The sequence below is a fragment of the Castanea sativa genome, chromosome 5, assembly GCF_040712315.1.
Source record: "Castanea sativa cultivar Marrone di Chiusa Pesio chromosome 5, ASM4071231v1".
NCBI lineage: Eukaryota > Viridiplantae > Streptophyta > Magnoliopsida > Fagales > Fagaceae > Castanea > Castanea sativa.
In genome coordinates this window covers 80,214,136-80,358,314 of record NC_134017.1, presented here as the reverse complement: position 1 = coordinate 80,358,314, position 144,179 = coordinate 80,214,136, and the positions used below count along the sequence as shown (strand labels likewise).

At 32.5% G+C, this 144,179-nt stretch overlaps 7 protein-coding genes and 2 pseudogenes across 11 annotated transcripts; 3 read left to right on the top strand and 6 right to left on the bottom strand.

The window, feature by feature from the left end:
- The first annotated feature begins 12,302 nt into the window (after positions 1-12,302).
- Positions 12,303-24,716, top strand: LOC142633729 (beta-amyrin synthase-like). 5 transcript variants are annotated; one of them, XM_075807979.1, is made up of 19 exons: positions 12,303-12,547; positions 12,748-13,053; positions 17,682-17,867; positions 18,050-18,139; positions 18,293-18,490; positions 18,668-18,752; positions 18,937-19,103; positions 19,488-19,679; positions 19,771-19,884; positions 19,977-20,096; positions 20,202-20,324; positions 20,414-20,512; positions 21,078-21,134; positions 21,253-21,443; positions 22,227-22,404; positions 22,623-22,703; positions 22,790-22,873; positions 23,032-23,168; positions 24,357-24,716. In XM_075807979.1, the coding sequence occupies exons 2-18, from the start codon at positions 12,853-12,855 to the stop codon at positions 23,152-23,154; spliced, it is 2,289 nt and encodes a 762-aa protein (XP_075664094.1). In that variant the 5' UTR covers positions 12,303-12,547; positions 12,748-12,852; the 3' UTR covers positions 23,155-23,168; positions 24,357-24,716. The 5 variants fall into 5 exon arrangements, with proteins under 5 accessions (XP_075664094.1, XP_075664093.1, XP_075664095.1 ...); XM_075807978.1 differs by lacking the exon at positions 24,357-24,716 and having other exon boundaries at positions 23,032-23,381; XM_075807980.1 differs by lacking the exon at positions 24,357-24,716 and having other exon boundaries at positions 20,414-20,488; positions 23,032-23,316.
- An 11,270-nt stretch (positions 24,717-35,986) lies between these two features.
- On the bottom strand, positions 35,987-46,853 carry LOC142635910 (beta-amyrin synthase-like; annotated as a pseudogene).
- Positions 42,573-44,091, bottom strand: LOC142634232 (small ribosomal subunit protein eS19x-like). Its single transcript, XM_075808522.1, has 3 exons — positions 43,935-44,091; positions 42,887-42,977; positions 42,573-42,775 (listed from the first exon to the last, which is right to left on the bottom strand). The coding sequence occupies exons 1-3, from the start codon at positions 44,016-44,018 to the stop codon at positions 42,588-42,590; spliced, it is 363 nt and encodes a 120-aa protein (XP_075664637.1). The 5' UTR covers positions 44,019-44,091; the 3' UTR covers positions 42,573-42,587.
- Positions 46,854-54,383: 7,530 nt separating the features above from the next.
- Positions 54,384-75,398, bottom strand: LOC142636745 (beta-amyrin synthase-like; annotated as a pseudogene).
- A 12,416-nt stretch (positions 75,399-87,814) lies between these two features.
- LOC142636335 (beta-amyrin synthase-like) lies at positions 87,815-98,709 on the bottom strand. Its single transcript, XM_075810522.1, has 17 exons — positions 98,509-98,709; positions 92,733-92,918; positions 92,422-92,511; positions 92,122-92,319; positions 91,843-91,927; positions 91,455-91,621; positions 90,874-91,065; positions 90,669-90,782; positions 90,432-90,551; positions 90,205-90,327; positions 90,017-90,115; positions 89,396-89,452; positions 89,084-89,274; positions 88,749-88,926; positions 88,448-88,528; positions 88,222-88,305; positions 87,815-87,937 (listed from the first exon to the last, which is right to left on the bottom strand). Exons 1-17 carry the CDS (start codon positions 98,707-98,709, stop codon positions 87,815-87,817), a joined length of 2,289 nt encoding a protein of 762 aa, XP_075666637.1.
- An 11,146-nt stretch (positions 98,710-109,855) lies between these two features.
- LOC142635909 (uncharacterized) lies at positions 109,856-110,867 on the top strand. Its single transcript, XM_075809961.1, has 2 exons — positions 109,856-110,057; positions 110,170-110,867. Exons 1-2 carry the CDS (start codon positions 109,856-109,858, stop codon positions 110,865-110,867), a joined length of 900 nt encoding a protein of 299 aa, XP_075666076.1.
- Positions 110,868-110,926: 59 nt separating this feature from the next.
- On the top strand, positions 110,927-111,758 carry LOC142635908 (uncharacterized). Its single transcript, XM_075809960.1, has 2 exons — positions 110,927-111,471; positions 111,563-111,758. Exons 1-2 carry the CDS (start codon positions 110,927-110,929, stop codon positions 111,756-111,758), a joined length of 741 nt encoding a protein of 246 aa, XP_075666075.1.
- Positions 111,759-116,417: 4,659 nt separating this feature from the next.
- Positions 116,418-128,627, bottom strand: LOC142636334 (beta-amyrin synthase-like). The gene is made up of 18 exons (XM_075810521.1): positions 128,423-128,627; positions 127,908-128,155; positions 121,858-122,043; positions 121,551-121,640; positions 121,253-121,450; positions 120,974-121,058; positions 120,606-120,772; positions 120,040-120,231; positions 119,835-119,948; positions 119,623-119,742; positions 119,395-119,517; positions 119,207-119,305; positions 118,564-118,620; positions 118,251-118,441; positions 117,459-117,636; positions 117,158-117,238; positions 116,988-117,071; positions 116,418-116,711 (listed from the first exon to the last, which is right to left on the bottom strand). Exons 2-18 carry the CDS (start codon positions 128,106-128,108, stop codon positions 116,589-116,591), a joined length of 2,289 nt encoding a protein of 762 aa, XP_075666636.1. The 5' UTR covers positions 128,109-128,155; positions 128,423-128,627; the 3' UTR covers positions 116,418-116,588.
- An 11,383-nt stretch (positions 128,628-140,010) lies between these two features.
- LOC142637476 (beta-amyrin 28-monooxygenase-like) lies at positions 140,011-143,284 on the bottom strand. The gene is made up of 3 exons (XM_075811754.1): positions 142,274-143,284; positions 140,902-141,089; positions 140,011-140,579 (listed from the first exon to the last, which is right to left on the bottom strand). The coding sequence occupies exons 1-3, from the start codon at positions 143,223-143,225 to the stop codon at positions 140,280-140,282; spliced, it is 1,440 nt and encodes a 479-aa protein (XP_075667869.1). The 5' UTR covers positions 143,226-143,284; the 3' UTR covers positions 140,011-140,279.
- Positions 143,285-144,179: the final 895 nt, after the last annotated feature.

Here is a 144,179-nt window from a genome sequence, read left to right as displayed (position 1 = left end):
TTTGGTTGATAATTTTATTTTGCTTTACCATTTTGTTTTTTTATTAAAATAAAAAACAACTTAATTCTGATTGTTGGATTTGTTATTGCCAGATTAAACATTTAGTGGCTGCTGCAATAGTATTGAAGGGTCTTGGAGTTCTTTTCATCTTTGGCATCTCCCTTGGAGCAAAGCAAGGTAGCAACTAGTAAGTTAACCTCTCATTCTCTGACTACGTATGATTAAATTATTAAATAGCTCATGTCTACTTGTGGAACAAATGCAAACTAGCAAAAATATTGGAGCTTATCTTTTGGTTTGTATATCTTTGCACACCTCTCCCTATTTTAGTTTATAGTTTATTCTCTCGGTGTGCTTAGTTTAGCAGTGTCTTCTCCTTTACATGATTTTGGACGTGAAGTCACCTAATTTACGTCTTTTAAGTTATCTTAGTAGTCTATAATTTAGACTTAGATTTTGCAGGATTAGCAGCTTGCTCTAAGTTTGACTTCCTCTTTCCCTGAGCAAACCAGTGAATTGCTAAAAGGTGAGTAAAATTTGTTTCATGATACCCTACTAGTCTATAATTATATGTTAAAAATTCTGTTGTGGTGGATTGTTGGTTTGGAGCAAGCAGGTGGCTTGCATGGTGATATAAGGTGGTCTACTTTTCATTATTGGGAGTGTTGATTGTCTTGTGAATGTTGTGATATTATTGTTCAACTATATGTGAATTTATTTTATCAACTATTAGTAAATTCAAATATTCTGCTGTGGTGGGATGTTGATTTGGAGCAAGCGGGTGGCTTGCATGGAGATATAAGGCGGTATATTTTATATTGGGAGTGTTGATTGTGTTTTTCCTATTGTGCTATAACTATTGGTGATGAACTTGGTCATTCTAACTGGAATTTCTTTAATAATTCCATCTTTTATGTGATCATCTAAGTTTACTTTTTATCTATTGCTGGTTGAGTAATACTCATACATTGGTGTATTCAGTGATTAGCCATAGGCAGACCAAGTATGGATCTAACTTGACTTAAACTTACATTTTTTAGTTTCGTGAACACTAGGTTCCTAGGTGATTGGAGTGGTCTAGTTGTAAACTTAGCCCCCAAACAAAAAGGCCTCCATATTTCTTACTGTCTTTGCCTAACCAACTTAATCCCTTCTACTCTCTTTCAATAGGAAAATTAACTTTTAACACATAGTTTTTAAGTACTTTATTTCCTAATTGCACATGCAAATGGCAGTTACAAGTAGGCTTAAAATAAATAGAAGAGGGGAAAATTTGCAAACCAAATCTTGGAAGAGACTGTCAAATGATTTTAATGTCATTATTTTTTAAGACACGTTTATTATTTGCAAGTGATTATAAAATGGGATACAGATGAATTTCCCATAGTTGATAGTTGATAGTTCCATTCTCAAATGTACTTAGAGAAAGACTTCAACTACTTACCTAACCTGAGTTGTTCACATCTTTCTTTCCTTTTTCTTATTTGTCATTTGATTTTCTTGTTATTTTCTTTTTTGGGCTGTTCTGAATTCTAATTGAAAGTAGGATTTTTCTGCATGAAGATCCCTATAGATTCTCTTAGTAACATTCATAGTAGTGAGTAATGGTCAGTTCGCTTTTGCAGGAGTGACAGCTTGTTTAAAGTTTACCTTCTTCTTGCTGTGGTCAAACACCGGGATTGTTAAAGGATGAGTAAGATCTGCTTCTTAATTCCCTTAAATTGTAAACTAATGTGTCTACATTACTGCCGTGGTGGGTTGTTGTTTTGGACCAAGCGAGTGGCTTGCATGGAGAGAAAAGGTGGAGTATTTTCTATTAGGAGTGTTGTTTGTTTTGTGACTTACATTTTTGAAACTCAATGTGCAATGGTGAAATCGTAGTGTAGGTGCGCCTCATAACATTCTAGACACTTGGGATGTATTATTTTATGTATAACATTCTAGACATTTGGGATGTAATTATTGATATGGTGTAATTAAATATATTTAGTTTCTTGGTTTAATGTGCTATGGTATTCTCTATTGGAAAATATAAATTGTGGCTCATTATAGTTGCTATAAAATAGGTATTGAAAAATATGTATTTTAGGTACATTACAGGTGCTAAAATTTTTTTTTAAAAAAAAAGGACCTATACCAGCGCTTTTGAAAGTGCTGACATAGGTCCTTTTAAATTTTCGTCATTCAAGACCTATCCCAGCGCTTTTGGGAACGCTAGAATAGGTACAGCCTATGCCAGTGCTTTCAAAAGCGCTGGTATAGGTCTTTTAAATTATATTCATTCATGACCTATACCAGCGCTTTTGAAAGCGCTGGCATAGGTAGTACCTATTCCAGCGCTTTTGAAAGCGATGGCATAGGTAGTACCTATTCCAGCGCTCCCAAAAGCGCTGGTATAAGTCTTGAATGCATATAATTTAAAAGGCCTATACCAGCGCTTTCAAAAGCGTTGGGATAGGGCGTATGCCTTTCCCGGCGCTTTTGAAAAACGCTGGTATAGATCCAACGACCTTATACCGACTATCACTGCGCGGCGGTTTGAAGCGCCGGGAAAAAAAACGTTGGGATAGGAATTTTGACCCTATCCCAGCGCTTTTTGGCTATAAACATGTTTCCCATACTTTAATTTGATTAATTTGGTAGTTTGAGAAAAATTTGAAATTCTAGGGCTTAAAACTACATGAAATTGGGAATTTTGTTCAATTGAGCTGTAATTTGTTCAATTTGGGTAACTTTTTGAAATTTTGTTCTTCATAATTTGGGGTATGTGTACTAAAACTCTATGTTCAAGTCAATTGTTGGTTTCTAAAGAATAATTGAACTATTTTCAATGCATTAGATCATGTATCATTTGTTCATTCAGTTCATTTATCATTTGTTCATTTGTTGTTTTCTCTCTAACCCTGTCTGATGCGGTTTGCCCTTGGTTTTCTTTCTTTGATTTATGTTTTGGTCTTTCCTTTCCTTCCCTTAGCATCATGGTTAGGAAGACTAGGGCCAATAAGAAAACCACCTCCTCCTCTACCCCTGATTTCCAAAGTGATAGATTCCTTAGCCCGAATAATCAGGAAACCTTTGAGAAGCTGAATGTATATAGTAAGGTGTGGGCTGAGAGGAAGGTGATTTTAGATGAGATTGATCCTGAGATTCGTAGGAGTTTTGATCATAGGGGTTGGTTGCCTCTTTTAGATGTAGATCATCCTCCTCCAACTGACTTGATTAGAGAGTTCTATTTGAACCTCTCTATTCACTCCACTTCATCCAACATTCAGTTTGTGAAGAGTTGGATAAGGGGAGAAGAGTATGTCATTACTCCTCAAGTAGTGGCCTTTGATCTTGGTGTACCTTTGGTACAACACTCTGTTTATCCTTATGATGAGTCTGCTCTCCTGGATGACATCATGTCCCTCATCACTAGTACTACCATTTAATGGGTTTTTGATCCTCGTATCACCACATATGAGTTTACTGAAATTCATTACTTTTTTTTTTTCCAGATTTCTTGTCATTCTATCTAGCCTACCTCTCACTTGCACACCATTCCTCTTGAGCGTTGTGCATTTTTTAATGCCCTTGTGACTGATGCTCCTATGTGTTTTTCGTCTCTTTTCATTCGTTCCTTGGTTGAGGTTCATAGGAGTAGTTCTAGGTCTCATGCTCTTTTCTTTCTAGTTTTCATTCATCGAATTTTGTTAGATTTGGGTTTAGAGGATTTTCTTGCATCCGAGCTTGTTCATATCATCGCCCTCATAGGTGCCATCTTTCTTAAGCAAAGAGCGGCTTAGATGAAAGCTAGCTCTAAATGCCCTCGTGTAGAGTCTTCTGCAGGTGATGCATCTCGGCCTCCTTCATTTGGTGATCCATCTGCTGAGGAGTTTGTTGATCCCACCACTTTAGTTGATCCTTCACCTACTGCTCCGGATGATTCATCCATTCGAAGTGTGTTGGATACTGTCGTGATCGTTTAGGCGGCGCATGGACAGATTTTGGTGGATTTGCTCACGGAGCTTCAAGCTTTACGTGCAGATTTGGCGAGTCTTTGGCGATCTCCTCCACCACCTCCTTTTGATGATGATGAGCTTTGATTGTCCTTTGGCAATTCATCACAAAAAGGGAGAGTACATATTGATGGAGATTGGGGGAGATTTTGATGTTTTGATGGTTTTGAGCTTTGAAGCTTTAGATTGTATTTAAGAGATTCATGATGTATTTTTGTTATTGGCTCATGTTGTTTATGCCTTTTGGGTTGTATATGTCAGGGGGAGACATTATGTTTAAAAAAAAAAAATTCTTTTGGTGTTTCTTGCTTCACATGTGCTACATTGATTATTGATTTATATTGTGAGGTTATTCATGATATATGTCTTTTATTTTCTGTTTTGTGAAATCAAGAATTTATTTAGTATTTTATTTGTATTTTCCACACATGCGTTTATGTGTTTGTTGAGTGTTACAAGAATATATAGGTTGATTCAGTCGTGCTACTGTCTACACTGGCAACTGATAGATAGTAGTTAGGTTGAATTGTTTTTGGGCTTTTTGTTGTAATGGGCTGTTTTGTAACTTTGAGCATTTTTGTTTTGGTATGTGTTTTGTCACGGATTGCCAAAGGGGGAGTTTGTTAGGTTCTAAGAAATTAGGAACTAATGTATTAGAACTTCAATATGTATATGTTGGCAAATCATGATCAAAATATTTAGTCTAGATTTAGACTACTCAAAGTGTGTGTTTATGTATAGTTGGAATTGAGTAATTGCAGGAAATTACTATTCAATTTCTGCAAGGCTCGATCGATCGAAAATTGGACTCGATCGATTAAAGCTCGTGCAGATTGTTTTTCTGCAGAATTTTTCAACTCAGCCCAATCTCATTTGACGTGTAGGGTTTTATGTTTTATGTCTCATATAAATAGAAAAACCCTAGCCACGTTTTAGTATTAGTTGATATACTATGTGTGTGAATCTCTTGTGAGATCTAGAGGTGTTTACCTTCACATACATACTTAGGGTTATCAAGATCAAGATTAATGTCGAGAGTTTGGTGATCGTTTTAGTTGCTATTTCAAGAGCTTAAAGAGAAACACAAGTTGGTGTACTTGTGGATGCTATGGATCTGAGAAAGAAGTAGTCCGTGGACTCGGAGCTGTCACGTGGTCGTGGTAGTAAATTTTCTACTCGAGGAAGCAATATGATGTTAGTGGTCTAAGTCGCTATTGTAAAATTTCAATTCTTTCATAGTGGATTTTGTTTTACCTTAAGGATAGTTAGGTTAAATTGTCTCCAGGTTTTTACCGGTTTAGTTTTCTTAGGTTATCATATCGTGTGTTCTGTATATTTTCACACTGCTTTACATGATATAATTTTTTTGTGTTAACCTAGACTTGAATAATTTACTTAAGTAATTACTTGGCTAAATAATTAGGTTAAACAACTGGTTTTTAAAGGGTCTAAAAACATACACATTTTGTCATACAAATCATGGGAGTTTTCAACAAAAATTGCATGATCAGCTATGCTGCATACCGAAACATTTTTCCTATTTGGGCCCTTGGAGAATGCTGTTGTCGAGTATTGCAAGCACCCATAAATGTTGTTTGTTTCTTTTACCTTCTTCTTCTTTGTTTCTTTTGTTTTTGTTTTTGTTGTTTGTATTCCATAAATGTCACTTTTGCAGGCACCCTAAAATATTGTTGTCGAGTATTTTTACTATTGCTTTCAACAGTTTAGTTTTCCTAAAATTTTCACTCTACGTATATGAACATTAATGAATAAAAATAATCCAAATTTTTTTATAATTTTGTGGGCCTCTTACATTATTGCCAATTGGACTTAAGTGAGCCCTAGTAAAAGTCCCAATGCTAGCTTAAGGCCCCGATTGCATGAGGTAGATGTTGAATGGTAATGGTAGGTATGATGTGCGTTCATACTATGAGGCACTGAAATGCTGAACTGATGCAAATTTCCTTAGAAAAGTATTTGGTGTTCAAACGATTTGAAAAGTACTGCATTCACTGTGTGGATTTCAGTTTGGGGACGTATTCTTTTGTGATAATCCTATTATCTTTTTGTTTTCTGGGCGTTTGCGCTTCGTCGGGTAATGTTAATGAGTGTTGTTAACTTACTTGCTAGATGGAATTATTAGTTTGGCCTACTGGCACTACACTATCATTATTATTTTGTTTGGAATCTAGTCCTCTTGTGCTTCATGTGGAAACTATGGAGTTATTAGTTTGGCATACACTAGCATTGCATTTTTTTTTGTTTGGAATCTAGTTCGCTTATGCTTGATGTGGAAACTATGGAGTTATTAGTTTGGCATACACACACTAGCATTGTATTTTTCTTGTTTGGAATCTAGTCCTCTTATGATTGATGTGGAAACTATGGAGTTTTAGTTTGGCATACACTATCATTGTATTTTATTTATTTATTTGTTTGGAATTAGTCCTCTCACCAGTTCAACTAAAGTTTTTTACTAGATTATTTTTTGAGTATTTGGATCTTAGTAATACTCATTCTCACTGTTGAACTTAATCTTATGTATACATAATGAATGTAGGAGATTTGCATCAACATTTTTTTTTTTAAAAATATTATAAATCCAAAAGATTGAATAATTGACACAATGTATGCCTTCTACTGTAATGTCCAGCACCTCTATGTCTCTCATGAGACACTTTTCTCTCACAAAATGTGGAGTTCACACGTGCGTCCCTATACATGTTGTTGTGAAAGAGATGACTTTTGAAACTGTAACGAAAATAATTTTCTAGCTGTAGGTGTCATTGCAGTTTAAGTCAATTAACCATCACGTACCGACGGTATCAACCGACTTCTATTTCAAAAGCGTGGGAATTCCAACATTTGGGCATGACTTGACATGAGCAATTTTCAGAACCCACTACTTGTACAAAACTACAAATGTGTTAATTGTCCACAATAAAAAAAAATTGACTAATGTTGACTTTTGAGAAAAGTAGCTTTATGTGAACTATTTTTTTTTTTTTTTTTTTTTTTTTGGTAAAAAAAATGGGGGCGCTTATGGTTGTATTAAACCCCCGGACAGGGCGCCGCGGTTTTTTAAGTGCATGTAACTATTTTTTTTCAAACTACGTACTAAAAAGTGTCTTAGTTTTCAAATTAAAGAGAAGATTTTTGCATTTTTTATGTTGACCTGAACAAGCACATGCCCATTTTAGAAAAGTCTTGGTAGAAGTAGAAAGTGTGTATTGAAGACATGAAAAAGGACTATCTTTTCGTAAAACGATTAATTTTATGAATCAGATTAAATTTTGCAAATTTAATGGTGTACATATTTAAAATTTTAAATAACCGGACCATTTGTATGCTGTTAGATAAACAAAAATAAATAAATAAATAATTTCACCATGCAATAGGCGAAATGGAGAGAATATATAAAGCATAATTTTATATAAAATTTTTGAAATAGCAAAAATACCATAAAAGCTTCAAATCTTATTTTAATTAAAATCCCTTATTTTAATTGTCTCAATACTCCTTTTACACTCGCCAACCACACACATATATGATGCCCTTCTCTTATAACATTTACAGGTCCTACAACTAATATAAGAAAACTTATCTGACGAGATTGTGAATGATTCTACAAATCTTTTTTTTTCGTAACTATTTTATGTAGTAAATTATGAGTAATTTTCTGTTAATTTTATATGATTCCTTCAAAAAATTTTTTTTTTCCTCCACCACTGAATCTGTAACATTACACTTCGGGGCAGAATTATTGCACAAAAATTCTGTGGTTGATTTACTCTACCAACCGACAACTCTTCACCTACTACATATTTCGTTACCTAAACAAGAAAGAAAATGTCTTATGCGACTGCAAATGTCCTCATTAGATTTGGTGAGAACCGCATTTAAGATATCTTCCCACCCCCCAACTATCGCCAACAATACTAACACTAATTGCTTTACATTTTAATATATTAATTATATCACCTACTTTTGTTATTGTACTATACAAACGCATTGAAATCATGGGTAACTTTCACCCCCAACCTTTAGGGAATACTGACAAATGATATTTTCATTTCAACAGATAGATGTTTCTTTTCAACTGACAACTTCATTTCGATGTCCTGCGGATTCTAGGGGCCATTGCCGACCTGTAAGGCAGCATTGATAATTAATTAGTTGAAAATTTATCATCTTAGCATATTTGACAATTTTTACCTAGTGTCGTGAACGTGGAATCGATGAGCTTATGGGTCCGTTTGGATAAAGTTTATTGTTGAAAATTGAAAACTGAAAACTGAAAACACTGTACCAAAATAATTTTTAAATATGTGAATAGTACCGTGGGACCAATTTTTAATAAAAAAAATTCTGTAAAGTGAAGTTTGTGAGTCCCGTGAACAGTACACAAAACCCACAGATGTGCTGAAAAGTCAGCAAAATGCGGCTACTGTTCATGCACAGTAGCATGAACAGTAGCCTTTGTCCCTTCTGACCCGTGCAGCAGCAGAAGAAGAAAAAAAAAAAAAAAACACACAGACGCGAACGCTATATATATAAGCTGTATCCAAACTTAGCTTATATCGAAGATTTCCTTTTTTATTTGACAACAAAAAAAAGTTTCACAATTGTTATTTTCTAAAATTGCCTAAAAAATTCTTATACCACAATAATAATAATAATAATAATGATAATAATAATAATAATATAATTTGTTTACAATATTAAAATAATATTATTCTGATCATAACAAGCATGTTAATAGGTATGCAAAAAAAATTGTAGACATTATTGTTTTTTGTTTTTTTTTTTGGTATTACTCTTTTAGAAATTGTCCTTCTAGATGTCTAAACCAAATAGTCATTTAGGATATTGGGCATACACATGTGAATGAAGTCCCAAATAGAATAATAATGAGAAAAAAGAGTGTTTAATATATAGCATAATTGAGCACATATGCATTAGGCTTAGGCCTATTGGGTTAAAGTGTGTCTATATATGTTATATTAATTATTCAAGGAAACTCTACAAGATGTTTATCTCTCCAACATAGGAAATCTCATCAGCAAAGTCATCCTCAAATTTTGGTATCATATGGCCAAGTGGATCAAATTGGCGTGAGGTGGTATGGATGGCTATATTTCTAGGAGCGTACTTCAGGCGAATCTGAAGCGCATGGATACAAGTTATGCCTTGGAATGAAAAACAATTCCAAATCTGTTTTGTTATGAATAAGAAAGCCTTAAGTAATGCAACTATATATGAATCTCATAGAGATGGACGCTAGCGGCATGCTTAACACATGCAAGTCAGAGGGATGTGTAATGCGTAAGAACCTGCCATTGGAAGAGGAACAATAGTTGAAAACGACTACTAATACCCCGTAAGCTGGGGAGTAAAAGGAGGAATCCACCTAAGGAGGGGATCACGTTTGATCAGCCAGTTGGTGAGGAATTTTGGTATCAAATGGCAAAGTGGATCTTTGATCCTTAAATTTTGGTATCAAATGGCCATGTGAATCTTGATTAGAAGATCGAAATTAAAATCAAAGAAATAAAACAAAGATGTATATTTGACTAGTAGTATTTTATCAACAATATATAGAAGCCATTAATGCTGACCTACAGGAAGCCTTATAAGGATCAAAGTCATCCTCAAATTTTGGTATCAAAACCGAAAATTATATGGGCATAGGCTTAATTATGAAAGAAACAATAATTAGGATAAACCTTTCATCAAGTTATAACCAGCAGTTTTGATGTCCAGAGTTTGAAAGATACACACTTGGATATCATATCGAGACAAAAAGATTTAGAAAACAATACAGGGAATCATGAAGAATAAAATATCTGCAAGTCTCTTAGCACAGTAATTTAAACAGATGTGTTAAAACATTCTCTTGTTGATTGTTTAATAGCAACTTGTATTTATACTATAAGAGAATATCAATATTTTTGGTTTATGTTCATTTGTTAATAAGACATTTTGTCTAACTAGTAAAAAAAAAAAAAAAAAGAAAGTCATATTCAGTGTACAAAAATCTCAATTTTATACAGTTAAGAAGAAACTTTTAGTCATGTAATCCATACCCCATACCTCCAACTTGAGGTTGATTGTCGGACCCGAATATGTGACGTGTTTTTGAGTGGAAGACATCTACCATTGCTTCAAGACACAACTTGTAATTATCTAGAGTAATCAAGACAAAAGAAAAAAAAAATTTGAAAGTGCCAGTTTGGTAGATTTGATTTATTGGTAGTTGGGTAAATGCCAATGGTGAAAATTTCTTTCCAAGGTTTTCAATCAATTATTAATCATTTCATACTATATTGGATCCCAACCATTACTGAGGTAAATTATTAATGAAAGAAAATGAATGATTGATCAACAGATATATTATTGAAGCATGTTATATATATTTATAATATTTTGGGACATCCCATAATTGTAACATCAATGTTATGTTAAAAGAAAAAAAAAATCATATAAATCTAGCTAGAGCTAACAAAAAGGTTACATCATCTTGTAGAAAATAACTCTCTTTCCCATTCTCTTTTTTAGTCATCTTATCAAAACGTATTTTTTCTATTATAATTGTTTAGAAAGGAAATTGAAAGCTTTATTAAGAAATAGGCAAATCTGCCTAGTCTTATCTTATCAAAACTTAGTACAGTTCACATGGTTGAATTGACCAATGAATTGCAAATAATATTTTCCTTTCTAATGACAGTATTTTATGGCTACAAGAAGATATATTAACAAAACCTAAACGATTATCCAAGTCTTGAGGTTAACTAAGATTTGTTTGGATATCGTTTATTTTGCTGAAAATTGAAAATACTGTAACAAAATCAATATATATATATAAAAGTAGAGACCTCATGTGGCAGTGCATGAGGTTCTGTTAAGTGGCGCTCTACTTTTACATTTAGCATTTTCTTTACCTCTTTCATTAATTTTTTTTTACTGTCACCTAAAAGTTCATATTAACTTATTTTATTATTATCTCATTAATATCTTATTAATTGCCTAAGCTTACACCACACACTATTTTAGTATACCCACTATTTTAGTTTTTTTTTTTTTTTTTTTAAGAAAAACAAAAAAGTAAGGACTAATAGTAATAAGGTTCTATCAAGTGGCGCATTCTATGCAAAGAAAATTAAAATATTCTCTAGATAAGAATAAATTAATTATTGACTTTTTGGTTCAATGTTTTAAGACTTTTCTAATTAAAAAATAAATATTATTTGTATCATTTAGTTCAATGTTTCAAGACTTTTTATCCCTCACACATACACACAAACTTCTTTGCATTTTAATTCACAATTTTCACTTCTTGCACTTCTACCCCTTTATATATACCTAGCCATAGCCCTTTAAGCCATCCCATATCAAATATATACAGACAAAAAACGATGTCATTTACCTTCAATCTTTCGATGGCACCCACCTATCTCTAACATTGTTATTTCATTTAATCATAATCCGTATGAGTTGCCTACAACCAAGGAAAGGGGGGCTTTCATTTTATATTGGGTGACAACATACGGCAATTACTATTTTGATGTTAAGGTTGGACGTTGTGAATTTGTGATTTTTGTTAATGATGTAATTGATCATGGGTGTTCAGTATGTGTATTTGTTTTTAGAATTAAGAAGAAAGAGAAAGACACATTCTATATCAACTTTTACTTTATAATATTCCTCCAAAATTTTATTTATTTCTCATCATTGCAATTGACTATTTATAATGGATATATGTGTAAAATTTACAACATTTTTTTTTTAATAATAGACTCATTACAAATAAAGTTCTATAATAATTATGTTATAGTATTTATACAACATTCTTCAAAACCATTTTATATAAAATATGATAACATTATCCGTGCGATGCACGGGTAACTTACTAGTAACTTTTAATTGTGTGAATAGTGCCGTGTGACTCATTTTTAATGAAAGTTTTGTTAAAAAAAAAAAAAAGATTTGTAAGTTCCATAAATAGTGCACAAGACCCACTGAAACTCAAAAAAAAAAAAAAAAAAAAACAAAACAAAAAAACAAACAAAAACGTGAAAGGCTGGACTAGCTTGAACACAGACTCAGTATCCAAACGCAGGCTAGGACCCAACATTTTCCTCCTGACAACATATGTATAATTTAACTCGTAGAGTCGTTGTAGGTGTACCTTTTGTATTACACTGTTGAGCCTATTGAAGATCACAAAACGACCCATACCCTCTCATTTATGTTCACTTCATTAGTTGGTGGACATCCTAGTAGTGAACAAATATATATCCGGCTGACCCAACCAAAAGAAATTAGAGTAATAAACCTTTGTCACTAGGGCACTCTCTAATTCTTAATTAGTGTAGTTTTTTCTATATTAGGCGAGTTTCCGCCTGTTGAAGATCAAAAATTATTCTCAAGTTTAAGGCCTTGCCAACCCACAAATCTCCATTTGTTCCTCTCCATAGCCAAATCTATATTGGTGGGAAGTTCTTAACAGAACAGTACTACATGTTTTGAGTGCCATATATTTCATAAAGGTAGCTCTCTCTCTCGTATTCTAACATGTTTACAGTGAAATATATGGGATCACATAAGTGTATTCTGGTATTCATCATCTAAATGGTCAATTTCTAGATCTCTTTTCGTATGTTGTTTGTCTATCACAGACTCTAATCTTCTTTGCTGAAATGATGTTCATTGTATCTGCATATATATACATGATTATTTACTATCACAGACTCTAATAGTTACAAGCAAAAGAGAAGAGAAGAGAAGAGAGTGGTGTCATTATCATCACTATAATAGAGCTTTGCACATGCAGATTCAAATTAACTAAGAAAGAATGTGGAAGCTGAAGATAGGAGAGGGCAAAAATGATCCTTACCTTTTTAGTACAAATAACTTTGCGGGAAGACAAACATGGGAGTTTGACCCGGAGGCTGGTACACCAGAAGAGCGAGCTGAGGTTGAAGAGGCTCGTCAAAATTTCCACAAAAATCGACGTCAATTCCCGGCTTGCGGTGATCTTCTCTGGCGAATGCAGGTACCTTAAACTAATGATTTTTCTGTCATGCGCGGTCAAAAAATTAACTTCACGTGCTTATAAGAATTTCTTTTGTACTTTTAAATGAGAGAATTTTGTAACTTTGGTATTGGTATAAGTGTTGGTGATTTTGTTATTGGGCTTATTTATTTTTTTATTTTTTGGAGTTTGCTATTTGTAAGGGTGGCTTAAGTGTAAATTTATTGAATTAAATTGCTAAACTAGTTCCTGTGTGTGTGTGTGTGTGTGTGTGTGTACCAATATTTTTTTTTTCTTCAAATTTTAGTGGGTCCATTGCTCCCAAAGCCAAAGAATGGCTCCATCCTTATCCTAAGAGTACCCTTTAACATGACCCTTTAAATAATGCTATGACATAATTTTGTTTCATTCAACAACAATCTTACATGACATAACAATTTTAACATATTCGTTAAGTATCTTGCTTCAACCAATGATGTGGTAATTGAAGATGTTATCTATTATAGTTTTAGTCACATAACGTTTTTATTGAATCAAATAACTTGTTTAAATAATATACATAAATATGAATAGTCTTATAAATTACTACGTAATTGATTGGAAAAAGAGTTCTAATCATGTTTGATTTGGTATTATCCGTTACTTACCTGATGAAGTATTTTGACATTAATGGGTTTTTGAAGTGTAAAATAATATTTGTAATTTTTTTTTTAGAAAAGTACTATATAATTATAAAAAAAAAATGTTAGTTTACTATTCCATCAACCACATATGCAATACCACTAATACAATAATTAACGAAAGAACTTATACAATTTATTTTAAAAAATTAAAGAAACAATAGCACCTACTTTTTTTTATTTTTTATATACAACATAGAATTTCTACTCTAACATGTAAACTTTAGGGATTTATAGTGCAATTTTGTCTTAATTCTTTTTTACTTCTATCACAATGTTTAAGGTGACAAATCATAATGAATGCAACATTATTTTCACATTAAACTAGTGCTTGGTTAAAAAAAAAAAAAAAAGAAGAAGTGAAATTGGTTGCATATGTAATTATTATTATTATTTTGTTTATTTGGAACAATCGAAACTGAATTTTTGTTTAAAAAACAAATAAAGAAAGTCTTAATAAGTAACAGAGAAAGTCTTACCTGACCTTCAATATTTTATTGGTGTTGATTGTTGACTCATTCTACTAGGATGCCATTAATGCATTAAATAAATAAATAATGCCATCCAATAGTTGTTTTTTGTATTGAATAGAATCCAATAGTTTAACACTTGAACTTTTATAGAATTAGAGTATCTGAAATGGTGTAATAATGATTCTTAAAAAAAAAATGGTGTAATAATGATTTCTTTATTTACCTTTACTTATTATCTGTACCCAATTTTGATCCAACCAAACCCGCATGTTCATAAAGTCTTATTATAAATTTTTAAATTTATATGTTTTATTAATATATTTTCAATATATGTTTGTGTACTAAAGTTATATTAAATTTTCTATATCATAGATCACTGAAAGTATTAGTAAAACTTAATGTCCAATTGTCAAAAATGAATATTTTCAGCGTTGTACTAGATCTACTACCAAATTGAGTAGTTTATAGTAAGTTAATAATATATTTTTCCTTTATAATTGACTTTTCTTTACTTAACATGTGATATTGCTTGTGAGGTGTGGGGGGCAAGGGCCGGGGTTCAAGTCTCCAGGAGAGAGTTTCACACACATATATACTTAGATTAGGTTAGAGTAGAATTCTATCTTGTATCAACAAAAAAAAAAAGCTCTATATATTTAAGCATGAGTTTGAATTTGCTTTTTTTTTTTTAAATTTTTTTTTTAAACTTATATGTTTATGTTAAACTTTTTATTACCTCAATTTTTTGAAATACAAGTGAACTTTTACCATCTTTCAACAAATATGCAAATAAAATTTTAGCAAAAAGGCAATCCAAATGCAAAGCTAGTTATTTTATAGGTGATTTGACTTCATTTTTTTTTTTATGTATACCATGCATAAGTATTTTAATTATTTGTTATTTTTGTGAAATTATTTGACTAGTAGATTATTAGAATTACCAAACTACAAACTTAAGGATTTAAGTATTATTAAAGTCATTGGGAATTTTCCTTTTTATTTTATTTAAATTGAAAGAAATTCAAACAAAGAGAGGTTAGAAAGTTTGTTAGAGCCTCTTTTTTCTAATGAAAATGAATATGAGTTATATTGAGTTAAGTTGACCAATAAAAAAATCAGGTTAGGGTTATAGATATAATAACTCGCTTTAGTATGATAAGTTTCTTACTCATATCTGATTGGGTCAAAATCAAACCCATCCAATCTATCGTCATATATAAGTTATTAGTAACAAGGGTAATTACAATTCTCTCACTTGAGGTTTAAAGAAATTAACACCCCCCTTTTTGTTTATAATAGTAATGAAATATTCTAAATTTTTATAAGAATCTCTTTACAAAAATTTAGCCATTGCTTGTAAAAAATAAATCTGAAAAATTTAGAATAAAAACAAAAATTTATTAAACACCAAAATACTTGCAATGCAAAATCTCTACATAACCCATTGAAAAAAGAAAAAAAATTAATAAGAAAAATTCACACTTAGTATTTTAAAATACACTTTAATTAAAAATTTAAAATAATGAAATAAAATAATTTTAGAAATTTACCCTTAAGGAAATGGTAAGTTAGTACACAATATTTATAATATTAATTTTACAAAGTTTGTTCAATCAGATGTCATTTTTCCCTCCAAGTTTGGAGTGGAGTGTCATTTCCCCAAACATCAAAGTAGGGGAGTGTAATTACCCCTTCGTAAAACTATATAATAAAATTTATTGTATAGCTAGAATCACTCTTTTACCAATAATTATATAACCAACATTATCTTTGCATTGCATTGACATATAAATGTACAACTGGTACATGTGCATTTTGTTGATCCGTTTGTTTTAGTTGAAGTATAATTATAATTAAAAATTTTTAAGAGAACCTAAAATGATAAAAGAAAAATTTGTTAACAACCAAACACTAGACATAGAAGATCAAATTCAAATGGTTAATTGGATTTGAGATTTGTTTTTGATAGTGTAGAATCCCAACGGGCTATAGGCCCAATGAACTTTACTTAAACTACGTACATATTACTTGTAAAATACTCTTACAGCTAAATTTTTATTATAAATTTTAACACGGTATTTCGGATAAATTTTCTCACTTGTCAAGATCAGCTTGCAGGCATCTATTCTAAATCCCATCCCATAGAATGCTTTCGTGATCTAGTTTCCAAACTTAGGCTATATTTGGTTGAATGTAAAATATTTTTCGAGTGTAAAATAATTTCAGGTGAAAATATTTTCGTGAAAGAAAAATAATTTCTAGTGTTTGGTTGTATTTTAAAAATTATATTAGAAAATAATTTCAAGTGTTTGATAACATTTTGAAAATGCAAATTTTCTACTAGTTTCTCACATTTTCTCAGCTTCCAAACAAATTTTACATTAGAAAATCCACCACCACCAACACCCTAGCACCCACAGAAAATCCACCACTATCCACACAAAACCCACCACCACACAACACAAAAACGACCAAAACACCACCACCCACACCACCACAAAAAAAAAAAAAATCAGACATCACATAGAGAAAGCAGATCGGCGAGTGGCAAACGACAAAATCGAGAGGAGATGATCTGACCAAGAAAGCAGATTAGCAATCTCTATGGTGCGATCGAGAAAGTAGATCGGCGAGCTCTATGGCGTAATCGAGAAAGTAGATCGGCGATCTCGTTGGTCCGAGCTTGATGGCGAGTTTGGGCTTGGGGCGGTGGTCTGAGCTCGACGACGCTCCTCGATCTCACTCTCTCTTCGTGCTCTCTCTCTCTCTCTCTCTCTCTCTCTCTCTCTTCGTGCTCTCTCTCTTTCTCTGTTTTCAGTCCGTAAAATGTGATTTGAAGGTAAGATAGAAACTGAAATCATTTTCGGGGTGAGGAGGCTTATTTTATTGTCAACGCGGAAAATAATTTCCGTTGACCCAATTTTCTGAGCGTACCAAACACGGCGAGGAAAGGAAAATGATTTCCTAAAATGCCTTTCAGCCAAAACAAACGCAGCCTTAAGGTTTATTATCTTTCCTTTGAGTTTGCGTGGCTGTTAGTGTACAACCCCAATGGACTCTAGGTCCAATGTACTTTACTTGTACAACGTATTACTTGTACAATACACTTATGCTTGCATATATATAGAAAACTGATTCTCAATTCTAACAAGTAACAATTATCATTTGATTGTATTTACACCAAAAAAATAAAAAAAAAATAAAAAAAATAAGAAGAAAAAGCCAATAACAACCACAACTCTCAGTATCTTCTATTAGCCACTTGGATTAGCTAATAGGTATTATTGATCAATGTTCATTAGACTAAAATTCTAGTATAATATAGTGCCCAAATTTATAAATGTTGTTTTGGTTGTTTATTTTATGAAATGAAACTCTATGGTATTCTTAGGCGATGCTAACGTTCATACTTATGTATTTTTAAGTTCTAAACTTCTAATGCTAGGATTTTTTTTTTTTTTTGCTAGTGACGTAGGAATTATTGAAATGATTGCAGTTTTTGAGGGAGAAAAACTTCAAACAAACAATTCCCCCAGTAAAGATTGGGGATGGAGAAGAAATCACACATGAAAAGGCCACAAGTGCATTGAGGAGGGCTGTCTATTTCTATGTGGCCTTGCAGTCTTGTGATGGTCATTGGCCTGCTGAAAATGCTGGCCCCTTGTTTTTCCTTCCTCCTTTTGTGAGCTGCATCATTATCGTTATTAATTTTTCAATATTTTTATTATCATTATAATTTGTCAAAGTAAATATAAACCTCTAGAACAATGAAATTGTTCCAAATAACATCCTTGCTAGTGAACTACTTTGGCTTTCAGCTCGATATAACTACTATTTTTCTTGTATTTGATCCAAAAAATGCAGGTTTTATGTTTTTACATTACAGGACATATTAATACAATCTTCCCAGCTGAGTATAAAAAAGAAATTCTTCGTTACATATACAATCATCAGGTATATATTCTTGAAAGTGTAAAATATTAACTAAATCAATGAGAATAGAGATTTTGCAAAATTTGTCATTTGTCATTATTTATTTATTTTTGTTTTAGTTTAAACTTCAAACATCATGTCTAGTAATTATGCTAAAACTTTATCACATTTTAGAATGAAGATGGTGGATGGGGATTTTATATAGGAGGCCACAGCATCATGTTTTGCACAATTCTCAGCTACATTTGTATGCGAATACTTGGGGAAGGACCTGATGGTGGTCAAGACAATGCTTGTACAAGAGCAAGAAAATGGATCCTTGATCGTGGTGGTGCAACACACATATCTTCTTGGGGAAAGTCCTGGCTTTCGGTATGGCTATTTATTTGTGGAGATTAACATCAAATTAGAGTTAAATACTCAAAATAATTTTTATTTTAAATTAAAATATAATCATTTTTCTTTCACAATTTGGTTTCAAGTATTCACCATGCATGATGACTTTTTGTTGATAATTAACACTAGTATACAATGTCCTGTAAACTGTAGATACTTGGTGTGTTTGAATGGGTTGGAACCAACCCAATGCCTCCAGAATTTTGGCTTCTTCCTCCATTTCTTCCCATGTATCCAGGTTTATACACTAGTGCTTTTAAAATCATTATTGCATGTGGAACCTTTCTAAGATCAGTCAAGTCACTGTTGAAACAAAGTTAGTACATTTGTTTGATACCTTTGTCACTATAGAGGTTTAACATTCTTTTTAATGCACCAAATTCTAATTATAACATATCGATTTTGTGGTGCCCAAAATGCAGCCAAGATGTGGATCTATTGTCGGGCGGTGTACTTGCCTTTTTCATACTTATATGGGAGAAGGTTTGTTGGGCCAATCACACCTCTTATTCATCAATTAAGGGAGGAACTTTACACTCAACCTTACAATGAAGTTAATTGGGCCAAAGCACGTCATCAATGTGCAAATGTGAGTTTACCTTTGATGAGGAGATAACAACATGAGAAGACTCCAATTGAAGGGTTAATATAACATAGAAGGACATAACATGACCAAAAAGTTTAAGCTTGTAGGTTTGGACCCAATTATGCGATATTAACCACTCATTCTTGTCATTAGTATCCAATCTAGAAATTTAATATTTCGCTAACCATGTCACTCACGTCAATATTCCAACAACCTTCATGGTTGATAATTGTGGAATGACCTATACCATAAAGTCTTTCAAATATATCTTTCAATGCATTGATTGGGGAATTATTTTTTTTTTTTTTTTTTTTTTTGCGAATGCATTGATTGTGGACTTTTTTTTTTTTGTGCTAATGCATTGATTATGGAAATCGATTACTATAGGAGGATATGTACTATCCACATCCTTTGATACAAGATCTACTTTGGGATAGCCTATACATATTAACTGAGCCTCTTCTCACTCGTTGGCCTTTAAAGAAATTGGTTAGAGAAAAAGCTCTTCAAGCAGCAATGAAGCTCATTCACTATGAAGATGAAGTCACTAGATACATTACCACAGGGGTTGTGGAAAAGGTAATGTGATTCTACAATGCTCTAGAAAAGCCATAGACATGGTAAATTTAGGCTATATAATATTCCTCCTAATGCCATTTGCATTGAACAGTCAATGAGTATGCTTGCTTGTTGGGTTGAAGATCCAAATGGGGATTCTTTTAAGAAGCATCTTGCTAGGGTGAAAGAATACATATGGGTCGCTGAAGATGGAATCAAGGCACATGTTAGTACACATTTTATGCAAAACAATTTTAGAACTTTTTACCTATCCATTTGCATGAATTGCTAACTTTGATATATGCAATTTGTGTGTAGAGTTTTGGTAGTCAATCGTGGGATGTGGGTTTCAGTATTCAAGCTCTTTTAGCTAGTGATCTCACTAATGATATCGGACCGGTATTGAAGAAAGGGCATGAATTCATAAAAAGATCCCAGGTTTGATTTTCAATTCTTAAATCATAAAAGTCTACATTTTTGCTTAGGAAAGTCATTATCAATATGTCATTTGGAGTTATTGTGTTCCCCTTAAACAATGTAAAGGTTAGAGACAATCCTTCTGGAGACTTTAGAAAAATGCATCGTCACATTTCTAAAGGATCTTGGACTTTCTCTGATCAAGATCATGGATTACAAGTTTCTGATTGCACTGCAGAATGTTCGAAGGTCAATAACTCTGTTTAATGCTTCTTCAGATTCTACTATTGCTACTTGTCCATAATCACCATTTGACCAAATTCTCCTTTACTTCACAGTGTTGCTTGCTTTTTTCAATGATGCCACCTGAAGTTGTTGGTGAGAAAATGGAACCTGAGCGCTTGTTTGATGCTGTAAATATCCTACTTTATTTACAAGTGAGGATTAACTTTTCATAGAATGATAAATTACCACTTGTTGCAAAAACATATGCCCTTAGGATGAGACGAATTTAATTGATTTTACCATTGCTAATTAATGGAAGTTAATTGTTACCATTGTCTAATTGCTATAATATCATTAAAAATTAATACTCTTCCTAAAATCTTAAAACAATTATGAATTAGTGAACTAATCATCAACCATTAGTCTAACATGGTGCTGTATATTTATGTTTGATTATTTTGCATGCGTAGGCATGAATAGTAATAGGTAATACAAGCTACCATTGTTATAGGTGGATCTAAAAGTGCCAAAAATTACTTGTTCAAATCTAAAGAGATTTGTTATCTAAGAATATTCTTCTTAAAAAACCAAAATGGTTTACAATTTTCAATATTATATATATATATATATATATATATATATATATATATATATAAACGCTCATCATCTTTTGAACTAACTCCGAAGCAACTTTGTTAATTTTTCTTTGTTTTGCTTTTTTTTTTGGTGGCTTGTTTCTTTACATATTTAATCATTACTCCCATGCTAATGATGCAGAGTAAGAATGGAGGTTTATCAGCTTGGGAGCCCGCAGGAGCTCAAGAGTGGTTAGAAGTTAGTACCTTAACATATTGAAGTGTCATTGAAATGTTCATTTGAAAATTTATGCAGATATATTCAATCTTAATTATCATATATCAGTGGAAAATTTATTACCTTTTTTTCCCTTTAGTGGCTTAATCCCACAGAATTCTTCGAGGGTATTGTTGTTGAGCATGAGTATGTTGAGTGCACTGCATCATCAATCCAAGCTTTACTTTTGTTTAAGAAGTTGCACCCTGAGCACAGGAAAAAGGAGATTGAGAATTCTATTCAAAAAGCAGTCAAATACATTTTAGACATACAAATGCCTGATGGTTCTTGGTATGTTCATGTACTAGTTTACTCAATATTATTAGACGTAAATGCACTTTTAGATTTCTCATTTTGGTCCCTATGGAATACCATTCGAATATAAAATCTGAAGTTCCACGGTGGAAATTTGTTCGGTTTCACTAGCGATACTAAGACATGCTTGTGTGGTAGATCTTTAAAAGAAATTTGACTGTCAGCAATATATATATATATTTATATATATATATATATATATATATATATATATATATATATATATATTGTAGTGGGGGGTATGAATATAATGGCAGTACTTTGTATCTATTCTTTGGTAGTCTTTGGAAGTCTTGTCATTCTCAATCTTTAAAGTAGAAAAAGTTTTTTTAATTCTTATTTTTTTAATTTTTTCAGTTTAAATTAAAATTGAGAATTAATATTTTTTTTGTAATTTTTTATTTATTTAAATGTTGATGTGGCTTTTTTAAAAATCAAATAATTTTTTTTTACTAGCCACAACAGCATTTAACATGCCAATAGTGTGCTTTGTTTGCTACATATGAATTTTTTGTTAGTGGATTGACAGCAGAGATCAAAATGGACATGGTTTTTCATAATCAGGAACTAAAAGGTAGGGATGAAAAAAAAAATCAGCCCAAAATATAGTATCAAAATTGCATTGACATCATATTATCATTGTTATTATGGTAAGATAAATTATATGACGAATTTGAAACATTTGCTTACTATTATTGTTATCATAGTTTTATATATAGATGTAATACAAATAAATTACAAGATGAGACTTTGTCGTAGGTATGGAAATTGGGGAATTTGTTTTATGTATGGTACATGGTTTGCCCTTGGAGCATTAGCTGCAGTGGGCATGACTTACGACAATTGTCCTGCTATACGAAAAGCTGTTGAGTTTTTACTCAGAACACAAAAAGATGATGGTGGCTGGTTGGAGAGTCATCTTTCATGCCCTAAAAAGGTAGTGTTTAACCATGGATTTTGCTTAAGCCTCTAAATTCTTTATCTTTCCATATTTAATATCTTGCGTTACATCAATTTGGTTCAATGTGTTTTTGTAGATCAATGATTCAATTTAAAGAAATTTATATCTATTCTTGTTTTAAATGAGATTTTGTAGATGTTGTATAGATTCTTCCATGAAAATTAAAATAACAAATTCTCTTTGCTTGGTCATAGATATATATACCTCTTGAAGGAAATCGATCAAATTTGGTACAAACTGCATGGGCAATGATGGGTCTTATTCATGCCAAACAAGTTAGTTTATGGTTTAAAAACATATATATCATGTTATCATATGTTTTTCTTGAATAATTCTAAGAATAAAATTTTACTTGTAATAGGCTGAAAGAGACCCAACACCTCTTCATCATGCAGCGAAGTTGATAATCAATTCCCAATTGGAAAATGGCGATTTTCCTCAACAGGTGTCTTTGTTTAACATAACTTCAAATAACAAATAGAAATATGAAAATTGACAAGACATAGATATCATTCTTCCATTATGGAACGTTGTTTTTTCCCTTGACTAATAATTTTACTTCAAATATTTTGTATTTAATCATTAATTACTTTGTTGTGGCAGGAAATCACAGGAGTCTACTTGAAAAACTGCATGTTGCACTATTCAGCATATAGAAATGTTTTCCCATTGTGGGCTCTTGGAGAATACCGCAAGCATGTTCCATTGCCATCCAAAACTATATAGCTAAGAGTGGCATAGTGAGTTCTTAAGTCTTTACCATTATGTACCATTTGCTTTTTTGTCTTACCCACCAGTTTTTCATCTTTCTTTAGTAGCTATTAGTGTCTGCATATAAGTTTATAATGGCCACCTAAATAAAATGGGAATAAGGCCTACAATAATTATAATGATGTAACTTGCGCTTACACACCGAAACATTAATAATTATAATGATGAAATATTCATCTCAATTTCCACACTAAGCATTATGAATGGAAGTCACTCGGCACAAAAAATTTTAAAATTAATTGGACAAATAGAATTAAATTAGACTGCAATTATGAATTTTGATTTGATTTGAATTCTAAAATTGTACTTCAATTTTATGATATATGTGATTATATGTATATATTTTTTCCACTTTTAACAAATTAACAAAATCTTAATCCAAACACACTAAACACTATTGAAAAATAAGATTCAAAGAAATTTTGGTCTATTTTCTTATTTTGTAGAGTATATATATATATATATATATATATATATATATATATATATATATATATATATATTCTTTTCTTTTTTGTAATTTGAGATGTTGCTATAAGTTACAGCTTAGAGAATGCATTATTTGCTACTAAATTCAATATTAGCTGTAAAACTTACCCATAAGATTAATTTGTGCCTTGAATTTTTTGTTTTTTGTATTTACCACTTACTCATCATAAGCACCACATCAACAACACCAATTGAAAAAGCTTACTAAATGATAGTATGTTAAAATTAAAAAGTAACCAAAAAAAAAAAAAAACTTGAACTCCCGAAAAATATGAGTGAATAAATATTTACCATAATTGACACCTTAAATATATGATTTATGAAGTCTATGGGTCTTTATAAAATCTAATTAACCAATATTCATAAAAAATTTATGAGGAGTTGAAGGTTTTATCATGTTAATTGACTAAAGAGCAAAACTTTTTTTTTTTTTTTTGAGAGTCACTAAAGGGCAGAACTTAGATTCTCGTGTTCTTTAAGTTTTCATTTTAAATTTCAACACCTATCCAAATTAAATAAAAAAAAATAAAAAAAAAAGCTAACGCATTAACTAATCTCTTTCTTTCTTTTTATTTTTCGTTGGATGCGTTAAAGTAATAATAATAATTAAAAAAAAAAAAACCATTTAGAAGTGACCCTATTATTCCTCTCTTTTCCCACCATCACAGGCTGGGCTCGACGATGATCTCTACAAGTGGTTAGGTTCACAACACGCCCTCTCAATTAAGCGCAAAGCCTCGGTAGTTTACGCGTCGTTTTTAAGGTTTTCCATCACGTGCCCTTTGAAGTCTTTGTCTTTGTGGCGTAATAAATAAGAACAAATAAGAACAAAAATGTTGTCAACGATGAAATAGCGGTAGAAGAAGAGAAGGATTTTGCAAATTTTGAAGAACGTGAGAACTGGGTTTTACACCTCATAAGGATGCCAAACCCATTTTGTGTACTTACAGTTTGTGTACTTGAGATTTGTTCCTAATATTTGTGTACCGTAGGTAAGGTTTGGGTACCTAAGATTTGTGTCTTCTTCTAAGCTAAACAAGAAGGTTGGCCATTTATTTTTTTGAGAAACAAACACATGGTAGCTTTGTTAATGCATCCAAGGAAAAAAAAAAAAAAAATAACAGTGGTTAGCTTTATTAGTAAAGTAGACAGGTGACTAAAATTTAAAAAGAGAACCTAAAAAACAGGATTTAAGGTATTGTATCTAAATTTTGTCAAAGTTTTAACCAAAAAAAAGGAACAAAAGCAACAATTTCTTTAACAACATTGCAAAAGGTGAATGATAGTGTAGAGATTAAAAATATAGAAAAGAAAAGAGAGAGGATTAACTTGGACAACATTATCGAATTTTTCATACATAAACATTCAAAAAAAAGTTACAAAACCTATCAAAAGAACAAAAAATTATAAAAAGGAAAAAAGTGAGGACTAACCTTGACGGCGTTCTTGAATTTTCTGTACACCTAAAGAAACAAATTAGTAGGTTAAAAGGAACAACATGAGACGTACCTATAATATACCAAAAATATAAAATAGACAAAATAATTAGACAAAGTTGAAGAGTTTATTTCATAAACACCACTAGCTCACGTATGCTTATTTCATGAAGTATAGAATTCTATTGGGGCCACAACGCTAATAGATGATCACAAATTCCTTATATATATATATGCTAAATAATGATTAAGCAATGTTGAACCAGAGTACTTAAATTTATGTCTTTTTTTTCATAAAAAAAACTTTATGTTTCTTTAATTATTGCAATAACATGTCATTAAAGTATAAACGCCAAGAGCCTTGTAGCTCGCTAACATTTCTTGTTGTTTTCAATAGGGAAAATGTTAAAGTCATGAACTATTTTAAAAATTGTTGAGGTGGTAGGTAGTTATTGATATGTAAGAGGTGATGATAGTGATGGGCCTAGATGATGTGAGTTTTTATAGTTCTTCACCAAATTGAACACTCTACCCATTACATTTAATCCCATAAACATGCAAGTAAATGATTGGAGAATTGCCATCAAATTTCACACGGCATTGTTTCTCAAAAACAAAAACAAAAAAAAATTCACATGGCATTAAAGCCAATAAAATAGAATTGAAAATGACAATTTTACAAATAATTTTATTAACTTACCCTTGACTTTATTGAAAAATTCAATACCCTTTATCACAATAATTTAAATAAATGAGTTGTCAATAAGGGGAGGAAATTACGAAAACTGCACTTTCCTCGAGCTTATCCTGAGTCTTTGTATTGGACTCAAAAATACACTTTCTTATTCAATAAAACTTACAATTGTCATAGTTTGCAAACACTAAACCTATTGAACTTAAACAAGAATTTATGAGAAACAGTCAAAAGGAGGTGAACATTGATGATTTGACGTGAGGTGTCAAACACCATCCCAATGCATAACCAAACCCTTAAAATAATTTCAATTTTCTTGTTTGAGACCAAATTTACTCAAGCTTAGGCTAGGCAATACTAACTTCCGTTTGAACTAGGTTTGAATATAAGATTTGTTGACGAAAATTGTTAATTTAGTTGTTAACTTATGTTTAACAGAGATCGTTAAGTAATGTTTAACGAAATTTGTCAGTTTTATGTTTAACAAACATTGTCAAATTATGTTCAACAAAATTTGTTAAATTATGTTCAACAAAATTTGTTAAATTATGTTTAACAAAAATTGTTATTCTTCAAACATAATTTCACCCATAGACCTTTTGGTGTATAGGTTTCATTGATGTGAGTAGTAACCATTCAAAATAATATATGTGTGTGTGTGTGTGTGTATATATATATATATATATATATATCTTAATTACAATCCCTTGTTTTAAGGGAAGACCCTTTGATTCCAACTACATTGCCTTTGTACATAAATTTATTTATTTTCATGTTTCAAGGAATATGTGTTTTTATTTATTTGTAGCTACACCTAATAATTTATTTAAGTTGCCTACGTACCCTTGGCATGGATCAAGCAAATTTGTAGTTCTTATTTTGAGGTTTTAGATTTAAAATCCTCAAATATGATTTTGCCCAATTTAAATAATGGACATTTAAGTCAAATACTTGATGTTTAACTAAGCATCAACTTAATTTCATTTTTGTGTGAGATAGTTGATTTTAATCTCAAGGATAAATCAAGGTCCATGTTTTTATGGAAGTTGAACCAAGGATTTTCTCTTTGAGAAGTTGAATGTTCAAGCAATTTTCCATTTCTTTCATTTGCTTCTTTGTAGGAATTTTAATGCTATTTTGATTGAGGTTCCTAAATTTAATTATGGGAAAAAAACTTCTTTGAAGCAATTTCATTTTTATGAACATGTATTAGGAGTAGGGAATTGGAAAATTTTCTCAAATCAATTTTATAGTCATTTCATTTTTGGAATTAGAAACTCAATTTTCTATTAAGAAATTAGGAATCCCAAAGAATTAGTCATGTTGGAATTTGAAGAAATTAGAATCCCCACTTTATTTAAAATAAATTTGGTTGTTAAAGACTCCATTGAAGCATTTTTATTTTAAATTGGTGGAGTTAAGAATTCCAACTTGTTTAAGATTTGATAGAGTCAAAAACTCCATTAATTTGGTAGAGTCAAGTACTCCATTAAGATTTGGTAGAGTTAAGGACTCCATTAATTTTGTGGTAGAGTCAAGGACTCCATTAAGATTTGGTGACTCGAGGACTCTATTAATTTGGTAGAGTCAAGAACTCTATTGATTTTGGTAGAGTTGAGGTGTAGTGACCCAAAATGAGGGGCTTGCATTCCATGGAATCCCACATCGTCTAGGGAAGCACATGAAGATATGCTTATAAGGAATGACCTCCCTTTAATGTGTAGAGACCTTTTCCTCCCATTGCTGTGTGTTTTGGGAGAGAACAAAACCATGAGGGGTATGGGCCCCAAGGTAGACAATATCTACATAGTTGGGGGCGAGGTCATTACAAATGGTATCTAAGCCATGACCTAGCCGGAAGTGTAGGCCCTACATGCAAAGATGTGTGTGCCTGTAAAGGGGTGGATTGTAGTGACCCAAAAGGGGGGTCTTGCATTCCATGGAATCCCACATCGCCTAGGAAAGCACATAGAGATGTGCTTATAGGGAATGAACTCCCTTTAATGTGTGCTTTGGGGGAGAACAAAATCTTGAGGGGTATGGGCCCCAAAGCGGACAATATCTACATAATTAGGGGCGAGGTCATTACAAATGATATTAGAGCCATGTCCTAACCGGAAGTGTAGGCCCCACACACAAGGATGCGTGTGCTTATAAGAGGGGTGGATTGCAATGACCTAAAAGGGGGGGTCTTGCTTTCTATGGAATTCCACATCACCTAGGGAAGCACATGTAGATGTGCTTATAAGGAATGACCTTCCTTTAATGTGTATAGGTCTTTTCCCCCATTGTTGTGTGCTTTGGGGGAGAACAAAACCATAAGGGGTATAGGCCCCAAAGTAAACAATATCTACATAGTTGGGGGCGAGGTCATTACACAAGGACTCCATTAAAATGTGGTAGAATCAAGGACTCCATTAGTTTGGTAGAGCCCAAGTCTCCATTAATTTAGAGTCAAGGACTCTAGTTGAGACAACATTGAACCAAAACATTTAGAGAATTTTTATTTGGTAATTATCAAACGGGATCTATGAGTCAGGGATTTGTATCTAAAGCTTCATATATGGAGTTTCGAATTCCTCGTGAAACTCGACCCTATTTGGCTTACAAACAAAAATTCAGATTTGAGGAAGATGGAGGGATAGAGATTTAGAGAAGAAAGGGACTGATAAAATCTCAATCTAATACTGATGTTGTGTGCTCTTCCTCTGCTTGTTGCTCTCTATCTTTGTCCGTGTCTCTCTTCTTCTTCTTTTCTCTTTGTTTTTCTGCTGTGTGTTTTTCTTTTGTGTGTGCTTGCTTGCTTGTAATTTGCTGAAGCCTCTTTAATTTATAGAGAAATTGGGAAACTGTTTCCACATTTTTTTTTTCCAATTGATTAGTTCATGGGCCAATACTACAAGAAATGTACAATACTGCACTAGCATCTTTCATGGACTAGTGAGGATTTTGGCTAATTTCAGTTACTCTTGCTTATCAAAACACTTGAGTGGTGCGTGTGGCCAAGAGTTACTCAGCCACATGTCCTGTCTAATCTTCTTCTTCTTCTTTCAAGGGTAATTTAAATGAATGTGTGGCAGGAGGTTACTTTGCCAACCTCACGTTCTATCGTCTTGTTATTATTATTACTTTTTTAATTAATGGGTACGGAATTTCTTTTTTAAGTGAATTTGGCTGTCATACATGAGCCGGTATATCCTGCACCCGGCATATATGCCGGGTGTCTCACACAGGGGTGGGCCCCACACACTGTGGGGCCCGTCCCTGTGTCTCACACCCGGCATATATGCCGGGTGCAAGATATAATTTTCGGTCATACATTTAGCAAGATAATCCCATTTTATATTTTTGGGTGCACTATTTATATTTATTTTTGGTCCCAAAAATTTGTCCAAAACTTATATGCTTTCATAAATCTTGCTTGAACATTTTTTTTATGTAACCACATTTTGCTTTTAAATTTTATATTTCAACAAAATCTATTAGAAATAGGTGACTAATCACATCAAAATAAAATTGTGAATACTAAATATCTCCTTGGTAGGATTGGCATGAATGTTTTATGTTAGAAAAAAAAAAAAGTCTTAATGAGATTGGAGAGAAAAAAAAATACGTGGAAGCAGTGCCATCCATTGATTATGGTTTTGAAACCCGGACTGTTCAAAGAACTGTAAAAGGGAGAGGTTCAAGGTTTTTGAGGTTGGACTGAGGTCGAACCGAGGTCAGACCGTGTTGATGTAATAATGAATTTAATAATTAATTAATATGAAATAAATAAAATTTAATGCATAAAAATTAATAATATTGACTAAACATTTAGAGAAATTCAAGTATTTGGAGACTACTAAATATCAAATGATATTTTTCACAGTTTACTATAGATTTTAAATAGATATTTTCTTATCATTTATAATATTTTAATGGGGTAATTACACATAACCCACCTTTGGTTTGGGCGAAAATCACTTTGCCTATCCATGGTTTGAAAAGTATCACTTAACCTACCTATGGTATGTTTCCATCAATTTCCGTAACCGACCTTAGTCCCAGCCGTTACAAAAACACCTCTTAACCCCAAAACACAACATAACGCGAATCAAAACACCCAAAACTCAAAAACTTTGTGAGAGAGAGACCTATGGTGAGATCGTAGTGTTCTTCGTGGTTTGGAGTGTCTGGAGGGGGAGTTAACACAACTTGAGCAACATCGAAGCTAGGGAAGGTAGTTTCGGTAAAGAAAATCAAGGTATTTGTGTTTGTTCTAGATTTAGGGTCTCAAATTTTGTTCAAGTGCCAACTTACTGTGTGAAACTCTAAAGTTGGGCTTCCCAAGAATTGTGTTTTGTTGATATGTCTTCATCAAGTGGTAATTTCTCGGGTTCATGTGAGCATATGTGCAATGAGCAGACTTGTGTTTTGAGAACAAGTCTGAGTTTGTACAATTTTGGGAGGAGATTCTTGGGTTGTAGCCGTTATAAGGTTGGTTCTAAGTGTCCTTTCTTTGTTTGGCTTGATAACCTAAACTGCCCTCGTGGGAATGAAACTGCACCTTTGGCTCTAGAGAGGATGTCTAGGCTTCAGAGTGCTCTCCAACTTGCCAATGAAAGGGAAAGGACAGCTCTAGAAATGGCAGAAGAAGCTAGGAAAATGGCAGAAAAGGCTCTTGAAGAGGAAGCCAAAGCCAAGGAGAGAGAGAGAAAGGCTCGAGTTGTCTATGCAAAAGCTAAGGAAAAGGCCATGTTTGCTGAAGAGAAGCAGAGAATGTGGAAGTTTGCATGCATTTTGTCATGGATATTTTTTGTTATTATTATGTTTTTGTTGTTGTGTTTTGGCTCAATTGAGTTCTCTGGAGTGAAGAGACCAAGGTTGTTGCCCTGAAGTAGTTAATTGGTTAGTAGAGATAGTTATGGCATTGTAAAGAATGGTGTTAATGAATTTGCATTGTAATGTTGCTGCCTTGAAGTAGTTACGGCACTAGCCTACTGATGTAATGTTTTGATGTGTTAATGAACAAAGAATTGATCAATTATTGAGTATTGTTTTGTGCATACCATAAAAACCATTCAATGAAAGAAGTATTGGTCATGCCACTAGTCTCTGGGCATATAATAAAAGAAGTATTAGTCAATTATCAATGACCTGCGCATACCATAACAACCATTCCACAATAACAATTTACATACATTCTATATTGGAAAAATCTACTTGGACACAATCTGTAGTAGCAAATAAATAAACTTCTATATAATCTGGTTTGGACAAATAATGTTCCATACAGTTATCTACTCATCTCGATTTATCAAATCCTTTGCCTTTCTCTTTGACCTATACACTTGGTTTACACTTAGGTCAACAGATCAAATCCTTTGCCTTTCTCTTTTGATAACTTTTGCATCACATGGTTGTGTACACCACTCACCTCCCAATTTGGATTTTTGCTAAAATCTTCAATGAACCTCTTAGCAACATAAGCTGATGTTGCTTGGCTATTTTTAAAAGACTTGGGGCAAGTACAATCATCAGTTAAGGTCTTAATCTGACATGTTAGCTCTCCACTTATTTGAGATGCATAACATCTCCACCCACACTTATGCTTACAGTAAACTGATATCTTGGCCCTCTCATTAAGCTTGAATTTGATGTCAATAGGTTTTTTAATTGCATACTCCCTCAAAGCAGCTCTGAACACCTTTGCATTAGGAAACTTCATCTCCTTCTTCAGGACAACATTTCTCATGTCACTCTTAGCATTAAACTCTGGCTGCTCAGGTACCTGCTCATCATTAGACCCATCCAAGCTTACCACGTCATCCTTAAGAGCTAACTCAGCCCACTCAGGGTCTGTATGGGGTGCATTGCTTAATTTTGGGGCTGTATTGGGAGCATCACTTGATTTTGGAGTAGAACCTTGTGGAGCTGAGTTTGGAGCAACAAATATGTCATCACCAAAGTCATCCCCCTCTAGGCCTTCATATAGCCAATCATCATCTTCATCTCCTTCAACATTCTATTCTTCAACCCTTGCACCAACCTCAGCATCCTGTTCTTCAACTCTATCACCAACCTCAACATTCTCATCATCTTCTTCTTCCTCATAATCACTCTCCACATCTATTTTATCCACCCCTCCATCACCACCTACACCATCATCTGCCACTCCCCCTCCATCTAGATACTTAACTGCTAGTAGCTCCACATCTATATCAATGATTTTGTTAACTGGGCATGTCTTATGAAGGGTAGTCATATTCACCACATCTACATCTGATTCTATGGCCCTTAAATCATTCTCTATATCACCTTCAGGAAGTAAATACCCATATCTACTGTGTTTTTTAGGAGCACCAACTAGATGGCATAAATCTCGAATTTCAAATTATTAGGGTCAATCTCTATCAATGAATGTACATACCCACCCACATATGGAAGGATTAGGTTCTCCACAAAACATCCCCCAACATGAATTTTAATGTCAAATGTGAAGTCAACCATTTGCAATTAAAATAAGTAGTTTGTTTAAAATAAGTAGTTTGTTTACATACTGACATGCTGAAAATGACAACAAGCCAAAAGAGACAACAAGCAAAACATAGTGCTATTTTGTTTTCGCATAAAATTTGTTTTGTTATTGAGAGACAACACACGGCCAAAGGACCACATATGGCACATGCAAAACCAAATTCCCAACAAATTCATAGGGACCACACTACCCACAGTTCACAAACAAGTATAATCATTGACAAATAAACTTGATTCTTTCAAGTATACACATTATATAAACAACCATAGTAGTACATTAGCTACATACTAAGCGATTCTACATATAAATAGCAAAATGCACATTTAACATACACCAATTTTGAGAAAATTTTACAAACCCTAACTACGTGGGTGGGTTGCGGGAAAAAATGCCATCAAGAACCCAAATGCAGATCAACAGCAGTCACACATACCTTCCTCTAGCTTCGATGTTGCTCGAGTTGTGTTTTCTCCCCCTCCAGACACTCCAAACCACGAAGAACACTACGATCTCACCACAGGTTTCTCTCTCGAAAAGTTTTTGAGTTTTGGGTGTTTTGATCCGCATTATGTTGTGTTTTGGGATTAAGAGGTGTTTTTGTAACAGCTGGGACTGAGGTGGGTTACGAAGATTGACGAAAACGTACCACAGGTAGGTTAAGTGATACTTTTCAAATCATGGGTAGGCAAAGTGATTTTCGCCCAAACTATAGGTGGGTTATGTGTAATTACCCCTATTTTAATAAATTTGTACAATAGTCAACATAACAATATCTTTAAAAGCCATGATTTATACCATTAAAATATTTTAACTATTATTAACCATTGAATAGATTAGGAACAGTAAAATTTTAAAGGGGTTATAAATGATAATTCCAAATCTCAAGGTTTAAAGTTTCAAGGTTTCTAGCCATTAGGCATTTGAGCATTTGACTGTGGCTTTTGAAAAATGAAATATCAATACTACCTTTGAAAAACAAAAAAGCTCCTTTCTTGCCCAAACTCTGTTTTGCAAAACCCTCTCTCTCTCTTTCTCTCTCTCCCCTTTAAATCTCTTGTTCCCCTTTAAATCACTTGTTCCGCTTTCCTCTTAGACCAAAATCACAAAGTAAAGATCTCATCTAGTCCACTGTGGAGCTGCGCTATGAAGAACGAAGTCCTTAGTGAGTTGTGACTTTAGATCTAGTTCTTTTGGACCACCATTTTTAGGGGGGAAAAAAATGGCAGGTCCAACCAGTTTTACCCGCTCACGGGTCTAAAACCATTTGGTTGGACCACGGGTCAAAAGGTTCACGGAAAAAAAAGGGCATTTTACGAGTTTCTAAGTTAAAAAAATGGATTTTGATTGGTTTCCGGTTAACCCGGTTCCACCATCCGATCTGGTTTGGTTTTCAAAACAATGCCTTTGATAAGATTATTCCACTCATTGCCCATTTGATTTTCTGAAAATTTCATGGAATGGGAGTTTAGTGGATTAAACCTAAGGACCTATTATGGTGCTTTTTAAGTGTTGTAATAGGTCTAAGTCAAAACAACCCCTATTGCAGCACTTTCAAGCACCATAATAAATCCATTAACTTTTTTTTTTTAATATTTCAGGGAGTACCTATTGTGGCACTTTCTAAGTGTCGTAATAGGTCTAAGTCAGACCAAGACCTATTGTGGCCCTTTCCAAGCACCATAATAGATGGCCTAGATTTTTTTCCCTATAATTCCCTATAGCGACGCTTTCTAAGTGCCATAATAGGTCCACCAATTTTTATTTTTTTGGGTAGGACTTATTGCGGTGCTTCGAAATCATAGTAATAGGACATTTTTTTATTTAAATTTTTAGTTGGACCTATATACGTGCTTTTCGAATGCCGCAATAGGCCCTATCCACAAAAACATAGTTAAAAACCCTTTAAAAAGTGGCTACAGACCTCCCCCATAGCAGCGCTTATAGGTTAGGGTTTTAACCGGTGTTTGTACAAAACACAATCATAGGTTGGCTATAGCAGCATTTTTATAAAATGCCACCACAAAAATGCAACTATGGACCTGTTTTTGAGTAGTGTTGTTACCATGTTTGACAATGTGTTCTTCTAAGAGCACAACAAAATCTATCTAAATTTTCACAAATTGATGTGTCAGTTCATCATAGGTCAAATACTTAAATATAGTAGACGCAACAGGTACATAGTCCTTAATGATTATTTAACAATAGAATATAATATTATATGTCTCACTCCAAAATATTCAAGTGGCTGTAATAAACTTTCATACATCAATAGCTGCAAGGAAACAGTGTTGGTGGGCAAGAACTAAGAGAAAAGTGATGGAAAAATGCATGTATGCAGCAGAAAACAAACGGATCTACTTCATTCATAGAAGTTAACATGCACTATATAAGTTTCAGAATTTAAGAACAAGAGAGTGTACCTTGGAGCGGTGAATTTCAAAAACTTTCAAAGATCAGAAGTACTTGGGAACACTTTCAATCTTCACTCCAATTCCACTAACGCCCAATGTGTGCAGTCTCTCAATCAGTTCCAAAGGGAGAATGTCAAAGTGTCTAACACTTCTTACACACCTTTTCACAATAGTGTTTTTACAAAAATCTCTATAGAAAATTCTGTATATTTCTCCTTTTGTATCTAACCAATTATCTATTTGGGCTGACCTTTTGGGCCTTTCCAATTGGGCTTAACTGTGTGGCTTGGAGTGGGACCAAAAAGGACCAATAAGACACTAGCTCCAATGGACTTTGAGCTTTTCTGTCAACTCTTGACAAGTTCAAAGTTACCATTAACTATATTTAATATCACTATATAAATATAGTTGCACTCTAGGCCTTATTTATAAATTATATCCCAAGACTTTATTGTATATGCAACCCCTTCATAAAATATTTGTAGTAACACAAAGTCATGGATGTAGACTGTTACTTTGTAGATTACTACATCTTATCCTTGAGTACCTGGTTTAACCCTTTAAGTTATTCATCATATATTTATGAAATCCAATTTCATAAATATACATATACTCTAGTAACTATTTACTAAAGTAGTTAGGCCTAACATTCTGAATAACAAACTCATTAAACTTATCTCAAGGGAATATTTTGTATCTCCGTTAAGAGGTTATGAATTCCATCTTGAGAATATATGTTCCGTCAACATTAAATATGGTTGCTCAACGTACTGAGGTTTTAACCATAACTCTAAATCTCACTCCTAATATATTAAAGCAACCTACACCTCATGATCAAGTCCATTATTCTCTCAGGATTCAGAGTTCATGCAAATATAAGTCGTGAGTTTATTATTCATTTGACAGTTGTTAGGAGAATAATAAATCTCACACCGGTCCAGTTCAATATGTTTTAACTCTTAAAACATATCAACATATCAACTAGAAATCTCCATTTTCATGATCAAGACAAATCATCTTAGTTAATATGTTATAGTCTTCGCAAATGAAATGTCCAATTTCATCACTGACTACGAACTAAAATTCTGAGTTTACAAAGAACTTATGATTTATATCTTCTATGACTTTTCATATAAATCACATACTATGCATCTCATGGACTATATGATAATGTCTCAATATTCATGTTACCATTATTTTAGATAATAGCAAGACAACTTTATTAAACACAACATTAAGTCATACATAATAACATACATAGCATCATACAATAGGATTTAAGGGCACACATCCTAACAAAAAGTAGGTAGTACAGAATAGATAAAGAATTAACAACTCCCTCTGCTGCTCTTGTAGTGGTTGGTTACATGACTTTTGGTGGCAATGGGATACACTTGCGGTATTCTGCAAGAGCCCACAATGGGAAGATATTTCAACATGCTGCATAAAGTAACATGCAGTTCTTGAAGAAGACTCCAGTGCTTTCCTGCCATAACATGTGATAAGTGGTTAGAAAGTATTATAAGTAAAATTCAAGCTTAACATAGTACTTCATATTGTTTTAATATTACTCTGTCTCTTTTCTATCCGAATTCTAAAATAGAAAGTCAAGCTTCAATTACTTAGGTTTCTGAGAAAACTACTGGAAAGTTTACTAGACAAGGGTAAAATTGTTCTCCATAGTTCAAAAATGAACTGTATTCATGTCAATTTTCATTTTTCTTGTTAGTATATTTTTTACTTTTGTTATTTGAAGCTATGACAAAAAAGAAGATACCTGTTGAGGAAAATCTCCATCTTCCATTTGAGAATTGATTATCAACTTTGCCACGCGGTGAAGCGGTGTCGGGTCTATTTTAGCCTATTACAAGTAAGAAAATATTTATTAGAACTATTCAAGAAAAACATATGATAACACAATATCAATATGTAATGATCCATTTTTGAACATCAGACTAACCTGTCCAGCATGAATAAGACCCATCATTGCCCATGCAGTCTGTACCAAATTTGATCGGTTTCCTCCAAGTGGTACATATTCCTATATAATCAAGCATAAAGATTTCGATATTTTACTTTCTATCAAAGATATTCGTACTATAATAATAATAATAATAACAATAATAATAATAATAATAATAATAATAATAATAATAATAATAATAATAACTGTTAGGTTCTATAAAATTAGGAACTAATGTATTAGAACTTCAATATGTATATGTTGGCAAACCATGATCAAAACGTTTAGTCTAGATTTAAGTTGCTCAAAGTATGTGTTTATGTAAAGTTGGAATCGAGTAATTGCAAGAAATTACTATTCAATTTCTGCAAGGCTCATTCGATCGAAACTCGTGCAGCATGTTTTTCTACAAAATTTTCCAACTCAGCCCAAGCCCATATAACGTGTAGGGTTTTATGTTTTGCCTTAAATATAAAAGGAAAAACCCTAGCCACATTTTGAGATTGTTGTTTATGTTGTATGTGTTAATCTCTAGTGAGATCTAGAGGTGTTTACCTTCATACATACTTAAGGTTATCAAGATTGAGATTGTTGTCAAGAGCTTGGTGATCATTTCAGTTGCTGCATAAAGAGCTTAAAGAAAAATAAGTGGTATACTTCTGGATGCTGTGGATCTGAGAAAGAAGTAGTTTGTGGACTTGGAGCTGTCACGTGATCACAATAGTAAGTTTTCTCACCCGAGGTAGCAATAGAATGTTAGTGGTCTAAGTTGCTATTGTAAAACTTTTATTCTTTCATAGTGGATCTGTTTTACCTTGAGGATAACTAGGTTAAATCCTCCCCAAGTTTTTTACCGGTTTGGTTTTCCTGGGTTATTATATCGTGTGTTATTTACTTTTCCACACTCTTTACATGATATGATTTATTTGTATTAACCTAGACCTAAATAATTTATCTAAGTAATCTCTTGGCTAAATAATTAGGTTAATCAACTGGTGTTTTAAGGGGTCTAAAAAATTTACAATAATAATAATAATGGAAGTGTTTGCATTTAATTTTGTAAAATTTTTGTTGTGCCACCTCATCAGCGACATTTTACCATTTTTCTTTTATTTATTTATCAATATTTCTTCTTTTTTTGAAAAAAATATATTAAATATAAAAAATATTAAAATATTAACTTTACAAATCCAATCATTTCATTTTGAAAAATATTAGTTACCAATTTACAATTCGAAGCATAAGCAACTTAAACAATCCATTTATCTATGTAGAATTCACCATCACGCTTAAGTGCTTCATCACAACTCTGTCCTTTTATTTAAGATATTTTTAAAAATGTAAATTTATATATCTATTTTTTAAGCTATAAATTCATATATTTTACTTAATAATATATTGCACAAGACACATTTAGATTCCTATAACACGTCTTTAATATAAAAAAACAAAATAGATAAAAGGTAGGAAAAAAAAAGATGTGAAGAAGTAAATCCCACGTGTAGAGTAGATGACTCTTGGACAAAAGAAAATAGTAAAAATCCCATATGTGTGTCAAGTAAAGTTGGGGACACATAAAGTCTCACAAATTTTGCCACAGCTCGCCACGTGGTGAGTTGTGAATAGTAAAGATCAAATGGTAAGTTCACATCTCTATGACTCACAACTTACCACATAGCGAGTTATGACAAAAGTTGTGGTAGTTTATGTGTCCCTAGCATTACTCGCGTGTGTTTGACATTTTTGAACAAAAACTTAAAAGTAGATACAGGGAAGGTAGAAAACCTTTGGAGAAAACAAAGAGACAATGTGCTGGTCGAGAATTCGTAGCAGAAGACAGAAAAAAATAATTGAGGAGGATCACAACGAGGTGGTGGAGAAATCGAAGCCAAAGAAGAAGAAGAAAATAAAGGAGAATTTCTGCTATTCAAGCATCAAACATCAACCATTACAGTATGATAGTGCAGACAAGAAGAAGCACAAGGATTCAGATAAAAAATTTTGGGTTGATTTGATGAAGGGAGGCAAAGTTGCATTCGAATATCTAACTTGACGCATATAACCCCTACATGGTTCCGTCCTTTCTTCTAGCATTTATCCATGATCAATGGACAAACGTACATAGGATTTCCTAGTGTAAGTTATAATATATACCTTAGGTTTTATTGTAAAAAACAACTATGAATAGTAAAGTAGTAATCACAAAAAGGCTTTCAGCTGTGAATTTATGTTCCGACAAATGATATCAGAGTCAAGGTCATGTGTTCGAGTCACGAAAGTGTCATTATGAGGGAGGGATTGTTGGGGGGACTACAATTTGACTCCCTACAACTACTCTAAAAACAGGCCCATGTGGCATGATGTCGAATGCCATAAAAGATTTGATTGTATCTTTTTCATCACCAATTGGTTTTGAGGTGAAACGCCACAGCTCACGGTCTGCCACAGGCTAAAGTGTGAACCATGATAATTCCTTTCATGCTTTTGATATCTTTCATTCTACATGTATTTATTATTCATTTTTTTTTAGTTTCATATTTATAATTTGACATATATAATGAAAGATATTAATTATTAAAAGATGAAAAATAAAAAAGGCTTACAACATAATCCATTTTGAAACATTACCTTGTTTGGGCATGAAAGATAGCTCTCTCCCCAACCACCATTATCTTTTTGTGTTCTGAGTAGGAAGTCAACTGCTTTGCACACAGTAGGACAATTGTGGTAAGTCTCACCAACTGCAGCCAATCCACCTAGTGCAAACCATGTACCATAGATAAAACAAATTCCCCAACTTCCATACCTGTGGCAAAGATTCATCATGTAATTAATTTGTAATAATTCAAACATATCTAGTGAATTAGTAGACGAACATACCATGAACCGGTTCATCAGGCAGTTGTGTGTTTTCAATGTAGCTAATACCATTTCGAATGGAACTATCAATCTCTTCCATCCTATACCCTGGGTGCAACTTCTTAAACAAAACCAAAGCTTGGATTGTTGATGCAGTGCACTCAACATACTCAACAACAATATCCTCCAAGAATTCTATGGGATTAAGTAACTGAGAGAGGAAAAAAGAAAAGTAGAGAAAGTAAAACTTCCACAAATATATATTACAACAAAAACCTAGGCTTATTGCCAAAATTTCTAGGTTAGCTATGGATCCATAATAGGATAGGCAACATCGCCACATATATTCTCTTCTACCATTCTATTCTTCATACTTTCTACTATTTTTTTTTAATTGACATATTGAGTTTTACTACTTCTATTTGTTAGTTTAGCGTTGGAAAATTTATGACAATATGATGACTATTTCAGTAGTCTCTGAAATCTCGACTACATCTTGACTGATCGACATATGCCTGTTGATCGAATTCGATTGGATGAGTATTCAATTAGGAATTTTGATTCTCTTGAAGGCCCATTAAGTTGTACCATTTAATTCTAAATGGTAAAAACTTTCTTGGGGTAGGTGATACCCTTGGTGTGTGTGTGTGTGTGTTTTTTTTTTTTTTTTTTTTATTTGGATTTATCCATAGGTTTTTCATTAACGAGAAATCCATTAATTATCATAATTGGTTAATCTAATAAGTTGGGTTAAGTTTGTTACAAAAATGCTACCCTTTTTGTTCTTCCAACTTCAATCAATCTACTTTTTTTCATTGGTCCATTAATCACTTTTTTTTTTTTTTAATATTACCAGACCACGTTTAGTGACTCTCTTACATCCTTCACCAATAGGTCCGCTCTACTGATGAAAAGCTATTAAGTGTCAATTTATTGACATAGATAATTTAAAAGTATTTCCAAAAGAATATTTGAACATGATCCCAATACGTTAAGGTACGGACATCTAACCAATCCTCGGCTCTTGCAGGCTCCCAGGATGGCACCACCATTTTTACTCTGCATGAATGAACATAGTGAAATACTAAGGAAAGAAACAAGCCACCCAAAAAAAAAAACAAAACAAAAGACAAATGTTATACAAAGTTTCTTCAGAGTGAGTTTCACAATGCTATGAGTGTAAATTATTTTTTATAACAGAAGCAAATAGTGAAAGCTAAAGACAATTTTGGATAAGAAGCTTTAAGAAAAACAAATCCCTCAAGATTTGGATAAGTGATTTCTTGTTGTTGACACTTTTGCGTCAAGAATAACTAAACGCAACTTAAATTACCTATTCGTGACTGTACAAGCAAAACAAGTATTCATAATAATACAATGATAGGGAAAGTTAATCCTCACGGACCTCACCTGTAAGGAAAGTAGAATATTTACAGAATCAAACAACCTCTCAAGTTCCATTTCTTCACCAACAACCTCTGATGTCATTGTTGAGAAAAGCAAGCAGCACTGTGAAGCAAATAAAAATTCGATGACAAAAAAAGTGATTATGGACTAGGAGTAATAGTAGATTTCAATCAAGCACTATATGGAGCTAGTTACCTTCAAACTGTGTGCAGTGCAATCAGAAACTTGTAATCCATGATCTTGATCAGAAAAAGTCCAAGATCCTTTTGAAATGTGATGATACATTCTTTTAAAGTCTCCAGAAAGATTGTCCCTAACCTTTACAATGTTTAAGGGGAATATGATAACTCTGAATCAATACTGGATAATGACATTTTTAAGAATCTAAAATCAAACCTGAGATTTTTTTATGAAGTCATGCCCTCTCGCCAATACTGGCACTACAACAAATCAGACTTTTTTCAAGGGTCAAAACCCCTAAAAAAAGTATTAAAAAACCTTGAAAGAAGTTATTTTAAGAGTCCAACTGACCCTTGATAACCTTTGAAACATATACCGTCGAAAAGGAAATTTTGAGAGCTTTCGTGACCCTCAAAACAAGTGCTCTAATATTATTTTGAGGGTCAAGAGACCCTTAAATAACCTTTTACCAAGGTTTAAAAGATTTATATTTACAACCCTTGATAAATAAAGTTATTTAAGGGGTCTCTTGACCCTCAAAATAAGATTTTATTTTATTTAAAAAAAAAAAAACCACAATCATGCACTATATATATATATATTCATGTTGAAACTACCAGATTGAAGAAGCATGTTAGTGCAAATAGATATCAAAAGAAAAATGTCACCCAATTGCAACTATTAGGAACCAAAGCTTAAATATCAAATTGAAGTTACAAAATTTTGAAAAATACATTTTTTTTTCAATCCACTTCAATAATTTCAGCATTTCTCAACAATAAGATGTGGTTACTAACACATCTTGTCCTACAATAATTAACACCAACACCCAATCAGGTAACTGAAGAACTAATTTGGAACATAAACTAAGCTGACATATCACTTGTAGCAGATTCAGTAGCTGGGTCTTTTTGGCTTCAATTGCACGTCTTCGCAATGTGGACTCCATTTCAGGTTCAAATCCTCCATCCACATCAGGAACTGTTGATGACATCCATCTTTCAGCAGAGCAATTTGAAGAGAATGGCATATTTGAACAAGCACCATTCCTATATGTCTAGTAGCATACAAATTTATTATTTTCTTCCCCTTCCCTTCTTGGTTGGCTGTGCATCTATTTGTTCCTTCCCAGTAACTTCTACTACATCCACTGCACAATGAGAAAGCAGAACAGGTTTTAGTTAGTACAACTTGCGATCACAAACCATAATCAAAATCAATGATAAAATATACAAAATAAAATAAAGTACTTGGTGATCTTAAGCTCTAAGGATAATGGATCAATCCCTATACTAGGATTCTTATCCATCACCTTAAGACTAACAAACAGTGAGCTTTAAGCTTATTCTCAACTAACCAGCTCTATGAAAGAGTCATCCATTCATTTTTTTATTTGTTAATCATGAAACCAAAATGATGCCGGGGATACTCACCCCTTTGTGTCAATCTCAACAATATTCATTTTCTGCAATTGCTGAAGTATGTGACGAGCAATAGCACCACTGCTTTTACAGAAATGAGGTGGACGACTGCCATTCCTCTTGCTTCCTCCATAGATCCTTCTGAAGGCACCAACACCAAGACCCCCCCTCAAGTAGATCTTCCTTGCCATGGAAGCTGCAGTTAAAATTTGGTTAAGAAGATGCAACCACAATACACAGTTATACTATAAATGGGAGGGGGGGGGGGGGGGGGGACAGAGAGAAGAAGTGAAGGAGGAAGACACACCAGCTCTAATGTAGTACCAATCAGGGTCATATGGAGCAAGCTCCTTAAATGTTGCAGTCTTGACAAGATCAGTCCATTCAGGGAGTTCGACCTATAATTAACCAAGGAGATGGAGAATGGAAACATAAGAATACCAACGCCACCACCTACTAATATGCAAAAAAAATCCAGAGCCTAGCCATGATTGATAAGTCAAATAACAGGCTTCAGCATATAACCAAGGCATGAGGCAGCAAAAGGGCACTAGCCCAATTCCAGTGAGGTTCCAAAATCTAGATATAGTTATTATACATACAGAACTTAAATCATATGTATTTAATGTATTGAAATACTATAATCAAGTGTTTTTGACATGTGTTGCATGAAGAAATTAGGTTTATTAATTTCTATCAAAATAGGCTTAACACAGTTTAGACTCTATTAATTATTCTAGCAATAGGTTTTGCAACAAGTTTCTATAAATTAATTGATCTGACAACAAGTTTCACAACAAGCTTCTGTTAATCAACTAGTTTAACAATAGGAAATAAGCATAGCAGCTTGGCTCAAAATTGTTGCTTGTATCCTAGTCCAGGAACAGATCAGCAAATGACATGAAACAGCAAGTAGACCAATAACCTAAAAAAGTGTTAGTCCACTGTTTTTTACAATTTAAACTGCATTTCCATACCATGAAAAACCAAAAAACATCAACATTATTCATCATTTTATTGCCTCAAAAGTGAATCAAAGTTCCAAAATGCCATCTTTGAATCAAATCCAAAAATGGGTACTTGGGTTTCCTTGAAATAACACATTTTTAAATTTTTTCTTTTTCAATTTTAACAATCACATAAAAACTAATGTCATTGCCCAAAACATAACCATATTCTCAGAACACCAAAAAAGAAAAAACCCACCCATTCAACTCAAATCATTAACAACATTATTCCTTGAAAATTACACACATGAAAAAAAAAAAAAAAAAAAACCACATATAAGTGTTAAGTTTCAGGTTCATAGAAAAATAAGTGTTTATGAATATGGAGAGAGTGAGAGATGTATATACATGGCCAGAGCGTTTGAGGTGAGCGGCATAGGCCTTGACGAACTCGTGGGGGGACACGTCTTTCACGTTTCTCGCAGTCTCCATTTTCTGCTGCTTCTGGGTCTTGCTGCTGCTGCTGCTGCGGCGTGCCTCCTACAACTCTGCAAGATGTGAGCGTTTGAGAAAATGATCTCATAAAACGTGCTAAATCCATATCTTGACTTCCTAGTATTCTATACCAAAAAACCTGCTTAGCCCCAAAATGATCTCATAAAACGTTAGCTTGAATAAATAAAAAATGGAAGTTACAAAGATATTCCATTCATGTGATCACACAACAATCAATATTTACTTACATTTGACAAAATTCAGTAAAACAGCACTAGACCTTTAGCTAAAAATAAACGAAAACATAATGAAGATTCCACAACAAGTTTCATTAGATGAGGGTTTTTGTTTTCTTATTTTCTTGCTTTCCCACCCAAACATTCTCCATCATCTTCCCAAAAGGGGAAATTACATCGAATATAACACACACACAAAGACGAGTAAAAGGTGGAAGGCTGTGGCTAGTCCCAAGGAGAGGTGGGGGGGAGTACAAGTGTAAACCCTTTTTTTTTATTGGTAGGTGGGGGGAGTCCCAAGGAATGGTGTGACATTATCACGTCAATGTGAAATTTGTTCATGTGTAAAGAATACAACAAAAGTCGTACACCCACCATATGACTTGGTAAAAGGTTGTGGTCCAAGCAGGTCCAAGATAAGCAAAGCATTCAAGTGGCTATTGGGAAATGACAATTTGCTTGCCCCCATCAGCTTGTAACAAAATCTCATAAAAAGAAAACCAAGTTGCACATGTATCATGTATGATTTTACTGAATTACGAGTCATTTTGCTTTCCTGTATATCTAGCTTTGTCGTAATTACCAAAAATTCCACCAAATCAAACCTTATTACATTCAAAAGTCAAATTTTCCATAATAATTATACTGGCCATGCCTGCCCAAATCTGAATTGAAGCAGACAGAGAGCTCCACAAATCTAAAAAGCTTGATTTCAATGTGATATTTGGACTAGCAAGAAGAGCTTAATTTAGTTTGTTAATTAATTTGGAGGCAGCAATTACCCGGGATTTTAGTTTTTTAGTTTATTTCAAGGGTTTTGATGACCATTGCAATAAAATTAGTCAAAGTATACTTAGCGTGCCAGTTTGTTAGCGTTTGTTTCAACCATTTTTAGTGAACCCTTGGAAAAAGTGGGTTGAAACAAGTCATGTTTCTTGCAAGAAGAGCTTGAATAGTGAAGCTAGTAACCCACAATTGACTACCAAAACTCTGCATACAAATGGCGTAAATCGTAGTCAGCAATTCCTTTATTTCTTGCAATGTCCTTCAACACATAAGTCCAAATATATATGTGTATACTGGTTACATAGCTAGCTCTATAAAGAATTATTTTTATTTTTTATTATTATTTTTTTTAAAGTAATATCATCATTAATAGCTCAGTATAAACTCAAATATAGATCTACAAAAGATAGGTAATAGTTCCACAATTTTTTTGCAAAACATGCGTACTAACATGCATCTTGATTCCATCTTCAACAATCCATATGAATTCTTTCACCCTAGCGAGGTGTTTCTTGAAATAATCCCCATTCAGATCTTCAACCCAACAAGCAAGCATAAATATCGCCTGTTAAGTGCAAGTGGCATTAGGAGTAATTTTGTATTGACTAAATTAGCCATGTCTACTACTTTTCTTGAATATGATATCACATTACCTTTTCCACAACTCCAATGGTAATGTATCGACTGATCTCGTCTTCATAATGAATGTGTTTCATTGTTACTTGAAGAGCTTTCTCTCTGACTAACTTATTGAAGGGACAACGAGTAAGAAGAGGCTCAGTCAATATGTATAGACTATCCCATAGCATATCTTGTATCCAAGGATGGGGATAGTAGAGATCCTCCTGTAGTTATAGATTTGCAAAATCAATGCATATGGGGAAAATTTGAAAATCCTATATGCCAATCCACAAGCACTTAGCACCGTCGGGTCACTAAGGCCTACTTTTGAATTCAAACATGAGCTTTATTTGCTCAAATTGAATTTATGGATTTACCTCAGTTAGATTTATTAATCATGAGCAAAAAATTAAGGAAAACTTACCTTTGCACATAGATGATGCATTTTCCTCCAATTAATTTCATTATAAGGTTGAGTGTAGAGTTCCTCCCTTAATTGAAGAATAAGAGGTGTGATTGGCCCTACAAATCTTTTCCGATATAAGTATGAAAAAGGCATGTACACCAACCAACAGTAGATCCACATTTTGGCTGCATTTTAGGCACCAAACAATTGACAAGCTATAAGTACTATATATTTATTCAATGTAGTTAGTTTTATTGTATGAGAAAAGTAAAACCTCTATAGTGACAAAGGCATGCTAACCTTGTTTCAACCTTGCATTAATTTATTTCTTAAGCATTACATTATGCAATAAAGATAAAAAATACAGCAGAATTCTTAGGATGTTTAATGAATAAGTAATTAGATATTGTATATACCTTGATGCTAGGGAAGAAATGAAGGAAGGAGCCAAAATTCTGTGGGCACTGGGTTGCATCCAATCCATTCAAACACACCCAGTATATGCAATGTGATTAGATTCTAATTTACAATGCCAATTATTTTTAGTATATAACTCCAATGTGATGTATCTTGGTAAAGAAATTGTCATACCGAAAGCCAGGACTTTCCCCAAGAAGGTATGTGTGTTACACTACCATGATCAAGGATCCACTTTTGTGCTCTTGCACAAGCATTGTTCTTACCACCATCAGGTCCTTCCCCAAGTATACGCATACAAATGTAGTTGAGAGCTGTGCAAAACATGATGCTATGGCCTTCTATGTGAAATCCCCATCCACCATCTTCATTCTAAAATATAATAAATTTATAGCATAATTGATAGACATGAAGTTTGAACTAGAAATAAAGAAAGTAATAAATCTATATAATATCTAAAAGCTAAAGATTAACATTTATTATTGTTATGTTTCTTTGAATCACATCAATGTAGCATTTTGGTCCATTTCAACCCATTCATTCCACTTTGGTTAATTTGGTTCACTTCAATCTATTTGGCCCATTTTGGTTCACTTCAATCCATTCTATCCATTTGAATCCATTTGGTCCATTTCAGTCTAACTCAGTCCAATTCAATCCATTTCGGTCTCCTTTGATCCATTTTAGTGCACTTTGGTCTATTCAGTCCATTTGGACTAATTGAACCTTAAATTAATTCTTTTTGTAGTTGACATTTTCAGTTTTGGGCTCAAAATTATTTTTTTCTCTTAATTTTTGAGACAAAAAGTATGAAATTTTATTCTATTTTGGTCAATCTCTTTAGTTTTGGGCTAAAAAGTACAAACAAAATAGGCACTAGAAATTAGATATATGGACCCTAAAAAAGCAATAACAATGATAACTATTTAAAAGATTTCCTTAAAATTCTAGTTTCAATAATATATGCATTATACTTATATTTGAAAAAAAAAAAAAAAAGACTACAATTCTAAACCTATATAATAATTTAAAATTAATGTAACATGTTACATGTGTTCCATGGAATTGATGTGAACATTTAAAAAAAAAATTCTTGATATGGTTAAATTAGTCAACCGATTATGATATATTTTTATAAAAGTCGTTTTAATAACATCTTCTTCTTTTATATAAAAAATATTCTAATTTTTTAATTTAGATCTTTTTATTAAATCAAAATTTTCATATATATATATATATATATATATTTATTTATTGTTGTTGAATACAAAATACATTATATATTCCATTACATAAAACTTATAAAAATATTTAATACTAATACATGCATTATTTTAACCTACTAATTTTACATTATATTTTAACCTACTAATACATGTATCCTCACATGAGGGTGAGGATACATGCATCCGAAACACCTTATACCACCTCCTAATAGAGCTAGAAGTTGGACTTAACGAAGTTAAGGAAAAACCGACATGTTGGCCCGGCGATTCTCATGATGGCTTGAGTGGATCTAGAGGCTTCACTTGCGTTGGTGATCGAAGCAACAACCCTTTAGTGGTGGATGTTTTCCTAGCAATGTTAGGATTTCTTTTTAGCATCTAAATAAATTGTAGACCGCAAGGCCATCAATATTATTCGCATTAATAAAATTCCTAGTTTTTTTTTTTTTTTCCTTTGATGGATTCTAAACCTATTACATTATGGAATCAAAGAACCCCTCATGAATTCAGATACAAATCCAGGATTTTAAGCTAGCAAAGGCCGACGTATAAAAGGAAAAAAAAAAAAAAAAAAAAAAACTCCAAATAGACATCCATATAGTATTAAAAATCATAAATACTTAAAATCATTGTTTCTAAATACATTAAGATGCAATCATTTACCAACAAAGACAAAAAAAATAAAAAACAAAATAAGAAAATAATTTTTTTTTAATACTAGGCTGGTTAGGATTTTTTTTTTTTTTAGAGCATTCACAGTGGTGCTACTAAAAATTTTAGCTTTTAACACCTCAAAAATAATTTATCTATTTTACCACCTTACTTTACAATACACCCAATATCAAATGTTTTATTTTTATCACTTCATTTAAAATAATATAAACATCTCATTTAAAAAAAAATAAAGGAATAGAAAGAATTTGAGTTTTTTAATTGAAGGAAGAGATTTTTAATAAAATATTGTATTTTATTTTTAACAATTTGCTACAGTCAACTACTATTTATACTAGTTTACTGTAACTGTAAAAATTTTAGCTTTAACTTTTCCAATAACACTTGATTTTTTGGTTCTTTGGTGGTAAATAGTTTTTTTTTTTTTTTTTTTGCTAAAATACAATCATCATTGAGAATATTTTTATTGTTTTTGTTAAGTTTTTAGGATGGATAATTACTATTTGAGTGGGGCTAGCTAAACATATTGAGTAGAAAGGGGGCTCAAGGTTTTGGAAGGGAGACTCAACGACAAAAATCAAATATATAATAACTAATAAAAAACATTTGGACCCAAGGGAGGCTTGGCCCCCTTGGGCCCCCACTTGGGTCCATCCTGCATGAATTTGAAGTTATCTTTTAGAAGCAAACATATTTTGTTTCTTGTAGGAATTCTGTAATGACTTGTGGTGGTGTTGGGGTGGTGCAACTGTGCAAGGTTGTGGTGGGGAATGGGTGGTGTTGTGGGTTGGCTTTTGTGTGAGAAACAAGAATATAGGAAGTTTCTAAGATAGCATATATATATATATATTATTGCAGTGAATGATAAAATAAATAATGGGATGTAAGTGTGTCGTTATAGTGGTAATATAAAAAAGATAAAGTGACTTTTGGTGATGCAAAATGCATTTTTTTACCAAAATTTTCTGTTTTGGCTGTTGGGTTTTGAAATGAAATGCTCTAATGCCATATTGGAGGATTTAAGGACTAACTGATGGGATCTAATGAGCAAGGGTACAAAGCCAGCGTTAAGGATTGAGTCTAGGGTACAAGAGCGCTAAACCCATTAGGATGTTGAAACATAACAGCTATGTGAGATGACTCTGCATTTCAGCAGGTACAATGCACAAGTCGGTTCCCAAAGCCAATACGGAAGAAATCATGGGCATACATCCTTCATTATTAGAGGACCATAATTCTTTTTTTTTTTTTCTAAGTTGGAGGACAATAATTCATATCTAGTCCAATCCGAGAGCTTGTTTGTTTTTGTGTATATTATTGACTTTAAAAGTTAGGTGGGAATTTGATTGATATCCTCTGTTTAGCTCATAATATGATTAAATGAAAATTAAAGTTACAAGCCATGCTCTATCCAACGTCATTTTCACCTCCACAAACGATATCTTCTTCCTTATTTTTTAACTATTATCTTATTCTATTATCCACTTTCTAATGAGACAAAAGGTTTAGTATTAGTTAGTTAAGTTACTTTTAAAATAAAAACTGAATGAGTGGAGAGAGAGAGAGAACAAAAAGGTTTAAATTAAATAATAACTATGATGAGTCAGTTTTATAATGTGTCAATTTAATTAATTTAGTGAATCACATTTTTTTGTTATATATAAAATGGATGGACAAATAAAAATAAAATAAAATAAGGTTATGAGTTCACTTTTTAAAGATGTAATCTTTATTAATTTAATTGATTACTTAATTTTTTTGAATAATAATTGAAGAAAATTACTTCTTATGTGTTACTGATAAAATTAGTTTTTATATAATAAGGGAAAAGTTTTAAATTTCTACGAACTACTTTTTCCACCTTCTAATTTTTCTATTCAGCTGAACAAAAAGAAATTTGTATTTACCACTCATAGAACCCTCCAAACTAAGAAGTAAATATGTACTTGGGTCTCAAGTCTCAAATTCTTTTTAGCGATACGTTGAATCCTTTTCTCTTATTGTTTGGAGGGTGGGCAATGTCTTTACCTTCTTCTTCTTCTTTTTTTGTCTCAATGGGCATTTTTTGTAAGCTGAACTGTACCAATTTCCATCTCAAATTTTTCTTTTACTATTTTGTAGACTTTGAATTGAAATAAAATTTGGCTTTGTTCTTTTGTTTCTCCCTTTTTCATGTTGAGCAATAAAGTATTTATTGAGTAATATATATATATATATATATATATTTTTTTTTTTTTTCCTTTTCTTTTTCTTTTTCTTTTTCGCTCACCAAAGGGCTTTCTATTCTTAGGTGCACCCAGCTTATACAAGGAGGGCAGATTGATTGTGTTGTGCACAGACCTACAACATATTAACATAAGACAAATACATATCCTTTCCTTTTGAGTTATTTTCTGTTACATCTTACATGTAGATGTAGACAAATAATTTTCATCATATCATTTTTCTAACTTTTTTTTACCTTACTAATTGTAAGTGAACTACTTGCTTAAACATTATACATGGTGTATGTTTATTGTTAATAATGCTTTTCATGAGATACAAAAATCGATTGAAATTGAGTTTGAACTCAAACGGTTTAAGCAACTAATAATCACTTCTTGCTTTTCTCGAGTTTGTCTTTATAGAACTTCTTTAGAGGGTTGTAAACAATGAATGTACCAAAATGACTTGAAGATAAAATAAAAAACTTTAGTTGTAAACTTATTGTACAGGATGAAAATGGTGTTAGACTCATGGTTCATTTTATTTGTAGAGATTGGTTAGGTAGCCAATAGTTTGACTTTGCTCGAGGAGCAACTAGTTTTTCATCATTCATCATATTCTATTGTTCATCTCATTATTCTTGTTTTGGTTATCTATTGGGGCACTCATTACACGGTTGGTGGCATGTTGGTTGATATGCTTGGGATATGATTTTGGTCATTTTAGGATGCGTTTAAGCCTTTTAAGCTAACCCTTTTACAGATGTAATCATTAGAAACCATGTTGAGCCTAAAATTGAGCCTTTTTCTTTGGTTGAGCCACTTTCTCATACCTACTCCTTGTGGAGTTGAGCCACTTATATAATTTCCCTTCACCAAATTATTTTTAAAGTATGCTAGGGATGATTTATTATGGTTTGGAAAAAATGGTTTGCAAAGAATAGTTCTGTTATTATTCTTATGGTGGAATTTGGTTGAAATTTTACATTATTGGGTCCTTGTACAAAGTTGTTTATTGAAAGAAGAAGGAAAAAAAAAAGTGAAAATTGAAGAAGAAATTGAAAAAGAAAAAAAAAATTAACAAAAAAGAAAAGAAAAAGAAGAATGAAAAGGGAATGCAATTGTTAGAAGGTAATTCTTGTGAACCATTGTTACAAAGACCTCTAGCTTGTTTTTGAAATTATTTGTGCATCCTTTCCTTTCTTTGTTTCACCCATTCACCTTTGGCCCCATTACAACCAAGATTGAATGACCAATTGATCCTAGGTGGGTTTGTGGTAAGAATGGTGGAGTTCCCAATAGATGACATCTTTCATGAGATTTTTGTGTTATTTCATTGTTCATCTTTCTTAAAAAATAAAATAAAATAAAAAAACTTCATCCAAAGCTTGGAGAGAATTCTTTGGACAAATAATTATTCTGGTGAGGTTTGGAGCAAATAAATTTTGGTGTGTGCTCTCATTTATATGTGTTCTAGGTTAGTTGTTAAGATGGTCTTTGGCTCAGCACATCCATTTTTGATGTTTTGTTGATTTTTGAACTTGAATAACATCTTATGATCTTTAGTGAATGACTTGTTCAAGTGTTTGATAATCTAGCCTCATCACATGTATCTTTTGAGAAACTACATTTGTGGGTAGCATGTTGTAAACCCTCACAAGACACAACTCATCCACAAGGGATCGCCTAGGGTTTAAAGGCTTGTTACATATGCTAAATGCAACTGAATTTTCCAGCGAAAGTGGTATCATATCCTTTATTTTATGCTTGGAAGGGTTGGAGTGGACTTCATGAATTTTGTAATTGCTAGAGATTAGCAATATTTAGGTTGAAGGTGTGATAATAGCTTAAAGTACAATATTATCTTAGTTTTGGTAGACATTATCACATCTATTTTGTGTTTATTCCCACACTGACACATAAATATGAGAGTTTGCAAGTGTTCTCTAAGATATACCCATTACGTGTATTTTTTCTCTTGTAGGAGATTTAAACTAATGAGTTAAGCATGAAAACATGAAGCCAAGAGAATCTAAGGGTGAAAATCAATTGAGAAGTGGCTTTTGAAGAATTTAGTGAGTCAAAGATGTGTGGAAACATAAAAGGAAAGAGAGAAATTCGTTTGAGCCAATGATGGAAAAATCTTGACATGGAAATATTTTGACTAGTTTTGGTATTTTGGCCATATCATTTTACTCCATTATTGGATTGACTTGATTCTTGCAGCCACGGAAAGAGGACTTAATGATCTAAAACTTTTTAGTTTACTAACAGTTCAAAATCTATCGTATTAAAGGCCAAAACTAACCTAGAAGTTGACCCACTGTTGAAAAAGGGGAATGACATTTTATATTTTCCTTTTTGGGAAACATGTGTTTTAGGGTTTTGAATGTTATCGATATTAAAGTGATACAAAGGCAGCCACGTTTTTTGCTGCTGGGAAACTTTATTTTTCATTAATTTTGAGAGTTTTTTATTTTCTATGGAAGCTTAAGAATCTAAGCTAGGGTTAGGGGTGAATCCCCAATGTTGTAAGTTGTCCACTATTCAATCCAAACATGTTTTTCATGTTTTTATTATTGAAATCAATTGCTCTGTTTTTATAATTGTTTTATTATATTGATATTTGATTTCTAATTCTTTCATTAGTCTATTTTTGGATCTTCTTATTGTTAGTATAGGGTTTTATAATCTCTCTAGTAAAACATGGTAATACTAATATTGCTATATATTACTTTTGACATAGTATTGCCTCTAGAGTTTTTCTAGCAAAGTTATTATTTTGTAGGCTAATTTGTTGGAAAAATTGATGAATATATTCAACCAAAGAGAGTTTTATTAATAAATCTTATTTCTAAATCTTGCAATCGGATAGTTTGTGTATTTACTTACCCGATTGCATACTAAATTGAATTGGTAGTGGATGCTTAACAATATTGATGGACAAACTCTAACGCCCTATTGATTTTAATTATTGAATTTTACCAAATTTTATTTTTCCGAAGTTTCAATCATATTTTTCTATATATTATTGATCTTTTGATGTGCTCTTGTTTTCCTTTTTTCGGTGGAACGACAACCTTCGCTACACTACAATTCCGTTACAAAATTGGACAACATCAGTTTTTGGCACCATTGCTGGGGAAAAGGTGCAAAGCAAGGAGCAGAAGAGGAATAAATTGACTGGTGTTGAGATTTTCAAACCCAGTAAACTCGTTCCTTTCTTTTTTATTTTGTGATATGCAAAATAGATTTAGGGACGAATATGGTAGATTTGCAAAGAGACCTGATACGGATTCTGAAGCTCTCTTTGTAAAATTATTTGATTCGTCTAGTTCATCTAGTTCTTTGAGTACATATTCACAAACAACATACACCATGAATGAAGAAGAGTTGCCCATTAAACCTTTACATGATTACTTGCACCCAACACGTAATAGTGCACCATCTTGCATTATGTTTCCACCCAACGTGCAAAACTTTGATTTTAAACCAGGAAAAGCGTAGTTTGCTTCTTTTTTATCATTTCATTGTTTATCCCATTTTTTGACTAGTTCATCAAAAACAAATACCATTGTTTAACAAGATGCACAAACCCATTTAATAATAATTCAGCAGTATCACATTTTCATATAATGTTGTACATATTACTTGCTCCCATTTATTCTGGTGCCTGTAATAAACTTCTATACCGTCATGAATTGCTGCTAATTAAAGAGAAAGAGAAGGCATTGATGGATAGACAAAAACTAAATGGTTCCAACAGAATTAACTATTCGCTATGCATCTTTGAGTTACATAGTTCTGGGTGGCAATGGAACGCTCTTGCGGTATTCTGCAAGTACCCACAATGGACAAATATTTTTAAATGCTGCATAGTGTAACGTGCAATTCTTGAAAAAGACTCCAGTGGTTTCCTACCATATATAATAACATGTGATAAGTGGTCAGAAAGTATTGTAAGTAAAACTAAAGCATAATATAATACATGTTTTAATTTTTCTTTCTCCCCTTTTTATCTGAATTCTGAAATAGAAATTCATGCTTCAATAAGTTGGGTCTCTGTTCAAAATTTACTAGACAAAGGCAAAACTATTTTCCTTACTGCAATTTTTCTTGCATCTTTTTCTTTCTTTATTTTATTTGAATGCCAAATAAGAAGATACCTGTTGAGGGAAATCTCCATCTTCCATGAGAATTGATTATCAACTTTGCCGCGCAATGCAGAGGTTTTGGGTCTATTTTAGCCTATTACAAGTAAAATTTTATCTATTAGAATTATTCACGAAAAGTATATGATACCACAATATGTAATAAGCCCCATCATTGCCCATGCAATCTGTACCAAATTAGATCGATTTCCTTCCAAAGTTACATATTCCTACATTATTAAGCATAAAGAGTTTGTTATTTTTCTTTTTTTCATAGATATTATATTCGCAAGATAATATATTAGGACCATGCATGCAATCATCTGTAACAAAATATTTTCTCATATTTTAATGATGCTATCTTATTTTTATTTTTGAAAATATTTTTTTATTATCTAATTTTTTTCACGTTAATGATGCATGTAACATCTAAAAGCTTTTCTCTATGAACTTAGTTCATCCCGACGAATCACGATAATACTTTTCTTACATTGTGTTTTTTCCTTCTACATATATATATATATATATATATTCTTATTTATATTTTAACATATATAATGAAAGGTATTAATTAAAATTAAAAAAAAAATCAAAAGGCTTATTGCATAAGCATTATTGGTGAAAGTGTGAAACACTACCTTGTTTGGGCATGAAAGATAGCTTTCGCCCCGACCACCGTCATCTTTTTGTGTTCCAAGTAGAAAATCAACAGCTTTGTGGATGGTAGGACAATTGTGGTAAGTCTTGCCAACCACAGCCAATCCACTTAATGCAAACTATGTACCATAGATAAAACAAATTCCCCAAGCTCCATACCTGTAGGGAAGATTCATCACGTAATTATTCTGTAATACATACATCTATGTAGAACCGTAATAATAATAATAATAATAATAATAATAATAATAATAATAATAATAATAATAATAATGATAACTGTTAGAAAAAAAATACTAAATTCAATAGTATTGTATTTCTCACTGAAAGAATATACATGAGTGCCTTTATATAGTAGGCATATGAGTGCAGTACAAGTAAATATGAGTGTAGTACAAGTAAGAGTGCTATACAAGTAAACTAGTTGGGCCTAAAACCCACAACACTATATATGTTAACAGCCCCTCTCAAACTCAAGGTGGATGTGAGACCAACTTGAGGTTGTCAACCAAAGTACGAAGGCGTCCCTTAGGATGTGACTTGGTGAAGATATTTGCAAGTTGATCTGTAGAGGAGACTGAGATTAGCTTGAGAGCACCATGGATAAGATGATAACGGATAAAATGACAATCGATCTCGATGTGTTTAGTCCATTCATGGAAGACATCATTGTGAACAATATGAATGACACTCTTGTTGTCACAATAAAAAGGAGTAGCAGAGGATGTAGACACGCCTAAATCTTTGAGAAGCCATCGTAGCCAAAGAAACTCAGATGTGATATCAACAAGGGCACGATATTCTACTTCAGTACTAGAACGGGTCACATGAGTTTGTTTCTTGCTTCACTAAGAAATCAGAGAAGAACCAAGAAGAAAGCAATAACCAGTGGTGGACCTGTGATCAGTGGGATCTCCTGCCCAATCAGCATCAGAAAATGCACGGAGAACAAGAGGAAATTAAGCAGAGTAGAAAAGACCATGGAAGAGAGTGCCCTTTACGTACCGAAGAATGCGCAGAACAGCAGCATAGTGAGTCGATCGTGGAGCAGATAGATATTGGCTCACCTGGTGAACAGCATAAGAAATGTCTGGACGAATAACAGTGAGATAAACTAGGCTGCCAACTAAGCGTCTATAAAGAGAGGGATTAGACAATGGTTTCTCCCCTGAGGGAGTCAGATGCGCATTAAGCTCGATTGGAAAGTCAACAGTCTTGCTATCAGTGAGTCCAGCTCTAGACAAGAGTTCAGAGGCATACTTGGCTTGAGTAATGTAAAGTCCATCTGTAGAATGAGTGATTTCAAGGCTCAAGAAGTAGTTGAGATGTCTAAGATCTTTCATCTCAAACTGCTGACTAAGAAAATCCTTGAGTTCTTGAATGCCACTGAGGTCATCACCAGTTATGATCATATCATCCACATACAGGAGAAGTAAAATAGTGCCTTTGTCAGTGCAACGAAGAAATAAGGCAGAATCATAATGACTGGCCATGTAACCCAAACGAGAGATTGTAGAGCTGAATTTGGCAAACCAAGCACGTGGAGCTTGTTTAAGGCCATAAAGTGCACGTCGAAGGTGACAAACCTCATTTGATTCAATAGAGAGTCCAGGAGGAGGTTGCATATAAACTTCTTCACTTAAATCCACATTAAGAAATGCATTTTTGACATCCATTTGGAAAAGATCCCATTTACTGGCAGCAGCAACAGCTAAGAGGGCACGAACAGATGAGATACGAGCAACCGGAGCAAAGGTCTTTTCATAATCAATCCCATACTCCTGTGTAAAACGTTTTGCAACAAGACGAGTTTTGTAGTGCTCAATGGACCCATTAGAGCGAGTCTTAATCTTGTAGATCCACTTACAACCAACCACAGATTTCCTAGGGGGGAGAGTGACCAAGTCCCAAGTATGATTTTTAGATAATGTATCAAGTTCTTCTTTCATTGTAATCTGCCATAAAGGGTTAGTGGAAGTCTCACGATAGGTGTGAGGCTCGTGCAGTGTAGCAAGGGCAGTGTAACAATGATAGTCAAGTAAATGTGCAGGAATGGACCTTACCCGAGTTAAGTGACGAGGTGGAATGTCTTGTGCATGATCTTCAGGCAGAATAGGAGCAGGGGAACCAAGATCAGGGTTAGGTAGCTCGTCTTCGATCTGTTCATCTTCCACCTGTTCATTAAAGGGGGAACTAGGAAAGGGATCAAGGATTTTTGGTGGTTTGACAGAGAAGTCAATAGGAGAATCAGGAGCAGCTACAGGAGGATTAGGATCAGCTATAGGAGGGTCAGGAGCAGCTACAGAAGGAATTTGTGTCTCATCTGGAAATAGATCTAAAACAGAAGAGGAAGATAGAGAAGCACGGAAGTGAGAGAGCTCGACAAAGAGGCAATGTTCCCAAAAGACAACATTGCGGGAGATACGAAGACGATGAGAAATAGGATCATAACACCAATACCCCTTTTGAGTTTCGCCATAGACAAGAAAACAACAAAGTCTTGACCTAGGCTCAAGTTTGTTATGCTCATGTGGCTGAAGAAGAACGAAACAAGCAGAGCTGAATGAGCGTAGGTGGTGATAGACTGGAGGTGACCTAAAAAGGCGCTCATACGGAGTTTGATTTTGGATGACAGGACTGGGAATACGATTAATAGCATGAACAACATGAAGAGAAGCTTTGCCCCAAAAAGGAGCAGGAACTTTGGCAGAGAGAAGAAGAGCACGAACAGTGTCAAGAATATGACGAAGTTTTCATTCGGCTCTACCATTTTGCTGAGAGGTACCTGGACAAGTTAGTTGATGAACAGTGCCATAGGAATACAAAACAGCTTGGAAAGCATATTGAGTATACTCAAGAGCATTATCAGATCGAAAAATTTTGATACGTTTAGAAAATTGAGTTTCAACCATTTTTGCAAAATTAGAATACACTTGCAATAATTCAAAACGATGTTTCATATTAAAGATCCAGCTATAGCGAGAGTAATCATCAACAAAGACAACAAAATATCGAGATCTACCAATACTAGAGACAGAGGAAGGTCTTCAAACATCAGAATGAATAAGGTCAAAGATATCAGTGGATATAGATTCACTAGAATTGAAAGGCAAAGCTGGTTGTTTTCCTAATTGACATGAAACACAATCAAAATTTTCTGCAAACACTGAACCTAACAAACCTCTAGAAGCCAATTGTTGTACACGAGAAGAAGATGTGTGACCAAGTCGAGCATGCCAAAGAGCAAGAGAAGGAATAGAAGAAACTGTAGCAGCTGCGGCAATAGAAACAGGAGCAACAAGTGGAAGACAAAGGTTGTCCACGGGAGACATACGCCCAACTCTGGGACCGGTCCCTAGCTCCTGTCCCGTCCTTGGATCCTGCACAATACACCCAGAATAATCAAATATAATTCGATAACCCAACTCAACTAATTGTCCCACAGAAAACAAATTATAAGAAAGGTCAGGAACATTAAAGACCCCAGAAACGGAGGGTTTGGAGGTTGAAACGGAACCTATATTATGACCAAACATTGTGGAACCATTTGTTGTGCGAATAGTTAGAGAGTGTGGTGCAGGTTTAAGTTCAGAAAATAAGGACGAGTGAGGTGTCATGTGATTGCAACAAGTAGAATCCATAAGCCAAGAGGAAGGAGACATATCGGATAAAGCTGAGAGAGAAGAGGAATAAGATGCATTACCAACCATACGAATGACATTGGCGATGATGTTTTTAAGGTCATCTGTGGTCATGGTGAAAGTGCGACCTGAAGACTTAGACTATGCAGAGACAGGACCCATTGGTTGGACACTCTCAATGTTAGCAATAGTGGCAGCAGAAATTGAAACAGCTGATTTATTGTGCTGAAAGCAAGTCTCAATATTATGGCCAAAACACAAAAATGTTTGCTGGATTGTTGGCAACGATTATTGCAAAAGGAAGAAGACATGTCCTTATTCTTCACTTAGAAGTAAAATATGCAAAAATGGATTGCAAAAATGAAATCTACGCGAAAAACTAGGTAAGGAGCACCTGGATTGAAAAATATTTATTGGAGCAAGATGCACAATGGAGATAGTAAGTGCAGTAGTCTGTGTGGTGCGGTACTCCTCAACGATGGAGGCTGCAGGTCCGGAACCCAAGGACAACAACTGGAAGACGTCGGAGGTTCTACGGCGAAAAACTGCGTTGGTTGCTGTGATGGCGGAAGCAATGTTGAGAATAGAGCACTACCAATAAAGACAAGACTGCTAAGAAAAGGTCAGAGCAGTGAATCTGATACCATGTTAGAAATACTAAATTCAATAGTATTATATTTCTCACTGAAAGAATATACATGAGTGCCTTTATATAGTAGGCATATGAGTGCAGTACAAATAAATATGAGTGTAGTACAAGTAAATATGAGTGTAGTACAAGTAAGAGTGCTATACAAGTAAACTAGTTGGGTCTAAAGCCCACAACACTATATATGTTAACAATAACTTTAAAATCGAACGTATTTAGTGAACCAATCTAGTAACTTACCATGAACCATCGAACATTTGTGTGTCTCCAATGTACCTAACCGCATTTCTAATGGAGCTGTCAATCTCTCTCTTCCTATGCTCTGGGTGCAACTTCTTAAACAAAACTAAAGCTTGGATTGTTGATGCAGTGCACTCAACATACTCATGCTCAACAACAATATCCTCCAAGAATTCTATGGGATTAAGAAGTTGAGAGGGGGAAAAAATTAGATGATTAATTTTTCACAAATATATGATATAACAATCAAGACTTGGTTCCAAAATTTGTGAGGATTGACTATTAATACTCAATAGACTAGTAAAAGTTGATAGCAACATATATATTTTTTTTCAATAAATATATTTTATCTAAAACCATATGACTCATTTTTTATTAATTCTATTAAAATTATTTGTTTTCTCTCCTTTTTTTTATTCTCTCAACTTGAATAACTCTTTTTTTCCCCCTCACCAGTGCATTAACGCATTTCTATGAACATGACCAAATAATCTGAAGCGTCTTTCTCTCATCTTTTAATCAATATGGTGTTTTTTTATCCATTGGAACCACCCCTATTGATGAAAAGATAACTAAGCATTAATTTATCAACATAAATAATTTTAATGTATTTCTAAAAGACTCTTTCAACATCATTCAATTTGGTTAAGGTACTAACATCCAACCAATGCCCAGCTCCTGCAGGCTCCCAAGCTGCTAAACCACCATTTTTACTTTGCATTATTGACATAAACATAGTAAAATACTGAGGAAATAAATAACCTGCTAATTAAGAAAGATTAACAAAGTTCCTTCAAAGTGAATTTCACAATGCCTAAAGAGTTGATCTTTTATTTATTTTTATAACAATAGAAAATACTAAAAAATAAAGAAAATTTTGGGGTAGATGCTTTAGAAATAAAAGTCTCTCTCAAATTTGGCTAATTAATTTTCTTCTTATTAAAAATTGTTGATCCATAATAATGTGAGTTATTCTAAGACCACAACATACATTTACCACTCCATTGAACACAACTATTTAATGTGCCAAAATGTGGCTGGTTGACAGTCACTTTTATATGGGCCATTCACTTTTTCCCCACCACTCATAGTTAGCCATATAGAATACTTGTAGGAAAAGGAATGGTCCTAAAATTATTATAATAATGTAACATAAATGATATATTCATGCCTACAAATTCAAAATAAGTATGCATGAAGATACACCACTAGGCATTCTCAAAAAAAAGATACACCACTAGGGAAAGTTAATCCTCACCTGTAAGGAAAGTAGGATATTAACAGCATCAAACAACTGCTCAGGTTCCATTTTCACACCAACAATCTCTAGTGGCATCATTGAGAAAAGCAAGCAGCATTGTAAAGCAAAGGAGAATTGGTGACAAACCAAGTGATTACGGGTAAAGGGAAGACTAGATTTCAATCAAGTATTAAACAAAGTTATTTACCTTCAAAGCTTCTGCAGTGCAATCAGAAACTTGTAATCCTTGATCTTGATTAGAGAAAGTCCATGATCCTTTAGAGATGTGATGATACATTCTTTTAAAGTCTCTAGAAGGATTTTCCCTAACCTTTACAACGTTTAAGGGGAATACAATTACTTTTTATCAATATTGGGTAAGGACGTCTTTTAAGAATTGAAAATCATACCTGAGATATTTTTATGACGTCGTGCCCTTTTGCCAATATAGGTCCAATTTCATTAGTGAGATCACTAGCAAGAAGAGCTTGAATGGTCAAGCTAGCATCCCACGATTAACTACCAAAACTCTACATATAGATTACATAAATCAAGGTCAACAATTTCTGTATTTCTTGCAATGTCCTTTAACAAATAAAAATATAAAGGGGAGTTCCGTATACTGAGTTTGGGCTTATGCTCAAATTGACATATATTAATCTATGTATATGTATACTGATTACATAAGCAACTCTATAAAGGAATTATTTTAAATAATATCATCATAGATTGTTCAATATAAACTCAAATTTAAGTTTTCAAGAAAGAGGTAAAATGTTCCATAATTGTTTTACAAAACATGTGTACTAACATGCATCATGAGTCCATCTTCAGCAATCCATATGAATTCTTTCATCCTAGCAAGATGTTTCTTGAAATAGTCCCCATTTGGATCTTTAACCCAACAAGCAAGCATACATATTGCCTGTTAAGTGCAAATGGCATTAGTATTGATGTTATAAAGCCTAAGTTAGGCATGCTAATTGCTATGCTTGACTATAGAATAGAATTACCTTTTCCACAACTCCAACGGTAATGTATCGACTAATCTCATTTTCATAATGAATATGCTCCATTGTTACTTGAAGAGCCTTCTCTCTAACCAACTTATTTAGGGGCCAACAAGTAAGAAGAGACTCAATTAATATGTATAGACTATCCCAAAGCAGATCTTGTATCCAAGGATGGGAATAGTAGAGATCCTCTTGTAATAATAGTTTTGAAGAACCAATGCATATGAAAATGTTATTAAGAGCCTATATGTGAATGCACAAGTATCAACCACGAGGAGAAAATTAGGTAAACTCACCTTCGCGCATAGATGCCGCACTTTCATCCATTTAATTTCATTGTAAGGCCATGTATAGAGCTCCTTCCTTAATTGAAGAATTAGAGGTGTGATTGGACCAACAAACATTTTCCCATATAAGTATGAAAAAGACATGTACACCAACCGAGAATAGATCCACATATTGGCTACAGTTTAGGCACAAAAAATAATTGATAAGTTTTAACTAAAATAAAAATATAGAAAGTTCTATTGTTGAAGAAGAGTAAAACCTCAACAATGGCAGAGGCATCTAATAGAGGGGCAAACCTTATTTCTACATTATCCTAACTGAGTTCAGAAACATTCCACTATGTAATAAGGATCTAAATTAAATAGAATTGTAAAATATGTTATATTTAATGAAGTAATAAGTACATATTATACGAACTTGGATGAATGGGAAGAAATGAAAGAAGCAACCAAAATTCCAGGGGCATTGGATTGCATCCAGTCCATTCAAACACGCCAAGTATCTACAATTCGAGAACATTGCTTAATAGAGTTAATTACTATTAAGTTTTGAAAATTTAGAATAATTGGCAAACTGTGAGCATAAACTTGTCTGGATATAAATTATAGAGTCTATTAGGTATATTAGACAATGGTTAAGGTGTTGCAGGTCAAAATACATGAACAAGGAAGTTACATGTTCAGGAAATTCGAAATTCGCCAAGTTGATCAAGAAGAAGGCTCAACCAATCAAGACACTAATCTATACAAAATTTAATTAAGGCCCAACAGCTCATTAAACCCATTAAGTGATTAGGATTTCAGATCTAATAATCCTAGTATTTAAAGAAAATCCTAAGGAACGTTTTAAAAAGAGAGAGAAGAGTGCTTCTTGTGCCTCCTATTATAGATCTAGGGTTTCTATACCCAAAACTCTCTTAAATCTTCTACTTACAATATTTTTTGAAGAAACTCAAGATCCAGTGTTGTAGAAATTGTTCTCATCACAAGATCAAACATAGTTGATGATCTAAAGCTTTGAGTGGAGCTCTCACAGTCACAAATGGAGTGTTTGTGTGCAACAAATTCAAATAGAAGAGTCTGTGGATTAGGAACTACGTGTGGTCACGTGAGTAAGTATTACAAGATGTAGCATTAGATTTAAGGTTAAATCAATTATAAAACTTTTATTTTATTAGTGAATTGTTGCCTTGTGGATTGTTTAAGTTAAATCCTCCCCAAATTTTTTACCTTGAAACTGGATTGTTTTATTAGTTTCCCAGGTCATCATATCGTTGTATTCTTTACTTTTCTGCTGTGTATGATATGATTTATTATTATTTGTAAAGCTATGATTTCCAACTATTTTGTGTTGGCTTTAATTCCGTACCAAATTTGATTGTAATTTTGTTCAATCTTTTATACCCTATACTTTATGTGGGATTTTATTGTAAGGGTTTTGTGAAAGAGAGAGAGTATGTGAAGGCTCAAGCATGTGAAGACAAAAGAATTCTCACAAGTATCTCGTGATTAAGCATCTTGTGAAGTGATGCGTGTGCCTTGCACATGACTGGAATGTGAAGAGTCATGACAGATGGTGACAGTTAGTTTTCACGAGTGTCTCGCGGGTAAGGCCATCCCGCGAGATACCCGCGAAATAGTCTGTTTTGCTATTTTGTCATATCTGCCCCACTACATCCTCATACACACTATATATACCATCATTACCCACATATTGAATAGAGAGCTTTTTAGAAGAGAAAACCCTAGCCTCAACCCTTGAGAGTGTGAGATTGGAAAACCCATAATTCTCTATGCCATCCATTGTGGTTTTCCTCTACTCCTACCTCTCAATTTCTAAATCCTTGAGAGGCTGATAGCCCAAACACTTACCACACCTATACTGAGTGTCCAGTGAGTTTTTGGTGCTGCTGGGAAGCATTGGAAGAAGCCAAGTTTTAGCGGATGCAATCAGGTACATTACGGGACCTAATCTAGAAAGCTAGACAAGACACGGTTCCGAGAAGCCTTGTTGGAGTAGGAGTTTGGAAGGCTTAGGTGCATTGGGTAGACTAAGCTTGGAGGGTCTTTTGCTATTCGTGTATCCTAACTTATTGTCTAGTGGATCGATTTACTGCTTGGAGGGTGGCGGAGAGGTTTTTCGCCGAATTCTTCAGTTTCCTCTTTGATAACACATCGGCGTGTTATTTTGTATTTGCATCTCTCTTCCCTACTCTTTTAGCTTTCATTTTACTGTTGTGATTTGTTGAATATGACTTAGAGTGGTTCTAGTGTTTGTTCACTCGCTTTTACTCTTGTTTCCGGACTTAGATAAGTTGGAGTAAAATCAACCGAGCCGTAATTTTTAATTTGAGATCTAAACAAGCTCTTGTGTTTTAACACAAATCCAAGCTTTCATTATTTAACCTAGATCTACATAATTGACCTAAGTAATTACTTAGCCATTATATTAGGTTAAACAATTTGAGTGTTCAAGAGTCTAAAACTAACAATTACCAACAAATAGTAATCATTCTTAGTGAAAGCAATATGATTAGATTTTAATTTACAATAAAAATTATTATCAATGTATAACTATGATTTGATTTGAAACTTTGTAGAAAGGGACATACCGAAAGCCAGATCTTTCCCAAAGAAGGTATGTGTGTTACACCACCACGATCAAGGATCCACTTCCTTGCTCTTGCACAAGCATTGTCCTGACCACCATCAGGCCCTTCCCCAAGTATATGCATACAAACGTAGTCGAGAACTACGCAAAACATGATGTTATGGCCTTCTAAGTGTAATCCCCAACCACCATCTTAATTCTAATTCAAAATGATACATTTATAACATTGCTTTTGCTGAAATATTTTTAGCATAGTTACTATACATGAAGTTTGAACTTTAAAAAAATTATTTAAAAAAAGAAAGAAAGAAAAAAAGAATACTTATTCAGTAAAACATCAAAGAATATGTACCTGATGATTGTATATGTAACGAAGGATTTCTTTTTGATATTCAGCAGGGAATATAGCATTAAGATGTCTTGTAACGTAGAAACATATTACTTGCATATTTTTGGATTTAATATAGACAATTAGCAGTTAGATGAAGTTGTACACCAAAATAATTAAGTGGCATTCATGTCATTAACTAGTCTATGATGATCGCAATATTGAACAATAATGACAACGTTGTAACTCACAATGGGAGGAACATAAAACATCGGGCCAGAATTTTCAGCAGGCTAGTGGCCATCACTAGACTGCAAGGCTGCAAAGAAATGGACAGCCCTCCTCAATGTATTTGTGGCCTTTTCATCTGTGATTTCCTCTCCATCCTCAATCTTTATTGGTGGAATTGTTTGTTTGAAGTTTTTCTCTCTTAAAAACTGAAATTATTTTGTAAATTAAAGAAAGCAGGGTGTCAATGTCAACTGTTAAGTTATTTAGACCCCTTAAAACATAATTGGATTAACCTAGTTAACAAGCCAAATTATTACTTAATTCAAATTCCAGATCTAGGTTAACACAATCATATAATTATATCAGTGTAAAGTGCGGAATATAAAAACACAAAGATATGATGACCCAGGAAAACCAAACTGCTAAAAAACCTGGGGAGGATTTAACCTAGTTATCCTCAAGGTAAACCTGAATCCACTATGAAAGAATCGAAGTTTGTACAATAGCGACTTAAACCACTAACATCATATTGCTACCCACCAATAGAAACTTACTGACACAACCACGTGCAAGCTCCAAGACCGCGAACTCCTTCTTTCTTGGATTCTCCAGTAAGTACAAGCACTCTCGCTTGTGTATCTTTAAACTCTTATGGCAGTAACTGAATGATCATCAAGTTCTTGAAGCAATCTCCTTCTTGATAATCCTAAGCTTGTGTGAAGGCAGTAAACAGAAAACAACGCAATAGAAGATAAGAGAAAATAGAGACAACTCCCTCAAAGAAGAGCAACAACTCCCCCTAAGAACAACAAATGTTGAAAAACAAGCTTCTCCCACTATAAAAATAGGAAAAACAAAACAAAGTTTTGGAAAAAACAGTTTTGGGGACAGTTTAGGAGGTGGGGAAAAATCAAAAGACACAAACCAAACTTAAAAAATAAATTGAGGATGCACATGAAGAAAAATATTCTCTCTTTCAATAAATGCAAACTTGACATTATGTGACCCAAAAACAATTGCATGAGTAGAGAAAATATTTTCACATTGATTATACATCATATCTCTTAAGAAAAATATTTTCTATAGTTCACTCATAAAAATAACATATACTAGAAAATATAAAGGACTCAAAAATTAATCAATCCATTTTTAAATCAAGTTGAGTACCCAATTTAGCAAAGTGTATGCATATTATGTATAAAAACAATGAGAGATATGACTGCAAAATTGCAAGATGGATACAAAAATCAATGCAATGCATGTGAATCCTAAACACAAATAATGCATAAAATAATTTGGTCAAATACTTAAAAACTAAAAATTTTTCAGTTTCGATCGGTCGAGCATCGATCAAATATCAATCGAGCCAGGCAGATTCAAACCCAAATTTTTATCGCAATTTCGATCGGTCGAAAAACACACTCGATCGATCGAAAATCTAGAAAAATCAAAATTTTGAAAAACAAAGCATTTTAATGCAGAAACTCCTCAAAGCACAATATTTCATGAATGAAATGCATGAGTATGAGATTAAAATTTTTCAAAAACACATGAATTCAATCCAGATCTTTAAAATCAAAGATTTTCAAACTCTTAACCATATTTTGCTTCAAACACCATAGAACACATAATCTTGGATGGCCAAACCAAATTCACACACAATATCATGTACCAAGTTTAACAAAGAGTAACTTGTGTAGTGTGTAACTCTTTGAGGGTAAACATCTTCCCACACAACATGCACTACAAAACTCAAACTAGTAAAGTGCAAGAAAGTAAGATCATCCAAGCTAAACAAGGTACATAAACATGTTATGTAAAGATAATATGGTCAACCTTGATTACAAATCCATTATATGTAATACAAAACAAATAAAAATCTTTTTGGTTTAAAAAAAATTTTATAACCAAAACTAAAAGCACACATTATGCTAAATGATTAAAAATACAAATGCAATGCATGACAATGCTTAACTAAGCTATAGAGGGTACACAACCAAGAAATATCAATTACTTAATTAACCCATAAGTACATGTACAAGCTAGTACATACTCACACAAAATTAGAGATAGCTTAGCACTTATATAACACATACTATTCAAGTTTCTCCACAATGTCAAGCATGTTCTAAATCAAGAGAGAGATATTATAACTCATGTAATCCTCAAAACAAATAAAACAAGACACAAAATAAAATATTTTTGTCTTTTTGAAATTTTTCAATGTTTTTGGATTTTTGTTTTTAAGCTAAACAACCAAAGAAAATAAAACAACCAAAAATTAAAAGAAAACATGTCCACAATTAATTGAAAGAATTAAATCGAGGACAAGTAAACAACACTCACCTTAGAGAATCTTTTCTCACCCATATGGCATGAGTCTTCAGCTTTGTTGGTGAAAATCCATTAGAAGCAGAGTGTATTTGAGAGATTATACCAATCTTCTAAGAAAGACTAAAATCCTGCAATTTCTTTTCACAAGCCAACAAGCTTAAATTTTTTAAAAGCATATGAAACAATTTATATGGACTTATGGCAGGAGAAATATCATCACATATCCTAGATTGAAACACAGAATGTTCAAATTTCAATTTATGACAGTTAGGATGAATGTGACCGGAGACACCACAAAAGTGACAAACATGAACAAATTTAGGAACATCAGTATTCCTAATAGCAAATCTAGTCTCAGATTTTGGTTTTTGCCTCAACAAAGAACAATTTGGTTTAATATGACCAACAACACCACAAAGGTGATAGGTAGGCACAAAAACAGATATATTATGTTCTCTAACAGCAGGTTTAGACTTGGGTTGAGAAACTTTAACATCTACATCAGAACTTTTACTTTTGCCTAACCTAGCAACATAAGCATTTTCTTTATTATTCCACTTGAAAGGAGGGATATAAACTTTCTCAATTTTAGGTTTAAGAGAAACAGAAACACTTCTGTTATCAACAACAGGCTTGGTACTAGTCAAATTTTCAATTTTAGCTTTAGATTCAACTAACTCTTGTTCCAAGCTTTTCATCTTCTCATCTTGAGAGGAAATTTGATTTCTCAAAAATTTATTCTTTTTATTAGATTCATCTAATCTAACAAACAATTCCTCTTTTTCAAGATTAGCCAATTTTAACTCTTCCTTGAATTTCTTAGCAATTTTCAAAGATTTTAATAATTCCTTACGAAGAGTTTCACAGGCATCAATAAAATCAACAAAAACAACAATATCCTTTTTATTCAAATCATCATAGTCAAAAACAATAAGACACTTAAGATTATCCATGATAACAGGGATCAAAGATCAACTCAGAGATCAAAAGATCTACAACAGAAGAGCTACTCGCTCTGATACCACTTGTTAAGTTATTTAGACCCCTTAAAACACAATTGGATTAACCTAGTTAACAAGCCAAATTATTACTTAGTTCAAATTCCAGATCTAGGTTAACACAATCATATAATCATATTAATGTAAGGTGCGGAATATAAAAACACAAAGATATGATGACGTAGGAAAACCAAACTAGTAAAAAACCTGGAGAAGATTTAACCTATCTATCCTCAAGGTAAACCTGAATCCACTATAAAATAATCGAAATTTGTACAATAGCGACTTAGATCACTAACATCCTATTACTACTCACTAGTAAAAACTTACTGACACGACCACGTGCAAGCTCCGAGACCATGAACTCCTTCTTTATTGGATTCTCCAGCAAATACAAGCACTCCCGCTTGTGTATCTTTAAGCTCTTATGGCAGCAACTGAATGATCATCAAGTTCTTGAAGCAATCTCCTTCTTGATAATCCTAAGCTTGTGTGAAGGCAAGTACCTCTTAGATCTCACAAAAGATTCACACAAACAGCAATATGAGCAACAAAGACTCAAGAGAGTTTTTGGGTACAAACCCTAGATACAAAAAGAGGCACTCTCTTCTTTCTCTTAGAAGCCTTTAAAAACGTGCTTAGGGTTTCCTTTATATAGTGGGAGAAATAAATTTGAAACCCTAATCCTTGTTGGGCTAGAACTGTTGTTTGGGCCGACTTAAAATTCTGCAGAAAAATTCTTGATGCACGATTCTCGATCGATCGAGCCTATTCTTCGATCGATCGAGCCGTGCAGAAATAGAACAGTAATTTCCTGCAACTACTCGATTCCAAACTTACATTAAACCAAACTTTGAACAAGTCTAAACCTAGACTAAATGTTTTGATCATAGTTTGTCAATACAATACACATTGAAGTTCTAATACATTAGTCCCTAAGGTCTTAGAACCTAACATCAACAATTTCCTAGAGTACCTATGAACATTTAAAAATGACACTTTTTAACCAATTCACACGAACACTAAAAGATACCAAGGTTTGTTATTTTTTCCCCCTTTGACGAATCCAATTGACCATTTCAAATTTAATCTTATGCTCTTTAATATTATGGTTTATTGGGGCACGACTATATTATCAAACCATTAATTCATTTCGAGGGCTAATGAAAGCATAATTGATTGGAGAATCATGCTTGGGATACTACGTAATTTACTCTATCTATATATATATATACCTTGTAAATTGATGTGTCCACTTTTAAAGTTTAAAAAACACACAAAAATAATTATTTTATAAATTTATTTCTTATGTTTTTGAAGTGATTCCACTTATATTCATTATTGCAGCAATTTATAAATACTAGTAAGTTGCCTATGCGATGTACGAATAATGTTGTGATGTTTTATGTAAAACGGTTTTGAAGAATGCTATACATATATTAAATAAAATAAAAAGTAAACTAAGTTAATAATTAGAGCAAAGAAACATATACATTTTGAGATATTAAAAATTAAATTAGTAACAAAGTATCACAAAGATGAACCTACTCAAACTATATAAAGAGCCAATGAAAAAATTTTCTTTATCATAACAATGAGTTAAAGATTAAAAATAGAGAGACAAACCACATAGTAAAGAAAAGGCAACAATGTAACAACCAATATTAATATTATCCAATATTCCTCCATAACCGTGTTTTTCTTAGAATTATTATTTTTTGCTTTTGTTTTTAATGCTAAAACAGTGGGTTTGCTAAAAATCATGAAAAATAGAGAAAGGTGTGGTATAAACTTAGGCAATTAATTAGAATATAATAAAATAATAGTGAAAATAAGTTAATATGATATTTTGAGTAACAGTAAAAAAAAATTAACGAAAAGTGGTAAAAAAAATACTAAATGTAAAATTAGAGTGTCACAAGGTAAGACCCCATGCATTCCCGCATGAGGTCTACTTTTATTTATATATATATATATATATATATATATATTTGAAATAAAATTGGTAATAATGTTAGTATTTTCTTTAGGGGATACACTCATATAGGCTAAGGTTACAAATTGAATTCTACTACATTAGTTGATGACTGAACAACAATACAACAATGAACCCAAAAAAAAAAAATCATACATTATATTTGATTTAAATTTGAAAAAGATTAAAAACTGGAAATAAATTAAATTTTTTTGAATAAATTAAAATAGAAAGTCACGTTTTTTATAAATTTGAATGAATTAACACTACAAGAAATCTGGGTTTAGGCGGCGTTTTTTTTAGTGACGTTTTTAAATCCGCCACTATAAGTGGCATACTGCGACGTTTTCTAAAAACGCCGCTAAAGATTGAGCTTTTAGCGACGTTTTTTAAAAAACGTCGCTGTAGCTCAAAACAATACCAACGTTTCTTAAAACATCACAAGAAGTATAGTTTTAGCAGCGCATATCTCGTGTATAGCGACGTTTTATTAAAACGTCGCTACAGTGATTAAAGAAAATGTACTGAGCATGTGTCTAAAAAAGAAATACTCTATAGCGACGTTTTCGAAACGTCGCTATAGTGATGACAGCAAATGGTCTCCACCTGTTGGTGAAAAAAAAAAGGCGCTATATTGATTAAAGTAAACACTTTCAAACACTCTATAGCGACGTTTCGAAAACGTCGCTATAGTGATTACATCAAATGGTCTCCACCTGTTGGTGGGGAAAAAAAAAACGCGCTATACTAATTAAAGGAAACACTTTCAAATACTCTATAGCGACGTTTCGAAAACGTCGCTATAGTGATTACAGCAAATGGTCTCCACCTGTTGGTGGGAAAAAAAAAACACGCTATATTAATTAAAGCAAACACTTTCAAATACTCTATAGCGACGTTTCAAAAACGTCGCTATATGTTCTAAACTTTTGGATTTCAGGTTCGCACACTTTTTTTCCCTCTTTTTTTTTTTTTGGCCTACACTTTTTTTTTTCTTTCTTTCCATTAACTCACTCCGTGTCCCACTCTTTTCTTTCTTAGGCTCACTATTGATTGTCCCCTTCTTTTCTTTTCTTTTCTTTGTTCTTTGTTCCTAGTTTTTTCTTTGTGACACATTTTCTTTAGAACCACCACACATCTTTTCCCTTCCACCCATTGCCACCGTGGCCGTCATCAACCTCCACTAGGACCTACTACCACCACCATACTTTTTTCCCTCTTTTTTATTGTTCAAGTTTTTTTAGAGTGTAAGTATTTGTTCTTGGCTTATGGGTTTGCTTTGATATGGTATTTCTTTAATGGGTCATGGAGTTTTTGTGCTAATTTTTGCTATTTTTCAGTTTTGGTTTAAAGTTTTTGTTGTTCAAGTTTCTTTAGAGTGTAAGTATTTTTTTTTGGCTTATGGGTTTGCTTTGATTTGGTTTTTCTTTAATGGGTCATGGAGTTTTGTACTAATTTTTGCTTTTTTCTATTTTGGTTGGAAATTGGTAGAAAATTCTCTTATTCAGATTTGGCTTCTTGGGCAAAAGGACTTGAGGATCAAGGGCTGAATCATTGTAAGTATTTCTTTAGAATGTTAGTATTTGTTTTTCAATATTATACTTTCTAGCAATGGCAAGGAATGAACAATAGGATTGCAAAATAGACTATGTTCCAAACATATATATTAATGGGTTTTTAACTAACTAAGAAACTTAATTTAATAGCTACAATTAATCTTAGGCAACCAACCCACTTAGTTAAAGTGATACATGTATTGGTATTATACAAATATATATATATATATATATATATATATATATATATATATATATATATCTATGGTTAATGTGTTATTGTGGAATATTGATGATTAGTAGGTACATTTGATATATTACAAGCTTGTGTTAGTTAATGTTGAATTTTAAGCAGGTTAATATAGCATTTTTAAATTTTTTTTTTAAATAATGAGCAGCTTTTGCGACGTTTCAAAAACGTCGCTAAATGTATTTTCCTACATTACATACTAAAATGGTATATTATTTAGTGACGTTTTAGAAAACGTCACTAAAAGTTTTTGAATGCCACTAAAGAGTAATATATGGCAACGTTTTTTGAAACGTCGCAATAAACCTATAGTGACTGCTCTATTGCGACGTTTTTGAACGTCGCAAAAACAAACGTCGCTATAGACCATTTGTGTCTATAGTGACGTTTTTTGGGTTTTTAGTGACGTTTTACAAACGTCGCCTAAACCCAGATTTCTTGTAGTGTAAATTATTATGATTTGGAAGTGTTTAAATTTTGTACAGGTATGTGATTCTAAAGAAAACAAAAACAAGAAGGTTTAGAGTTTTATATAGGGCAAGCCTATTCTTTAATGATTTGATGTTAGTGATATTTAATTCTTAGTGCTTTGATAGGAATATTTGAGAGATTTCAACGCTAGGGTTAGGCTGTCTTTTTTATGTTTCGGCTATGAAATTTTATTTAATAATTAAAATTTTAAGTTTCATGCATAAATAGGGGATTTTTGTTTTCTGGACGTTAAACCATTAAATTAGATGCTTAAGAAAAAAAAATAAGGATCCAAATTAAAATTCATTACTCTTAGGTTAGATTACGTTTGGGTTAAGGTGATCTAACGAATTGTATCTTTAGGCATTATATATTTATTACATTAAATTAGGGCTTTTCATTCTTGTAATATTTAAATACAATTGGATCCATAATATGTTACCAGTACATCTAATTAGGTTTTTGTAACTTTATTGTGAACATTATGAATTTATGACTTAGGAATTAGAACAATTTGCGGCTTCTAATGATCTAAGTACTTTGATCTCAAATTAAAGGTTTACGTATGATTCGGCCTCATGAATAACATAAAGGAATCTATAAAGACAATGTTTGGTGCAAATATCATTCGGCCTCATGAATCCTATCTTGGGCTACCATCCTTGGTGGGGCGATCAAAGCACAATACTTTCGCCAATTTAAAACAAAGGGTTGCAAATAAAGTCTCGGGGTGGAAGGAGATTATTCTTCCTTTCGCTATTGGACTGAACTGGAGTTTTTTAGATGTAATGGAGGCGTTACAGAGGAATGAGGTCTCGCAACCGGGATTAACAGAGAAGTTTGTGTCCGTGTGCTTGGGTATTTGGAAAGAGAGGAATGTTGTAAGAACAGGTGGAACTGGCAAGCCTACATTGAAGCATGCTCTCGGTTTGATGGATGAGTATCAGTTGGCCAATCAAGGGCTGACGAAGTCAGAAGCAGCGAGCCAGGAATCAGTCAAATGGAAGACACCGAGGCAGGGGCAATATAAAGTCAATATAGATGGAGCTGTGTTTTCAAGCCAGAAGAAGATGCAGCCCAGGGTGTTTCAACGCCGAGCTCTTCGATTCAGTTCATCGTGGATGGCATCCAGCAGCAAGGAAGATGGTTCAGCTCGTGTTCTTTCTCACACACAAAAAGGCAGGGAAATGTCCCTGCCCATATGCTCGCACAGTATGCAAAGTCCTTAAATAGCTATGTTGCATGGATGGAGTCTTGTCCGAGCCATATAGAGCAGGCTGTGCTCAACACATAGCTGTAACAAATGTTGCTTAATTATGGAATAAGAGTTTAGCGTTTCCTATCAAAAAAAAAAATGTTTACGCATGAAATTAAGATATTCAGTTGCAGGTTCAAAGTTTTAATTTGATTACGATTACTTAAGTTTTAGGTGTAATCGATAGGGGGTTTTCTCTTAAATTGGGTTTTATTTTAAATTTTATATTTATGATTGATTTTTCCAAAATAAACAATATCTATATGGAATTAAAGGTCCTAATGGACTTGAGGAATATTCAGTTATGGCTAAGTAAATTTATGTAAGGATTAATTTAATAATCTTGGAGTTGGGACATATTTTCGTGTGAAGTGATAACGTATCTATGAGATTTATAAAAAAGAAAATATTCTTTTTAGATGCTACCATGTTTCGTTGGCTTATGTGCTGAGGATCTTGGTGACAAAACTTTTGATGAGTGTTTTGCACTTAATTAGTTGGTTTTCCATTATATTTTTAGAAAAATTTAATGAATGCTCTATTGGATTGATTTATGAAATATTTTTAGAAACTTTTTATGAGAACAGAAAAAAAAAAAATTTCATGATTTTTTTTATTTTTCATAAAAGTGGTGTCAAAATTTTTCTAAGACGGTAAAAAAAACCATTTCAGTGTACATTGGAGAGAGGAGAGCAAGGAGGCTAGCTAGAAGGGTACGTACCTGCATTCGCCATAGAAGATCACTGCTGGCCCTGACTTGACGTCTATTCTTGTGGAAATTTTGGCGAGCGTCTTCAACCTCAGCTCGCTCTTCTAGGGTACCAGCTTCAGGGTCAAACACCCATGTTTGTCTTCCAGCAAAGTTATTTGTGCTAAAGAGGTAAGGGTCATTTCTACCCTCTCCTATCTTCAGCCTCCACATTCTGTTTTAGCTTCAATAGAACTGCACGGCTACCAGTGATTATGACCAATCTTTCAGCACTCATAATTTTAACATCAAAGTTAGGGTTGTACAAAATAATTATAACCCTTTATGCCAAAGATATATTCGTTTAATATAAATGTATATACTCGAAAAAGAACTTCTAAATGACTATTTATATTAAATACACTAGTTGCTAACCTGTGCAATGCATGGGAAATGAATTAAGTACAATATAAAATTTAATTTTGGTTTATTTTACTACAACACCAAAATTGAATTCGTAAAATAAAATCATGTAGCTAAAACATTTGCTAACAGCTATACATTTCAGATATTTATTAAACTATATATTATTATTATTATTATTATATCAACTTAACAGTATTTAAATATATGATATTCATGGAAATCTTCTTGACAAAAAAGAATTGGGTCGAAAAAAAAAATCAGCACAATCTATTAAAGAATAAAATTTCAATATAATCTTTGGAAAATATCTCTCCCATTGTCATCTTCATTGTTGTACATTGTCATAATACCTATGCCATAAAATAGATAAATATTATTAACACTCACAAAGAAAACCAATAGGTGAAATGAAAAATAATGAATTTTTAAGTCCAAGAACCATCTAAAAGCGACAACATTGTCTCAACGCATACAAACATGATGAATATATCATACTTCATTATAAATAATGGGCAAGGTTAACAGTATTTAAATATATGATATTCATTGAAATCTTCTTGACAAAAAAGAATTGGGTCGAAAAAAAAATCAGCACAATCTATTAAAGAATAAAATTTCAATATAATCTTTGGAAAATATCTCTCCCATTGTCATCTTCATTGTTGTACATTGTCATAATACCTATGCCATAAAATAGATAAATATTATTAACACTCACAAAGAAAAACCAATAGGTGAAATGAAAAATAATGAATTTTTAAGTCCAAGAACCATCTAAAAGCGACAACATTGTCTCAACGCATGCAAACATGATGAATATATCATACTTCATTATAAATAATGGGCAAGGTTAACAGACCATGGGCTAAAGCAATACAAGCCCACAGTAAAAGGTTTTTTTCTTTTTTCTTTTTAGTGAGAAAGGTTGAATGTTTTAGTAAAGCAGACCATGCAAAATCAATACATCAAGTCATTTTGGGTAGCCCACAGTGAAAGGGTTAACTTAGTAGAACTACCAGGGAAAAAGAAAAAAAAAGAGCCATTAAAACCAGACAGTGGACAAACACAGGCATGCATCAAGAAAGCTTCACACGTAAACTGCCAAAAACATGAGAAAACAACAGGTGGACGATCATGCATCCATCAAATAAAACCAATACAACAGGTGGACAATCATGCATCCATCAAATAAAACCATTACACACGTAGACAAAACCAGTAACACTGCCAAAAACATGAGAAAACAACAGGTGGACAATCATGCACCCATCAAATAAAACTAATACAACAGGTGGACAATCATGCATCCATCAAATAAAACCAATACATGTTGAAAAAAAAATCCCAAATTCTCAGAATATTTAACACCAACTATTCCTTTGTCACCTATTTTGTAAGTTCAGCTATCTCTTCTCAACAGAAAACAGAACACCTTCTAATGGTGATTACATTATTGTAAGAAAAGTTTAAATAATTTGTAACATAAGCTTCAACAGATTAAAGGACTCTTTGTTTCCTCTTCCTCTTTTGTCGATCTGCAATAGGTGTGAGCTATACATCACTTGCAGCATTTGTAGGATTAGCATCTTCTTCACTAGGTAAGTTGTTGGCAGAATCATTTGTAGCATTACTCATATAATAATACTGTCAAAAGAATATGGTCTAAATTGTATTATGATATGAATAAGTAACATTAAAAATATCTAATTTTTTTATTTAAATTTAATATAAAAGTACTCACATCAGTTATTTGATCAAGTTTAACTGAATTGTCAGTTCGTATAACAGGATCAAAAAGTTTCTTCACAGTGTAGATCTCCGATCCCTGTTTGAGGTTATAGTCATTGAGTTCTAATTGGAAGACAAATGTTTTCCCAATAAGGTTTGCTATTTGCAAAGGCAGGTCAAAAAGTATGCAGCTCTTTATCCAAAAATGAGAAGACCTGCAAAATAAGTTTTTAAAAGCTTTTTAATTTTAAAATTTAAACTATCAATTAGGTTCTTGCATCTAATAGATTAATAAAATCAAAATTATGCAATGGCAATGGTTGGAATCATGGTTGTAATAAGCCATGTTCACCCAAATCCATTCATGTTAATTTGATCTACTTAGGAACAGCCATTTGCTTTCAATCTTTAATGCATTACAGATATGACATGGCTTCAAACCGTTGGCAGGAGGAGTCACATGTTCCAAAAGAAACTCATTTGTGAACTATAGTAAAACTCATTCGATTGTGAACTATAACAATTCTCATTGTATGCTGCAAGCAGGGGCGGAGGGAGGGGGGGTTGGGTGGGGGGGGCAGGTGCCCCCTGAACTTGCAAATTTTTTTACATATAATTATCCTGCCCCCTTGAACTTGCAAACTTTTTTACATATAATTATAATATAGTACATTGGTATGTTGTGGAATATGGAGTTGTGGAATATGGAGTGGATGAAGTGATTGTCTGGTAGAGGAGAAAAGTAAAAAAGAAAAGTGATCAAAAGTGAATATAGAGATCAGAGAAATGGGAAATAATATGTGTGAAGGAGAAAAAAAGAGAAAAAAATAATAAAGAAATGTGTGGATGAAGAAAAAAGAGATAAGGGAAAAATAAAATAAAATATAAGAAATTAAAATTAAAAAATGCTATCACAATATTTTCACAATATTTTTACAATAAATCTTAAGTGCAAGGTAGTTACTAGCTAATACTAGTGAATAAAAATAATTGAAGTGGTGTGTTCAAATTAAAATCAATAACAACTTACCACACATGATTTGTTGTGAAAGTATTGTACAAATGTTGGGAACATGACACTTCATATTAATATTAGATGATTTTACAAGTCATTATATTATTGCCACAAGTGCTCCACTAGATTTGTTAAAAAAATATCATTAGAAAATTAAAACTATTACTATTAGGTTTTGTTATTTTTATTCCTAAATTTAATACACGAAAACTAAACTCACGTTATTTTTAAAAATTATATATATATATATATATGTTTAACTTGAATATTCTTAGTTAAAAAAACTTAAAATATATATTTTTTAATTTTTATTATTTTAAAAAATTAATTATATTATTTATGATATTATCGGTTTGACTACCGGTTTAACCAAAAAACCAGTAACCAGCCTCTTTTTCGATTCTTTTACTGTAATGGTTTTTAAAACCATGATTTTATGTTAGATTCTATATGGTAATTATATTAGCATATTGTTGTTTATTTCTTTTGTTATTAATATTGATAAAAAAATTTTAGATTCATTTTTTTATTTTTAATCTTGTCTTCTAATCTTGCCCCCTTTGACCTAAATTTCTAGCTCCGCCACTAGCTGCAAGTACTCTTACCAAACCACAAAATAAAAAGAGAGCAAAGAACAAAGCATTGAAAATATCAGTATGGATACCAGGCTTCTACATTATTTGAAAAAAGAAAAGAAGAAAAAAGACTGGTCAATACGTTGAATTGAATACCTTAGAAACAAAGTTCTGCCAAGCACCTATCTAAATTTGAATGCTTGAAAGTTGAAAGTAATGTTGACAAACTGTGCTTTGTCCATAAGGCTTTTATTATAGTCGCTAATACAAAGAGTGTCTAAGAGTGTCTTCATCCTTTAATATAGACAGCAATGACTTGGCCAATAAATTATGATTGATACATAACAAAAAGTGGTCAATAACCAGTAGCAATTAAAACCAAGATGCACAAACCATAAAGTGGCTATAAACTAATGCAAGAGTAAGCAAGGCATTTTCTCAAACACATGGTGTGCTCAAAATATTTCAATGCCTTAGTTATAAATGTTTGTTATTATAAAAATTAAAAATTAAAAACAGAAAACAATAGCATGATTGTAACACAACAAACAGGTAAAACAAACAAATTGAAGAGTATTTAATATATGGACCTACATAACTAATTAAATTCCGCCATGAATAACATTATTTCTATCAAATTAATGGAAGGTTACCGTAGTGATTTTGCTGGGTTACCCTGTTTTTTCTCCACAACCTATGCTTGGTTTCTTCTCGCAGAGCGAAAAAGAAAACAGAAAACAGAAAACGAAAAGAAGAAAACAAAAAGTCCCTCCGCTTAAATATTAACATATTAACATTAATTCATTGTCTATATCTAGCTAAGCAAGTAAAATTAAAATATTAATTATTTAGTTTGATCCAAACCAACGTTTTTTTTTTTTTTTTTTTAATGAGAAGTCAATTGTGTTAGGATCATATTTTAATATAATTGGCATATTCTATGACAAAACATGATTTACGTGTAATTGCGTAGTTCTAAGTGATTTTAAGATTATCATGAAGTATTTTGTAGGTGTATGACAAGTGGTATTGTTGAAGACGTGAAGATTACTCAAGAAAACATTCAAGAAAAGTTGAATCTGCATGTCCCAATACCTAGCTTGACTCCTTCGATCTATTGAGATTTAATGAACCTTGATACTGCCTCGATCTATTGAGCTAATAGGATTTTTGATATTGCTTACAACATTTTATTCTAAGAGGCTATTTGTTTATGGGTTCGTGTAAACCTAATAGGAATAGGAGAGCTCATCTAAAAGGCCCATTAAGCTCCTATTTAAATAAGGGTAGTAGAGAAAGCTAGAATACCCTAACCCTAATGTTTCATAAAGTTTTCTTATTAAAACCATAGCTTTCACCTCTTGAACATGTGAGTTCAGATAATAGAAGAGAGAGATCTTACTGCTAACCTTGTGCACCTTTAAGGTCTCTATCAAGCAAAGTCTCTGACACCAATAATTGAAGATTTTATTGGTGTTTTTATGTGAAATTGCTACAAATCAACTACAACAATCAAAAGGGTTGCTGTTAAGTTAATCACTTACTTGGATCCATACAAGTAAAGAAGTTTTCTACAAGATCAAGTCCAATTGGAGATTGAAGCAAATATTCAACTGTAGGTTGATATTTTGAGATAGACCTGGTAGTAATAAGATTCCTTATACTTGTAATGGTTTGTTCTTGATTAGTGGGTTTTTTAGAGTGGTGACCTGAAATTCACCCAGTAGGAGTTTTTGCCTTGCGAGATGTTTTTTTCATTCGTCAACAAATCATCATGTCTATTTTATTTTCGCTGTAGTTAATTTATTTGGTGATTGGTTGGTGCCTCCACGTTCTGCATGTAATTTGACATAATTAATCAACTTGGATAATTTAATTCATTAACTAATGTCAATCTATAACCCTACATTAAGTATATATATATATATATATATATATATATATATATATATATATATATGTTAAAAAGTCATGTAAATATCTAAAATGCCTCAATACAATTTTCGCTTGAAGCCCTCAAATGCATCGAGCTGCTCTTGTTCCCAAATTTTGTCACCGCCAAGTCCCTTTGTTGGTTTTTTCATTTTTGTTTGTTATGCGATATTTTTACAATTTTTTTTTTTTTAGCCAAATGAAACACGTAGGCACGTCATAGCATACATATTTGATATTTCGTCTCGTATATTACTAACTGGTCCCAACTTTAGAAAACATCACATGAAAATATCCATAAACTGGCAATTTCACTAACAATAAACCAAAGTCCAATTTATTAATGAAAATGCCCTGGGAAAAACGTCATGTGGTGGTGTCCACTGTCCAGTCCACCAAAACCGACGTTTCCAAGAGTCAAATAGACTAATAGAGACTAATGATTTGATGACTTTGAGAAATCAGATAGACACTAAAATTGAGGATTAGAATTGAGTTTTTGCCTTTTTTGATCGATATTCCGCGTGATTCGCTTATTGCTCTTTTGTCACGTCATCACATATCGTCGATGACGGAAAATCTAGTTGAATTGTACATGTGTGACATGTGGCCAGCTATTTGTCTGCCATGTCACCAATTTGTTGTCGAGGATAAGCACGTACTTGCCTACTGGGTTGCCCATATATTTATAATAAAAAATTCGAGTAAAGATAGGATTTCCAAAAAAAAAAATTTCATAACTTTTGCTACAATTCACTCATGTGACAAGTTGTAAGTGGGAGTGCGTTCACAACTCCACTGCTCATGACTTGTCACATAAGGAGGTTGTGACAAAAATTGTGGTTTCAGCACAACTTAAAAAATTTAAGGACTACATAAAAAACCACAACTATCTATGTGACATACAAGGAGTGGTAGAGAAAATATTGTGGCATTGTTGAGGGGCTGATTTTTGTGCATAGCCACGTCTCATCCACTTGAGGAGTCACTTTGCTAGACCCAAGTTTGTTTCGGGGAGTTGAGTCCAGAACTCAAAATTGTGCTAAAGATACCAATAGCTTCTAGAGCACACTTTTAAGGCTACAAAATAAATAAAACCCAAAGTTTAAGAATCATGATTATGGTTAAGATAAATTAATATAATATCTTTAGCATTATATCACTATTTAGGTTGTGATAATAGTTGAATTAATGTAATATATATATATGCATTTAGCTTTGACTAAATCATGAGTTAAAGGTCTTAATGATTTATCGAGTGATGTTCGACATTACAAATTAATTAAATAAGTGTTATATGTCCAACAATGGGATAAGTCCAAAATAGTCTATATTTAGTTGTGGTATAGTTTATATTTAACATAAAATGGTCTATGTCCAAATAATGTTTGTCAAATAGTTTATGCCCAGAGGTAGTTTACATATGTTTAAATATATATGTCTAGTAGTGAAATGGGTTCAAGATAGCTCATGTTCAGCTATGTTTTATGTCCAAAATATGTCCAATAGTGAGATAGTCAATTTATATATATTCATCTAGTGAAGTATTAGTAAAGACATGTTTGTTAAATAGTGACATAATATTAAAGTAGCTTGCATCCAGCTGTGGGTTGCATGACCCACTTTCTCTTTCTTTGGGAGTCGTCACTTGGTTTAGGTTTAGGAACCAAAGTGAGCCTCTTACATGGGCCCACATACTAACGTCTAAGTTCAGAGTTAAGGTATGGGGATGAAAAAATGTTAGGCAACCATATAACCAAAAAAAAAGAACCGCTTGGCTATGCTTCAATATTAATATGCTTTATTTATTGTTCACATTTGATAAAAGTTAAGCGAGATGAGGATTGTAATACAACATTCTTTTTAGAGAGTTTTACAACCTATGACGTCTACACCTGATGATAGTTCTTTATTATCAGGCCAAGACACTAATCAATTTTTGGAGTAAGCGGGGATTGAACACTAGATTTCTTATTCAACCATTAGAGACTTTACCAGGTAAGCTAACTAGAATCCATAAGTGCAATACAACATTAAAACATGTGTTTCATAAGTGATTGTTTCATAAGTAATACAACACAAAGCGGAGTCAGTTTCAGAGCGAGCTAACACTGTATTAGGGTTATTCCATGCTTTTGGCGAGAAAGTTATGAGTGGCTCTTCTTCTGGTTCCGACTACCCTTTAGATTCCAAGCTGAGGGCCTATCATTCCTTCGTTCGAGCCTGTGTACATGCTAGTTCCTCTAGGCCCGCCAGGTGATTGGGGTCCTTTTGCTCAGGCTCCGAGGCCTTCTTAGGGTCCAGGGTATGCTCCCAGCACTTCCGATAGTGCGGGTCCTTCTACCGGTCCTTTTACCAGCAGCGATGATAGTGATGGTGGTGATACAGACTAGTATCTCAGGAGTGATGATTCTCCATAGGGTTAGCCATTTGTTGTAGCATGATGTAGCCCCTGTGTGAGCATGTATTTTTCCATGTATTCTGTAGACAGTGCCCCATAATGGGCCAATTATGTATGTATATTATGTATCGCCTCTTGATAGGCCTGGACATGTATGTATTGTATTTCCCCACAGTGGGCTTTGATGTATGATATTATCTCTTTGTAGCATGATGTATGTATGGAACAATGCCTCTTGCTAGGACTTATATGTATAATTCCAGGGATGCACCTTTAAGAGAGCGGCTGATGTATGTGTAAAACAATGCCTCTGATTAGGACTTACATGTATAAATCTGTAAATTGCCTTTAAAAGGGCTTCAAATGTATGCGTAAGAAACAATGCCTCTAGGTAGGACTTACATGTATGATTCTGGATATCGCCTTTAAAAGGGCTTCTAATGTTTGTGTAAGGAGCAATGCCTCTAGGTAGAACTCACATGTATAATTCCATGGAAGCGCCATTAAGAGGGCAGCTGATGTATGTGAAAGACAATGCCTCTCATTAGGGCTTACATGTATAAATCTAGATAAATCGCCTTTGAGAGGGCTGTTGATGTGTATGAAAGACAATGCCTCTGATTAGGACTTACATGCAAGATTCTGTAAAATTGCCTTTAAGAGGGCTGCCAACATGTGTGGAAAACAATGCCTCTGAGTAGGACTTACATGTATAATTCCAGGGAAGCGCATTTAAGAGTGCGGCTGATGTATGCATGCACTATTGCATTTTCATTGTGGTCCCTTCTCTTTTCCTCTCCTATTATCATACCCATTGAGAGAAGATTTGTACCCAAACACAACCCACACTTATTCTAAGTGTAAAAAGTGTTTTTGAGCTTGGAAAGCATTGGGAATTTGCCAAAAGAAGATGGTGAGACTTGGCGGATGCAATCAAGCGTATTGTAGGATTTGGAAAGCTAGTGAAAGCAGGGTTTGGCGTAGCCTTGTTGGTAGCAAGAGCTTGGAGGGATCAAGTACATTGAGTAGATTAGGCTTGGAGAGTCTTTTGCTATTCTTGTACTCCAACTTATTCATTAGTGGATCGATTTCGACTTTGAGGGTCGCGGAGAGGTTTTTCGCTGAGTTCTTCGGTTTCTTCTTTGATAACACATTAGAGTGTTATCTTGTGTTTGCATCTCTCTTACCTTACTCTTTGGCATTATAATTATTAATGGTTGTTGATAACTATGGCTTAGAGTAGTTTACTGGATTGTGCATGCTTTTTAGACTTGTTCCACACTAGTATTTGTTTGTGTACAAGCCTATAACTGGTTAATTTTGTATTTAGGGTCTAAACAAGCACAAGTGTATAATCCTATTCCTTCTTTTTCTTTTCTGCATTTTTAATCTCTACACTATCACTCACCTTTTGCAATGTTCTTAAGGAATATGTTGCTTTTAATCCTTCTTTGGGTTAAAACCTTCAACTCCTCATGAGATTTTTATGAATATACGTTACTTAAATTTTAGGCTAAGGGTCTGTTTGGTAACCACTTATTTTGCTAAAACTAAAAATTTTTTGCTAAAAGTATTGTAGATAAAGGTAAAAGTTAGTTGAAATGGTACAGTGAGATCCATGAATAGTATCAAAAAGTGCAATGGGGCCCATGAATAGTAGCAAAAATAAGCTGAATAGTAAAATAATTTTCATTTTTCATTTCAATCCAAACGGAGGCTAAAATGCAAAACTCACCCTCTAAGTTTCACCACTTTTCATTTCAGTCTTTTAAGTTTAAGTTTTGTCATTTCAGTCCTTGAAGTTTCATTCATCCTCAATTAAGTCCCTCGTTAACAATCTGTTAGTTTTTGCCGTTATCCCACCCAAACAACACCGCTTTTGCCCTTTATTTATTTCTTTAAATAATTAATTATTTTAAAAAAAGTTAATTAAAAAAAACAGAAATTAATCACTGTCATCCCTTCCATATGAAAGAACACAATTGCAATCCCACCCACCTAATACCCCAGCCCAGGCCGATATCGAGAGGGAGAAAGAGAAAGAAAGAGAGACATTGAGAGGGAGAAGGAGAAGGAATGAGAGACCGAGAGGGAGAATAGGGAATTGGAGCCACTGAATCTGTACAGTCCGATCAGAGCAAAGTCGCCCAAAGTCTTCCCTTTCAGTCGTATGGTTCCCAGAAAATGTAAATACCTTGGGCTTCCCATGGCATTAAGTACTCTCCCACTTGAGTGGCTAAATGAGTTGACATGTTTGAACTGGATACTACTCGATCATACTCTACACCTTAGCAAATATGAAAGAAAAGCTCTGGAGGAGGAAATCCCCCATCAAAAGTTTTTGGGGAATCTTTTGCCTTCCACCACCATAATTCTATAATGACCCACTGCTTTGTTACCAACTAAGGATTTGGTAGGATAGAAAAAAGAAAACTAAGGAAAGAAATTGTTAGTATCAAGATAGGCTTCAAATGGAGGGACAACGTTGATTCTTTCATTTTTTTTTTTTAAATTTTAATTTATTTGTTTGAAGTTAACATTTTTTTTAAAATTAATAAATCAAAAAAATATAAAATTAAAAATTAAATAAAGGGCAAAAATGGTATTTTTGGGTAGATAACTACAAGTCTGTAGAACTAACAGATTGTTAACGGGGGACTTAATTGAGGATGAATGAAACTTAAAAGATTGAAATGTCAAAGCTTAAACTTAGAGGACTGAAATGAAAAGTGGTGAAACTTAAAGGGTGAGTTTTGCATTTTGGCGAAAAATTTATAAAGGCCCATTGACTTCATTAATCATTTATTCAATGTGTCAATTGTGGTAAATATTTATTTACTCCTATTTTTCCTCTTCTTTTAGGTTTCTAATTTTTTTTTTTGGTTATTTTAAATTTTAACATATTATCAAGTGGTGCTTATGATGAGCAAGTGGTAAATACAAAGAACAATTCAAACCACAAATAAATCTTATGGGTAAGTTTTACAGCGACTACTGCATTTTGTAGCGAATACTATATTCTCTAAACTGTAGCTTATAGTAACATCTCAAATTACAACCGAAAAAAATATCTACAAAATAAAAAAAATAGACCAAGATTTCTTTGAATCTTATTTTTCATTAGTATTCTGTGTTTAGATCAATAATTTGTTAATTAATTAAAAGTGGAAAAAGATAATCATATATATCATATTAGAGCAACCACATCAGCTTGTTCAAATTTTCTGTCTATTTTACACAAAAAAACCTACTTTTTCTATTTTACACCTCCACTTTTACAAAACAACCATATCAATTTATCTATTCTACACATTTATTTAATAAAATATTCATCATTTTTACATTTTTTATTATTTCCTTCCCTCCCTCACTACGTCTTCTCCGTCGAGCCGCACCCACACCCAGCCAGCCACCCTTCAACAAAATCCTTCAACAAACCACACCCACCGAGCCACATCCACACCCATCCTTCAACAAACCAGACCCACCGATTCGTCAAGCCACGCCCACACCCATCCTTCAACAAACCACACCCACCGATCAGTTGAGCCACACCCACACCCAAACCCATTCATCGCCCACCCAATCGGCGACAAGATAATCAAAACCCACTGACCCACACCCACAATCAACCAAAACCAGAAAATAAAAAAAAAAAAAAAAAAAAAAAAAAAAAAACCAACAACCAACGAATCGGAGCGAGATCGAGGCCTCCGGTCTGAGCAAGATCGACGCCTCCCAGCACCGCCACCTACTCGCAATGGTCGCCGGCCTCAAGCTCAACCAAAAATGGATCAAAACCCATGAGATTCTAGGTGACGGACCCATCGAAAAACTCCGTTCGTGTTGTAGGCGACGGACTCGTCCGACGACTTGGCTTGCTCGACCTTGTTCTCATCGGCGGCAATGGCGATCGGCGGAAGCTAGAGGAAGAAAAATTGATGAGATGAGAGAGAGAGAGAGCTGTGATGTGTGTCTGAGAGAGAGGGAGGTGAGAGTCAATAGAGAGGAGAGATAAAAAACTATTACGATATTAAATACACCTGCTACAGTACCCATGTAAATTTACACGGTATTGCAGCAAAGTGTATTTTATAGATGAGTTTACACCCACTGATGTAGGGACTTTTTTGCTCAAAATGTGTAAAATTAGTGACTTTTTTTTCATTTTGCACATTTATACACATTTATCCATCCACTGATGTGGATGCTCTTAAGTTGAAGTGCAATTTTAAAATTCAAATCAAATAAAAATTAATTCCTAATTGTAGTCTAATTTTGTGATGAGCCCAATTATTATTATTTTTTTCTTTTAAATTTTGATACTAAGTGACCTGCATTCATAATGCTCAGTTTGAAAACCAAGAAGAATATCTCTTCACAATTGTTAAATGTTTCTGTAGTTATGCACAAGACAAATGTTAGATAGTACAATAAAATATTGTAAGTCTTACTCCCATTTTATTTAGGTGGCCATTATAAACTTCTATGCCGACATTATTAGTTAGAAAATACAGAAAACTAAATGGTACATAATGGTAAAAGAATTAAGAACTCGCTATGCCACTCTGAGTTAGACAGTTTTGGATGGCAATGGAACATTCTTGCGGTATTCTCCAAGAGCCCACAATGGGAAAACATTTCTATATAATGAATAGTGCAACATGCAGTTCTTCAAGTAGACTCCTGTGGTTTCCTGCCACAACAAAGTAAATAATGATTAATTAGAAATTATTGGAAGTATAATTTAAGCAAAGTATAGTATGTCATATTATTTTACATTCTTTTCTGCCTTTTCTTAAAATTAAAATAGAAAGTGATAGCTTTATTTTAGCTGTGTTGCAACTTGCAAACTACTATAAAGTTTATTAGTCAAGGGAGAAAACTATGCTCCATAATGGAAGAATGATATCTATGCTCTTGTCAATTTTCATATTTCTAGTTAGTATCATTTTCTTTCTATTTGTTAAACAAAGATACCTGTTGAGGAAAATCTCCATTTTCCAATTGGTTATTGATTATCAACTTCGTTGCGCGATGAAGAGGTGTTGGGTCTCTATCAGCCTATTACAAGTAAAATTTTATTCTTAGAATTATTCAAGAAAAGCATATGATAACTCGACATATATATATATATATGTGTGTGTGTGTGTGTGTGTGTATATATATATATATATAATGATAATTTTTTAAACCATAAACTAACCTGTTTGGCATGAATAAGACCCATCATTGCCCATGAAGTTTGTACCAAATTTGATCGATTTCCTTCAACAGGTATATATATCTATGACCAAGCATAGAGAATTTGTTATTTTAATTTTGATCGAGGAATCTATACAACAGCTACAAAATCTCATTTAAAACAAGAATAGATATAAATTTCTTTAAATTGACTCATTGATCTACAAAAACTTCATTGAACCTAATTGAGGTAATGAAAGATATTAAATATGAAAAGATTAAGAATTTAGAGGCTTAAAGAAAAATCCATGGTTAAAAACTACCTTTTCTGGGCATGAAAGATGGCTCTCCGACCAGCCACCATCTTCTTTTTGTGTTCTTAGTAAAAAATCTACAGCTCTACGTATAGCAGAACAATTTTTGTAAGTCTTGCCCACTGCAGCTAATGCTCCAAGGGCAAACCATGTACCATACATGAAACAAATTCCCCAATTTCCATACCTACAACAAAGTCTCATATTGTAATTGATTTGTATTAAATCTATATATAAAACTATGATAAAAATAATTGTAAACAAATGTTTTAAATTCATAATGTAATTAATCTAACCATAATAACAATAATAATGATATCTAGTAAACTATTACATGAACATACCAAGAACCATCGGGCATTTGTATGTCTAAAATGTATTGGACTGCTTTTTGAATTGAATTCTCAATCTCCTTTCTCCTGTGCTCAGGGTGCAACTTCTTAAACAAAAGTAAAGCTTGAATTGATGATGCAGTGCACTCAACATACTCATGCTCAACGACAATACCATCAAAGAATTCTGTGGGATTAAGCCACTAGAAGGGAAAAAAAAAGGTAATTAATTTTCCACTGATATATGATAATTAAGAGTGAATATATCTGCATAAATTTCTAAATGAACATTTCAACAAGAGTTCAATATGTTAAGGTACTAACTTCTAACCACTCTTGAGCTCCTGCAGGCTCCCAAGCTGATAAACCTCCATTCTTACTCTGCATTATTAACATAAAAATTGGTATGAATGTTAGGAACATATAGAACATGTAATTCAACGATGAGATTTTCAAAATTTGAATTCTATAACAAATTATTGGGTGGTGTAACATTGCTTAGATATAGTAAATATTGAACCCAACCCATATATATAGTAAATATTGAAAAAATTGTAAACAATTTAAGGTTTTAAAGAATATTCTTAGATTAATAAATCTCTCTAGATTTGAACAAGTAATTTTCAGCATTTTCAGATACACCTATAACAACAACAGCTTGTATTACCTATTCATGCCTACGCATGCAAAATAAGTAAACACAAATATACAACACTATGTTAGACTAATGGTTAGATGATTTGTTCACCAATTCAAAATTTTTTGAACTTTTAGGAAGATTGAAATTTATAATGATATCATAGCAATTAGACTATAACTCCCATTAATTTAACGAGTTAAAAGTTTTTGCTATAATGGTAAAATCAATTAAATTCATCTCTTCCCAAGGGCACATGTTTTTGCTACAAGTAGTAATTTATCATTCTAGGAAAAGTTAATCCTCACCTGTAAATAAAGCAGGATATTTACAGCATCAAACAAGCACTCAAGTTCCATTTTCTCACCAACAATTTCAGGTTTCATCATTGAAAAAAGCAAGCAACACTGTGAAGTATAGAAGAATTTGGTCACACAGTGATTATGGACAAGTAGCAATAGGAGAATTTGAAGAAGCATTAAACAGAGTTATTTACCTTGAAACATTCTGCAGTGCAATCAGAAACTTGTAATCCATGATCTTGATCAGAGAAAGTCCATGATCCTTTAGAAATGTGACGATGCATTTTTCTAAAGTCTCCGGCAGGATTGTCTCTAACCTTTACATTGTTTAAGGGGAACACAATAACTCCAAATGACATATTGATATGACTTTCCTAACCAAAAATGTAGACTTTTATGATTTAAGAATTGAAAATCAAACCTGGGATCTTTTTATGAACTCATGCCCTTTCGCCAATACCGGTCCAATTTCATCAATGAGATCACTAGTTAAAAGAGCTTGAATACTAAAACCCATATCCCACGATTGACTACCAAAACTCTACACACAAATTGCATATATCAAAGTCAGCAATTCATATAACACTAGAAAACCATATTTTATGCTAATGGATAGGTAAAAAGTTCTGCAATTGTTTTGCATAACATGTGTACTAACATGCGCCTTGATTCCATCTTCAGCGACCCATATGTATTCTTTCACCCTAGCAAGATGCTTCTTATAAGCATCCCCATCTGGATCTTCTACCCAACAAGCAAGCATACACATAGACTGTTTAATGCAAACAATATTAGGAGGAGTATTATATAGCCCAAATTAACCATGTCTATGGCTTTTCTAAAGCATTGTAGAATCACATTACCTTTCCCACAACCCCAATGGTAATGTATCTAGTGATTTCATCTTCATAGTGAATAAGCTTCATTGCTGCTTGAAGAGCTTTTTTTCTAACCAATTTATTTAAAGGCCAACGAGTGAGAAGAGGCTCAGTTAATATGTATAGGCTATCCCAAAGTAGATCTTGTATCAATGGATGCGGATAGTAGATATCCTCCTGTAGTAATTGATTTCCATAATCAATGCATTAGCAAAATAATAATAATAATAATAATAATAATAATAATAATAATAATAATAATAATAATAATAATAATTCCACAATCAATGCTTTGAAAGATCTATTTAAAAGACTATATTGTATATGTCATTCCACAATTATCAACCATGAAGGTTATTGGAATATTGACACTTGAGTGGCGAGGTTAGCGAAATATTAAATTTCTAGATTGGATACTAATGACAAGAATGAGTGGTTAATATTACATAATTGGGTCCATACCTTCAAGGTTAAACTTTTGGGTCATGTTATGTCCTTTTATGTTATATTAACCCTTCAATTGGAGTCTTCTCATGGTGTTATCTCCTCATCAAAGGTAAACTCACCTTCGCACATTGATGACGTGCTTTGGCCCAATTAACTTCATTGTAAGGTTGAGTGTAAAGTTCCTCCCTTAATTGAAGAATAAGAGGTGTGATTGGCCCAACAAACCTTCTCCCATATAAGTATGAAAAAGGCAAGTACACCAACCGACAATAGATCCACATTTTGGCTGCATTTTGGGCACGACAAAATTGATATGTTATAATTAGAATTTGGTGCATTAAAAAGAATGTTAAACCTCTGTAGTGACAAAGGCATCAAACAAATGTACTAACTCTGTTTCAACAAGACTTAACTGATCTTAGAAAGGTTCCACATGCAATAATGATTTAAAAAAACACTAGAACACTAAGAATGTTCAATGAATAAGTAATCATATATTGTATAAACCTGGATACATGGGAAGAAATGGAGGAAGAAGCCAAAATTCCGGAGGCATTGGGTTGCTTCCAGCCCATTCAAACACACCAAGTATCTACAGTTTACAGGACATTGCATAGTAGTGTTAATTATCCACAAAAAGACATCATGCAGAGTGAGTGCTTGAAACCAAATTTGTTCATTTCTCAAATTGTGAAAGAAATATGATTATATTTTAATTAAAAATATAAAATATTTTGAGTATTTAACTCTAATTTGATGTGAATCTTCACAAATAAATAGTCATACCGAAAGCCAAGACTTTCCCCAAGATGATATGTGTGTTGCACCACCACGGTCAAGAATCCATTTTCTTGCTCTTGTACAAGCATTGTCTTGACCACCATCAGGTCCTTCCCCAAGTATTCGCATACAAATGTAGCTGAGAATTGTGCAAAACATGATGCTGTGGCCTCCTATGTAAAATCCCCATCCACCATCTTCATTCTAAAAACAAAAAAACAGAAAATGAAGGTGAAAGTGAAAATTTTTGCAAAATCTCTATTCTTATTGATTCAATAAACATTTTAAACTTTCAATAATATATACCTGATGATTGTATATGTAACGAAGAATTTCTTTTTTATACTCAGCTGGGAAGACAATATTAAGATGTCCTGTAATGTAAAAACATAATACCTGCATTTTTTGGATCAAATACAAGAAAAATAGTAGTTATATCGAGCTGAAAGCCAAAATAGTTCACTAGCAAGGATGTTATTTGGAACAATTTCATCGTTCACAGTCAACTCAAACTTAATTAGAAGATATTCTAGAGGTGTATATTTACTTGACAAATTATAATGATAATAAATTAATAACAATATTGAAAGCTTAATAATAATAATGGTGCAACTCACAAAAGGAGGAAGGAAAAACAATGGGCCAGCATTTTCAGCAGGCCAATGGCCATCACAAGACTGCAAGGCAGTATAGTAATGGACAACCCTCCTCAATGTAATTGTGGCCTTTTCATATGTGATTTCCTCTCCATCCTCAATCTTAACTGGGGGAATTGTATGCTTGAAGTTTTTCTCCCCCAAAAACTGCAATCATTTCAATAATTCCTAAGTCATTAGCAAATAAAATTTCAAAAATTATACTTTTATTAAGATTCAAAAATTAAACAGATCAATGAGATGCACATGTACAAATTATACATTTATGTGCTCACGCAATGCAAAGATAACGTCACCTATATGGTTATTGGTGAAAGAGTAATTTTAGCGATACTATATATTTTTACAAATGGGGTAATTACACTCCCCTCCCTTGGTGAAAGAGTAATTGTGGCCTTTTCATATGTGATTTCCTCTCCATCCTCAATCTTAACTGGGGGAATTGTATGTTTGAAGTTTTTCTCCTTCAAAAACTGCAATCATTTTAATTGATAATTCTTAGGGTATTTCCAAATAACTAAGATTCAACAAATAAACAAATCAGCAAAATGCACATAATTAGTGAGAGAGTGATTATAGGGACAAAGACGGAGCTAGGGGGGTCCACAGCTTTTGAAAATTTCCATTAATCTTCTTTTATATTTGGTAATAAACCTAAAAATTCATTGGCCCCTTGAAAATTTAAAATTTTAATCTAATTCAGTAAAAATTAATCCAAAATTTTAATTTAGCAAAAAGAAAAAAAAAAACCTCAAAAAATTAAATTTGGTAAAAAAAAAAACAAACAAACAAACAAAATCCACCATCTAGCCCAATAATAAGCCCACGTTCCTCCCAAACCCCTCATTCACCTTTAATAAATTCCAAATTAGCAATATATATAAACTAATAAAAATAAAAAAAAAAACAGGAAAACAATCAAATTAGGTTATGGTGTCTTGTCCCAATTGCACCACTTGATATGGCCAGTTAACCACGCCACCATTGTTCTTGTTGGGAGTCTATAATGCCATTTCTCGTCAACACCACTAGTACACCTCTTTCTCTCTTGCCAATCTCTCGTCTGTTTGCTCAATATTTTTGGTCACGTATTTTATTTTTGGTCACAATTTGGACCAAATTAACTTAGTTCTTTTGCATTTTGAGCTAATATAGGCTTAACACATTGATACATATTTGTATTTGGATTACCTTTTTGTATAAGACAACATCTATTTGGAATCCTATTTTGGAAAAGATGGAGAAGAAACTATCTGGGTGGTAGACTTACTATTTTGAAGACTACCCTTTCTAGTCTTCCTACATACTACCTATCCTTATCTACCATCCTTGTAGTTGTGGCTGATAGATTGGAGTGTAGTCAAAGGAATTTTTATGGGGGTCTTCAGAGGTGTGTTTCAAACAATCTTTGGTGGCTAGGGAGAAGGTGTGTTCACCTTTAGAGATGGGTAGTTTGGGGATTAGGAAGTTAGTTCACTTCAATCAAACCCTATTAGTTAAATGGTTGGAGGTTTGGCCAAGAGGGAACCCATCTTTGGCGGAGGGTTATTGCCACTAAATATGGAGAGGGTCAAGGGGGGTGGAATACTAAAGTTTGTAGAAGGGCCCACAGGAGAGGTTCTACAAGCATTTGGTCCTAGTGGTGGGTGATGGCTCTCGCATTCTTTTTCTTCATGATAGGTGGATTGTGGATACCTCACTTAAAATTCTCTATCCTCAATTATATGCGTGTTCAAATGACAAGGAAGCTTGCATTTCTGGCGTATTGTGTTATCAGGAGGGTAGAAATGATAGATTTTGGAACTTGAGATTTTATAGGGATTTTCATGAAAGGGAATTGGAAGCTACCTTCTCTTTCCTTGATTTCATTCAATCTTGGATTCCAAGAGGCGTTGGGTGTGATAGTCCCCATTGGTGTCTTAATGGGAATGACAAGTTTGATATTCAGTCGTTTTACAATAAGATCAGGAGTACTTCTATCCCTAGTTTCCCGTGGAAGGGTATTTGGAAAGTTAAGGTTTCTAAAAGGGTGGTTTTCTTCATGTGGACAACAGCTCATGGTCAGATAGCATTACTTTGGATAATTTGTTGCTCCAAGGTCTCCCTTTGGCAAATCGGTGATGTATGTGCTGCTATAATAAGGAATCTATGGATCATCCTCTTTTACACTATCCTGTAGATCACTCTTTGTGGGTGCAAATGTTACAAGTTTTCAAGATCCAATGGGTCATGCCAGGTTCTGTGGAGAGTTTGGTGGAGTAATTGGCTGGGGAAATTTCCTTCGAACATATGGAATATGGTTTCTGGCTGTTTGAATTGGGTTGTTTGAATGGAAAGAAATCGGCGCTCTTTTAAGGCTAAAGAGAATTCGCTTGTTTAGTTACAAGCTCTATGCTAGTGTACTCTTTATGATTGGTCTAGGTGCTTGGGTTCTTCAAATTGTTCTTCTATTTTGGAGTTTCTTACTTCACTTAGAATTGTCCCTTATGTTGTTTTTTATATCTTTGTTGGTTTTTGTTACTGTTTCTTGTGTTCACCATCATGAACACCTTGTATTTGCTGTATTCACTTTTTCTTCATGATTAATACGATTCTTATTACTTATAAAACAAAAAAGTACACTTCAAGATTTGGGGCATTAAAAAATTGTTTATAAACAAATAAGTTAAATTTAAAAAAAAGAAAAAGGAAACATCAAATCCAAACCCACACTTTTTTATATATAGAGCTTTAATAATAAAATATCACATATCATGTGAAGAAAAAAATAATTGTATAGAAAAAAATATATATAATACACTTACTATAATATCACATATGATGCTGAAAATATTTATATATATATATATATATATATATATATATATATATTTGTGAATTGCACATTAAGTTGATGAGTAATGATATCAATATTTTCATTTTCGATATAGAAAATTTAATAATAACTTTAGCATACACACATAGATTGAAAATAAATCAATAAAAAATACATGTTTTAAATTTATAATAAGACTTGATAAACAGGCCGATAGGTTCATCTTGACCAAAATTGGGTATGGATAAGATTAAACACATTATTCTTCTCATTGTCCCTTTTTTCGCACAAGTTTGGTCAAATAAGTAAAGGTAAATTAAGTAAAGCGGTGTTTATTACACACATTCCCACACACAAGAAACAAGAACTGAAATTAAGACTTCAAGTCATGATTTTCAACTTGAAAATCATAACTTGAAGTCAATATTTCAATTATTTTTTTGCTTGTGTAAAGGTGTGTAACATTTTTTCAATAAAGAAATTGTTATTGAAAAGTATAATTTTTTTTCTTGATTGTATGTGAGGGGTTAAAATAGTGTTTTCATTTTATGCTTTCCATATCGTGTATTTTGAATTTTTTTCATTACACCAATTTGGATACTATAATCCTATAAAAATTCAAGTGTTAAACTATTGGATTCTATTCTATATATCAAAAAAAAAAACAAAAAACAAAAAAAAACCTTGAAAAGTAGAGTCAACTATCAACACCAAAAAAAGATTAAAGGCTAGGTAAGACTTTCTCCAATTGTTTTGGGGTTAATCTCATTCCGCAGAAATTATTTTACATAGTTTTACATACACATTCAAAAGTAACTAAAATCATGATTCAATAATTCAGTTTAATTTTTTCTAAAAAAATTGATGTTGCATTAATCACATTTTAACACATTAGAATAAAATTTGGAACACCCTAACCCTATTTTATTTTTTAAACTCGGCTGCAATAAATTTTAATAAGATCATTTCAGTATTACTATCACAATATTTTCATTGTAAAAATTAAATGGTAAATTGTAACTAGTTTTTATCTGAACTCACAACTAACATCATTTTTCTACCTACCTTTAGCAACTTGCCACTTAGATTTTGTTGTGAAGTTTTTCTGAAAGTGTTGTGGCCGTAACACCACTCTTAAAATATTTAATTTTATAAAAAAGAAAAAAATATTTCAAATTTTTGCTCTTGATACTGGCGTAGGGGATACTTTATCCTCTTTGTGACTTTGGCTTACTTTGGTGTTGACAACAGAATGAAGTTGTTTTCCACTGCACTTTTTTTCTTCATCAGCAAAAAATTATACCATCAATACAAACAACAGATTTGTATCTATATCTGTGATTTTTTTTTCCTCAGTCTCTCTTTCTCTCTTTCCCCCTTCTACATTTTCTTAGTTTTTCTCTATGTTTGATATAGTAGTTTGATAAGTGCTCTACAAATTATCAAGTCCAAGAAATGTTTTAGTGCTTTTTTTTTTATTCCAAGAGAGTGGCCACATATATGGTTAAAAGGTCATACACTTCAAAAGTAAAAACTTATATCAATTACTATTTTTTTCCTTAATTTCATGTTTACTCCTAGTATTACTCCTAGGTGTTTTAGTATTCTTTTTTATCATATATTTTTATTTAGTTGATATTACACACAAATATAATAAGTTATTATTAATTAGAGAAAAAAGTATAATCGGTTATCTAATTCTATTTGTTTATGCATTTAATGGTTGTTGTCTTATGCATTTTTAAACTTTTAATAATTTTTTAGACTATGTACAATATACTTGTATTGTATACTAAATTTTATTTAGAATACTATTTTAGATTCTTGTACATAATATGGAAGTTTTATATATTAATAATTTTATTAATTTTTTACTCCCAACTCCCCCTCCCCTCCCCTCCAACAACAAATTTCCAAAAAAAAAAAAAAAGAATAATGATTCCTGGAGTTGCGACTAGTTTGAGAAAGAATTTTTGAAAAGTGTTGTTTCTTGTAAGATTGTTGTTGAATGAAAAAAAGATATTTTTCATACCATTATTTAAAAGTACAAAAGAAATTCTTAAGAACTCCGGAAATTAATGTATTGACCATGCATGACCTGAAAATCATTTAATTTAGTGTAGAGAAAAGTGAAAACCATATGGATTGGTAAAGATGGAGAGAGGAATTTGTTGGGTATATATCAATAATTTATTTTTGTGATAAAATAAAAGGAACAAAACACAGATCTAAGAAAAGTTAATAACACAAATAGATATATAAGGCAACAATAACAAACAAACACTGAATATATATATAAAGAAAAATCTACAAATAATTAAAAACTCACAGACTAGATGAGTGAATGATAAACAAATCAGATCAAGTCTTGTGTTTGACACAATCTCTTTAAAGCAGATTTCGTCCCTCACACAATCACTGTGGTGCTTTGAGACTCACGGACGTCTGTCTCCCAGACGTCTGCCTCCTAAGATAAAATGATCTACGGCATGAAAACGAAGCACACAAGGTGGTGCTCTGCGAACTACTCAATGTCTCTTTTTCTCTCTTTAACACAGAATGAATGCTCAAAAAATTCTCACTTGAGTTTTTTTTGAAAAGTGGTTTTTATGAATGAGGGACTATGCAAAATTATACGTTACTGAACAGGTACTCTGTTTTAGTAATAACTGCTGTGCATAGACTAACTGACTCAAAAATTAAAATAATAAAATATTATTATTTGGACAGGTAGCCCCAATCCACATATGCCAAAGGCCCAACCTAATGTCCAACTCATGAGCCTATAAACTCATATATTATCTATTTCCTTTTCTATGTGGGTTTCAGGATTTTTACCACTTTTAATAGCATCTTTAAGTGAACATAGAAATATCAATTTCTTATTCACTTCATGCTATTTTTCCAACAGAATTAAGGTACCTGCATTCGCCAGAGAAGATCACTGCAGGCCGGGAATTGACGTCGATTTTTGCGGAAATTTTGACGAGCCTCTTCAACCTCAGCTCGCTCCTCTGGTGTACCAGCCCCAGGATCAAACTCCCATGTCTGTCTTCCCGCAAAATTATTTGTACTAAAAAGATAAGGATCATTTTTGCCCTCTCCTATCTTCAGCTTCCACATCCTCTTTTAGCTTCAACGATACCAATATTGATTTTCTTCTAGTTTGCACGTAACAATCTGTATCAGTGTTAGTAAATCATGCATATATATAGTTTGCATGTAACACACGAAAAAAGATCTAAAAAATAACAAACTGTTTTCTCTCTCCGAACTCCAAAGGATACATGTTAGAATGTATGAGAGAGAGATGTGAGGCTACTACCTATGAGATTTTGTGGTGTTGCAGTATTTCTCAATGATGAGGGCACAGAAACCTTTGTGACATAGATGGGGCCTTGCGGCTTTCCAACTTGCAAGGCCTTAGAACTGGGTAGTTTTGTGGTCTCCGTAATGGTTTCCCTTTTATATAGAAAAAGCTGCACCTTGTTGTTACTCTCTTTTTCTCCCTTAGCTTAAAATTTAAAAACTAAGGGTACATTTGAGATTCGTTTATCTTGTTGTAATTGAAACTTTTTTGTTAAAAGTAATGTAAATAAAAATAAACGTTAGCTAAAATAATATAATGGGACACATAATTAGTAATAAAAATAAGCTGAATAATAAAATAAGTTTGTAAAAATAATATTTGTCAAACGGACATTTAGTTAGATGTTTCTCCCACTCTCTGACTAGAATTAATATATTAATTATTTAGAGTGACCAAAAACAACGCTTTTGTCTTTTATGCATAGTCAGATGTGAGGGAAAAAAAAATACCGCTTCTAGGATTTTGATATATAATAAAACTTCACTAAATCGTACTTTTAATTTTAACCCATTGTTTTGTAACTCTTAGCTTGTTACAGCCATTAGAACAGGGTAGTTTTGTGGTCTCCGTAATAGTTTCCCTTTTATATAGAAAAAGCTGCACCTTGTTGGTACTCTCTTTTTCTCCCTCGGCTTAAAAATTAAAATTTAAGGGTTTATTTAAAATTTACTTATTTTATTGAAATTGAAAGTTTTTTCCTAAAAGTAATGTAAATAAAAGTAAAGATTAGTTAAAATAGTACAGTAAGACACATGAATAGTAACAAAAATGAACTGAATAATAAAATAAGTTGGTAAAAATATTTTTTGTCAAACAGACACTTAAGATCTCTCAATCACTCTCTTACTAGAATTAATAAATTAATTATTTAGAGTGAACCAAAAATAACGTTTTTGTCTTTTATGCATAGTCAAATGTGAGGAAAAAATAATTAAATACTGCTTATAGGATTTTGATATATTATAAAACTTCACTAAATCGTACTATTAACCCATTGTTTGTATCTCTTAGCTTGTTACAGCCATTAGAACAGGGTAGTTTTGTGGTCTCCGTAATAGTTTTCCTTTTATATAGAAAAAGCTGCACTCTGTTGTTACTCTCTCTCTCTCTAAGTAGAATTAAAATATTAATTAAAATGTTAGTGCACCACTTCCTGTCCATTTTAAATTGTTCTTACAGTTGTCTCTAACACATTCTTAAGATATCTCTCATGTGATAACCATAATTTACCTTCCCTTTTATCAAGGTGAATTTCTATTCCAAGGATCTTCTTGGAAGCTGGAAGATCTTCATGTAAAATTCACTACTTCAACTTCAGAATTTTGTGCTTACTCTTTGCAGCTACTAACATACCATCAACAGAAAGAGAAAGAAATATATAGGAACCATCAAAGCATCTCCAATAGATTAGGCAAACCCAAAATCCTCTCCATTCCATATAGTTAACCCCAAAAATCAAGCTATTATATATATATATATATATATATATATAATTAAAAAAAAAACCTATTTTTGCTTATCAGTTAACAAAGAAGTATTTTAACAAAACTTGCCACCTACGTTTTCTTCATATCAACTTCTCCATATTTTATTACAACTTTCTTTTTTCTTTTTTAACTTTCCAATATATGTTGACAACTTAGAAATGTTGGTCCCTGAATCCTTATGGCCCGTTTGGTACATATGTTTAAAAACTAAAAATTGTTATTTAAAAACATTTGTAAAAATACGTGTAGGTGAAAAAGTATATAGAAATACGTGTAATATTGTTTAAAATTGAAAATGGTTGTTTAAAAACACAAACCAAACACCCCTTACTGTCTGAAACTTGATCAAGATTGTTTAATGGCTGCCATCTGTATGTATAATGGAAAATCAATAAGCCAAGATCCGATTCAGTGTCTTCAAATTTTATAAGAAAAGAGGGTCTGATATTAGGATATATAGTGGAAAATCAATAAAGCAAAACCGATTAAAAAAATACCTCTATATTCACTTCTTCCTTCTTAATTTCCTCATATGGTAAAACATAATTATTAAAGGAGTCAGGCTCCTAGCTTCACGCTAATTAAAGTCAATGGCTTATGCAGCAGCACGTGATAGTTCACACCTCTTATGGTATTTTGGATAAACAATCAATGGCTTATGCAGCAGCACATGATATAGAGTTCAAACCTACTATGCTATTTTGTATAAACAATTGGATTATGGATTCACTCAATCGAAAAAAAAATTTCATATGCGATTCAAGAATTAGATTAATATAAACCTAGTTGAAAAGGCACATGAAAAAGCACTTACCAGGTACCTGGTTGGTGGATTATTCAAATGGGAAATGAGTAAACTAATCTGATTAAAGGATGGGACACAGCCACCTGTGGAGCTAGGAGGGCCCTTGACTTTTCAAAATTTTCATTTACTATGTTAATTTTTTTGAGAAGCCATTTACTATGTTAATAAAATCACAAATATTTTGTAATGGACAGTGAAATATACTTCCAGGACTCCTGAGTTTTTGAGAGAGTAAAATATGCAACTAATATAAATAATTCCCTCTAAAAATTCATTTAGGCCGCACATTTTACAGAAACCAAAAAAAAAAAAATTTTTTAAATTGATACAAATTAGAACTAAGAAAAGCATCTGCCTCAGGCCCACAGCCCTTCCAAATAGTCAAATACATTGTAAGTATATTAAAAAAAATCAACTTAAATATATTTCTTCCTTAAAAATAAATAAATAAACCCTAACCTGACTAGAAAAAGAAAAAGAAAAATCTCTTAGGCGGTAGTTGCCACCCAAACCGGACTCAACTCTTCCAGCTACAGGTTCCGTCCAGTTCAATCAATTCATCAGTGCAGTGGTAATCCTCCTCTCTAACTCTGTTTCTCTCTCACTTTATGTTTATGTTTTAGTAAGTTATGAGTACCTGTGCCCACAGGAACAATAACAAATAATGCTGATAACTGTGCATTTGCCCTGAAAGGATAACTATAACTATCTAAGTTTTAATAATATCAAATTCCAATATGGGTCCCGTTATTGTGTTCCTTTCGAGTACACATTAATTATTTATTTTTGAAAATATTTTATAAAAAATTAAAAAAAACTAGTAAAATAGTTGGTAATTTTTTATTTTTCCATAAAAAATTTCTTAAAATGGTTTATTATTGTATGTCCTAAGGGCACACGTTATTAAAATCTTGTGTAATATATGTGTACAATTTTTTCTATTATATTAGTCAACTAAATTTTAGTATCTATTATTCTATTTCATTTTTTTTTAAGTTTAGTTTATCTTAAATTTATATTTGATAATAGTGATTTGATTAATTAAATTAAATTAAATTTTTGCTAAATTTTTGTTTATTAGAATTTTGTTTTTATTAAATCATATTTTAAGTTTAAAAAGTGTTCAAGAATTAAAGGTGTTCAATCATCCATCCCAGATCGTGAAACTTTAGATATTGAACCATTTAAAAAGTTCAAAGTGAACTAAAAAAATTGAATATTGTTTCCTTAGAATGTGATCATAGATTTCAACAACTAATATGAGAATATCTTAATAATCAAGAATTATGTCATGAAAGTTTGTTATTTTTAATTTTATTCAGCCCCCCTAAACAAAATTCCTAGCTCTGCCATTGGACACAGCTTTCATGTATTTTATTTTATTCTCCAATCTTATTAAGAAATTTTTTTCCTAACATAAAACATTCATGCCAATCCCACCAAGGAGATATTTAGTATGCACAATTCGTTTTGATGTGATTCATCAACTATTTCTAATTGATCTTATATTCAAACCTCGTTCAAATGGAAGTTAGCATTGCCTAGCCTAGGCTAGAGTAAATTTGGTCTCAAGAAAGAAAAATAAAAATAATATAAGGGTTTGGTTATGCATTAGGATGGTGTTTGGCACCTCACATCAAATGGTCAATGGTCACCTCATTTTGCTTGTTTTTTATAAATTTTTGTTAGGTTCAATAAGTTTAGTGTTGGTAAACCATGAGAAATTGTAAGTTTTGTTGAGTAATAAGGTGTATTAATGAGTCCAAAAGGAAGAATCGAGATAAGCTCAAGAAAAAACAATCTCTATATTTTTGGATCGAAGGGAGGAGAGAGAGTAGAAAGGAGTAGAGTTAAGTTGACTGAAAATAAGCTATTTTGGCCCAAATCTACTTTACTCCCCTCAATTCAAACAGACCATAAATTGTTTGCTGTAGCAAAAAGGCGAAACGAAAGACGACTGCTCAAGTTATGTCTTATATGTCTTTTGTTTATTCTCTGACCCACATTCATTTTAGTAAAAAATGTGATCATATATATATATATATATATATATATATATATATATATATATATAATCACTTGGTATAAGTTATATCTAGTGTAAATCTAAGCAATGTTACATCACTGAATAATTTGTTATAGAATTCATATTTTAAAAATCTCTTCATTAAATTACATGTTCTATATGTATTTAAAATTCATGTCAATTTTCATCTCAATTAGATGTTATTTATTATTCAATCCATAAACTCATTTTTTATGCATTATTTTAAAGCAAAAAAGCTTGAATTTAAAAAATTGGTTGATGATATGACTATTAATATTTGATCACCTTGAAATTTTGAAAGTATGGAGAATATATGAAGATAATATAATCTATATGAGAATTTTTCAAAATTTGCATCCAAATATAAAATATTGACTGGTGTAACATTGCTTAAAGTTGCATCTAATGTTACATCACTCAATATTTTTTAATTGGATGTGAATTTTGACAAGTCAACCATTAGGTTACATTATCTTCATATATTATCCATGCTTGCAAAATTTAAAGGTTATCAAAGATTAATAGTCATGTCATTAATCAATTATTTAAATTCAAGTTTTTGTAGTTTAAAATAATGCATAAAAGATGAGTTTATGTATTAAACGGTAAATAACATCCAATTCACATGAAAATTGATAAGAATTTTAAGTACATATAATTCAACGGTGAAATTTTCAGAATATGACTTCTATAACAAGTTATTGGGTGGTGTAACATTGCTTAGAGTAACACTAAGTGAAACTTGAACCAAACTCATATATATATTATATACAAGATAGAATTTCTACTCTAGCCTAATCTAAGTGTATATGTGTGTGAAACTCCCTCCTGGAGACTTGAACCCAGGCCCTTGCCCCTCATACCCCACAAGCATTTATACTTATGGAGTGACAACTGCACCAAGAGTGTGCGGTGGTGAACCAAACTCATATATATATAGGAAAAATTACAACTTACACACCTATGATTTAACTGAAATTTAAGTTGACTACCTTTGGTTTGGAATTTAACACTTTACCTACCCGAGATTAGCTTAGTTAGAATTCTGTAACCCCAACCTGGTGTGTGTGTGTGTGTGTGTGTGTGTGTGTGTGTGTGTGTGTGTGTGTTAGCTCACTTGATGTAACTCTAATTTAAAAATTAGAGTTAAAGAATTCATATTTTAAAAATTCCACCACTAGATTTTATGTTCTATATGCTTTTAACATGCATACTAATAATCATGTCAATTAGTTGTTATTTAACATTTAATCCATAAACTCATTTTTTATGCATTATTTTAAAATACAAGAATAAAATGAATTTAAATAGCTAATTGATGACATGACTATTGATATTTAATCATTCTGAAATTTTATAAGCATGGAGAATGCACAAAAATAATATAATCCAATGCTTGATTAGTTAAAATTTGTATTTAATTAAAAAATATTGAATGATGTAACATTGCTAAAAGTTACACCAGGTGTAACTTGAAAAACTATATAATAGCTATATATTTTGAAAAACTAACTATTGAATTGATTTTTTTTTTTTTGGTTTTCTACTTAACAAATATGTCAAATTTTGTGTCAATCAGATGTTATTAAATGTTGTATCTATAAACTTTTTTTTTTTAATGCATTTTAGACAACAAAAATTTGAAATTTAAACATTTGATTAATGTCATAGATATTGATCTTTGATATTCTAAAATTTCATAAATATGGAGGATGAAAGTTCAATTAGCGTATAAAACCCTAATGAATGTTTAGACCCCCAATTTCAACATTACCAACACAAGCTTATATTCAAACAATACATGTGCAGAATATGCAGAATATGAAATATAAGCAATGCCCAATTTGGCAAACTACTTTAACACATAATTAATCACAAACACAGCAACAATTAATGGTTAAAGATTAAGGAAAGAGAGATGCAAATACAAGGATAACACTAGCACGTGTTATTGAAGAGGAAATCGAAGAACTCTGTGAAAAACCTTTCCGCCGCCCTCCAAGCGGTTAAATAATCCACTAGAGAATAAAGTTTGGATATATGAATAGCAATAGACCCTCCAAGCCTAATCTACCCAATGCACCTAAGCTCTCCAAGCTTCTTGCTCCAACAGGGTTATGCCGAACCTTGTCTTCTCTAACTTACCAGATCCCGCAATAAGCCCATTGCATCCGCCATCCTTGGCATCTTCCAATGCTTCCCAAGCTCCAAAAACATTCTTAACACTTTGAATGGGTGTGGATAGTGTTTGGGTACAAATCTCCTCTTAATGGATATATCAATGGGAGAGCGAAAGAGAAGAGACTACAAAGATTTCTCTCTAAGAATGAGTAGCTCTATCTCCAATAGGGTGAGTGTGTTGTAGAAACCTCTCTTAGGGTTTTTCTCTCAAATAGACTCCTTTTTCAACACGTTATTTTTCGTGGACATAAGGGTATTTATAGTAGGGTATAAGATGGAATGTGAAAAGTCAATTTTCAACAAAACAGGGCATTCTGGCAACTTGCCCTCGCGACTAGAACGAGTTGCGAGTTTGAGTCGTGAGTTAACTGTCAAGCCAAACTGTACTTTTTGTCATGTAATGCTCCAGCTGTTGTGACCCTTCAGCTTCCTACATGCTTCACACGTGTGGCACTTTGGCGACTTGCCAGTTGTTAGTCAGTCGTGAAATCCAGTCGCGAGACTCCTCTTAAATGCACACAACTTGAGTTTCTTCACACTCTCTTACACACAACCTTTACATTATTCCCACCAATATATACAGGGTTTCTACCTGTTGAATTACAAGAAAATTTGGCACGAAATAAAGCCAACACATGAATGAATAAATTCAACCTTACAAAGGATATAAGAAGAAAATGTGACTAAATGATGGATCTTTCAAACTTTATATGCAATGAAAGTTATTGAGTGGAGTAGTAGCCATTGGCTATAATCAATTTTGTAGCTAAACTTTGTCTCAAACCAAAATGGTGTATGCAATGAAGAGTATTTGGACTTTCAAGCAATTCTAGGTCAATGACCTCTTCTTCTTTTATTTTTTTGATCTTATATTCAAACCAAAGCTTGAGTAAATTTGGCCTCAAACAAGAAAAATAACATGAGGGTTTGGTTATGAATTGGGATGGTGTTTGACATCTCACGTCAAATGATCTACGGTCATCTCATTTTGACTGCTTCTCATAAATTTTTGTTAGGTTCGATAGGTTTAGTGTTGGCAAACAATAGAAAGTAAGTTTTTTCGATTAATAAGTTTTATTGTTGAGTCCAATATGGAGACTCGAGATACGCTCGAGCAAAATGCAATTTCTGTGATTTTGATATCTTTTCAACACCTAATTGACAACTCTTTTAATTAAACTACTTGCAAGCCCACACAATACATGAGAATAAATAATTATTTTGTTATTGTAATATAATATATAATTTGTTCTCTAAAATTTGTGAAAATAATATTTTTCTAAAAAATTAAACACTAACTAGGTCGTAAATTGATTCTTTTTGTAGGTTTCCTAATCAAGTTTAGCTTAAAATTTTATTTTTTTCCTTAATTTTTGGGTTGAAAAGTATGAAATTTTATTATATTTGTGTTAAATCTTTAGTTTTGAGTTAAAAATACAAAGAAAATAAAAAATGGAAATTAAAAATCAGAAATATAAACTCTAAAATGCAATAAAAATGATAAATATTTGAAAGTCCTATTCGGTTCAACTTGGTTCTATTCGGTCCATTTGGTCCTATTCTATCCACTTCAGTCATATTCAGTCCATTCTGTCCACTTTAGTCCTATTCAATCCATTCGGCCCACTTTGGTCCTATTTGGCCCATTCTGTCCACTTCGCTTCTATTCAATTCACATTGGTCCTATTCGGCCCATTCTTTCCACTCCGGTCCTATTTTCTCCTATTCAGTCCATTACATTCACTTTGGTCTTATTCTGTCCATTTGTTGTTATTCAGTCCACTTCACTCCTATTCAGCCCACTTTGGACCTATTCGGTCCAGTTCCATCCACCTTGTTCCCATTCGGTCCACTTCTTTCCATTTGTGTCCACTTCAATCCAATTTGGTCCATTTTTGTCTATTTTTATGCACTTACATATAGGGAAAAGATATGTTTAGGTTTAGAGCACCTATTCAAAATTTAAATTCTTTTACATTTATATATATCAAACTTGTAATATTTTAAATCTTAAGTAAAACATTTATTGTTACTACACTTTTGCTAAGCTACATTAACGTAGCATATCAAACCACATCGGTTCGGTTAAATTTAAGTGAAAGTTTTTTTAAACATGAAAGTTATGAATAAACAAATCCAATTTTTAGAGTAGTTACTCATTTGTTTTAAAGTCATTACTTTAAAATGAATTACATGAGGTTGATTATTTTTTCAAGTAAAATAAATAATATATATATATATATATATATATATATATATATATATATATATATATATATCTGTGTGTGTAGTTTTTATTTAAATAAATTATTCAAATCCTCCATTTTCTTAAAATAGATTATTATGATAATCAAAAATCATAACAAACTTTGTTCTCCTTAAAATATAAACAATTTAAGAAAGTAATTTTCATTGATATTATTCTTTTTTGAAAATTCTTCTAATTATTGTTGTTATGCATTATATTTTCCTAATTTCTTTCGGTACAATTAAAAATTTTGAGTTTCAACGTTATTATTCAAATTTTCATTCTCTGAAGGAGATTATTATGATAACAAAAATTTATCCTATAATTAAAATTGATATTACTCAAATAATTGATCGTATTGTTCACCCAAAGTTTTATTTTCTCATTCTTAAGTAGGTACATTCAGGGACGGACCCAGGGGGGGCTAAAGGCCCCCCCACCCCCCCGCGGGCCCAAAAAAAAAATTTAACAGCTTAAATTTTTCAAAAAAAAAAAGAATTGGGCCCCCCTTAGTTTTTTGCTCAAGCCCCCTCCCAAAATTTCAGAGTTCCAAGCCCAGCTGTCCAGCCCGAGCCCATGCCATGACCCAAAAAAAAAACTCAGCAGAAAACCTAACGCCTAACGAAGAAAGTGAAAGCCAAAGGAAAAAAGAAAAAGAAAAGAAAGGAACAGAACAGAGAGATAGTGAGTGAGGCACGACCCCGCGACTAGACGGAGAGATAGAGAGGCACGACGCCGCGACTAGACGGAGAGATAGAAAGGCACGACGCGATGAGGCTAAGTGAACCACTGAGTACCCACCCACGCCGACGCCGGTTCATCATCATCGCGCGAGTCGCAAGCCCTTCTCAACTGTCGCCGCTGCTGGTTGCTTGAGGCTTGAGCCTTCACAATCACAGGTACTTAAATCTATGATCCTTTCCTTCAAGAATCAAAACCTAATAAAATTTTTGTGATTTGTGAATCAACTGATTTGTAGAGGTGGACTAGTGGAGTGTTTGTGTTTTTACTGATGATGAGATTGAGAGTGATGAACTAATTACTGATTTTTGATTGTGAATTGAATCTGTGGTGCACTGGTGTGGCCTGTGGTTTTTTTTTTTTTTTTTGGGCTTTTTGGCCTTGTGACTGGCACTTGGTTTGTGACTCTCTCTCTCTCTGTCTCTTGTATTATATATAGATAACAGAGATAGAGAGAGACAAGTGATGCGGCCTGTGTTTGTTTGTTTGTGGCACAACTACCAATCAACAAAGCACAAACTTTGTGCTTTGTTGACTGGTATTTGGGCATAATAGGGACAAGAGACCAACCGACAAGAAACAAAAGTTAAGGAAAGTTTTTGTTAGTAGTGCTGTGTAGAATAAATAAAGAGTGTCAGTAGTGCCGTGGTGGGATTGGGTTAGTGGGTCAATGTCAGAAAAATAGAAAAAACATAAAAACAAAGATAAATAAAGGCAGACCAAAGACAAAAAGAAAAAAACAAATCATATAATACTGAAAATTGTCACACAAATTTAATATATATAATTCTTATTTTATTTGTAGATCATGAAAAAATCAACTACAATGCTTGATTTTTTCAAAAGAAAAGATTCAAGTTCTTCTGAAGTCAACGTGGGATTGCCAACAACTAATGTTGCTATTCCAATTCTAGAAAATGTGGATGTTCCAATTCTAGAAAGTGTACATTCCCCAATTCCGGAAAATGTCAATGTTCCAATCTCTCAAACACAATTTTAAAGAGTTGATCTTGATTCTTTGAATTATGATCTCGGAACACGCAAAATAATATGGGAATATCATGTTAAATAACGTGATGAAATTCGAGGGGCTTACATTACAAAAGGTCCGCACCAACCTCCTCTAAAGAAAAAAAAAAGTAGAAAGCATAATCGTAGCTTTCAAGCTTCTTGGTTTAAACATAATAAATCATGGCTTGAATATTCTCCTACGACAAATGCAGCTTATTGTCTACCTTGCTTTGTCTTTCACAGTCCAAATGGGGTTGTGGGACAAAATACATTCACTGTTAATGGATTTAGAAATTAGAGAAAAGTTGGGGGCAAAGATTGTTATCTTCAAGGTCATATAGGAAAAGATCCTAATTCAGCTCATAGAGTTGCTGAGCAAATGTGTAAAGATTTGAAGAGCCATACGCTGCATTTACAAAGAGTAGTTAATCATTTCACTACTGAACAAATTGCAAGTAATCGGTTGCAACTGAAGGCCTCAATTTTTATTGTCCGATATCTTGCCTTTCAAGCTATAGCTTTTAGAGGTCAAGATGAAAGTTTTAGTTCATTAAATCGTGGGAACTTTTTTGAATCATTGGGTATTGTGACTTTTTGGAATGAGGAGGTTGCTGAAATAAAAAAAAAAAACTCCCAAAAATGCAACCTACACATCACCTAGGATTCAAAAGGAAATTCTACATGTTTTCTCAGCCAAATTGAAGAAGGCCATTCGGGAAGAAATTGGTGATGCAAAGTTTTGCATAATGGTTGGTGAAGCTCATGATGAGTCCATGAAAGAGCAAATGGCTGTGGTTTTTAGATATATTGATGCAGAAGGTTTTGTGAAAGACCAATTTTTGGGGCTTATTCATGTTGTTGACACTGCGGCTTTGATTCTAAAGAAGGGGATATATTCTTTGTTATCTCAACATTACTTAGATATACAAAATATTCGAGGGCAAGGATATGATGGAGCAAACAACATGCGAGGTATGTGGAATGGATTACAAGCTTTGATTTTGAATGATTGCCCATATGCTTACTACATCCATTGTTTTGCACATCGCTTACAATTGGCATTAGTAAAAGCATCAAAACAAGTTAACCCCATTAGTGGGTTTTTTCTCACATTGCTTTTTCTGATCAAAATTGTTAATGCTTCATGCAAGCGTAATGAGCAATTGAAAGTTGCCAATGCTAATGAAATAGCACGTTTGATTGATCTTGAAGAGCTTAAGACTGGAAGTGAACTTAATCAAATTGACACTTTACAACAACCTGTAGAAACATGTTGGAGTTCACATTTTAGATCAGTTTCTAGCTTATTAAGGATGTTTACTCCAACTCTTGAAGTTTTACAAAATATAATTGATGATGCAATTCTTGGAGAACATCGGGCAGAAGCATAGCTTATGAGAGTTTAACTTCATTTGAATTTGTCTTCATCTTGCATCTTGAGAAAGAAACTATGGAGATTACTAATAAACTTTGTCAAGCTTTGCAAAGCCAATCTCAAGACATTTTAAATGCCATGCATTTAGTTTTATCTACTAAGGCACTTATCCAAAAATTTAGAGATGATGGATGGGATGGCTTACTCACCATTTTGGTATCATTTTGTGAGAAGCATCCCATTTATGTTCCAGATATGAAAGCTCGTTATGTTGCGAGGCGAGGTCGAGCTCGTAATCAACAAGATAGCGTTACAATTAAGCATCATTATCAAGTAAATATTTTTTATGTTGTAATAGATTCTCAACTACAGGAGCTAAATCATCTGTTTAATGAAGACGCAATGGAGTTACTTAGGCTTAGCTCAGCTTTAGAACCTCGAGAGGCATTAAAATCTTTTAGAAGTAGTGATCTTTGTTTGTTGGTAAAGAATTTCTATCCACAAGATTTCATAGATTATGAAAAACAAGTGTTGGAGAAGGAGCTTTATCATTTTCAGCATAATGTAGTCCAAGATCCAGAGTTCAAAAAATTGAAAAGTTTATCTGAGTTGTGTCAATGGTTAGTGAGAACTAAAAATTCAGAGCACTACAAAATTGTGAGCACTACAAAATTGTTTCTAAAATGGTGAGACTTGTGCTTACTCTTCCAGTTTCTACTGCTACTACAGAGCGAGCATTTTCAGCTATGAAAGTTTCAAAACTAACCTTCGAAGCAAAATAGAAAATGAATTTTTGACGGACTCTTTGATGTTATACATTGAAAAGGATATAGCTTCGACATTTAGTTTGGATTCAATCGTAAATGATTTTGAAGATTTGAAAGAGTGTCAAGTTCCCTTTTCATAGATGATTGTATTAAGAAACAATAGTGTTTCATGTATTTTGTTTTTGTTGATAGATAATTGTATCTTAAAATATTAAGAAACAATGATTTTTGGGTATTTGTCTTAGTTGATAGTTTATTAATATTATATGGATGCACATTTGAAAAAAAAAATTTTCGCTTATCTCTGCCCCCCTCCCCCCCCCCCCCCCTCTCGACTTGAAATCCTGGGTCCGTCCCTGGGTACATTGAATTTGACCGAATTGATTTGAAATAGACCAAATGGACAACATAGACCAAATTTGACTGAATAGACCTAAGTGGACCGAATGGACAAAATTGGAAGGAAATGGACCAAAGTAAATTGAAGTTAACCAAATAGAGCAAATTGGACTAAATTGACCAAATCGGACTAAAGTAAACCTATCTGGATCGTATAGATGAAGTGGATCGAATCGATCTATTATTTGCATAGTCAAGATTGTGTTTTGATATAAACTCAAATTCTTACTTCTGAAATAACCAAGTATTAACTCAAATAAAAAATAAACCGAAATTGTAGGGGAGAGAGAGAGAGAGAGAGTACTTGTAATGGGGAACTAAAAGATACAGCACCAAATTTTATGAACCTAAAATAAAGTTATAAAAATTACAATGATTATCAGTATAAAGTAGAGTTGCAAGAAAGAATAAAAATTGAGAGAGAGAGAGAGAGAGAGAGAGAGAGAGAGAGAGAAAGAGAGAGAGAAAGAGAGAGAGAGAGAGTTTTATTTTTAACATTTTTACAAAGTTAATGTGGAAAAGTTTTATTGGTTTACTACCAACCACTAATAACACATTTTTACTTACTAATAACCATCCATCACATCAGCAATTTATAATAAAAAAAAATTGTAAAATAGTTTGTGACTTAAGCATTTTTCCTATTAAAAACATCGAGAAATGTTAGCGAAGGCTCTTAGCCTTTATATTTTACATGGCATGTAATGCAATAATTAAAGAAACATAAAGTTAAGTACTCAAGTTCAACAATGCTTAATCATTTTATATATATATATATATATATATATATATATATATATATATATATTTTTTTTTTTTTTTTTTTTTTTGGCGACCCAAACCTACAAACGTTATTGTGTAAGACAGTGGATTTGGGTTCATAATTTAATTGTTGGTGGGTTTCATCACAATCCTACAGATTGTGCTTCAAACGTAGCATTGACAGCCAACAATCAAGCATCCCTATGGTTTTCAGCCCAATACCCTATTCCCCATGCTTATTTCTTTCTATGCTCTCTTTTTTCTCTCCTCCCCTCGGGTGTTTACTCCTTCTCCTATTTCTTTTATTCCTCTCTCTCTCTCTCTACTTCCCTGAAAAAACAAACCCCCCATTTGTCTGTGCTTACTTTCTTATATAACCCCACCCTTAGTGGGGTTCAAATCATTACTTTTCACTAGTCCCCATGCAATCCCACTTTCACCCATAATCCCTGGAAAAATCATGTCTTCTAAAAATTCTTTTTAAACTTGTTCTAGATGTCGAATTATGTTCAGCAGTAAGTTTCCCAAAGGCACTAACTGTGCTGGTTTGCTAACCTAAACTTGTCCACTCCCTCATCATACCCCTCAATTTATTAGTCAATATTGAGCCCAACCGGCCCCAAGCACAATAAGTTTCTCTCGAATGCTAGTTATTGGTCCTTCACGCATTCATCCATGGACTGGTCCTAACCCTACAGTATTGGGCCTCGGTCACATGGGTCGTTTTGTGTTATCTGGCCTTGAGCCCCTACATATATATATATATACACACACACAAAGAATTCTACATATATATACATATGTATGTATGTTTGTATGTATGTATAAAGAATTTGTGATTATCTATTGGAGTATGTGGTCTCAATAGAATTCTATTCTTCATGAATGAAGCTTACATGAGTCATTGGTGTTCTAAAATCAACTATTCAACATTGTTTAGTTTTTTTTTTTTTTAATTTTTGGTATATTATATGTATTTCTCATGTTGTCCATTTTAACCTATGAATTTGTTTCGTCAGGTATATAGTAAATTCAAGAAATTCAAGCACACCATAAAGGTTAGTCCTCTCTCTTTTCTTTGTCATAACTTTTTTGTTCTTTTGATGGGTTTTGTAACTTTTCTTTGAATATTAATGTTTATGTAGGAAAAATTTTAGAATGTTGTCCAAGTTAATCCTATCCCTTTTTTTCTTTTTTTGTACTCTTAATCTCTACATTGTTAATCACCTTTTGCAATGTTGTTAAGGAATATGTTGCTTCTAATCCTTCTTTGGGTTAAAACCTTCAACTCCACAGCTTTAGTCAATTAACTTGATAATACCTTCAACTCCTCATGAAAGTTTTAGGAATATTCTTTACTTAGATTTTATGGAGGCCCATTTGTTAGGTTCTAAAGGTTTAGGATTAAATGTTTAGAGTCCTAATTTTTTTATGTTGGCAAACCGAGAACAAAAGCATGTTTAGAATAGGTGTTAGAGATTGCTCAAAGTGTTTCAAGTCAAGTCTCAATAATATTCAAGCCATAGGAAAAAGAATTAAATTTTTGTGAAGCTTGATCAATTGAAGGATAGGATTGACCAATTGAAAATCGCAGAAAAACAAATTCTGCGGAATTTAATTCAAGCCTAAGCTCGCGAAAACGTTTAGGGTTTCAATCTAACACTTCAAGTATAAAAGGAAAACCCTAACTACGTTTTAAAGAGTCTTGGAAGATTTGAGTTACACATGTGAGATTTGAGAGGTTCTGTACCTTCTAACTTTACAAGTATCTACCGGAACAAGATCTACAATCAAGTGCTGGTGGAATCTAGTTGCTGCAAGATCAGCAAGTGGTGATCTGAAACCTTTGAGTGAGATCTCAAAGTCATAAGCGTGGGAGATTGTGTGCTGCAAATCCAAGAGAGAAGAGTCTGTGAATTTGGAACATGCACGTGGTCGTGTTAGTAAGTTACTACTTGACGTAGCAATAGATTTAGGGTTAAATCTTTTGTAAAAACTTCACTTCTTTATTTGTGGATTTGTTTACCTTGAGGATAACTAGGTCAAATCCTCTCTAGGTTTTTACCTTGAAACGGTTTGTTTTGTTGGTTTTCCTTGGTGATCATATCTGTGTGTTATTTACTTTTCAGTTGTATGCATGATATGATCTTTCACCGTTTAACCTGGATCTCATAATTAACCTAAGTAATCACTTGGCTAATATATTAGGTTAAACAATTTGCTTTAAGGGGTCTAAACAAACAAACATCGTTGACTTCATAAATCATATATTCAAGGTGTCAATTGCAGTACATATTTATTCATTCCTATTTTCCTTCTACTTTCAATTATTTAAGTTTTTTTTTTTATTGTTATTTTTAATTTTAACATATTATCATTTCGTATGCCTTTTCAATTAGTTGTGTTGATGTGGTGCTTATGATGAGCAAGAGGTAAATACAAACAACAATTCAAGCCTCAAATAAATCTTATGGGTAAGTTTTAATGCTACTACTGCATTTGGTAGCAAATAGTGTATTCTCTAAAATGTAGCTTACAGTAACTGCTAGGTTCTAAAAGTTTAGAACAATTAGTAAACCATGGGCACAAACTTGTCTAGATATAGATTCTCAAGTCTGTAAGTATGATTAGACAATGCTCAAGGTGCTGTAAGTTAGAATACAAGAAAAAGGAAGTTGTAGATTCCAAAATTCGAAACATGCCAGGTTTGATCGATCGAGAAGAAGGCTCAACCGATTGAGACACGGATTTGTAGAATTTAATTAAAGCCAATCAAATCATTAAGTGATTAATGTTTCAAATCTAATTCTCCTAGTATTTAAAGGAAACCCTAAGACACGTTTTAAGGAGTTTTAGAGAGAGAAGAGTGCTTCTTGTGCCTCCTATTGCAGATCTAGGGTTTCTGTACACAAAACTCTCTAAAATCTTCTATGAGCAATATTCCTTGAAAAAACTCAAGATTCAATGTTGTAGTTAAGTTGCTACATACAAGATCAACAACCACTAATGATCTAAAGCTTTGAGTGGGATCTCAAAGTCACAAACAAGGGTGTTTGTGTTCAACAAATTCAAATAAAAGAGCCCATAGTTTTGGAGCTGCATGTAGTCATATGAGTAAATACTACAAGTGATAGCTTTAGCTTTAGGAAAAAAATCTATAGTAAAACTTCCATTCTATATAGTGAATTTGTTGCCTTAAGAATAGTTTTGCTTAAATTCTCATAGCTTTTTTACCATGAAATTGGACAGTTTCATTGGCTTTCTTAGGTCATCATATTGCTTGTCTTCTTTACTTTTTCGCATTAAGTGATATGATTATTTGTGTTTAACCTAGATCTGAATAATAAACCTAAATATCAATTTGGTTAATTAATTAGGTTAAACAATCTGTGTGTACAGGGGGTCTAAATTTAAAAATAGTAACATCTTAGATTACAACTTACCTATAAAATTTCAAATCAAATGAAAATTAATTCCTAATTGTAGTCTAATTTTGTGATGTGTCCAATTATTTTTTTTATTTTGATGCCAAGTGACCTCCATTCATAATGCCCAATGTAAAAACCAAGAGGAATATCACATCTTCACAATTGTTGAATGTTTCTTTGGTTATGCACGGGACAGATGCTAGCTAGTAGTAGTACACTAAAATATTGTAAGTCTTACTTCCATTTTATTTAGGTGGCCACTATAAACTTCTATGCAGACATTATTAGTTATAAAAGAAATATAATGTACTGGTGCGTAAGACAGAAAACTAAATGGTACATATTTGTTAAAGAATTAAGAACTCGCAATGCCACTCTGAGTTACATAGTTTTGGATGGCAATGGAACGTGCTTGCGGTATTCTCCAAGAGCCCACAATGGGAAAACATTTCTATATGCTGAATAATGCAACATGCAGTTTTTCAAGTAGACTCCTGTGGTTTCCTGCCACAACAAAGTAATTAATGATTAATTAGTAATTATTGGAAGTAAAATTTAAGCAAAGTATTGTACGTCATGTTATTTTACATTCTTTTCTGCCTTTTTTTATTAAAATAGAAAGTGATAGCTTTATTAGTTGTGTTGCAACTTGCAAATTAACTACCATAAAGTTTATTTGTCAAGGGTAAAAACTACGTTCCATAATGGAAGAATGATATCTATGCTCTTGTCAATTTTCATCTTTCTATTTTTTATTGAAGTTATGTTAAACAAAGACACCTGTTGAGGAAAATCGCCATTTTCCAATTGAGAATTGATTATCAACTTTGCTGCACGATGAAGAGGTGTCGGGTCTCTTTCAGCCTATTACAAGTAAAATTTTATTCTTAGAATTATTCAAGAAAAGCATACGATAACACGATATATATGTTTTTAAACCATAAACTAACCTGTTTGGCATGAATAAGACCCATCATTGCCCATGAAGTTTGTACCAAATTTGATCGATTTACTTCGAGAGGTATATATATCTATGACCAAGCATAGAAAATTTGTTATTTTAATTTTGATTGAAGAATCTATACAACATCTACAAAATCTCATTTCAAACAAGAATAGATATAAATTTCTTTAAATTGAATCATTGATCTACAAAAACTTTATTGAACCAAATTGATGTAACGAAAGATATTAAATATGAAAAGAAAAAGAATTTAGAGGCTTAAAGCAAAATCCATGGTAAAACACTACCTTTTTTGGGCATGAAAGATGACTCTCCGACCAGCCACCATCATCTTTTTGTGTTCTGAGTAAAAAATCAACAGCTTTTCGTATAGCAGAACAATTGTTGTAAGTCTTGCCCACTGCAACTAATGCTCCAAGGGCAAACCATGTACCATATAAAAAACAAATTCCCCAATTTCCATACCTACAAAAAAGTCTCATCTTGTAATTGATTTGTATTACATTTGTATATAAAACTATGATAACAATAATAGTAAGCAAATGTTTCAAATTCATCATGTAATTTATCTGACCATAATAACAATAATAATATGACGTAACTGCACATTTGATCCTACATTTTGGGCTGATTCTTGTTTTTATCCTTACTTTTTAGTCCTTGATTATGAAAAACCATGTCCATTTAGGCCCCTGCCGTCAATCCACTAACAAAAAATTTATATGTAGCAAACGAAGCACACTATTGACATGTTAGACGCTGATGTGGCTAATAAAATAATTAAAAAAAATTAATTTGTTTTTTAAACAATGCGACATCAACATTTAAATAAATAAAAAAATACAAAAAAATAATTCTCAATTTTAATTTAAACTGAAAAAAAAACTAAAAAAACAAGAACTAAAAAAAAAATTTCTACTTTAAAGATTGAGAATGACACGACTTCCCAAGACCCTAACAAATTTCCATAGTGGAAATTCAGATATTATATTTGAATGGCATTCCGTAGGGACCAAAATGAGAAGTCCAAAAGTGCATTTACGCCTAATAATATCGAGTAAACTAATACATGAACATACCAAGAACCATCGGGCATTTGTATATCTAAAATGTATCCAACTGCTTTTTGAATGGAATTCTCAATCTCCTTTTTCCTGTGCTGAGGGTGCAACTTCTTAAACAAAAGTAAAGCTTGGACCGATGATGCAGTGCACTCAACATACTCATGCTCAACGACAATACCCTCGAAGAATTCAGTGGGATTAAGCCACTAGAAGGGGAAAAAAAAAGGTAATAAATTTTCCACTGATATATGATAATTAAGATTGAATATATCTGCATAAATTTTCAAATGAACATTTCAACGACACTTCAATATGTTAAGGTACTAACTTCTAACCACTCTTGAGCTCCTGCGGGCTCCCAAGCTGATAAACCTCCATTCTTACTCTGCATTATTGACATGTGTGTAATGATTAAATATATAAAGAAACAAGCCACCAAAAAAATAATAATAATAAATAAAGCAAAACAAAGAAAAATTAACAAAGTTGCTTTGGAGTTAGTTCAAAAGATGATGAGGGTTTATATATATATATTGAAAATTGTAAACAATTTTGGTTTTTTAAGAAGAATATTCTTAGACAACAAATCTCTCTAGATTTGGACAAGTAATTTTCAGCACTTTAAGATCCACCTATAACAATGGTAGCTTGTATTACCTATTCACGCAAAATAAGCAAACACAAATATACAACACTATGTTAGACTAATGGTTAGATGATTAGTTCACCCATTCATAATTGTTTAAGATTTTAGGAAGAGTGATCATTTTTAATGATATTATAGCAATTAGACTATAACTCCCATTAATTTAACAAGTTAAAGGTTTTGGTTGATACTTATTAAATCTAGGTCCATTTATGAGGGAAATGTGTTAGCAAAATGGTGAAATCAATTAAATTCGTTTCTTCCAAAGGGCATATGTTTTTGCTACAACTGGTAATTTATCATTCTATGAAAAGTTAATCCTCACCTGTAAATAAAGTAGGATATTTACAGCATCAAACAAGCACTCAGGTTCCATTTTCTCACCAACAATTTCAGGTGGCATCATTGAAAAAAGCAAGCAGCACTGTGAAGTACAGAAGAATATGGTCACACGATGATTATGGACAAGTAGCAATAGTAGAATTTGAAGAAGCATTAAACAGAGTTCTTTACCTTGAAACATTCTGCAGTGCAATCAGAAACTTGTAATCCATGATCTTGATCAGAGAAAGTCCATGATCCTTTAGAAATGTGACGATGCATTTTTCTAAAGTCTCCAGCTGGATTGTTCCTAACCTTTACATTGTTTAAGGGAAACACAATAACTCCAAATGATATATTGACAATGACTTTCCTAAGCAAAAATGTAGACTTTTATGATTCAAGGATTGAAAATCAAACCTGAGATCTTTTTATGAACTCGTGCCCTTTTGCCAATACCGGTCCAATTTCATCAATGAGATCACTAGCTAAAAGAGCTTGAATACTAAAACCCATATCCCACGATTGACTGCCAAAACTCTACACACAAATTGCATATATCAAAGTTAGCAATTCATGCAAATGGATAGGTAAAAAGTTTTGCGATTGTTTTGCATAAAATGTGTACTAACATGTGCCTTAATTCCATCTTCAGCGACCCATATGTATTCTTTCACCCTAGCAAGATGCTTCTTATAAGCATCCCCATCTGGATCTTCAACCCAACAAGCAAGCATACACATCGACTGTTCAATGCAAACAGTATTAGGAGGAATATTATATAGCCCAAATTAACCATGTTTATGGCTTTTCTAGAGCATTGTAGAATCACATTACCTTTTCCACAACCCCAATGGTAATGTATCTAGTGATTTCATCTTCATAGTGAATTAGCTTCATTGCTGCTTTAAGAGCTTTTTCTCTAACCAACTTATTTAAAGGCCAACGAGTGAGAATAGGCTCAGTTAATATGTATAGGCTATCCCAAAGTAGATCTTGTATCAAAGGATGCGGATAGTAGATATCCTCCTGTAGTAATTGATTTCCAAAATCAATGCATTAGCCCAAAAAACAAAAAACAAAAAAAACAAAAAACAAAAAACAAAAAACAAAAAACTCAATCAATGCATTGGAAGATGTATTTAAAAAGACTATATGGTAAATGTCATTCCACAATTATCAACCATGAAAATTGTTGGAATATTGACGAGTGTGTGACGTGATTACCTAAGTATTAAATTTCTAGTTTGGATACTAATGACAAGATTGAGTGATTAATATAATATAACTGGGTCCAAACCTAAAGGCTTAACTTTTGGGTCATGTTATGTCCTTATACATCATATTAACTCCTCAATTGAAGTCTTCTCATGGTGTTATCTCCTCATCAAATGTAAACTCACCTTTGCGCATTGATGACGTGCTTTGGCCCAGTTAACTTCACTGTAAGGTTGAGTGTAAAGTTCCTCCCTTAATTGAAGAATAAGAGGTGTGATTGGCCCAACAAACCTTCTCCCATATAAGTATGAAAACGGCAAGTACACCAACCGACAATAGATCCACATTTTGGCTGCATTGAGGGCACCACAAAATTGATATGTTATAATTAGAATTTTGTGCATTAAAAAGAATGTTAAACCTCTGTAGTGACAAAGGCATCAAAGAAATGAACTAACTCTATTAAACATCGACTTCACTGATTTTAGAAAGGTTCCACATGCAATAATGATTTAAAATACTTAATGAAGAAGTAATCATATATTGTATAAACCTGGATACATGGGAACATATGGAGGAAGAAGCCAAAATTCCGGAGGCATTGGGTTGGATCCAGCCCATTCAAACACACCAAGTATCTACAGTTTACAGGACATTGCATACTAGTGTTAACTATCAACAGAAAGTCATCATGCACGGTGAGAACTTGAAACCAAATACGTTCATTTCTCAAATTGTGAAATAAATATGATTATATTTTAATTAAAAATATAAATTATTTTGAGCATTTAACTTTAATTTGATGTGAATCTTCACAAATAAATAGTCATACTGAAAGCCAGGACTTTCCCCAAGAAGATATGTGTGTTGCACCACCACGATCAAGGACCCATTTTCTTGCTCTTGCACAAGCATTGTCTTGACCACCATCAGGTCCTTCCCCAAGTATTCGCATACAAATGTAGCTGAGAATTGTGCAAAACATGATGCTATGGCCTCCTATGTAAAATCCCCATCCACCATCTTCATTCTAAAAAAAAAAAAAAAAACAGAGAATGAAAGTGAATTTTTTTGCAAAATCTATATTCTTATTGATTCAATAAACATTTTAAACCTTCAAGAATATATACCTGATGATTGTATATATAACGAAGAATTTCTTTTTTATATTCAGCTGGGAATACAGTATTAAGATGTCCTGTAATGTAAAAACATAATACCTGCATTTTTTGGATCAAATACAAGAAAAATAGCAGTTATATCAGGCTGAAAGCCAAAATAGTTCACTAGCAAGGACGTTATTTGGAACAATTTCATTGTTCACAGTCAACTCAAACTTAGAAAATATTCTAGAGATGTATATTTTCTTGACAATTTATAATGATAATAAATTAATAACAATATTGAAAGTTTAATAATGATAATGGTGCAACTCACAAAAGGAGGAAGGAAAAACAAGGGGCCAGCATTTTCAGCAGGCCAATGGCCATCACAAGACTGCAAGGCTGCATAGAAATGGACAGCCCTCCTCAATGTAATTGTGGCCTTTTCATATGTGATTTCCTCTCCGTCCTCAATCTTAACTGGGGGAATTGTATGTTTGAAGTTTTTCTCCCTCAAAAACTGCAATCATTTCAATAATTTCTAAGTCATTAGCAAACAAAATTTCAAAAATTATACTTTTACTTAGATTCAAAAATTAAACAGATCAATGAAATGCCCATGTACCAATTATACATTTATATGCCCATGCAATGCAAAGATAGTATCGGTTATATGGTTATTGATGAAAGAGTAATTCTAGCAAGACTATATATTTTTACGAATTGATGTGTCTGTTTTTTAAGTTTTAAAAAATAAATAAATTAAAAATCTTATTTATTATATCGTTGAAGTGATATCATTTATCCACTTTCATTCATTATTATATCAAAAGTGAGCAGATTGTTTTAAATAAAATTGGTAATAGAAGCTTACAAAATCAAGTCAACCACGTAAGTATGAATAATAAAAAAATAATAAAAAGATATATTACTAATAACCTATATATGATTATAGACTGGATGGGTTTGATTTGACCCAATCAGATATGACTTTGAAACTTATCATACTAAAAGCAAGCAATTATATCAATAATCCTACCATTCTCCTGTATAACTTAGTTTGGATTCAGCTTATTGTTGCCATGTTTTCAAAATTTTACGTTTTGAAGCTTTTTTTTTTTTTTTTTTTCAACGTGCATGAACAGTAACCTATACTGTTCATGCATGTTATTTCACAGTATGAGAGACCAATTTCACTGTTCACATACTGTAGTTGCATTGTTCACGCACTGTTCATGGGACTCACAAGCATTTTATTCAGAAAAAAAAATTTAAAAATAAGTCTCACAATACTATTCACATATTTAGAAATTACTTTGCTACAGTGTTTTCAATTTTCAACAATAAGCTCTATTCAAACGGACCCAATATGTATAGGTGTGCATTTATCAAATAATAAAAAAAATTCTGCCCCGATTTTTGAATGATAATAAATAAAGGTAAATAAAAAAATCCTTATTGAAAAGTATAATTCGATTTTTTCTTGGGTGTGTGTGGGGTGCTAAAAGAGATTTTCATTTTATGCTTTCTGAGTGGTGTATTTTGAATTTTTATTACACCATTTCTTTTCTTCTTCTTTTTTTTCTTTTTTTCTTTTTTTTTTTGAGAATTATTTTTACACCATTTTGGATACTCCGTCCTATAAAAGTTCGGGTCCGGCTCCCCTCCCGTTCAATTATCTCCCGTTCCCTCCCATTTTGAAATAAATGAATGACGTGTGGCACATAAATGATCTAAAGGTATGAAAAAGGACACGTCAAACCCCATTTATTTCTCAAGTTATCTTTTCTTCTTTGCCCCTCTCTTCCCTCTGCAGCATCGCCTCTGTGCCAACCCATTGCCGGTGAATTGGGTATGCAAAGTAACTCAACACAAAAATTCAAAGAGTTTTTAACAAATTCATCATTGTTTCAAACTACCTGAGCTAATCAATAAAGATATCATTTTTTTTTTTTAATATTACATGAGTGCAAATATAATACTTTCAAATACTGAAACTTGTGTAATAATCACAGCTAGAAACTTGTATATAAATTCAACTCATTTTGTGATCTTCTACGATCAAAATTAGGAAAATGAGTAACAAAATCAGTAACCCATCCCCACTAGAAAACCCATACCCAAAAAAAAAAAAAACCAACGAATATTCTTCCGCGTTGTGTTCTTATTATACCCACTAAAAAACCCATAAAAAAAAAATCTTAGGGTCCGTTTGGATAGAGCTTATTGCTGAAAACTGAAAACACTGTAGCAAAATAATTTTTAAATGTGTGAATAGTATTGTAGGACCCATTTTTAATATTTTTTTTCTGAATAAAGTGCTTGTGGGTCTAATGAACAGTGCGTAAACAGTGCGTGAACAGTAAAATTGATTTCTGCACAGTAAAATACCGTGCATGAACAGTATCGGTTACTGTTCACGCACGTTAAAAAAAAAAAAAAAAAAAACGCAGAATCGCTGTACGTGGCCACAAAACGCTGTATCCAAACTCAGCCTTAGTATCACCGTAATTCCACAACTAAAACAATTGTAATACCTTGCTGTCACCATCAATACCCAAAGACATAACCCACCAACCTTAGCCGAGACCCATCCCACCACACCATCACCGAATCAAGCCACCAAAATCAGAGAAAAGAAATCTTGCCACCATCGGCGAAGAACCCAGATTCATCGAACTCTTACCCTTTATCCAGTCAGGCCACTCCACAAAGTATCGCTCTGCCACCGAGATCCTCTTGAAAGCTTTCCTCCTCACTTAAGTCGGGCACTTTGCAATGTGCTCAGTGTAAGAGAAGGTAGTTTGAACAAAGGTGATGTTGCAGAGGGAAAGAGAGGGGCAGAGAAGAGAAGAGAAGAAAGAAGATAGCTTGAGAAATAAATGGGGTTTGACGTGTCTTTTTTCCTACCTTTAGATCATTTATGTGCCACATGTCCAAGTTTTAAACTATTGGACAAAAAACAACTATTGGTTGGCAATAATTATTTATTTATTGGATCAATGGGATCCTTGAAAAGTACAAGGAGTCAGCAATCAACACCCATAAAATATTGTTCCCTCAAAAAAAAGGAACGCCAGTAAAACATTAAAGGTTAGTTAGGTAAGACTTTCTCCATTGGCTTTCGAAACAAAAATTCAGTCTTGAAACAAAAGACACGCAACCAATTTCACAGTTTTTTTTTTTTTTTTAATCCGAATGGTAGTTTTATGTGAGAATAACCTTGCATTAATTATGATTTGTCTTCTTAGATATTGTGAAAGAAGAAAAAAAGAATTAATATGAAACTATATTATAGATCTCCTAAAATATACCCTCTGAGCGCAATTGGTACCTAGTCTTTCAAGTTTTAAAAATAAATTATATAAGTTTTTTTGTTAACTGATGTTAGTGGTATTGTTCATATGGCTAAAGAAATAGTGATTTGATTTTTTTTTAAAATAATATGGCATTTATCTAAGAAAAAATTACAAAAAGTATTTTACACTTCAAAAACCTATTAATATCAAAATACTTGATCATGTAAGTAACAAATAATATCAAATCAAACATTATTAGAGCTATTTTTTTCAATTAATGACGTGACGTGAAAATTTATAAAATTATCCGTATCTATCTGTATTATTTAAACAAGTCACATAACTCAATAAAAACGTTATGCAACTAAAACTATAATGGATGGTCTTTTTAATTACTACATCATGGGTTGAAGCAAGATACTTAAAGAATTTGTTAAAATTGTTGTGACATGTAAGATTGTTATTGAATGAAATAAAAACAAGTCATATCATTATTCAAAAGGTCATGTTAACGGGTGTACTTAGAGCAGGAATAGAGTCATTCTTTGGCTTTGGCTTTAGGGGGGCAATGACCCCTCCTAAAATTTGAAAAAAAAATATAAACATATAGGTAAAATTTTAGCAATTTGTTCGTTCAATAAAATTACACTTAACCCCCTTAAAAATAGCAAACTCCAAAAAAATAAAAAATTTAAAAAAAAAACTAATAACAAAATCACCAACAGCAAAGTTACAAAATTTTGCCCAATCTACCAATTAGGGAGAAATAAAAATGATTAATCGCATGGATGTAGAAAAGGTGGAGAAAAAATAAATAGTAGAAAAAGAAAGGTTTGGAAGATCAAGAATGGGTGTATGGTCCCTCTCAAAAAATAAAGTTGTATAAAATAATTTTATATTACTTGAGATGCGTTAATATATTGGGATCATAGTGTGTATATATATATACCCATTAATCACATGGATGTAGAAAAGGAGAAAAAATAAATAGAAAAAGAAAGGTTTGGAAGATCAGGATTGAGTGTATAATATAATTTTATATTACTTGGGATATGTTAATATATATATATATATATATATATATATATATATATATATATATAATTTTCTTATTATACTACTGCTGCCTTAGCTTGAAGTCTTGACTCTGTCACTGCCTAGGACAAACGTTTTTTTTTTTTTGTTTTTTTGTTTTTTTTACGAGATAGAAATTTTACATAAAGTTAATCTAAATGTATATGTGTGTAAAATTTCTTCTAGAAACTTGAACTCCAGCCTTTATTTTCCGCACCTCATAAATACTTATATTTGTGGAGTGATTATCGCACCAAGAGTATGCGGTAGTAGCCTTAAGACAATTGTTAAGTTGTTAACAAACTATTTTAGAAAAGTTTTGACATTATTTATAGGCAAAACTACAATATTGATCCCTAAAGTTTACCATACAAGTGCAATATTTCCTTTAAGTTTTAAGTAAGCACTGTTAGTCCTTCAAATTTAAAACATGAGTGAAGTTAGTCTTTTTGTTAACTGATGTTAATGTTATTGCTTATGTGGCTAATAGAAAAGTGATGCGACATTTTTTTATATTAAAATATTACAAAATTAATACTCTCTTGCCTATTCTTTCTCACTAATTTGCTACCATAAAGACCGGGTCTTTTCACATTTTTCTCCCACTTCTTGCTGAGATGATCTCACTGAATAGAAGCTCTTTCCTGGTAATATAAACCAAACCGATTTCTCAGTTCACACTTTTATTTACTCACACCCATTTCACCAAAACACAATTTCAGTATCATTAATATTTTTATTTTCTTATGGGTTCTCCATGTATGTTCTGCTCTTTCACATTAAACCCAAGAAATTCTCTAACTTTCCAGCATTCAAATTGTTAATCATTTGGTATAACACGGTTCAATTCCAAAGAAACAGATTTCCTCATCTGGGTCATCTCTATTTAACTCATTCACATTGAAAAGTTGGTCAAATTTTGTTCTTTTTAAAAAAAAAAAAATTTTTAATTTTAATATATGTTATATATAATTTGGTGGCACAGAGCAAGACCAGGATTTCAAGGGCTTGTTGCTCTTCTATCTCTCAGGTTTAGAGAATAAGTCCAGTTTAAGTGAAAGTGGAAGCTTTGGGCTAAGAGGTCGGGCTGGAAATGCTGTCGTTGTGGTGGAGAAGAACAAGTTGTAGGAAACGAGAGGCAGTAAGAGAGAGGGGTAGAGATTTCTCTTCAATTTCGTAATATTTTAATTAATAGAAATGACACATCAATAAAAAAGATGTCACATCATTATTCCGTTAGTCACCAAAGAAATAATACTAAAACGTGAGGAACTAATAATAGTCACTTAACAGTCTGTTTGGTTGGAAGAGTGGAAAAGTTGGAGGATGAAAAATTAGTGAGAGAATAAAAAAGATTTGATTTTCTCTCATGTGTGTTTGGTTGGAGGGGTGGAAAAATAGGAGGTGGAAAACTTTTTGTTTGGTTGGAGAGAAAATGAGAAGATGAAAAATGTAGTTTATATAAATTGACTATTATGTCCTTGTAGTGGAAAAGTGAGAGAAGTAGATGAGTGCAATAAAGTAAAGTATTTATGTAAATTATATCATTCAGCATCTTTTTCTCCCAACTTTCCTTCCAATTTGGGAGGATAAAAAAATGTGGGTCCAGAAAGATTATTTTCCTTCTCGTTTTCTGTCTCTCTTGTTTTCTCTCTTGAACCAAACAGTAAAAAATATCATTTTCTACCATATTTTCTTCTCTCTACTTTCCATCTTGTCTGTTTTCACCCTAACCAAACATACCCTAAAACTTGAGGAACTAATTACACTCATAGAGTTAATTTTAAAGACTAAAAGTATAGTTTCACCTTATTTACATGAAAAATAGAAATAGTTGAGAAAACTTTTTTTTTTTTTTTCACGAAAACTTTAGTAAAACGGTTCCCTAAAAAATGCCCAAGGATAACACTTCACATTTCTCTCATTCAAAAGTACAAAAAGAAATTCTTGTGACACGTGAAATTACTGTTTTGACCGTGCATGACAGAAAAGTCATTAGTTTAAGAGGTACCTGCATTCGCCAGAGAAGATCACCGCAAGCCGGGAATTGACGTCGATTTTTGTGGAAATTTTGTCGAGCCTCTTCAACCTCAGCTCGCTCTTCTGGTGTACCAGCCTCTGGGTCAAACTCCCATGTTTGTCTTCCCGCAAAGTTATTTGTACTAAATAGGTAAGGATCATTTTTGCCCTCTCCTATCTTCAGCTTCCACATCCTCTTTCAACTTCAACTTCAACTTCAACGATACCAATATCTATTTTCTTTTTCGTTTTCATATAACAATGAGTATCAGTGATAGTAAATCATGAATATATATAGTTATGGCTTATGACCAATATTATATATGCAGCCCTGTTTTTAGATCGAAGTTGTGTTAGAGGGTTAATTCTACAAAATAATAGTAACCCTTATGCCAAAAATGATAATGAAAAGAACCATTTACATGACTTGAAACATGTGTTTGTTTTGTACAAAAAGTTGGATTTATTTTTCTAAATTAATATTTAAATATAACAAAAAGACCTTACCTAAAGTTGTTCCCTTAAGCCCCTCAATGCTTTGACATGAGGCTGAGTATGAGATTTTGTGACATATATGCAGCACTCAAAACAGGTGTTCTGTGTCTAGCTAGAACATCAGGATAATGCAGAACTGGCCTGGAAGACAAAAATAAAATAAAAAAGAAAGAGTGCTGGGCCCTTTTGTTTTATGACCTGTGTAGCTTTGTGGTCTTGACATGTTGAAACTCCTCCTTATATAGAAAAAATGCTGCACCGGGTTCTCTCTCTCTCTGCTTAAAAATCTACATATTAATTAGATCTCTCTCACTTTCACTCTTTTTTTTTTTTTTTTTATCAAGTAAAACTAAAATATAAATTAGGTAGTGTGAACCAAAAGGGTCCGGATTTGTACTTAATGCAAAGTCAAATGTGTGAAAATACAAATTTATAGCCCACTAGACTTTGATAAATAATAGAACTTCACTAAACAACTCGTGGCTTCGTCACAGCCAGTAGGTAGTGAGCTGAGAAAAGAAATAATCGAATCCTCACCGTTTAAGACTTATCGCGGTCTAAGTCTTACTTTTTTCATACTTTCAGGTTTCGTATGAACTACTTTTTTAATACTTTCAGGTTTCGTATGAACTCTTGAATTATAGACATGAGTGTGAGTCAATTATTGCGCAATTGTGGTTGGGCATGGATTTGAATTTGTCAAAGTCATGATCGATTAGATAATACTGAATCCCATTAAATCAAAAGTAATTCTTAAATACTTTCGGAGTTATAAAAATTGTATTTACTCTTCTCACATTTATAGCAGAGTTCACTCAGTGACCAAGTTAAGATTTCAGTCTAGGAGGGCAACATTCAAATTCAATGTATTAAAAACAAAATTAATCTAAAAAAAATATTAATTGATAATAATAACAAAATAGACGTGGTAAGAATGTGATCAGAGCATCCATAAAATTAGCAATATAGCTCCACAAAAAGATATTTTATTTATCATACCTTTTCACTTTATAAAACATTCAACATCAATGGTTTTATTTTAGCTTTCAACATAATAAAATAACATAAACAACACAATAAAATAATATATCTACTACAATAAAATAATATATTTACTGCAAATCAATATGAACACATGAATAAAAAAATATATTTAGAGGACGTTTGGATAGCACGTCCACGTCCACGTCTAGCCCCTTTTTTTTTTTTTTTTCCAAGCGCATCTGTCACTGTTCATTGGCCATGAACAGTGATTTTAGGCCAATGAACAGTACTTTTTGGCATGAAGAGTACTTTTTACACATTAAAAAATTATTTTGGTACAGTGTTTTCAGTTTTCAGTTTTCAGCAATAAGTTCTATCCAAACAGACCCATAATATAAAATAATGTGAACACACAATTTAATAATACTTTTTTTTTTTTTACCTATGAGCTATACTGGCTGTGTACTGTAGCTATGGAGCCAAATTATTTAGCTTTTGCCCCACCAATATAACCATAAATTTGTATTTGGTGGTGCTAAAAATAGTAATATAGCTTTTTAGCACCACCAATACTAATGCTCTAAGCACTACTAGACAAAATAATAGAAAATTATATGAATTGATTTATTTTTATTTTTTTGGTAATGGTGATACATCATTTTATAAGACTATCGTGGTAAAATTTGTAAAATTCATAACACTGTCCAACAAGAAAAGTGATATAAATAGGAAAAAAAAAAAAAAGTAAAACAAAACACAAGTGACATGGTTAAAACGTGGAACAAGATGTTAGGTACTTTAAAGCTGTCTTTTTCACCTAAGTAGATTGGGTTAGATGAGAGATGTGTTTTGGATAGTTTGCCCACTTTGGATGAGAAGGAGGATGTGCATGCGGTAGCAAACTAGCCAAAAGACTTGCGGGTTGGACTTTCTTGGACCTAAAGGGGTGCGTGTCAGTGTCGGTAACCAACTAGTGAAACCATAAACTTAGAGCATTACTATGGACAATTGCAAATGGAAAATGTTGGGGAAAAGTATAATCCAGACACAAAAGGTATTGGCAACTGGACTTGTAAAATGCTAGAATTATAAATTTTTTTGCAAAGTAAGATAACATTATAGTGCAATTGTAAAAATTATAATATATTTTAATTGATAAAGTGGAAGAGAGATGAGAAGAAGAGAAAGGGAGAATTATATTAGAATATATTATATTATTTTAGTGGGTAATATATGTTATTTGAATGAGTAGAATAAGATAATAAAAATTAGGATATTAGTGTGTTGTAAAATAGTATGGTATAATTGATAAAATAGCTTTTTAAGATAATAAAATAAGATATTATACAATTTTCCATTAAAAATGCTCTTAGTGTTACTGTACAATTTACCATTCATAAATATAACTATTCCGCCACATTTGTCAACAGCAACTTTCTTTTTAGGCACGTTCAGTAGCATTACTATATTCCACCAAAACATTACTTGCAATATTAAAGAATAACAGTATAGAGTAACAAAAACAGAGAGACAGAGTATAAAAGTACAGAGTAGCAAAAACACATAGAGAGAGACAGAGAGACAGAGAGAGAGAGTAGTTGTTGCCAACGGCTTCAATTACTGCCTGGAGCCTGAGAAGACGAGATGCTGTACTCAGAATATTGTCATCAATGGTGGGATAAATATTAAAAACTATTTTTAGCAACAAAATCACTAAAAAAACGCCCCTATATCAATGTGCGCTAAATTTTAAATTTTTAAACACCTTATTATTACATTAAGTTGTTATTACTAAGATCTTACTGTAGCAATTTACTATTCATTTTTTATTATATTTTATTCTCCTTCTCTCTCCCCTCAAATCTCACTTTTTGTCCTATAGCAAAATGAATAAAAACTAATAAATAAATAAATAATATTTTAATGAAGTGGTAAAAAAAAATAGAAATTTTGATGTTAAGTGTATTGTAAAGTGATGTGTTAAATGTTATAAAGTTAGATTTTTATGTTCTAAATGCTAAAAATTTCAGAGTTTTTTATGAAAATGCTCTTACATTGGAGTAACTAGTGGCTCTACGAGAGTACATAAAGTACTGTGACACAGATTTTTTTTTTTTTTGGAATATGTTAAAAAGAGATGGGGTTTTGCTAATATTTTGGATAGCAATGGGCAAGAATGGGCCAATGAGTTTTTTTTTTTGGGTATTTTTTTTTAATTTTTAGAAAAGTACTATACTTACAATATTTTCATAACAATTTTACAAAAAATCTTTGATATTAAGTTGTTACTGGTTTTAATTTAAACTCATCACTTAAATTAATTTTTTACACACTTAAAACAGTCAATAATAACCTACTACTTAAGATTTGTTAAAAAGCGTTGCAATATATAGATATATTTGTATATTTTTATTAAAGATGATTCATTAAAAAACAACTAAGTCACAACAAAAGGAACATGACACAACCTGTTATAGACAACACCATTATAGTCATCCTCAAACACATTAAGAATGTCCACAAGCGGACTATCAAAAGAAAAAAATCTAGAATGTTCATAGCCTGTTATGAAAATATTGTGAATTTAGCATTTATTTCTTACCAATTTAGTGTGCCTTTGGATTGCACGTTCAACCCAAATTATTCAGTGTTTGCATTTTTGGTTGGGTCCTATGGCACTGCTCACGACCCAGCCAAAAATGCAAAAACGCGCATATTAATGCATTTTTAGGTCTCATAATGCTATTCACACCTTTAAAAATTATTTTACTACAGTGTTTTCAACCATAAATTTTCAATTTTTTAAAAAATAAGCGTATCTAAACACACTCTTAATTTGATTGGGTTTTACATTTTATTGGACTGATTCGAAAATTTAAGATGCCAATTTTAAATTTTGAGAGAATCAATTCTAAAATTTGGGAGCCGGTGAATAAATATACAAGTAATTTAAACTTTTATGACTAGTTGTAACGAAGAATTCAAAAAGCTAATGGAGCTATGGCCACCCTTGGCCCAACATGGCTCTGCCATGCATGCTTTTAATACTATTTTTCCCCAAGGCTGTCATTTTTTTTTTTTTTTGATGAATAGGCTATCATGTGGTATGTGAGGGGTTGAAATTTGTTATGTTTTGTCCTATTCGGCTATATTTCCTTGTTTATTCTCAGATCCACATTTATTTTAATATAAACGTGATTATATATTATAAATGAAAAAAATGGTGTACACATATACTACTAAAAAAGACTAGCTAGCTCCATACATCTAAGAAAATATTAGGACTTTCTAGAAATTCCAGGTCAATAAAAACCATCTTCTCAGAAAAGGAAAGGTCAATAAAAACCGGCCCTGATGACAAATAATAATATAAAAAAAAGTACTACAAAAAAAAAATGATTTAAAATTAAATAACCAGGTCAATTAAAACCGGCCCTAATGACGAATAAAAAAATCGTATTATCAAAAATGAATTATTTAAAAAAAATTAAAAAAAAAAACAGAAGACCATCATTATGGACAAAATTTTATAAGAAAAGAGGGTCCCACAAATTAACAGTATTATCAAAAAAGAATTATTTAAAATCAAAATTAAAAAAAAAAAAAAAAACAGAAGACCATAATTATGGTAAAAATTTTATAAGAAAACAGTGTCCCACAAACAATATTATCAGAAAAGAATTATTTAAAAAAAAAAAAAAAACTAGAAGACCATCATTATGGATAAAATTTTATAAGAAAAGACGGTCCCACATCGTTAGGATTAAATTTAATGCGGTATTATAAAAAGAATTTATTAATATATATATAGGTATTACTTTTAAGTATTTTGTTCAATAAAATTAAATTTTGTCCACTTACAAATATTTTTAATTCTTTTAAAAGTAATTCTATAACGACAAAACTTTTCTACAATATTTTTACAAACTGTAAAAATATCAAATTTTTATTAATTTTCATTTGAATAAAAACAATTTTTAAATAAAAAGTTTACCAATTCAAACTATCTTCTCTTTTTTTTTTCGAGGCCAGTACAGTACAATACAATATTATTGGGTGCCCTGCATCATATCTTAGACATTTATATTTTATACATGAAGCTTAAAAATAAAATCAAAAAGAGGTTTTGGTCCAAGCTCTTTTTTTTTTTTTTTTAATAAGAAAACCCAAAAAACAAAGCCCATTTGAAAGCTAGAGAAAGCCCAAAAATCCAACTTACAAAGCAGGTTGGGCTTTTGCCCAATGGACTTAATTACCATAAATGTGTGTTATTTTTGTTGATTAGCGACTATTGTAAATGGGGATTATGTGCTTGTTTCTGTTGTACCTCATGGGTCCTTTGCCTTTGCTGTTCTTGATATCTTGTTGCTTTATTAGAGGACCGTGGTGTTTTGTAGTTCTTCTGTGAAACGCAATAAGGGTTGGATCTTGTTTTACCACAGCCATAACGGGAAATCCATCCATAAAAAGAGAAAACCTCTTTCAAAAATATTATTGATATTCTGAAAAATATTATTAATATTCTGAAGTGTCTTAATTGAATTTTAGTTTTCTATATTACATGCCTATTTAAAAATTAAAAAAAAAAAACATTTTTTGCAAGTCAAAACTAATCCTCAATACCCTATCATTATAGGGCTCTAGTTTGACTAGAAAACCTTAAAATACCAAAAATCAAGAAAATAAAACCTTTAAACCTAAATAATGAAAATTACATCAAAAATAAAAAAAATTAATAAACAATAAAAATTAAACCCATATCTTGTCCTATATTAGACCCCTTTATTTGAATGAAACTCATTATTGAGTTTTCATTTGAAAATTGAAACCTTCCGCTCAAAAAAAAAAAAAAAAAAAAAACTTAAAATACTTGATTATCTTCAAAACCTGGTAGAAATTATTAATTTCCCATTACTTTCATAATTTTAAATTTGTTCTTTACACCCTTCAATTGGTTTTTAATATTAACCAATAAAGGATTAAAGAAAAGACCTTTTTTCTCAACCAGCCATAAAATCATAACTATCATTCTTGCATTCTATTGTTCATGCACGTTGCTGAAACTTAGCTAGCATTCGTGCAATCTACTGTTCACGTTGCTGCCGAAGCTGCTCTCTTGTTATTGATTCAATTCCAAAAATTCAGTAACTTGTGAAAAGTAGATGCTGGTATATTTGTTTGCTAGTCTTCCAATTCCAAGCCACGCCACTTTATCTATTACAATCATTCGTTATTGGTATTTTCGTTTGTCTATTTGTCTGCTACTTTTCTAACAATCATATTGAAGTGTCTATTTGTATGTTTCTATCATTTAATATGCTACATAATTGATCTGTCATTCAATATGATCACTGCATTAGAGTTTACCTACTGATAGGAATTAGGAAGCTCATTTATATCGTGCAAGTTAGGGGAAGACACATGCATGCTTTTTTCTGATAATGGTTAGAAGCACGTGTTAATAGGATTTGCATCCTATCTCACGTTAGTATTAGATGAACTAACAGAATTTGTGTTGTGAAGTATATAAATCTTATAATGCAAAAAAACATGTGCCTATAATTTATAACTATTACTAATAGTGTGATTAGATGGATTTGAATGATGTGATAACAAAGTCCATAATTCCTTCGGACTTTTGTGGCAACTAACCTTAGTTTATGCTACATGTCGCTATTAGTGCTACATTATTCATCGAAGGCAATGACTGAAAAGACATGTTCACCATATTCGTACACAATCAACCACATAAAGACAGAGTCTGTGATAAAATAATGTATAGACTTAGAATTAGTGAAAAATGCTATGATATAGTACATATGGGTCCACAAGCTTTTCAAGATTTGTGTGATATCTAGCGAGGACTTGGTGATCTTCAAGCCACACAACATACCATAATTGAAAGTCAAGTTACCAAATTCTTTCAACAACCTGATAGAATCTAAGTGCCATCTGAAATGCTACAAAGTAGTTGGTTCAACCTATATTTTGAGATAAATATATCATGTATATATTTTCTTTTTGATATAATGTTAATCTCAGGATTGTATTGGGGCACTTGATAGAACACACGTTCATGTCAAAGTATCTAACGAGGATGCACTAAGATATTGGGGTAGGAAGGGTTGTCCCAACACAAAATGTGTTGGCTGCATACTTGTTTGATTTGAAATTTAGGTATGTATTATCAGGTAGGGAGGAACTGCTTCAAATTCGAGAATAATAAAGAATGTTTTAACTAGGAAGAATAACTTGAAAATCCCACAAGGTAAATTTAATTCATGTACCTATTAGGATGTATTTTATATAATTTAAAATTGGGTAAAATACTATTTTGGTCCCGAAATTTTAACAAAAATTTGTTTTTCATTCATAAACTTTAAAAGCTTCTTTTTTCATCCCTAAACTTTGTAAATAGTTTTTCAATAGTTTATAGACAAACATAGGGATAAAAAGAAAACTTTTTTCAATAGTTTAGGGATGAAAAACAAACTTTTAGTAAATTTTAAGGACTTAAATAAAACATTATTAATAGTTTAGGGATAAAAGATGAACTTTTTAATAGTTTAGGGATGAAAAATGAACTTTTTAAAGTTTAGGGAAGAAAAAAAAAACTTTTAGTAAAGTTTAGAAACCAATATAATTCTTTACTCTTTAAAATTTTATAGTATATAATTAATAATTGTTATTGTTTATTAGGTAAATATTATCTTGTTGATGCAAGATACATGAATAGAATCATGGTTTTGAAACCTAAACCGGACTGTACAGTCCAACTTGGTTAACCAGGAACAACTCATTAGGATGACCCTTTTAACCCAAAACCCACTTAACACAAAAAATTTAGTGGACTGTGCGAACCACGGTCGAACCGCTCGAGTTTGAGAACCGTAACCGGGTCTCACAATTTAGGCCAAAGCTTTACAACAAAATGACTTCATCAGCTCATCTATGATAAAACTGAGTTTCTTTACCACTATGTGCCATTTTCTCTATCTTTTACTCTCTCCTTCTAGCCCCAAATTTGAAATTGCAGTCTCAAAACACACTAAATCTATAAATCCATATAAAATGAAATGAAAAACATGAACCTTTTCTTCTTCTTCCTCGTCTGTGTTTTCCTTCTTCCTCCTCTTTTGGATTTTCCTTCTTTCTCTTTGACAAATATTCTGTCTCCTCCTGATGTAAAAAGTTGGACATATGACTATATGTCTCCACCTTTTATTTGGTTTGTTATTTTTTTTTTAAATTTTTTGTTTGATTTCTTCAATTAATTATTGGTATAGTCTACTATTGACATGTAATTCGTTCCTTTATTATGCAGCATACTTCAAACCCACCAATTCCCACCAATTTTTATATTAGATTTATTTATTACTTTTGTACTATCATTGTAATTGTAGATTAAAAAAATGCGTAAAATATTGTATAAAAAGTGTACACTATTATAAACATTTGTATAAAAGTGTATAATGTTATACGCATTTATTTTGTATACAATATAAATCTTACCTTGATATAATGTAAATAAATAATTTTTCTTCTTGTTGTTATTGTTTTTTTTTTTTTTTTTTTACAATTGATAATATTGCGTTAATTTTTGAAACACTATAATGAAAGCTGTGATATAAAAAATACATTTGAAATATGGTATTTATACTTATTTTTTCTATTTTAGTCAAATTTTAATTAATTATTAAAGATTAATTATGATATCATTACTGTTCAACCTTGTCCGATCTCAAAAACCTTGAACCTCTTCTTTTTATGGTTCAATGAACGGTTCAAGTTTAAAACCATGAATAGAAGTCATCTAATTATACCTTATAGGAGAGCGTGTTATCATTACAATGCTAAAGAATTGTTTAATTTACAAGATGCATCACTGCACAATGCTATTGAAATGGCATTTGGTTTGTTGAAAAAGAGATTTCCTATTATAGCAAGTACCACATAGCCTACTTATTTGTAGGATAAACAAAACTGAAATTGTTTTAGTGTGTTGTATACTTCATAATTATTTACTGGGTGTCAATCCTAATGAAAACCTTATTGTTGAAGTTAATGAAGAGGTTTTACAATCTCATCATAATCGTGTGGCCCCTACTCCAAGAGAAGATGATGAGGATGCTAGCAAGGGGATATTATCAGAGATTCTATAGCATTGTTTTTGTACAGTTTCTATAGACAGATTAACCTAGTTATTTAGTCAAGTGATTAACTTAGGTAAATTATTCAGATCTAGATTAGCACAAGCAAATCATATCATTGACAAGTGCAGAAAATAAAGAACATAATGATATGATAATCCAGGAAAACCAAACTGGTAAAAAACCTAGGGAGAATTTAACCTAACTATCCTCAAGGTAAAACAAGATCCACTATGAAAGAATTGAAGTTTACACAATAGCAACTTAGACTACTAACATCCTATTGCTACCTCAAGTAGAAAACTTACTACCACGACCATGTGACAGCTCCGAGTTCACAGATTACTTCTTTCTCAGATCCACAGCATCCACAAGTACACCACTTGTATTTCTTTAAGCTCTTTATGCAACAACTGAAACGATCACCAAGCTTTCAACATTAATCTTGATTTTGATAACCCTAAGTATGTATGAAAATAAACACCTTTAATCTCACAATAAAGTCACACACACAGTATAAACAACCACCCTAAAACGTGGTAGGGTTTTTCTATTTATATGAAACGTAAAACATAAAACATAAAACCCTACACGTCAAACAAGTTTGGGCTGAGTTGGAAAATTCTACAGAAAAACAATCTGCACAAGCTTCAATCGATCGATCGAGCCTTGCTGAAAGTGAACAGTAATTTTCTGCAATTACTCGATTCCAACTTTACATTAAAATCTAGACTCTAAGTTTTGATCATGGTTTGCCAACATTACACATTGAAGTTCTAATACATTTAGATCCTAAATCCTTCGAACCTAACAGTTTTATATCTTTGTTTGTTTGTCCTATTAATTATAGCATGGGCAATATATCAAAGAAAAATGGTGGAGATCTAAGCAAATAAGTACAATGGACTAGTATTTTGGATGATATTTTAGTGGATTTTTTTTACAACAAGTGAACATAGGTGGAAGAGTTAATGGAGCTTTTACCTCTAAGGCATATAATAGTGTAGTGAAAGAGTTAGTTGAAAACTCTACCAATGACAATGAAAAAAAAAATTCATGAATGTCATGACATATTTAAAGAAAGATTGAGTGGTTTTGAATGAAATGATTCTTTACATATATGGATAGCTGAACCAGAAGTTTGGGATCCACTCATAGTGATAAATTACTATTCAAACATTTGAGTTTTATTTTGTATTACATAATAATATTTTTGTTGTATTACCATTTTTATTGGTTTGTACCAATAAACCTACGGCCAAGAAGTGGATGACAACTACTATGCCCAATGACCCTAAGATGGCACAACTTTAGGCTAAAGATAACACAAAATGTGTCATGCTAGGTAGCTGCGTTGACCACTATTGATGAGATTGATATAATGGTATCCCAAAATCCTTTTTTTTTTTGTGGAGAACTTTGAAGTCGAAGAAGTTGATCAATTGAGGTCTCCAAAAATTAATGTTGTACATATTCGAGTGTTGCCAAGTGATGTAAAGTCTTCAAAAAAATATAATTATGAAAATATGCAAAATGTGATGGAAAGGAAAGAGCAATTTGTTGGAAATTTTTTTTAATTATATCCAGTTATCTTGCAGAAGATGGAAGATAAGAAAATGCAATTTGTAGATCTATTATCAAGCATTAAATTTGTAGAAAAATCAAGGGGTGCTAATGTAAACTCTAAAGAAATTCAATTTTTCTTTTTTCAAGTGCAAGTATTCCTTCCCCCTTCTCAGTTTTTTTTTTTTTTTTTTTTTTTTTAATTTTTAATTTTTTTTATAGCACTTTATAACGCCATTTCTATTCAAGATAAACCTAAATGGGTTTGTGGATGGTGCAACTTTTCTTCTTTATTTCCTTCTTAATTTTAACCATTTGAATAATTGTATAATATATCTATCCAAATTAAAGTAGGATTTACTCTTTGTAATATATGCATAGGTTTACTACCAAAACAGCTGTGATTGGGATATGTTCAGCGCAATCCTTTGTGATGGACACTAACCAAATGTAGTGCAGTGCAAAAGAAGAGAAAAGAAAACATCATTCTACGCTAAACAAGTTGAGAAAGTTTACATTCATCATCCATCCGTCAATGGAAGAGTTTATCTCTTTCCTCTACCATAGATTGTTTTATCAACCTGTTTTGTTATCCAAAAAAATGTCCAAGATAACATAGATTATATTGGTGGTGAATAGCACATTTTATTGGAGTTGAACATTGTGTGAAGTCATCACCATAACATTTTTTTTAAAGCCAAGTTATAGTACCTTTAAGAAAAATAAATATTTATATTTTTTTATTTAACTATTTTGTATATCGTATGTATTAGCAACTAGTATAATATGTACCCATAAAGCGCTTACTCACTATGGACGTGGGCCACGTAAAATTTTGTGTGTGTTCTCTATTTCATAATTTGCACATTATTCAATCATCATACAATCACACAATAACTTTCACAATAGGCAGATGTTAACCTAGCAGTTCGCATTGCATACATACTACAAATTTATTATAATAATAAATAAATAAAGAAAGAGAAGCTGCAAGTAAATCAAGGCAAATTTTTGTGGTTGTGCTGTTGAGAATGTTACACAGGAGCGGCAGCATGCCTTATTATTACTGATAATCCCCCCCTCTTTACTGTAGCATTTGAGTATCTATTATACCCTCATTTATCTGCATACATTCAGTAAGATGGTGGAATTAGGGTTCAGGCAACAACGGCCTAAGCAATGTGAGGAATAAGGCGGACAGGAAGCCCTTTGGCTGGTATGGGCATTGGATTCACAATGATCTTCTCATTAGGAAGCAACTTCTCCCAGTTGAACCTCTTCACAACATTATGCATGAAAACCAGAATTTCCAAGCGTGCATACTCTTTTCCAGGACACATCCTAGGCCCTCCTCCAAATGGTACATAACTATAAGGTAGTGGTCCATTCCCTTCAAATCTTGAGGGGTCAAACTTTTCTGGTTCTGGGAAGTATTCTGGGTTCCTATGTGTTGAATTTGCACTCCAATATAACTGCAAATTTAAGAAAAATTTAACATATTCAGTTATTATAAATATAGATATCCAAATTTTGTTAAGACCTAAAAGAATAATGTTAGGGACTCTTGACATTTTCCACAACCAGTAACATGACATGTTATTATTTAAGCAAAATCACTTTCACTTAAGTTCATTATTAAACCATTTTTTTATGCACTAATCACATCATTCCATTACCGTCTTGAAAAAATGATATGTTCATAGATCTATTATTTAATTTTTTAAATACATATATGCCAAGTTACATAAACACATGCATATGCATACTGTAAAAAAATTGCATATACATACTAACCTTCCAACCCTTTGGAATAGAGAAACCAGCGAAGACAAAGTCATTAATGGCCTCCCTAAAAGCACCCTGAAGAGGTGGGGCAAGTCTCATCACTTCACATGCCACATTCCATGAATACTTCATCTTCTGAATGTCATCCCAGTTAAGTAACTCCCCTGGTTTTTTTGACTTCGCAATCTCCATTTGCTCTATTTAATATAAAAACGTTAATACATATTCCTAACAATGATTAACAATTTAAACATTCAATTACTTTTTATTTTTAATTTATTAGAAAACCATCCATAAAGGTAGGAAAAATATCATTTTCTTTGAATTATAGTTCACTCGTGAGAAATTGTTAAAATTGAATGGGAGCCTCCGTGGTTGTACTACTAACAAAGTCCACTAGAAATTTTGGTGGTTAATTGCGTTCGTGATCATGTACGGAATCCACAAGAAATTTTCATCAATCAACTCTAACATATGACATACTATGATTGATGAAGATAGAAAATTTATATTCCTAAGTATATGATCCGACACACAACATCCATTAAATTTATTTTCAAATATGGGATCCAACGAAGAACCTACTTCAGCAACAAAACTATGTAGCACGTACACTGTTAAACTGTAAACCTTTTTACAAACAAAACAATTTATAGTCTCCGCCCCTTTCTTTGTTTTTTCCTATCAATAATATTATATTACTTACTTTTTAGAATATTAAGATTAATGACCTAATAAATTTCACAATGGTCAAGGTAATAAGGTAAAAAGTTGTGATTTGTATGTAATAAAAGTAATATTAATAGTAACTTTATGTGAAAATAATCATCTCAATGAATTATAACGAAAAAAAAAATTAATGAAATTTGTTTTGTCTATAGCATTGTTATAGATTTCTAAAATTTGTTAAAAATTTTATGAAACTAGATGAAAAATCTTGTGTAAAGACTCTTAAAAATTCTAAAATTATGGGAAAATAATCATCTCAATTCGCTTTGTTTGTTTCGATGAAAAATCTTGTGTAAAGATTGTTTTTCGTATTTTTCAGTGTTTGCTAACATTAGAAAAAATGAGTCAAATGAATGCTATCTTTAACCAACATAAAAAATATGATTTATTTTCAGAAATTGTTTTCTACTATTTTTTTTTTAAAAAAACAACTCTATCTTATGGCAAATTAAATAAGGAAAGTTAAGAAATTATTTTTCAACTCATTTAAAGTTGTTACCAAACATAAGAAAATAAAATAATTTTATAAAAAGTATTTTTTAGAAAAATGACTAATTGTATAAAAAAAACCGTCATTGAAACAAACTGAACTTAAAATAAATAAATAAATAAAGATCATGCGAATTAGAAAGAAAAGTGAGTGAAAGTTCACCTTTTAGGACCTCATCGTAGATTTCGGGAAGCTCGGCAAGATACTTGACAACAAAAGTAACAGCAGCACTTGCTGTGTCATGGCCACCAATTAGCAAACCAAGAATCTTGTCAGCTATGTCCATCTCAGCCATGAACTGTCCATTCTCATCGGAGGCGAGCAACATATGTGACAATATATCCTGTGTGGGAGATGCTTTGTTCTCAGCCAAATCAATCTTCCTCTGCTTAATGATAGCCCTCAACTCCTTCTTTATCACCTTTGAAGCCTTAATGGCACGGTTAAAGGGCGTCCCTGGCAAATCTATGGGAATAGAAAGGATCCCAGAAGCCAAAACAGCGAAAGGATCAGCAAACTTGGCAACATGCTCTGGATCTTCAATGCTCAAGAACAGCCTACAGGCCAACCAAAAGGTGTAATTCTTGGCAAGTGGAAACACAGTCACTTCTTTCTTCCCTTCCCAACCAGCCTCAAAGTGTCTTTGTGCAATAGTGTCCATGATGCCTATATATCTTTGCAAGGCCTCTGGCTTCATGATTTTTGGCAACATCTTCCTCATCTTCTTAGATTCTTCATTGGAAGATGTTTGTAGAGAGGAGGGAAAGATTTTGTTCACAGAACTTGGCCACCAAGCTGTGACAAGTTTGTTTTCATTGGAATATAAGAACTTGTTTCCGGCTGTATTACACATAACAGCCACTGGCTCTCCAAAGATCGAAGTCTTGAAGACTTCGGAAGAGAATTTAGCCATTCTATCATAGAAGAACTTTTCTGGGTGACCCTTTCTCCCAGTGGAGAGATACTCAAGGCTCTCACCAATGTAAGGTAAGCCCATATTCCCCCTTGGAAGATTTGGATATGAAGCATAGGATTTGTGGTAGAGAAGGAATACAACAGAGAGAGAAACAATGAAAGCAAAGAGGATGACACCACTAAGGAAGAAAAGCTCCATAGCTGATGAAGCTAGTTTGTGTTTAGGCTATAGCTTTTAGTGGTACGCTTTTGCAAATGCAACATGAGGGTTTATATAGGAAAAATAGTATGTCCACTATTGACTACGAATACAAATACAATCCGTAATAACGCATTTCCTGGAACGTGATTATTGTACGTATTATTTTCACAATTATGCAGTCAACTTTGGTGTGAGCTACATTATTCTGTACTGTGTATTTTTCTTAATGCATTGATATCATAAATAACTAAGACAGAACGTCGTATATAAAAACAATGGATTATTGAAAAACGAAATGATACCATCCTCACACAAGTGAACCTTTGACCTACATGAATTAATTAATTAATAAGAGGAAATATGAGCAAAAGTGGAAGAAAAAGGCCGGCCCTACTTTGAAAGTGCTACTTTCCAACAAAATCAACCATGAAAGCAACCAAGAAATGGAATTTCTTCCGCATGAAATTGTTGAATTTGGAATAAGTAATGTATAGTAAATAACGGTCTACGTTTGCAACTAACGTAAGATTTGGTCAATATGTTTTAAAGTCCGGTTGATGTATACTTATAGAGCATATCTTAATCATCTATTTGGAAAAAGTTTTTATGAATTAAAAAAAAAAAAAAAGTCAAAACAATTAATTATATATATATTTTTTTTTATAAAAACTTTTTAAAAATAATTTATTAATATATACCTCAAACACACCTCAGTAAAACTCTATATTCTATATATTTTTTTTTATAAAATTTGGTCAGGCATGCAGAAGCAATAAATGCACTGACATTGATGTATTTGGCAAATTGGTAGGGAACAAGAAGAATAAAAAAAAAAAAAAAAATAGCTAAAATTGTTTGCTAAGAAATTTAATGTGCACCCAGCCAAAAATGCTCTTACGTACTGCCACTCTAGTTTCAAGGATTCTAATTTCTAACACATGAATGCCAGCC

Excerpts from the sequence above, each read along its gene's own strand:
- LOC142633729 (XM_075807979.1), top strand. The coding sequence starts at position 12,853 with ATGTGGAAGCTGAAGATAGGAGAGGGCAAAAATGATCCTTACCTTTTT. Across the intron at positions 18,140-18,292 it reads GTTACATATACAATCATCAG|AATGAAGATGGTGGATGGGG; the intron begins GTATATATTCTT and ends ATCACATTTTAG. Across the intron at positions 21,444-22,226 it reads CAAATGCCTGATGGTTCTTG|GTATGGAAATTGGGGAATTT; the intron begins GTATGTTCATGT and ends ACTTTGTCGTAG.
- LOC142634232 (XM_075808522.1), bottom strand. The coding sequence starts at position 44,018 with ATGGAGACTGCGAGAAACGTGAAAGACGTGTCCCCCCACGAGTTCGTC. Across the intron at positions 42,978-43,934 it reads ACCTCAAACGCTCTGGCCAT|GTCGAACTCCCTGAATGGAC; the intron begins GTATATACATCT and ends GGTTAATTATAG. Across the intron at positions 42,776-42,886 it reads TTGGTACTACATTAGAGCTG|CTTCCATGGCAAGGAAGATC; the intron begins GTGTGTCTTCCT and ends TTTTAACTGCAG.
- LOC142636335 (XM_075810522.1), bottom strand. The coding sequence starts at position 98,709 with ATGTGGAAGCTGAAGATAGGAGAGGGCAAAAATGATCCTTATCTTTTT. Across the intron at positions 92,512-92,732 it reads TGTTTTTCCTTCCTCCTTTT|GTATTATGTTTTTACATTAC; the intron begins GTGAGTTGCACC and ends CAAAAAATGCAG. Across the intron at positions 87,938-88,221 it reads ATGGAGATTTTCCTCAACAG|GAAACCACAGGAGTCTACTT; the intron begins GTATCTTTGTTT and ends TTGTTGTGGCAG.
- LOC142635909 (XM_075809961.1), top strand. The coding sequence starts at position 109,856 with ATGTGTAAAGATTTGAAGAGCCATACGCTGCATTTACAAAGAGTAGTT. Across the intron at positions 110,058-110,169 it reads GAACTTTTTTGAATCATTGG|CCAAATTGAAGAAGGCCATT; the intron begins GTATTGTGACTT and ends ATGTTTTCTCAG.
- LOC142635908 (XM_075809960.1), top strand. The coding sequence starts at position 110,927 with ATGGAGATTACTAATAAACTTTGTCAAGCTTTGCAAAGCCAATCTCAA. Across the intron at positions 111,472-111,562 it reads TTATCTGAGTTGTGTCAATG|TTTCTACTGCTACTACAGAG; the intron begins GTTAGTGAGAAC and ends TTACTCTTCCAG.
- LOC142636334 (XM_075810521.1), bottom strand. The coding sequence starts at position 128,108 with ATGTGGAAGCTGAAGATAGGAGAGGGCAAAAATGATCCTTACCTATTT. Across the intron at positions 122,044-127,907 it reads ATCTTCTCTGGCGAATGCAG|TTTTTGAGGGAGAAAAACTT; the intron begins GTACCTCTTAAA and ends AAATGATTGCAG. Across the intron at positions 118,442-118,563 it reads GAGCTCAAGAGTGGTTAGAA|TGGCTTAATCCCACTGAATT; the intron begins GTTAGTACCTTA and ends TTCCCCTTCTAG.
- LOC142637476 (XM_075811754.1), bottom strand. The coding sequence starts at position 143,225 with ATGGAGCTTTTCTTCCTTAGTGGTGTCATCCTCTTTGCTTTCATTGTT. Across the intron at positions 141,090-142,273 it reads CTACGATGAGGTCCTAAAAG|AGCAAATGGAGATTGCGAAG; the intron begins GTGAACTTTCAC and ends TATATTAAATAG. Across the intron at positions 140,580-140,901 it reads CTATTCCAAAGGGTTGGAAG|TTATATTGGAGTGCAAATTC; the intron begins GTTAGTATGTAT and ends TTAAATTTGCAG.